This window comes from Aethalodelphis obliquidens, unplaced genomic scaffold (genome assembly GCF_003676395.1).
Source record: "Aethalodelphis obliquidens isolate GAN/ISIS:26980383/991018 unplaced genomic scaffold, ASM367639v1 scaffold102, whole genome shotgun sequence".
NCBI classification, from domain to species: domain Eukaryota; kingdom Metazoa; phylum Chordata; class Mammalia; order Artiodactyla; family Delphinidae; genus Aethalodelphis; species Aethalodelphis obliquidens.
The window spans coordinates 1002683-1146861 of NW_020838046.1; the positions used below are offsets into that span (position 1 = coordinate 1002683).

The following is a 144179-nucleotide window of genomic DNA, read 5'->3' on the forward strand; positions in this document are numbered from 1 at the left end:
AATGGAAAAATGCATAGGGCAAGGTATGGATGTGTATGTGTGTGAATGTGCAGAGCTTCTGTACTCTCTCTGGGCATGCAACCTCCCAGCACCTGCATGTGTTGACCAAGCTGCAAGCTCTCTGAACACCATTATTTAGGAGTTTTTATGGAGGTTCCATTAGTAGGCACAGTTGATAAATTGTTGACCATTGGTGATTGTACTCAATCTCCAGTCCCTCTCCCCTTCCTAAAGGTCAGAAGTGGAGCTGAAAATCCTACTCCTCTAAATCACTTGGTTTGGTTTCTCTAGCACCCTTATCCTGAATTGATCAAGGGGCCCAGCAATAATCACCTGATTAGCATAAACTCAGGTGTTGTTGGAAGGGGACATCATCATAATGATATGAATGATGATATGATATTCATAATGATATGAATAACAAAAGGCTCTCATCACTCAGGAAATGCCAAGGGTTTTAGAAGCTCTGTGCCAGGAACCCAGAATAAAGACCAAATGTATTTTTTTATTATACCACAGTTTCCTCATATCCATTCCCATTCCGTCCCCACCACCAGCATCAGGCAAAAAATTGATCTGCTTTCTGTTACTATAGAAAAGACTGGTCATTTCTAGAGCTTAATATAAATGCAATTATATAGTATATGGTGTTTTGTGTCTGGCTTATTTCACTCATATTGTTTTGAGATCCTCATCTGTGTTGTAAAATGTATCAGTAATTTGTTGCTTTTAATTGCTGAGTAGTAGTCTATTGTACAAGTATGCCACAGTTTGTTTATCCATTAACCAGGTAATAAGACAACTGGGCTGTTCTCAATTTTTGGCTATATGATATACAACTGCTATGGACATGGTGTACCACTCTTTGTATAGACATATATTTTATTTTTCCCTTAAAACCCAACATTTTCACTTTTTCTTGGTTTACTACCTCAATTAATAGTTACATCTATCCCAAGAAAGACTGTGTAGTAATTTTTTTTGAAATCTTGCACATGTAAAAGTATCTTTATTCTACCCTCACGTAGTTTATTTAACTTTATTGAAATATAATTTACATACCATAAAGTTTTCCCACTGTAAGTGAATGATTCGTTGATTTTTAGTAAATTTATAGAATTGTGCAACCATTACCACAATCGAATTTTAGAATAACTCCACCACCGGACTTCCCTAGTGGCGCAGTGGTTAAGAATCTGCCTGCCAATGCAGGGGACACAGGTTGGAGCCCTGGTCCGGGAAGATCCCACATGCCGCGGAGCAACTAAGCCCATGCAACTCAACTACTGAGCCTGTGCTCTAGAGCCCGTGAGCCACAACTACTGAGCCCGTGTGCCACAACTACTGAAGCCCACGCGCCTAGAGCCCGTGCTCCACAACAAGAGAAGCCACTGCAATGAGAAGCCCGTGCACCACAACTAAAAGTAGCCCCCGCTTGCTGCAACTAGAGAAAGCCTGCGTGCAGCAATTAATACCCTATGCAGCCTAATTAATTAATTTTTTTTAAAAAAAGAATAACTCCACCACCAAAAAGTTCCTTTGTGCCTATTTGTAGTCAACTCCCAACCAACCCAAGGCAACCATAGAACTGCTTTCTCCCACTATTGATCTCCCTTTTCTAGATATTTCACATAAATGGAATCATTATCTGACTTCTTTCACTTAGCATAATGTTTTTGCACTTCATGTTGTAGCATGTATCAAGAATTGATTCTTTTTCCATTATTGAATAATATTACATTGCATAGATATACATTTTGTTTATCCATGGCCACACCGTGCAGCTTCCAGGGATTGAACCCCGGGCCAGGGCAGTGAAAGCGCCGAATCCTAACTACCGGACCACCAGGGAACTCCCTGTATACAAGTCTTCATATGGACAAGTTTCCATTTGAGTAGTACATAGGAATAGAATTGCTGACTTGTATGCTAAGTTTATGTTTAACTGTTTGACACTACTAAATTGTTTTCCAAATTGGCTGCTGATTTTACATTTCCCATGTAGGAGGATTTGTTTCTCCACATCATCGCCAATAGCCATTTTAGTAGATATAGAGTAGTATCTCACTGTGGTTTGCTTCGGATTCAGTGAGCCCCCCTCTGGCAGTGAAGCTGTTGGTTTGTGCAGCCTCCCCAATTCTGGGACAGCTAGCTTGCTGACCAAGCTCGGGGAATGTTAGCAGCCTCAGACAAGAATGCCACAGACTCTCACTGTTCTAACCAGAGTTCAGAAGTTTTTCATGGATAAATGCTTCTCAATTTCTCATTTACTTATGGTCAATTTCCAGAGCCCTAAATCTTTAAAAAAATCTTTTTTTCCAGTTTCATAATTGTTTTCTGGGGAGAAAATTTGCTGACTACTTTTGGTTGAAAATTTTTTTCTCTGTATGTTTTCGCTGTTTCCTTTCAGCTGTTTTCTGTTTGCTTGCCTTGGTCTCTATGTTTTACATTGCAAGGGTATTTTTGTTTTGTTTTTGTTTTTTGCCTTGTCTGCACATTGGAATTACCTGGAAAGCTTTTAAAATCCTAGTGCCCAAGCTGTACCCCCAGAACATTACATCAGAATCTCTGGGGGAGGGCCCAGCCAGCTGAGAATCAAAATAATTAAATGAACTATAAACCACTGACAAAGAGAACTGTAAACAAATTTTAAAAAGGAAAAGAAAAGGGCTTCCCTGGTGGCGCAGTGGTTGAGAGTCCGCCTGCCGATGCAGGGGACGCAGGTTCGTGCCCCGGTCCGGGAAGATCCCACATGCCGCAGAGCGGCTGGGCCCGTGAGCCATGGCCGCTGAGCCTGCGCGTCCGGAGCCTGTGCTCCGCAATGGGAGAGGCCACAACAGTGAGAGGCCCGCCTACCGCCAAAAAAAAAAAAAAAAAAAGGAAAAGAAAAATAGAATTAATAAGTCTATACCTGTAAAGAAAAAACTCACACTCCTCCTGTGTTGCTTTTTTTTAAAATAAATTTATTTACTTTTTATTTATTTATTTTTGGCTGCGTTGGGTCTTCATTGCTGCGCATGGGCTTTTCTTTAGTTGCAGCGAGTGGGGGCTACTCGTGGTTGCGGTGCGCAGGCTTCTCATTGCGGTGGCTTCTCTTGTTGCAGAGCACGGGCTCTAGGCACGTGGGCTTCAGTAGTTGTGGCTCGCAGGCTCAGTAGTTGTGGTGCACGGGCTTAGTTGCTCCGCGGCATGTGGGCTCTTCCCGGACCAGGGCTCGAACCTGTGTGCCCTGTATTGATAGGTGGATTCTTAACCACTGCACCACCAGGGAAGTCCCCCTCCTGTGTTTCTTCTTTACTGTCACACTACTACCACATTCACATCACTTCCTACACCAGATGTGTGGCAGTTTTCCCCATTGCAAGCAATTCTGTGACACCAGCTGGGTGTCCTACAACTTAATTCTGACACTAGCTACCTGGAGATAGCTAGTGTCAGATCCCACAGGTTAAGGGCTTAGTTCTGTAAGACTGACCCCACTTCACATGCTAATCGCAAGAATTGGATCCTCAGCTTACCCGCAATTTCTGTCCGACTTGGCTATAAATCAGAGGTTTCCATGACTTCCTCCCCCTTGGCTTCGATTATTTGCTAGAACAGCTCACAGAATTCAGAGAAACACTTACATGTATCAGTTTATTAAAGGATATGATAAAGGATACTGATAAGCAGCGAGATGAAGAGATACACAAGGCGAGGTCCGGGAGGGTCCCAAGCACGAACTTCTGTCCCCGTGGAGCTGGATGTGTTACCCTCCCAGTACATGGCTGTGTTCACCGATCTGGAAACTTTTTGAAACCAGGACTTAGGGGATTTTTATGGAAGCAGGATCAATCATTAACTCCATTTCCAACCCCTCTCCCCTTTGGAGAATGGGGGAGGGGAGGAGGGGCTGAAAGTCCCAAGTGTCCAATCATGGCTCTGTCTTTCTGGTGAACAGCTCCTATCCAGGAGCCCACCATGAGTCACTTCATTAGACCAAAAGACACTGCTATAACTCAGGAAATTCTGAGGGATTTAGAAACTGTCAGGAACAGGAGTCAAAGACCAAATATTAGAACAAAAGATGTGCCTGGGGGCGGAGATATATATATATGTATATATATATATGTATTTTTTTTTCTCTATTATCTCACCATACCAGCAGAGGAGAAAGAAGATCTCTTGCTTACAGTAGAATGCTGAGGGCCGACTGATAAGTATGTGCTAGTGTTGGAAAAGCATAATTTGGCAGTCATAAAGATTGGATCAGGCAAGAGTCACCAGTGGATGCTAACTTTAGTGGGAATTTTGAGGAACAGGACATTTAAATGGTCTTAAAAGTGTCTGCCCACAGTAGGGAAGGTTCCTTTGCAACACTTAAATGCAATACCTATCCCTAGATGGGATCCTGTACTAGAGGGAAAAAATGCTATAAAGGACATTCTTAGTAAACTGACAAAATTGAAATATGGATGGTTGTATTATATCAATGTAAATTCATAAGGTTGATAACTGTACTGTGGTTACGTAAGAAAATACACATTGAAGTATTTAGGGCAAAGGACTATGATGTATGTAAAAGGTTCAGAAATGATCAAGGAAATAGGGTAAAATGCTGAGTGTAGGGGAATCTAGATAAAGGGTATACTGGTGTTCCTTGAACAATTTTTATTAAAAAAATTTTTTTTCCTTGCACAATTTTTAAATTTACAACTTAAAAAAATAAAAAAGCCAGGGGATTTTCCTGGTGGTCTAGTAGTTAGGATTCGGCGCTTTCACTGCTGTGGCCAGGGTTCAATCCCTGGTCGGGGAACTGAACTGAGATCCTGCAAGCCACGCAGCGAGCGTGGCAAAAAAAAAAAAAAAAAGTCAGGCTCTCACAATTCAAGACAATTGTTCAGAGTTGTTCAGATCCTATAGAGCCTATTTTGGAAGTTAGAAGCCCCCAAATAATTCTGTTTTCTGCAGGAAGCCTCAGATTTTCATTTAAATGATAACAGGTACCTGTATAAAAAGGAATATTCAGGACAACTATATATGGGCTAATTAGAATATTAACCCACCACACATTCTTGTTTAAATGTCTATAAACATAAGCCTACCTATTTACAGCTGTTATACAAATATAAAACCACAATAAATTTATAAATTACCTATAAAGCATTTAAATTAACATTTCAATAGGACAACAAAAAATGTTTTTCTGCTGAAAATAAGTGCTATTTGACCTGTGATCTGCTCCCAGTGCCCTGAGGCAGATGTTTCCAAATTCTGCTGCCACACACTCTGTACTGTGTCATGATGCACATTCTAAGTCCACTTTTCACTCTTCAGAAGACTTTGAAATCTTCCATTCTCAGAGGGACTCAGTGCTCTCATGCCTGTCTGCTTACCTTCCCCTCTGGTTAGCCACTACCACTCAAACCCAGGTGCAGACTCTCAGGTTCCAGGGTGCTTCCTGGTGGTTATCTAGAGCAAACAGAACATCATCAACACTTTTTTTCAGTTATTTTTTAAAACAAAATTTAAACATTTTCTATAGAGTATTGAAGATTCCAGAGAACATGCATGTAACTAATTTTAAGGCAAAATGGCTTGGGAGCAGCATGGGTATGAGAGAGGAAGCAATAGCAACACTTAGACCACCACTGTGGTTACCCCTCATGCTGCATCCCACCCCTGCTGAAACCACCAACCCCATGAGGAAGGCTGAAGGAGAAGCTAAAGAAGAAAAAGCCCAAGGGAAGGATGAACCACATAGGAGATGGGCATCCTTTCATGTATCCTAAAAAGGCACCGTGCAGAAAATGGAAGTACCAGGTGAAGCCTGTGCATTTTGTATAACTATGTTCTTCTTGTGTTCCGTACTACTTGAATTACTGTTTTTATCAGGTCTTATACAAATGCAAATATTTGTAGTTTTTAAAAAACTATGTTAGCACAGAGAACCCCTCATTGTTTCAGAGAAGGTTAAATATCACTAACAGATTATCATAGAAGCTGGATTGAAATGGTCATGAGGGTAAACAAGATTTTGCTTCCTTGGTTTTGGAACTATTCCTCTTGGTTGCCAAGAGAAGGGATCCACTGATATTTACAGCCACTATGGCTGTGAAGAAATGAAAATTCTTTTTTAAGTCCTCTCTCCTTTCCTCTGTGCCATCAGAATGAGCTTTACGTCCTTAAACTCAGACCTGTTGGTACTCCTTTCCTCACAGGCTCCAAATCTGGTCTTTTCAGTGACATTTAGATCGAGTGCCTCAAAGGAGCCAGGAACCATTGTTATTGACTGTGCATTTTTAAATTCTACAGTTTTCAGGACTTCCCTGGCAGTCCAGTGGTTGGGACTCCGCGCTTCCACTTCAGGGGTCATGGGCTTGATCACAGTTAGGGGAACTGGGATCCCGCATGCTGCACCGTGCAGCAAAGAAAAAAAACCAAAACAAAACTAGTTTTCATTAAATTTCCTCAAAATCAAGGTCTGTTTGTGAAAGGAGTTAACATGTTAAGTGGGAATTATTCCTCCTCTAAACTTTTCCTTTTCAAATCATCAAAAAAGACTTCCTTGGGTTTTGTAGCTTTTCCTCTTTTGTAGACCATGGAAATAGGGAAATTGAAAGTTGCTGAATACCATTCCTGATGATCACTCAGGACCTTCCTGAAATGTCATGAGTGTTAATGAAAAGTAGCTTTAATAACATAGACACAATTGGGGGGGTGGTGGAAGAGGGAGTGAGGGAGAGAAGGCGAATGTGTGATTGGCTGGGTTAATATATTCCTGGGCTCTGATTCCATGTCCATTAGATAACCTTCTGAGGGCTGATTCAAGCTTATCCTGATGATAAGAGAGAGCTTTGAACAGTGAGCATAAAGGTTTATTTGTGGAAACTGACATTCTAATTCTAAAATTAGGATAGAAATTCAATTACATGGAATTGAAATTATATGAAAATTCCAAGGACCTAGAAAACCAAAGCAGTCTTAAAAAAAACTGTTTGAAGATTTACATTACCAGATAAAGACTTACTGTAAGCTACAATAATTAAGAAAATATGGTATTGGTACAAGAATAAAAAGAATAATAAAGGGCTTCCCTGGTGGCGCAGTGGTTGAGAGTCCGCCTGCCAATGCAGGGGACGAGGGTTCGTGCCCTGGTCCAGGAAGATCCCACATGCCGCGGAGCGGCTGGGCCCGTGAGCCATGGCCGTTGAGCCTGCGCGTCCGGAGCCTGTGCTCCGCGACGGGCGAGGCCACAACAGTGAGAGGCCCGCGTACTGCAAAAAAAAAAAAAAAAAAAAAGAATAATAAAGAGAATAGAGAGCCCAGAAACAGTCATACATACACAGTCACATGACGAACAATAAAGACATAACCGCAAATAGTGAGGAAAGGCTAGTCTTTATAAATGGTGCTGGGTCAACTTGACAACCATATGAAAAGAACACTATCAACAAAAATTAACTCAAAATAGAACACAAAATGTAAAGCTAAAATGGTGAAACTTTTAGTTTGGCAAAGCGTTCTTTAATATGACATGAAAAGCATGACCTTTTGAGGGTCAAAGTAAAAATTGATAAATTGGACTTTATTAAAAACTTTTGCTTTAATAGGCAAGCCATAGACTGGGAAAAAAATATTTGCAAAACATATCTGCAAAGGACTTTTATCTAGCGTTAAAGAACTTACACTCAACAAGACAAACAATCCAGTTTAAAAAAAAAGGTCAAAAGACAAGAACAACTTCAACAACAAGGGTAACAAATAAGCACATGAAAAGACACTCAACATTATTAGCCAACAGAGAAATGAAATCAAAATCACAATTTAGACACACCCACTAGAATAACTAAAATTTTTTTAAATAAACTTATTTTATTTATTTATTGGGTGCATTGGGTCTTTGTTGCTGCACGCGGGCTTTCTCTAGTTGCAGGGAGTGGGGGCTACTCTTCGTTGCGGTGTGCGCAGTCTTCTCGTTGCGGTGACTTCGTTTGTTGCCGAGCACGGGCTCTAGGCGCATGGGCTTCAGTAGTTGTGGTGCACGGGGTTAGTTGCTCCGCGGCATGTGGGATCTTCCCGGACCAGGGCTCGAACCTGTGTCCCCTGCATTGGCAGGCGGATTCTTAACCACTGCACCATCAGGGATGCCCATAGAATAACTAAAATTAAAAGGGTTTAACATACTAAGTGTTGGCAAGTATGTGGAGGAAAAGGAACAGAAACTCTTTCAATGATGGTAGGGATATGGTACAACCATTTTGGAAAAACCTTGGTAACTTCATAAAAAGGTAAATACACCTACCATATAACCCAGCCATTCTACTCCTAGGTATTTATTCAAGAGAAATTAAAGCACGTGGCCACACAACGAGTAGTACACAGATGTTTATAGCAGCTGTATTTGTAATAGCCCCCCAAATGGAACCAACCCAAATTTCCATCAACAGGTGGATGGAAAAACAAATTGTGGTATTTCCATATAATGGAATACTACTCACCAAAAAAGGAATGAATTGTTAATAAATGCAACAACATGAATGAATTTCAACTTAAAATAATTATGCTGCAAGAAGCCAGTGCAGGGACTTCCCTGGTGGTGCAGTGGTTAAGAATCTGCCTGCCAATGTAGGGGACACGGGTTCGAGCCTCGGTCCAAGAAGATCCCACATGCTGCAGAGCAACTAAGCCCGTGAGCCACAACTACTGAGCCTGTGCTCTAGAGGCTACAAACCACAACTACTGAGCCCGCATGCCACAATTACCGAAGCCCACGTGCCTAGAGACCGTGCTCCGCAACGAGAAGCCACTGCAATGAGAAGCCCGCGCACTGCAACGAAGAGTAGCCCCCACTCACCACAACTAGAGAAAAGCCTGCGTGCAGCAACGATGACCCAACGCAGCCAAAAATAAATAAATTTATTAAAAAAAGCCAGTGCAAAAAAAAAAGTACATACTAAATAATTCTATTTATATAAAATTCTAGAAAATTCAAATTAATCTATATAGTGATGGGAGCAGAGGAAACTTGTGAAGGTAATGTGTATCTTCATTATCTTGATTTTGGTTATGATTTCTTACATCAAATTATCCAAACATATCAAAGTGTGCATTATAAATATTGAATATATGTAGTTTATTGTGTCAATTATACCTCAATAAAACTGTTACAGAAAAAGGTTTCCCAGAAGGTGGCACTACTACTTGGCTCTGCCCTATGTTGTGAGCTCCCTGGAGCTGGGTGACCCCTTCTAGGGCCATCAGGATGCTGGATTAACTAGGAGGCCCCTGCAAGAGACCCTTGGGGTCAGGAAAGCCAAGTAAACGTGATGGCAATGGATTGGGTGTGGCTGGCGAGTAGGGCTGACTTCATTTCCTTCCACAGCTCAACACAGCACTTGTCCTTCAAACAAGCCCAACTCCTTTGTACCTTTAGCCCCTGTCTTCATGTAGCTAGAGTCTCTCATCATTCAGGTTTTAGTATGAATATCAAGTGCCTTCATCGAGTGCCAGGTCTAAATTGGTTCCTACACCTCATTTTGTCCTAAAGTCACTTTCTGTATTTCTATATTTTCTTCATGGCATGTATCACAACCAGAAATTCTTATTCATTTAGTTATTTCCTTTCATTAAAAAAAATTATTTATTTTATTTTTACTTCTGGCTGCTTTGGGTCTTCGTTGCCGCGTGTGGGCTTTCTCTATTTGCGGTGAGCGGGGCTACTCTTCGTTGTGGTGCGCAGGCTTCTCATTGTGGTGGCTTCTCGTTGCGGAGCACAGGCTCTAGGCACGCGGGCTCACCAGTTGTGGCTCGCGGGCTCTAGAGCACAGGCTCAGTAGTTGTGGCACACGGGCTTAGTTGCTCTGCGGCATGTGGGATCTTCCCAGACCAGGGCTCCAACCCGTGTCCCCTGCATTGGCAGGTGGATTCTTAACCACTGTGCCACCAGGGAAGCCCCATTTCCTTTCATTTTTATTACCTATTCTCATCCTCCCTCTTTTTTTTTTGCGGTACGCGGGCCTCTCACTGTTGTGGCCTCTCCCGTCGCGGAGCACAGGCTCCGGACGCGCAGGCCCAGCGGCCACGGCTCACGGGCCCAGCCACTCCGTGGCATGTGGGATCTTCCCAGACCGAGGCACAAACCCGTGTCCCCTGCATCGGCAGGCGGACTCTCAACCACTGCGCCACCAGGGAAGCCCTCTTCCTCCCTCTTTTATGCTGTTGACATCCTACAAATCCCTTTACTGGGGGTGCACCCACCCCATAGGTGCCTTAAGTGTTGGCTGACAAACTCACAGTTGCCCCTGACAATGACTGACTGAGGGCTGGGTGAGGGAGAAGGGCACAAAAGATTGGCTCCCTTGCAGTAAGGAGACCTAACTCTGTGGCACAATTTCTACAGTTCCCCGTGAGATCTGGCTAGAGCTCGTCTCCACTTGAGGCCACATTCCTGCTTAGCTTTAGCTCTTTTCCCTGCCCTGTCCTGCTTCCCTTACTCCCTTCTCCCAAAAACACTTCCCCAGTAAATCCCTCAATAATTCTCATCTGAGGCTCTGTTTCTAGGAAACCTGACCCATGACACCCTTGGTTAGCTTCATGAGGGACTATTTTGTTCAATCCCCTAGAACAAATTCCTATCTTAGGCTCTGCTTATGACATTCTCCCCCTTAAGAATGATAGCTTGATGACGGAAGATCTTCCTCACGTTGGAAGAACAGTGTCTGGAACAGAGAAGGCACTCAATAAGTGTGCTGAATGAATACAGGGGAGAGCCCAGGGGTCTGTTTTATAGATTAGCTGATCTGGCCTAGAGGCATTGTGAGTCATAGCCGGTAGACAGCAACTGAGTGGTTCGGAGATGGGGCCAGGCCTGGGACAGCAGTTTGGCACCTCCAACACATCCTCCAGGTGAGGTACAACATGTGAGGATTATTGGGGAAGGATCCTCTGGAAAGATGCAACCTCAAGGGTGGGTCGGGTTCTAGCCTTGGGCTTCCAAGAGACATGTCCCTGAGCCAGATCTAGGGGGTAGTACTGCCCAGCTATGTGTGAGGAGTAAGTGTGTGTTGAATTAATGAAGGCATGACAGAGGTAACCCTGCCCCAGGGTTCCTTCTCTTTTCACTCTCCATTGGGAGAAGAGGAATTCAAAAGAAAGCATATAGTCTTCTTTCTCACACAACAGAATCAGAACGTACAGGAATGGGGGGAGAAGGAGTATGGGACATGTCTGTTATCTGGACTTTAGTTTCCTTGAGCATGTAGTCTGCTTTGGATAAAAGTCACATCCAGTCTGTGCAACCCCTTTTGGCTCAAGCCCTAAGCATAGGTCCTAGCCCATGGCACATGCCCCTACTGGACTGACCACACCAGACTATGATCTACACGCACACATCTGGCTTCCCAGCTGGACCAGGAGCATCTTCAGGGCAGGCATAGGCTGTGCTGGCACCCTCTACCCAGACCAAGGCCTGGCACAAAGCAGATGCCAGTCAGTTCAAGGTTGTAAAATAACTGAATGACGAGGGCAGTAATGCTGTTGGGTATGCTAGACATCCACCAGATACTTTTCAGAATGTAGATCCAGCCCTGGCTTCGCAATGCTTCAGCAGCGCCCTCTAACCCACGGAAGGAAATCTAAACTTTTAAGCCTGCCTGTACAGCACCCTCATATAGTGTCCTGGTCCCCCTTTCCAGCTTCCTCTTCTGCTATTTCCAGCTCAATACCCTACACCAATCCTACCCCAAGCTCTTCCTCACATGTGCAACATTCGAGCCTTGCCTAGCTCTTCCCTCTGCCTAGCGGCTCTCCCTTACCCACCCCCAATCTACCTGTCAAATTCCTGTGCATCTTTTAAGTACCTGCTTGTCTCTGCTATCATTCCTTCCTCCCTTAAGGGCCTATTAACCCCTTCCAGCAGCCACCCAGCACTCAGAGAGCAGGGTTCTGGTCCTTCACCTGCCCATCTATCCCCAAAGCCTGACAGAGTAGTCTTTGGGGAAGGGGGTTTCGGGGAGACTTCTGCTAGTACGAGTGTGCAGGGATGGACTCCTCAGTGGCCAGCAGCTGGCTAACCCTGAGCGCCAGCTGCGGGCCTGAGCCCTGCCCACCAGGCCTCGCGGTTTGAGGGGGCAGCACGTCCAAGCAGGCTGCTCACCCAGACTCTTGCTCTCCAGCAGTGCCCCTGGCTCGCCTTTATCATTCTGGACATCGAGGCTTGCGAGGCAAGGGAGCAGCCTGGGTCGCCCGCGTCCTCGAGGCTCTGCTCTGGGTATCCGTGCGCCTGACGAGGCCCACCCGGCCCTTGCCCTGGAGGCCTTCGGGTACTCGGCCTCGGGCCATGCGAGCCGCCTGTGGGAACAGCTGCGGCAGTTCTGGGCCCACCATTTCTCGCGGCGCTTCTCGCCGCGGCGCCCTCCGCTGCGCCGCATCTCCTCCATGTCCACCTTCTACCTGCTGGACCACCAGACGCGCCAGGCAGAGCTAGGCCTCAGCTACGGCACACCGCGCACGCGCCTCAGCGACGAGGCCTTTGTGTTCCGCGGCGGCCGGTGGACCACGGAGGGCCAGCCGGTGCGGTCGCGGCCGCAGCTGCCCTCGCCGACCACCTCGGGCTGGAAGGCGCAGGTGCAGCGGATCAAGAGCCAGGTGCTGCTGGAGGAGAACAACTACCTGAAGCTACAGCAGGAACTGCTCATGGACATGCTGACGGAGACCACAGCACGCATGCACCTGTTGGAAAAAAAAGATAGACCACGAGGCAAGCACTGCCGCTGCGGCGCGCGCCTGGCAGAGGAAAATGCGCAAGCGCGAAGGCGCGTGCAGCGCGCTCCTGACCGAGCCGCTGACTCCAGAGTCGCGGTGACGCAATAAAACCCGTGCAGCGCATGCGCACCTCGCTCCACACCTTAGGCCCGGTCTCGTTCCTGTGGCCCCTAGAGGGCCCGGCCAGGACTGGGCTCCGGGTGGGCGGGAGTCCGCTGCGCGCCTTCAGGGACCATCACTCCGGGCCTGGTGTGGAGGGGAGACTCAGCCAGCAGTCCGTCTCGGGAGGGTGCGATAGGGCGGTGGAGGAAGATGTTTGCAGCCCGTTGGAAACGCGGAGTGGGAGCCAGGCTTGCAACAGTGCAGCAGGGGGCGGGGATGGCCGGCGATGAGAGGTAGTGGTAGCAATGGCTTTCTTGGCCCGAGGGACGGAGGGCAAAGTCCGGGAGGCGGGGAAACCTGGGCTCAGGGATGGAGGGTGCGGTTGGGCGGGCGGGCGGGCGGGGTCGGTGACCTTACAGTTGGCCTTTCCCTCCCTGAGGCGATCCCGGGAGGGGTTTCAGCCCGAGTCCAGGATAAAAGTGTATTTTACGACCTGGAAACTGTTTCCCGAAAGAATCCCTCGAAACTTTGAGCTCTGCCTCCCCCTTCTGGCTGTGTGGCTTTTGGCGAGTCGCTTTTCGTTGCGGGTTTCCTTTTCCTCTCTCTAGAATTATGGGTCGGGGATACAAACAAACACTGTCCAGAGCTAATCCAGCGCACAGATAGGATTTGCTCGACCCACCTTATTTTACAATTTTGCATGAGTTGCCAACATTTAAGAATTTGGAGATTTCACATTAAAAATCCAGATTTCCCGTGTTCTCCTGAAAACCCAGAAGACTCAGCCATTGCTGGACCTTGGTTTTGCCCAGCAGCAGTTGCCTGAATTGTGGCTGTCAGCTCCTGCTCAGCTTCACTCCTTTCCTCCTATAGGTGTCTGATTTTGGATCTCCTTCTATATCCGTTCTAGATCGATGTTCTCTCCTGGAGCATAGGGAACCATGTGCCCAAGGTATCATATAAAGTGCTTTTGGTGAGGGTGTTGTGAGTGATGTGGCTGCACAACAAAGGTGATGGCACTGGTCCTTGCAATCTGCAACCTTCCCTTGGAATGTAGACAGGCCCTTTCAGCACCCAGTGAAACTTAAGTCCGGTAGGATTACAACACATTTTCTTAGAGTCATGTGAAAACTTTGAGAGAAGTGGGTGTCCTTCTTCGGCCTAACTTGCTTTCAGGAGAAAGACTAGGGATTACTAAACCACTACTGTGTATAAAAATGTGGCCTAATTAAATCAGCAGAACAACACAAAACATGTCATTAGACACTATGCTTAAAAACATTTCTTTTGAGCAGTGCTCTTTTGTATTTTAATAATTTTATATTAACATAGATTAAAATATTTTTAAATAGTTGTAAAATATAATTTCCTTTTAGAATAACTTAGAAAATAAAAAATATACAGAAAAGGAAATGAGAAGGGAATCAAAACAATACCTAGAAAAAAACACAAAATAAGGCACTGATGGAGAAATTATACTAAGTGAAAGAAGCCAGATGCAAAGGACCACATATTGTATGCTTTTGTTTATATAAAATATCCAGAATAGACGAATCCACAGCCGGGGGATGTGGGGAGGAAGGAGTGACTACTTAACAGGAGCAGGGTTTCCTTTTGGATTGATGAAAAATGTTTCGGAGCTATAGTGGTCGTACAACATTGTGAATGTTCTAACAGCCACTGAATTGCACACTTTAAAACAGTTGAGTTTTATGTGAATTTTACCACAATAAAAAAAGATTTTTTTTAAGGAGGAAAGTGCTTTACATTAAAACAGATAAAAACTATGTGGTATGGGGAAATAGCAAAAATCATAAAGGTGATCCAAGAGTACCTAAAGTTTAAGGAATATCGCTTTGGCCAGAGCACTTGCAAACAAATAGTTTATTTTCTAGAACAGAGAAAAGTATCTGCCTTGCCAGATCAGCAGCAGATGGGGAGCCCCATGTTTAGGGAGGGGTATCCAAGTGGATAAAGGACCCAGATCAAATGGGGCAGAATGATATTTTAAGATATCTGACTTTGTTCTTTCTGCTCTGGAACTTCACCCCCTGACTGAGGCAGCAAGCTCATTGCCCCGGGGGTGGGGGTGGGGCTGTATGTGTGTGACAGAGCAGAAAGTAGGAACAAAGAACTCTTTGTGGCTTTCACCTTCTACAGCTCAGAACCCTCTGGGGAACAGAGCTTTGAAAACACATTTTTTGGGCTTGAGGAGGGAGGTCAAAAAGGCTGTAGATTTGTCTACAGCAAGAGGAAAGATGAAGGGAAATGGAAGTAGAGATCCTTCCATCTTGGAAAGAAGTCCTTTCTTGACCCTACATTACTTTCCAGCTACTGCCTCATTTCTCTGCTTCCCTTTATAACTAAGCTCCAAAAAGTTGCTTATATTCACTGTCTTCAATTCCTCCCCTCCCTCTTTGCTCTTAGTTCCCCTCAGCTTTGGATTTCTCACCTCCAAGTCTCCCCAGCCTGCTCTTGTCAAGAATGACATTGCCTCCAGTGTTGTTAAGTCCTTTGGCTAATTCTCCATCCTCATCTTGGCCCATCAGCAGCATTTCATGCAGTTGACGCCTCCTCATCTTCACTTGTCATCTAGGACACTACACTCTTCTGATTTCTCTCCTGCCTCACAGTTGCTCCTTCTCAGTGTCTTGCTGATTTCACTTCCTTCAGGTGTCTACTTAAATGTCACCTTTTCAGTGAAGTTTTCCCTAATGACTTTATTTAAAAGAGCATGCATTCTCCCCACACCCAACCAAACCAGCACAACTTATCCTCCTTTCCTGCTTTGTTTTCTAGCATCTGTCACCATTTGACCTCCTATGTATTTTGTCAGTCTCCCTCCACCCGCTCTGCCCCAACTAGAGTGTAAGTTCCATAGGGCTTTTTTGTGTGTGTGTGTGTGTGGTACGCGGGCTTCTCACTGTTGTGGCCTCTCCCGTTGCAGAGCACAGGCTCCAGACGCGCAGGCTCAGCGGCCATGGCTCATGGGCCCAGCCTCTCCGCGGCATGTGGGATCTTCCCGGACCCGGGCACGAACCCATGTCCCCTGCATCGGCAGGCGGACTCTCAACCACTGCGCCACCAGGGAAGCCCTCCATAGGGTTTTTTTCTGTTTTTTTTTTTCTGTATCTTAGTTAGAAAAGTGCTTAACACTTACTAGGCTCTCTCCAGATATTCCTAGAATGAACAAAGGTCTATAAGAGACAGGCACCTGAATCCCAGGAGCAGATGGTGTTTGGCCTTTGGTATTGTCATAGGTATCTAATCCTCTAGGAGGCAGGGAAGGTGTACCAGATGCTTTTGGAACTTTCGGTTGCATCTGATAAGCCCACCTCTGATTTTAGCCACAACTATGGTGGATGGCTCTGCGTATAATGTCAGTGCCTCATTTCAGGTGTCTACTGTGGGTTTCTCGGCCTTTCTGCTTCAGGGCTTTCTCCTAAGCCTCAGGAGCTCTCTCAACCCACAGACATAGCCTGGGAGTGCAGGAGAGTTAACGCCTTCTGGGGGCAACCTCCAGTAGAGGACAGAAAACAAAACACACTTTGTTGAATTTTCCTTCTACCATTTTCCTCACTCCCCCTCTCTCAGTTCATGGAATCATCTACCAGATAAACTGCACCCAAGTTCTAAGCTCAGACTCTGCTTTTATGGGGATTCAAGCTAAGGCAGTTAGTAAGAAGTAGCACTAGAAGGCAGGCCATAGGGAAAGGAATCTAGAACTAGATCACCCCCCATTCAGAAGGCTCGCTCACCACTGTTGGTGAGAAGGATGGTAGTAACCCCTAGTGTCCTAAAGCATAAGACTCTTACCTTTGGTGGATTGGAATGAGATAGAAATTGAAGGGAAAGTTTGGCTTATGTAGTAGCTTTGGCACTCGAAAGATATGGAGGCAGCTGTAATTACAAGGATTATGGAAGTGGTTAACTTTTCTAAACTGTCTTAGAAGCTTTGAAGAAAGAATGAAAGGCTCTTCTTAGCCCACTCAACTCAGGGCATGATATGAAAGCTGGAAAGTCTCCCAAGGCAACATGTAAAGAACTGCTCACTTCTGCTGCCAGGAAGCAGAGTGTGCTGAAAATAAGGCTCAAGATTTAATCAAGGGCAGTAGAGCTGCAGAGAAGACCGGGCATCCTTAACAATTTTCCTTTACTAAAGTCAAGCGTTTTAAGGGGAAGGAATGGGACCCTAAGGCCTGGCATGGGGATGTTTGGGTGGATATACCTAAGAACCTTGAGCCCCCAGAGCCCCTGAACCCTTCTGGCCAGTAGCAGCTGCTCCTTCCCTTGATAGAGGAGAACAGCTTTATTTTTCCTGGAGACAATGCAGCGATCTCACCTGAGGTAGATGTCATAAAATGATGCTAATCCTTCTGAAGCTCCACCTCTCGTTGCCTCTAGACCAATAACTAGGATCGAGTCTCAGCATAGCCCAAGCAGTGAAGCACAGTCCCTACTCTAGAAGGAAATAGTTTGATCGTCCAAAAGGTTGCAGGACATGTCTAACCGCAGGACCTCTGGGGGAACAGACATTGGAGTGGATCTAGAGGGTGGGGGTGTATATAACACTGGGTAGGAAGTTGATCGCAATGGAACATTTCCCATAACTCAAGACTAGAGTTCTGCCAAGAGCTTGTCCTAATGTTCTACTAGATGACTCTGGAAAATTGGACACGATGGTGGTCTAGGGTCAATGAGGTGGAGACACCAGAATTGCCTTGGCTGAGTTTAAAGAAGGGTCTGAAGGCTACAGGGAAGTGAGAATATTAGAATGGGTTTATTACATGAGACCAGAAGATTCACCATTTGACTCTTTTCTCTGGGAGATGCCCAGAGGATGCCCCTTTGGCTAAAGCAGTAGGGAATATGACAGTGAGGGGGGGCATTGCATCATTGAGAAGGTGTTGATGGTTGTCCCCAGTATGCCAGGGTTGACAGCAGGAGATGCTGCTAGGGAACTGGGCTCCCTAGTGTCATTGGGGATGATGGGATTTGGGAATGGCATTTAACCATTCTGGATGGTGACATTTACAGATCAGAAGCCAGGAGGGCATTCTTATCATACTTTGCAGCAAGAGTGGAATGGCAACTTGGGGGGCCTCGCTTCTCAGAGACCTGTGGTAATGATGATAATAGGCCACAGTGTTCGTAGGGGCAAAATAAATGGGCAGCCAATGGAGGCAGAGAATAAGTGATAGAAAGGGTTGGGGAACAAGGATGAGAGACATGCCAGCAAAGACAGTCTTGCTATTAAAATGCCTTCCTTAGTATTAGGTCAGTATTTAGATACATCCTAGGAAAGGTAGGTGAGGAATGCTCCAAATAGACTGAAGTTAAGTTTCCACCACTGCAGCAGAGTGGCAGGTTTGACATACAAATTGAGTTATTGAAAAGCAGTTAAAAACCATGTTTCTTGAACACCCAAGAACATGGAGCAAGATCTGTACCAGCCACAAATACCAACAAGGAGACAAGGCAGTGTGAGATGCTGATGTATGGCATGCAGAGAAATGAATGTGACAGTGACTAACCAAATTCAGACCTTTTGTGGATGTCTTAGTTCAGGCTGCTGTAACAAAACATCATAGACTGGAGGACTTATAAACAACCGAAATTAGTTCCTCACAGTTTTAGAGGGTGGAAATCTTAGGTCAGGGTGCCAGCATGGTCAAGTGAGGGCCCTCCTGCCAATGGCTAACTTCTTGTGTCCTCACATGGCAGAGAGCAGAGGTGGGAAGCCAGCTCTCTTGTGACTCTTATAAAGGCACTAATCCCATCATGAGGTCTCCACGTCATGATCTCATCTAATCCTAATCATCTTCCAAGGCCCCACCTCCTAATACCATCACATTGCAGGGTAGGGTTTTGACATATGTTATGGACACATTCAGTCCATAACAGGAGGCAAATCCCAGAACTGGAATCAGGCACAGCAGACAGCAGGGAGACCAGGACCTCTACCTGCAGCAACAGTGCTCTGCACTGAACTCACCCCACAAGTCCAGGTGATAAATGGCAGCAGGGACAGTAACATGGGCCAGTAAAAATGGTCAGTGGTTTCACTTTTGCAAGATGAAGAGAGTTATGGGGATGGATGGTGGTGATAATTGTACAACAATATGAACTAAACAGTACACTGAAAAATGATTAAGATAGTAAATTTTATGTCATGTATATTTTACCATAATAAAAAAAAAGAAAAAAATGGTTAGTGGTGACTGTGTAGAGACTGGGGTCTAGAATAGAATATTAGCCAGAGGAGCATAAGAAGCAGCATAGGTCTTAAGAGGAAAAACAGACTGTATCTGAAAAACAGTATGTGTCCACAAAACAACCTGCAGATCCCAGGACAGAAGTGCTTTCGAAAATACATGTAGGATAAAAGGGGAGAGGAACAGGATGTGACTGCTGAGCGGGTGTAGACAATGGTCACGTGTCCAGGAGAGCCAATGCATTGGCCTTGCGTTGGTTAGGTTGGGGCTTTGCCCTCTTGCCTTTTGTAGGGGACCCAGCTGTCTGGTGGTAGCTGATCTGGGGTATCTCCCAGAAAATCACCTGCTTCCCCTGTGTCTGGCCAGGAGGAAAGTGTTCACAGCCTCGCCCCATTTCTCTACTTTTCCTGTCCCCATCTAGCTTAGCTCTGAACAGCTTCCTGTTGTCACTTACCATTGCTCCTGCCTCACCTGCCAGTTCCAACACATGTGTGTCTCCTCCCTCATACTCCTGGGGCCACTCCTACCAGGACCGACCTCCTCACCTGGTCAGTCTGGGAGGCTGTCTGTGCATGGCCTTGCCTGCCTTTGATTCTCAGATGTGTCTAGCACAGGAACCAGATCACTCAGAAGCCTGTGCCCATGGTGTTCCGTGTGCATCTGCACACGTGTGGGATGGGATTACCACAGAAGTCCATGGCGACCAGAGAGGATGGGCAAGGACCAAAGGCCCACAGAGCCTGCTTGGTCACCAAGAACAGTGCTGACAGGGGAGGAAGGGGGCCTTGCATGGGATCCTGGGAGCAGGACTGGCCTAGGGCTGGACCAGCACCAGCTGCCTCTGGAGCACAGTTCAGGAGCTTTGGCTCCTGCCCCCTTGGGAGCCAACACCAGTGGTGTGTCTGCTGCTTTCTGTCCTCTCCTAATATATTGCACCTACAAAAGTTTAATAAAACTGTAGTATCAATATCTTCAGATACTCAGTCTGTTTTCAACTGGTCTATGTCCAACCTAGCTCTAATCAGCCAGGGCTGACATGAAGTAAGGGAAGCAGGGTCATGGGGCCTCTGTGCATTCAACAGGGTCTGGGGATGGGTTTGGACTCTTGAGATCCATGTCCTGGGGTCATACCAGTGGTCCCACAGCTCTCCAGAGAGAAAGCACAAGGCCAGTCAATGGCTTGGGGTGTGGCCTGTGTGTAGCCTAAGAAGTAAAAGGCAGGTGGGAGAGTGGAGCCTAACCCTCGAGCTGTGAGCAGACCTATAAAGAGACTTAAGAGATATATCAGCTAGTTACAATGCATGGACTTTATTTGGCTCCTGATTTTCAAGCAAACAAACTACAAACAAAACGACAAACAGGTCTTTCCTGGTGGTGCCGTGGTTAAGAATCCACCTGCCAATGCAGGGGACACGGGTTCGAGCCCTGGTCCAGGAAGATCCCACATGCCGCGGGACAACTAAGCCCGTGTGCCACAGCTACTGAAGCCCACGCTCCTAAAAGCCTGTGCTCCGAGACAAGAGAAGCCACTGCAATGAGAAGCCTGCGCACCGCAACAAAGAGTAGCCCCCGCTCACCGCAACTTAGAGAAAGCCCGTTGCACAGCAACGAAGACCCAATGCAGCCAAAAATAAATAAAATAAATAAATAAATTAAAAAAAAAGAAATTTCTGATTAGATAGATGTCCTCCAAACACAACATCCATTGTTTTTAAGTATTGTTTATTACCTCATCCATTTTTTGTAAACAATTAACTGCACATATTTAAAGTGTATAATTGGATGAGTTTTGACTTATGTATATACCCATGAAACCAACAACACAATCAAGTAATGAACATATTCATCACCCCCAAAAGTTCCTTGTGTTCCTTAGTAATTCTTCCCTCCTACCCCTGCCCCAGGACAACACTGATCTACTTTTTGTCATTATAGATTAGTTTTAATTTTTTAGAAATTTATGCAAATGGAATTATTCAGTATGTACTAAAAAACAAAAACAAAACCCTAGTTTCTTTTGCTCTGCATTATTACTTTGAGATTCATCTATGTTGTTGTATACGTCATTTCCATTGTATGGAAACACCACAATTTGTTTATCTACTTGCCTTTTGGTAGAAATTTGGGTTGTTCCTAGTTTTGGGCTATTATAAATAAAGCTGCTATGAACATTTGTGTATAAGCCTTTGTGTGGACGTGTGTTTTCATTTCTCTTGGATATGCTAATTCTGTGTTTACATTTTTGACAAAGTCAGGTTATTTTCCAAAGCAGTCATTTTACATTCCCACCAGTAGTGTATGAGTTCCAATTTCTCCACATTCTCATCAATACTTGTTATTTTCTGTGTTTTTTTTTTATACCCACCCTAGTGGAAGAAATCTCAAAAATTACCATCCATACCCCTCTCACGCTATGCTTACTAAGACTGCAGAGAAATCAATTCAACTAACTCTATATTGATTAAATTAAAAAAAAATTGTGCACACATTTACTTGTTTCCAGAGAAAAAACCATGAAGCAAGGTATATACAGATATGTCTAGCTACACCTCTACCCTGATCATTCCTCCCCATCTAGGTAAATGTTTATATTAAATTTTTTTTAATTAAATTTTTTTTTTTTTTTTTTGCGGTATGCGGGCCTCTCACCGCTGTGGCCTCTCCCGTTGCAGAGCACAGGCTCCGGATGCACAGGCTCAGCGGCCGTGGCCCACGGGCCAAGCCGCTCCGCGGCATGTGGATCTTTCCGGACCGGGGCACGAGCCTGTGTCCCCTGCATCGGCAGGCGGACCCTCAACCACTGCACCACCAGGGAAGCCCTATATTAAATTTTTTAATTTAAATTGTTTCTACTGAAAAATATAAAGCACATATATTTGCATTTCAGGGCCAGTTGCATTGACAAGGCCAGTCAATGGCTTGGGGTGCGGCCTGTGTGTAGCCTAAGAGGTTACTGTGTGCAGTAACCTTTCTTGGTTACTGCAGCATACAGTAAAACCTGTAAACCCTTTTGTATGGTCAGGCCACTCAAGATGGCTGTTCTCTTGCTCTCTGTACATTCCCTTCTCAACCAGTCCCTGCTTCACATACATCCTACTCACATGACTATCCAATCCTCTTAATCATAGGGCTTAATTAGTAACCTCCTAGTGCTTGCCCCTTGCCCCATCCACTGGTTTCTCTGGTAACTGATGAGCCAACCTAACGTCAACTCCCCCTTGTAAATGGTATCCTCCTCCCCCCTACCCAGGAGTGAAGATTGCTGCCCTGTCTTGCCTGCCATCTGCCACCCACAGTGGGGTGCCACTCCAGGACTCTGCTTCAGACTTGTAAGATTCCCTATCCAATAAATTGTTGATGTCTCTGGGCTCTTTCTTTAGTCTCACAGCTGGGCAATTACAAGACTTGGAGTCCTGTGGGTTACAGTCCAACACCCTTACTTTCTTCACTGAGTGACATATCCTGCAGGTCGCACCTCAGCAGGACATAGAGATACTCCTTATTCCTTTTTATAGTTGCAATGTATCCCACTGGGTGAGTGTAGCACAATCTATTTCACTATGTATTCAATGTTTGGATTGTTTCTTGTCCCTTTTAAAATTGTGATGAAATACATGTAAAATTTATCATCTTAACCAATTTTAAGTGTACAATTCAGTGGCATGAAGTACATTCACCTTCCTGTGCAACCGTAACCACCATCCATTCCCAGAACTCTTTTCATCTTGCAAAACTGAAATTCTGTACCCATTAGATGACTTTCCATTTCTCCCTCCCCTTCTACTTTCTGTTTCTATGAATTTGACTAAGTACCTCATATATAGTATTTGTCCTTTCGTGACTGGCTGATTTCACGCAGCACGATACCCTCAAGATTCATCTATGTTGTAGCATGCGTAAGAATTTCCTTGCTTTTTAAGGTTGAATAATATTCCATTGTATGGCTGCATGACATTTTGTTTATCCATTCATCTGTCAGTGGATATGTGGGTTGCTTCCACCTTTCGGCTATTGTGAATAATGCTGCTATGAACATGGGTGTGCAAATATCTCTTTGAAACTCTGCTTCTAATTCTTTAGGGTGCACATCCAGTGGAACTGCTGGATCATAGGTAATCCCATGCTAAATTTTTAAAGGAACCACCATACTGTTTTCCTCAGTGGTTGTATGATTTTACATGCCCACCAACACTGTACAAGGGCTCCAATTTCTCCACATCCTCACCAATACTTCCTATTTTCTGTTTTTGCTTTAATAGTCATTATCCTAATGGGTGTGAGGCGATCTCTCATTGTGGTTTTGTATTTCCTGTAATTAGCTAATGTAATTAATATTGCAATGAAGGGTCTAGTGCCATGAAAATCCTTGTGCATAAGCTGGGTGCTCAATCTTGCTCATAATAACAGAAATACAAAATGAAAGTGTACTAAGATGTCATTTCTCACCTGTCAGATCAGAAAAAACCCAAGTTTTTCCAACATATTTCGTTGGCAAGGCTGTGGGGAAGCTGGCACTCACATGAATTGTTGGGGAAAATGCAAAAATGGTACAACCTGCTGGGTATGAATATTTGACATGTAGTAAGATTGCATGTGCCTTTACCCTTTAGCCAGGCAATCCCACTTCCTGGAATCTATTCCAAACTCACACCAACTTCCCCCTAGTATAAAGGGCCCTGAGATGAAGAGCTTGGTAGTTATTGTGAGTGGTTCCCTTAGGGTCTTCTTGCTTCCTTTAGGTCCCTTTCTCAGGTGGGGTTCTGAGCGCATGTGCACCTCTTCAGACTTTCTTACCCTCGCTCACCTTTATTCCAGCCCCCACTGGGAAAACTTCCTGGGCAGGCTTTACACAGGTACAACCGGACAGAAGCTCCCTTTAGACCTGTGCTGGAAGAGGGGGTTAGGAGCCAATGGATAAATTCCTTTTCTCCTTCCCAGCAGGATGGTTTGGAGACATTTCATGATGTGCCCCAGAATGTCCTGGGGGACTGAGTGCAGAGACCAGTTTGGTAATGAGGGGTTATTTTGGTGCTCTCTCCTCTACTGCTCACATTCCTTACCTGCTAAATCAATACCCCGTAGGCTCTGCTTTCAGGGGCACCCAGGCCAAGTCAGATACAGAACATACACTCTATCAAAATGATACAAGCTTATAAATGTGTCAAACAGTATGTTTAGTATTTAAGGAGCAGGGGTCCTTATTCTAACCCAGTGCAATTCCACAATAGTAACCAGGGATAATAGTTTCCAACCACTTTCAATGCACTAACAGGGAAAAGACTTCCCTGGGCTGAATCAAGTCCCCAGGCCCAGCATAGCTTCAGGCTTCGGGTGGGAGTGTGGGGATGGGGCACCCCCTGCTGGTTACATGGAGACTGGAGTGGCTTCTGCCTCCTAGAGGGGCGGCACCTTTCTGGCTCTGGATAGGGCTCTGGATTGGTTTGCACGTTGCTGCTTCTGAAACTTCTTTGAGATTCTGGGCGACTCCTCTTCCTGGGGTCCACCAGATTCCTGAGACTTCTCCCTCACAGCAGTCCTGGAGTGTAGTCACACCTTCTTCACAGGAGCTCGCAACTCCTCAAGTGTTCCTTTTGGCCAGGTGCCCTTGGCTCTCCCACTGCTTGGAGTGGAGGAAGGGGCACAGGCTTTGGATGTGTCCTGGAGTCTAGTTCCACTCCGCCCACTCACTGGATCTCTGACTATGCACATCTCTGAGCCTGTTTCTTGGAGACTTGGGATTGTTGAGAGGCCCCAGTGAGACAGAGATGGTGAAGTACCCAGCAATGAGGTCTGGCCCTAAAATAGTCATTGAACCCAATGGCCTGAACTTTCATAACCTCCCTCTAGTCTTTCCCAACCCTGGCCCCCCAAGTTTGTGACTAGCCCTCAAACATTGGTTCCTCTGCTCAACTGGGAATGCCCAACCCACTCCCTGTCATACCACTCCAAGTGACTTTGCATAGCCCTTGGGCCTGACCGTGGGCTTCACTTTTCTTTTATAGTAGCCCAGGGTCATAGGGAAGTCTTACTTTTCTCAGACTCATGTGACTCAGAAGTAACTCAACACTAAAATAATGATTTATCAAATTCTAGGCCAAAACACTAGAGTCTTATCAGTTGAGAGACTTAGCCCTGAATGGGGAAAACCCAGTGGGGAGGGTACGTAAAGTGAGAAACACAAGGGCTTTAGTGTAATGTGGCTGTTATTGACAAGGCCATGCTCTCTGGGGATGCTGCCCTGTCTCCTGACTGATGGATTGATTGGGACAGGGTATTCACTGAGGTGAATGGTTCAAAGGCTAAATGAAACTTAGCAATGCCACCAAGCACATGCTCTGTTTTTACTGCAAGAGGCATTTCCTCTTCCATGGGTGTTTGTAAACACAGACACCCCACCTAGGGTGGTCATACTAATTGTTCACTGATACTTCTGGTTCTTCTCTTTCCAGGCTCATAAGATTTAATTCCTGGTGTCAACTGGGAAAAAAAAAAAAACCCACCATACAAAAACAGTGAGTTTCAGTTTTATTTAGGGACCCTTACTGAGGACTATAGCCTGGGAGATAGCCTCTCAGACAGCTCTGAGGAACTTCTCAGAAGAGGTAGGGGAGGAACTAGTATGTATATGAAATTTTTGACTGGGAAATATAGTCATGCATACATCTTTTTAAAAAAAACTTATTTGGCTGCACCAGGTCTTAGTTGTGGCATGCGGGGTATTTAGTTGCATCATGTGGGCTCTTAGCTGTGGCATTTGAACTCTTAGTTGCGGCATGCATGTGGGATCTAGTTCCTTGACCAGGGATTGAACCCGGGCCCCCTGCATTGGGAGTGGGGGAGTCTTAACCACTGGACAAACAGGGAAGTTCTCAAGTTAAAAATTTTAGTGCTTTTCTATGTATGGGAAGATGCAAGAATCCGGGATCACTGAAATTCTTCCTTAGATATGCATCTTAACTGTCTAGGAGCCATATATCCAAGACACAGAATTCTTCACCCTATTTTTCTCCATACTGAATTCTCCTCAGTGCACACTGTTGGTGGGCGACTGCAGTGGGTTGTGACTTAACTCTTTTTTTTTATAAGTGGATGTTGGGCAAGACTCTTCGTTCTTTTATGTTTACATTGGCTTCCAGAGGAAAGGTTTGTCCATGTGACTTATTTGGTTAATGAACTGTTGGTAGAAGTATATGTGTCATTTCTGGGCAGAAGCCTCTAAGGGCCAGAGTGGTGGTTCTGGATGGTGGAGGCTCCCTCAGCCTAAGTCCTTGAAAGAGGCAAAATGGAGCAGAACCCCTGATCTAAGATGGACATGTAGTATGACCAATGAGAAATCAACTTTTTTGTGTTGAACCACTGATATTTTGGGTTGTTATTGCAGGGTAACCTAGCACATCTTGACTAATGCATTCTAAATCCTTTCTGAAACAAAACAGTACAAACTAGAAAGCCAGCAGACTATTTCCCTTGAGACTGTGAGCCCTGAGAATACAGAATTCATTCTTGAACAATGGACGGCAGGTCAAAGTATCCTCAAATCCAAGCACATCTTTTTCTGAGCCCCATTCCTACTAAAGAGAAACTGAGCAAACTTGCTCTTTAATGGTGACAGTCTCTCTGGATTTAATTTAGTCTTTGGGGTAATTCCTCAGTCTTTCAATTTTTCTTCTTTTCCCCCTTCTCATTCTGTAGCAGACACTGGGTTGCCTGCATTATCTCTATTCCCTGCTTCTTTGCCTACAGAATTGTGACGGTTTGGGTTCCACCCTTGGAGAAGGTGCCCCTTATCCTGGTTCAGGGATAAATCCTGACTTGTCTAAGCCAATTATGGCAGAGCCATCTTCCTGCCCTTGGTTGGTTGGCGCTGAGAATGTGACCAAGTTCTGACTATGGAGAGAGACAGGGGAGGTATCTGCCTTGGGGCTTGTTTTTTTGTTTTTTGCGGTATGCTGGCCTCTCACTGCCGTGGCCTCTCCCGTTGCGGAGCACAGGCTCCGGACGCGCAGGTTCATTGGCCATGGCTCACAGGCCCAGCCGCTCCGCGGCACGTGGGATCCTCCCGGACCGGGGCACGAACCCGTGTCCCCTGCATTGGCAGGCGGACTCCCAACCACTGTGCCACTAGGGAAGCCCGGGGCTTGTTTTTAAAAAGAGACACAGGTTAAGAAACTGATTTTGTTATCCAAATATTCTCCCAAAGAAAAATCCAGGCTCAGATGATTTCACTGGTCAATTTTATTAAAGTAGAAATAAACACCAATCTCATACAAACACTTGCAGAAAACAGAGTAGTGAGGAACACTGAAGAAACTCTTTTTCTGAGGCCATCATTACCTAGGACAGAAACCTATGAAGTCATTACAAAAAGAAAATTGCAGACCAATAGCCCTCATGAATACAGACTTAAATATCCTTATAAAATATTAGCAAATCAAATACAACATTATATAAAAATATAACACATTATGACCAAGTAGGATTTATCCCAGGGATGCAAGGTTGTTTTAATATTTGAAAATCAGTCAGTGCATGCTTCTCTCACTCTGCATCCTTGCCAGCCCTGGAGATTACAGATCTATAAGCTCTTATTCAAAATCCTCACATATGCTTCAGAATGCAGAATTTTTTGGATTTTAGAAAATTCTATGACACTCCCAGCAGACTCTGAATCAGTATCTCCTAATCAAACTCATTAATTAATGGTTTTGTAGCAGAATATAAGAAATATTCTCACCAAGCAAGATGAGTCAATGCTGCAAAGAGCCTCATATTAGCTCAGGTTAAGTCTTGCTGCTAGATGAACTGGCCTCAAACTTACCATCTTTCTGGTTTCCAGGACTTTATGAATTTTGGATTGGGGATAAGGGATTGTGGACACAAATCGTTCTTTAATTTTAGCCAATCCTGCTGCTGCTTTACTTTGCATTTCTCTGACCACTTGTTAGGTTGAACCCCTATTCATAAGCTTTAGACCATTTACGTATCCTGTTTTCTTATTGGTCTGTTAGAAATTGTAGGTACTTTTGACTTAGGGCTTTTGAATTTTTGTCTTTCACATATTTTATAAATATTTTCTCAGCTTATCATTTGTTTATATATTTTATTTTCTACTAGGAAAACTAAAAATTTGCGTGCAGTCAAATGTATGTTTTTTTGTGTTTTTTTTGGCTTTTTGGTTTCCAGACTTAGGGAGGATTTTCCACCCCAAAGTATTATAAATATGCTTGTTTTTTTCTTCTGCTATCTGGTTTTATATTGAAATATTTAGTATGAAATCTTTAACACATCAGAAAAGTATTTTGGTGTTTTGTGTTATTTCAGAGCAAGGTTTCTAAACCACGGCACTACTGACATTTGGAGTCAGGTAATTCTTTGGTGTGGGGGACTATCCTGTGCATTGTAGGATGCTTAGCAGCATCTCTGGCCTCTACTCACTACATGCAATAGCAGCCCCCAGTTGTGACAACCAATATGTCACCAGACATTGCCAAATGTCTGTTGGGGGTAAAATCCCCCCTAGTTGAGAAAGACTGGGTTGGAGTCCAGCTTGTGTTTCTTTTCCCCATAATCATGGCCAATAATGTCAGCACCAGTCATCAAATTAATCACCTCTTTTTCCATCCAACATATATCTGCAGCTATTTCTGAATTCTTGTCCTTTTCTTGGCCAGTTCCACTCCACTACCATTCTTCTATTCACAGTATTCTGGGATCTACTCAGGCATTTGTTCTTCCAACTGAACTTTAAAATCATTTAAACCAGCTCTAATTGCACAGTATAGCTAGACTCTCTTAACACAGTCTTAAGAAGTAGTGGGCATCCTTGTCTTGATCTGGATTTTAGTGGAAACGACTTTGATATTTCCATTTAGTTTGCTTTATACTTTTGGGTTTTGATAAATAGTATTTTCATATTTAAGTATTTTACTTCTATTCCTTTTTAACTTATGATTTTATTAGGGATAGAGATCTATCCATCAATTCTATCTAGTGAGTGTTTATGGATTTTGGTAATCATATGATTTTTCTTCTTAATTTGCAAGAAAATGAACGATCCTTTTTATTTCCTGGACTAAACCCTGTATTAGTTTCCTGATATTGCTATAAAAAATTACCACAAATTTAGTGGCTTAAATCAACACATTTATTATATTAGGTTCTAAGAAGTGTAGGCTGGTATTGCATTTGCCCTCAATCTTCTCTGCATTTCTAGTCTTGCTTCCACCCTTTCTGCTCAACCTAAACTGCTCTTGCTAAAGGCACCAGAGACCTAAATTCTGGGGCCTCCATCCCTCTATCTTCTGAGTCCTCTCACCATAATTTGATGCTGTTGACCACACTGTTTCACCTGAAACCCTGTCCTTTTTTTTCCTTTGTTACCCTAATGATTCCCAGGTTTGCCCATCTTTCTGGCCACTCCTTTTCAGCCTCCTTTGCTGTTTTCTCCCATTCATTCACTCATTCTTTCATTGTTACAAACTCCCAATCTGTAATGTGTGTGATACCTTGTGTTGGAATCTCTAAGAGCCTCTTCTCAAAGGTCAGCCCCTTTATTCATTCCTAAGGTTTTAAATATCATCTGTATCCTGTGACATCCAGATTTTACATCCGGCTTAGATTACTCTTTTTAGCTTTAAACTCATAAAACGCGAGCTGCTTATATGACATCTCCACTTGGATATCTTGGAGGCATTTCAAATTTAACATGTTTAAAATGGATCTACTGACATGCCCCTTCCTTTCTGCCTGCCTGCAGCTCTCCCCATCTTCACTCACTCCAGTGCACTGACCTTCACATGTCCTTCTGCCTCCTCTCCCTAATCCATCTCTCATCCAACACTTAACTTGTTCATGCCTACTACATGCCAGGCACTCCATCCAGTGTTAGCAATATAACCAACATTCTAGTGTGAGGAACAGGCAATAAAAAGTAATTACATAGGGTTTCCCTGGTGGCGCAGTGGTTTGGGAGTCCGCCTGCCGGTGCAGGGGACGCGGGTTCGTGCCCCGGTCCGGGAGGATCCCGCGTGCCGCGGAGCAGCTGGGCCCGTGAGCCATGGCCGCTGAGCCTGCGCGTCTGGAGCCTGTGCTCCGCAACGGGAGAGGCCACAACAGTGACAGGCCCGCGTACCGCAAAAAAAAAAAAAAAAAAGTAATTAAATAAATAAATAAGATAATCACAGAGTGCAGAAACACTGTGAAGGAAATGAATAGAGGAATTTGATAGAGAAAGACCTGAAGAAGGAGCTAGTGAGGATGAGCATTTGGGGAGAGAGCTCCAGGCAGAGAAGACACCATCTGCAAAGGCCTACAGGTGGAAAAGAGCAGAAAGGAGGTCAGTGTGGCTGGGGAGTAAAAAAGGGGGTGGAAAAGTAATGAGGTGCTGGAGAGGTACACAGCATCACATCATGCAGGACCCTGAAGACCACAGCAAAGAAAGGACTTAACTTGAAGTGCAGTGAGAGCCACTGAGGATTTAAAGCAGGGGAGTTACATGATATGATTTGCAGTTTTGAAAGATGACTCTGGGTAATGGTTATGGGGTTTCTTTATGGGGTGATGAAAATGTTCTAAACTTAGAATGTGATGGTTGGACAACTCTGTGAATATACTAAAAAAAAATTGTATGGTATGTGAATTATATCTCAGAAAAGCTGTTGGCAGGAAAAAAAATCATTCTGACTGTGGTGAGGGTGACCAGACAAATGCCAAGAGTATAGCCAGGGAGATCAACTGCATTCATCAGATGACAGAGGGATGAAGGAACCTGGGGCAGAGTGCTGCCCATGGGTACAAGGCAGGGTGTGGTGAATGTCATATGGGGTGGGGGGAGGAAGGAGGATTCCTTATGAAACTATTCCCAGCACAGAAGCAAGAATAATCTTTGAAGGATATAAATTGGATCGTGCCACTGTGCACCTTGACCCTTCAGTGGTTTCCTTCTGCAGGTAGAAGCAACCCCCCCCTGCCCATTTGGCCTTGGGGCTGCCACTCCTGCCTTGGAGTCTCCCAGCCTCAAAGCCTCCCCTCTGCCAAATCACTCTCTTCTAAGCAGGCCCTATCACCTGTCAAATCCCAGTTTAAGTGCCACCTTCCAGAAACTTTCTCAAAACCACAGTGAGATACTGTTTCACACTTTTTAGGACATCTACTGTCAAAAAACAAAAACAAAGCCAGAAAATAGCAAGTGTTGGTGAGGATGAGGAAAGACCTGGAAGCTGGGTGAATTGCTGGGAGGTATGTAAAATAGTTAAGGTACATATCTAGGAATGGAATTGCTAAATCATATGGTAATTCTATGTTTAACTTTTTAAAGAACTGCCAAAATGTTTTCCATACAGGCTGAAACAATGGAAAGCAGGAAATCAAACATAGTTGCACACCAAAGTTCAAAGCAGCACTATTTACAATAGCTAAAAGGTGGAACCAACCCATTAATGAATTAATGGATAAGCAAAATGTATTATATACATACAACAGAACGTTATTCAGCTTTAAAAGGAAGGAAACTGAGGACATGGATAGACCTTGAAAACATTATGTTACGTTAAATAAACCATACACAAAAGGACAATTATTGTATGATTCCACTTATATCAGGTACTAGAATAGGCAAATTCCTAGAGACAGATAGTAGAATAGAGGTTACCAGGGTCTGCGGGAGCAGGGTTGGGGAGTTAAGTGTTTAAATGGTACAGAGTTTCAGTTGGAGAAGATGAAAAAGTTCTAGAGATGGAGAGTGGAAATATTTGCGCAACACTGTAAATGTACTTAATACCACTGAACTGTACACTTAAAAATGGTTAAAATGGGGCTTCCCTGGTGGCGCAGTGGTTAAGAATCTGCCTGCCAATGCAGGGGACACGGATTCGATCCCTGCTCCGGGAAGATCCCATATGCCGTGGAGTAACTAAGCCCGCGTGCCACAACTACTGAACCCGCATGCCACAACTAACTGAGGCCCACGTGCCTAGAGCCCATGCTCCTCAACAAGAAAAGCCACTGCAATGAGAAGCCGGCGCACCTCAACAAAGAGTAGCCCCCGCTCGACGCAACTAGAGAAAGCTCACGCGCAGCAACGAAGACCCAACAGATCCAAAATTAAATAAATAAAACATTTTAAAAGGTAAGTAATGACACTAGTCATCAATACATTTTGAACACATGGCCGAAGGATTCAACCACAGTGAGTGTCCCAGCTGAAGCTTTGGAAAATCAGGGCCAATACCCTGAAGGTTCAAAACCAATGGTTGTCACATTCTGCCTAAAGGAGATGCGCTGAGAGAACCGAAGAGGTTAGGATCCCCTTTCCAGGTCACCGCAGCAGCTGACCTCACTCAGGAGCGCCAGCGCCAGCCCCTCCCCTCAGCGGCGATGCTGGGCTGGCTGTGGGGACGCCTTTGTTTTTCTATCTCACTTAGGAAAAGTACGTATCAGAATTCACACTGAGCAGTTTAAATGGTTTCGGAGCCCTCACCAGGCGTCGGAGGAGTTCTTATTCAAGACAACCATAATTATGCAGCTGAAAGGGCCGAGCCATGTTGCACCGGGTTGGGATGGGCTTGGGACTCTGTACCCAGGTTCTAACCACTGAGCCACCGTCGCTATGCTTCCAGTCTCCAGCTTCAAAGTGGGGTCCCCTGGTCCTCAGCATGATCTGGAGGCAGCTGATGCCGTGGTGCTAGAAGGATGGGAGGAAACTCACATTCAAATGTTCTCAATCCTTACTACTCAGAAAATTTTAAAGTTTTATAGCTACAAGTAATGTGTTCAGCATTAAAACAATTTAAAATACAGAAGAGAGTGAGTTCCCTGGCAGTACAGGGCTTAAGAACCCACACTTCCACTGCAGGGCACAGGGGCCCAATCCCTGGATGGGGAACTAAGATCCCGCGAGTGGTGTGTGGCCAAAAAAAAAAAAGAAAGAAAGAAAGAAAGAAAAAGAAGAAAGAGAAAATACAAAGAAGAAAAAAAATTTTTTTTATATATGTATAAAATTATACATATATCTTTTCCATATATGTATAATTTTTCTTTATGCATGTGTGTAATTATATTTCCAGGAAGTTGAGCCATACTGTATTATTGCTTCATAATAATGCATAATAATTATTGTTTCATTGTTTTTTTTTACTCAATGAATATTGTAAACATCTTTCCAAAAATATAATTCTAGTCACCATTTAAAAAAACTGCAAAGTATTGCATTATATAGGTCAGTTTTTCTCAACTTTTTTTTCCTATGACTGTCACCCAAAGGAACCTTTTTAGACAATTTTTTCCCTAATTCTTCCCCATGTGAAATGTTAATAGCATAGGTATACTGTATATCTTTTTAGGTACCGTGGCCAAAAACCATTGTAATAGCCTAGATGTATTCACTCTTCTCCCCACAGTCAAGAACCAATTTTGCCCCCTTGGGAGGCTATATTGACCCCAGTGACAATGCATGATAAAGTTGTACTATAATTTATTCAATACACCATTAGACATTTAAGTTGCTTTTAAAATTTACCTATTTCACGCTGTGATGAACATTCTTACAAATTTAAATCTGTGCAAAAGTAGATGTGGAATGTATGGGTCCAAGGTAATGCGTATTTTTAAGATCTTGAATATACATTGCCAGTAGCCCTCTAGTGTACCGATTTACAATGGGCATGGCACTTCCCTGCATTCTTTCCAGCTCTATCATGACTCTTTTTAGTGGTCATTACTTTTTTGTGTCAGAGCCACGTGGCTTGTTGGATCTTTGTTCCCTAGTTGTGGTGTGCAGGCTTAGCTGCCCCGTGGCTTGGGGGATCTTAGTTCCCTGACCAGGGATCAAACCCTCATCCCCTGCATTGGAAGGTGGATTCTTTACCACTGGACCACCAGGGATGTCCCGAGGTCATCAATTTTAAGACACACCATGTTTTATGTACCACTTATAAAAAAATTTCGCCAATTAAACTAGGATGCGCCACTGGTTCTTAAGGCACATCCCTATTTTGAGAGGTTAAACTGAAAAAAATGTGCTTTAGAATTGGTGAAAAAGATAATGAATAAATGTGCTTCATCTCTGTATAGGAAAGGGCTTGCTAAGCTTAAAGACAAACTCAAAGTATCCAGGGCTTTGACTTCACCAAAATGAAAAACCTCTGTATGTCTAAACATTAAAAACAACAACAATTAAAAGGTAATCAAACAGAAAAATATTTGGGGCAATTATGGCCAAGGTAATAGTCTTAATAAAGACCAAAAGAGCACTGGAGAAAGAAGCTGAACTGACAATTTATATGAGGGACTCAGCATTAATTGTATATAATTTATTCTATTTTACTAATAAACATGCAAATTAGAGATACGGTTTTTCTCAGTATTAAATTAGCAAAGATTAGAGGAAAGGAAAATTTCAATGCCAGCAAAACAAAGGGATACGGAACCCTCACCTGCTGCTGAAGAGTGTTGTCAAGTGCGATAACCTTTTACTATAAGTAGCCCTAAAAATATTCAGATTCTTTCATTGAATAATTTTACTCCTAGAAATCTATCCTGAGGAAATGATCTAATATTCTATGATGATTATACATTACATCTACTTATTATGGAAGAAAATCCTAGAAAACTTTAGGAAAAATAAACATCTTAGGGATTTCCCTGGAGGTCTGGTGGTTAGGACTCCACACTTTCACTGCTGAGGGCACGGGTTCGATCCCTGGTCAGGGAACTAAGATCCCGCAAGCCAGGCTGCCAAAAAACAAACAAACAAATCTTAGAAGTGTAGCCGTGTTGTTAAAGGGCGAAAACATGATATACTGTGTATCTTTTTAGGGATTTTTTGGCCACGCAGCTTGCGGGATCTTAGTTCCAGGACCAGGGATTCAACCCAGGCCACGGCAGTGAAAGCGCTAAGTCCTTTCACAAGGGAATTCCCGAAAACATGACTTTATAATGCACTACCAGGGGGGATCAAGGTTTTTCCCTCATCTCATCAGAAACTAGTGTTCTTAGGTCATTTTTTTTTTGCCCTCGCCCTGCAGTTTCCAGAATCCTAGTTCCCTGAACAGGGATGGAACCCAGGCCCTCGGTCCAGTCCCAACCACTGGACCGCCAGGCAACGCCCTTCTTAGGTCATTTAATTAGACCAGAGCTCTTAAATGCTGTAACCTATTAAGAAACCTTGAGAGATATCTTTGTGATGTCCTGGAGAGATAGCACCCAAGAGCAAAAACTGTTTTTGCTTTTGAATCACTCAGAGATAGACCTTCAATCTGGAAGACTTGGGAATCCCACATCTTGGTGACTTCAGCCAAAATGCCCTCTATTTCCTCTAGCTCTTTTTGCAATTGAGGGCAAGGAGCATCATTCACCATGATTGTCCCGTCTGAGTCCCCTTCACACCCAGCAACAGAGTTTTCCTTTTCAAACAGGTCCTATTGCGCCCTGCTGAAGACCTGCCAAAGCCTTCTCGTGTGCTTGGAGTCATCACCCTTGCCAAGGCCTAAATGGCCTTTCAGGATCGGGCCTCACCTACCTGTGGGACCTTATCTTGGATCATCTTCTCCCTGTTCCATTGATGTCCTCTCCAGTTTTCTCAAACCTGTTAAAACCGGATACGACTTCCAGACCATTGTAGGGACGAAAACGTGCTTTACTTGCATCTTCCCATGGTGGCACTCAGAGAGGCCTTCGCCGTGGTACCCCTGTGTTTATTGCATGTGTCCACCAGGCCGAGGTGGGGAGGACAGCCGGCATCAGACAAGGGGAGGACTGGAAGGCTACGGGAATGGTCCCAGTTTCCGCAGTGCTGCCGGAAATCACGAACATCACTAGTCTCGGGCCATATGCGCACATGGGGTGACCCTGGAATCTTGCCGAACTGAAGGCCTCCACCTGGAGAATGGACATAACGGTATCTACTTAACTTTGGGAGAATTAAGGGGGAACCTGCTCGGGAGAGCGAAGTCCGGCGTGCACCGGCGGCTTACCCTACGCTCACGAGGCGCGACGAGACGCGCATCCGGCGCCCCCCTCTCGTGCGAGCGCCCAGCCGGCCGACCCCGGGGCGAGGCAGCTGGGGTCGCAGGGTGGGAGTTCGTTAGGGCAAAAGCGGGGTACGGGACTGGGGTCCGGGCCCCAGGCCCAACGGCGGCAGGTAGGGGGTTAGTGGCGGCACGAAAGACTTGGACATGCTCCCGGCGCCGCGGGGGTGGCTTCGGGTGCAGGAAGTATGCAGTCCCGCAGCCCCCAGTTTGTCACGGGATGGCTCTAGGGAGAAAAGGAGTATAGGCGGCGCGAGGGAGGGGAGCACTTGTACTTTCAGGTCTGCTAGGACTGCGGATAATAGGCTAGGGACACCTCCTCACAACCCAGAGCCTGGTACTGTTCCCGTAAGGAACTAACTGCCGCCACACCCCTCCCCCTTCTGGCGGGTAAGTCGAGCGAACGGTTTGAAGGAAGACGCATGCGCGTGAAACTCAAACCGCTAAGGCTCGAATAATCGCGGTAAGGCGCAGGCGCAAAAAAGCCCGGCGGGTTTAAGGAGGTGGGCGGGACTACCCAAATACGCATGCGTGTAATAATTTACTGGCGGGAGGTGGGCCGGCTTATAGTATTACGCATGCGCCCGAGCTCTGTGTGACGCAAGGGGGCGGTGCGGGAACCTAGCTGCGCGTGCGCAGAGCTTGTTCAAAGGGCCTTTATTTAGGTTGCGCAGGCGCCCGCTAGCCATTTCGTCTCAGCCGCGCTGAAGTTGTGTGTGCAGGTAAGTGTTTGGTGTTCCGTATTTACCACCTAGCGGCCCCCGACGATGCCAGTTTTGCGAGGATTTCTTGTCCCAAGGTCTCTGTAGAGGCTGCGGGGGCTTTAGCAAGGTGCGGGCTACCGTTAGACACCAGGAATGGTTCGCCGAGTCGTGGCAGGGCCGCTGAGGCCTGCAGGCCGCGCCGACTCTATTGTGTGAGATGTCGGAGGAGGCGGAGCGGAAGCGGCCGCCGCCATTTCCTTGCCTCCACGCTGGCGCTAGGCCGGGTGCCCCTCGGCTTGGGGCACTGGTACCTGGTGCGCAGAGCGGCCTCGGGGAACCGGCCGCTGGCCAACTGGGCGTTCGGTGTTGCAGTCGCCTGGGTCGGAACGTCCGCACGGGCTCGACCTTTATGGAGGCGCCGCGGGCCGGCAGGGCGTTTCGAGATCAGAGGACTGTTTAATTTTAACATTTTTCAGGTCTGACCCTCATCCTCATCTTGCAGGCTGTTTCGACGCCAGGACCCCCTAAGAGACGATGATGTTGGGCACCGAAGGCGGCGAGGGATTCGTGGTGAAGGTCCGGGGCTTGCCTTGGTCTTGCTCGGCCGACGAAGTGCAGCGGTTTTTTTCTGGTGAGTCTGAAGCGGAGGCGGGAGTTCAGCCCGGGCTGCAGGGCGGGCGGGGAGGCGGCGGCGGCGGGGTGGGGGGTGGGGTGGGGGCAGAGCCTAGGGCGCCCCCTGGTGGGGCGCGGGCGGCAGCGGTTCCCGCTGTCCTGCTCGCGCCCGGCCGGCCGCTGTTACGCAATGGAAATTGCGAAAGCCCCACCCGCCCGGCCCTCTTGGGGGAATGCGGCCTCTCTGGCGGATTTTTTTTTTCTTCATTAAGTATTAGTCATTCTGTGGATGTCTTTTAGAAAGGATAAATGGGGATAGATGGGGTTTCCCTTTCAACCTTGAGAACTTTGCCCAGCAGCTGAACAAATATAACACCTTTCCAGTTTTGGCGTTTATTTGAAAAGGGGCATTCTGCTTTGGAAAGATAAAATGTCGTTTCTTAATTTCAGACAATTTTCCTAATCAAGATTTTGTAACTGAAGAGCTCTTTCTCATAGTTCTTGATCTGGCTCACTTTACAGTTGAGGACACTGAAGCCCAGGAAAGTTTTCTTGCCTATGTAGTTTTTTCCCCAGTATGTAGGTTTCCTGAATAACGTCTGCCAAATGTCCTTGTTCTCATTATTAGCGTAAGATGAGATTGAAAGATATATTTGGGAGAAATTTACAGGTTTTGGAAGGATACTGTAGTATTGACTTACTATCTGAATTTAGTGTGTAACGGAAAACGACCTGTAAAACAAGAACCAAGTACACTGGAAGCCACCTTGCAGTGGGCAAGACTGGGTTTGGCTTCAGCTGTGCAACTTGGAGCATTTTAGCTTGGTAACATTGATCCCCTTTCAGGTGAGTATTGGCCCTGCAATTCGGATACGAGCAAGAAATTGTAATGTTGCTGCTAGTAAGGTAAAACTGTCAAATACCCTAAATCAAAACTCCAAACCACGTTTATTCAGAAAATGCCATAAAATCACAAGGTCCAGACGTAAAAGTTTACTGAGGAGTTATAAAAAGGATGTTTAATGGACACTTGAATAGTGAGGACTTGGAGATAACTTTATTAAGACAGTGCTTTGAGTATTGGATTTTCTTGATGGATTGGGAATATATTTAGGGAATAAGAAAGTTTGGTCATAAGAGGAAAACTGCTTAATTACTGAAAGAGACACCCTAGGAGTTAGTAGTACCTTGCTCATTTTAGGCTTTGCAAATGCTCTGCTTTGTAGTGGGGGTGTGTATAGGCATTTCATCACCCAGAGGTGGTTTTTAGTTTTAAATTCTGTATTAACAGTTGTTTTCTTTCCAGACTGCAAAATTCAAAATGGGGCTCAAGGTATTCGTTTCATCTACACCAGAGAAGGCAGACCGAGTGGCGAGGCTTTTGTTGAACTTGAATCAGAAGATGAAGTCAAATTGGCCCTGAAAAAAGACAGAGAAACTATGGGACACAGATATGTTGAAGGTTTGATTTACATTGCCCTAGTAACAGTAAATATTAAACAAATAGAAATCTATCTTACCCCTTCTGAATTTTAGGTATTTGACCGCATGGAAATGGTCATCTAAGAGTTTATGGCAGCTCTACCTAGATTATCTAAAGACCCAGGAAGTCTGAACTTGGTTTTCTAACTTTCCAAAGTTGACTAATTCTAAGCACCTCTTTCAGTATTCAAGTCAAACAACGTTGAAATGGATTGGGTGTTGAAGCATACTGGTCCAAATAGTCCTGACACGGCCAATGATGGCTTTGTACGGCTTAGAGGACTCCCCTTTGGATGTAGCAAGGAAGAAATTGTTCAGTTCTTCTCAGGTATGTAGTCCTGTTTGTTGCTGAGCAGTGAGTTCTGGCTAGCCTCTGGCAACATGTGATTGAATAGACCTTAAGTTGAGTAGCTTAGATATTTAAACAGGTTGTGAGTATATGCAGATGAATTAATGTTTTCTTTTTCCTGGAGACCTTCAAATAATTTAAGCCCATCTTAAAGGTGGATTAATTAAGTACTTCCAAAATGCTAACTGCCTATATTTAGTATTGTAGTTCAGAGTAGATCTTTGAGGATTGTCCTCAACAACTTAACTACTTTCCTCACATTGCTGTACAGCTAAGTACTTCAAGTTAAAGGTAAGATCCCTTAACATTAGATTAGTATGTTAGGTTGTTGTAATTTATGGCAAGTGTCTATATTGTAAGAGACACTAGGTCATGGGACCAGAAATTCTCTAATGATCTCATTCTGTTTATTAAAAAAAACTTAAGGAAACAATTGGTTTAGCCAGGGAATTAAACTTACTGAAAGTCAATCTAATATAAGTGTAGGTTGAATGTAGTCTTTGTATCTGAAGTACAGAAAGTTTTGAAATTGTTTTGGGCCTAAAGTATTTGAATGTTTAGCAGAATGTTAGAGCATATATTTTAAATACTGTTGCTTAATATTCATGTTGTGATAAACTGGAATTAAGAACAAGAAATCCTTTCATGGTTTAGTGTAGTATGTGTTAAAATCTTGACTTAACTAGATACATATCAAGTCCTAATATTTTGCCAGAATTTTTGCAATCAAGTCTGTTTTTATTGTTTTTGTCTAAATTGGTGAGAATTGAATGCTATCTGTCAACATCGTTAAATATGAACATAATTTCATATCTTCTAGGAAAGTGCTTTAAGTCCTTTTTGTAAGCTTGGGAATGTTTCCACGGAAAGGATTTTTCATAGACGGAATTTCCAGAAGTGAATCTTACTACTATTAGAGCATAAGAGTGCATGATTGTGCTGTGTTAGATCAGTTGTTTGTTGAAAGCTTAGATTGTATGTTTGTCAATTATATGACTAAACAATGTTTCAATTTGTATATTAAATGTTTAAATATGTAATTTCTTGAAACTGAAGTTCCACTAACTTTAAAACATTGCAATATGAAATGAGGTGAAAGGTGTATCTTGAATTTAGTAAAACTGTTGTCTTTAATGCTTGAAAATTTGTTAAGTTCTTGTATAATTTTCAACATTAAGTTGCATAGATAAATAAGTATTCTTAATTGTTGAATTCTTAATGCATCCTGTGTTCAGCAGGTTTTTTCTTACATACCGTGTCATGGGGTGTGTTAAGAATTAATAGTTTGTTATAATGGAACTTCATATTACTGCAATGAATTTTTAAAGAGTACTTGTTGAAAGCATACCGTTCACCTAAAGTTAAAATTCTGGTGTATTTAAAGCTATAAGAAGAATCATTTCTGGGCTTGTGATGTTAATATTGCCCCCCTACTGGGGTTATTTGTCCTTGGGTTGAAGGGTTGGAAATCGTGCCAAATGGGATAACATTGCCGGTGGACTTCCAGGGGAGGAGTACGGGGGAGGCCTTCGTGCAGTTTGCTTCACAGGAAATAGCTGAAAAGGCTCTAAAGAAACACAAGGAAAGAATAGGGCACAGGTGGGGATGGATGGTTGGTTGGATTTGTCACTTTTCTTATGGTAAACAATTAAATCCATATTCTCTCTGCTTAGAATCAAGGAAGAAAATCTGATTCCTAGTCCCAATTACTTGATGTTTTGCCACAATTTTCAAACTTCTCCTATGTCAAAGTTCCATAGTGCTTTCAGATTAAATTATAGGTTTTGAAATTGTCCCCAGTTAATTTGGTCTACTTTACAATTTTGTAGGATTCCTAATTAACCCCAGTTACTGGAGTTGAGAGACTATGGTTTTAAAAATGTTAATGCAAACCTGGCTTTAGCTGTAATAACTCCACCTAGTAAATTAATATTACCATAAGAAAATGTGATACTTTCTGATCTTGTTTTTAAAGTTGAAATGCAACAAACTTTCTTGCTGTATAAATGTTTTCTGCATATGTATTAATAAGCATAGCTTTCAAGAAATTGTCACAAAAGGTTTTATTCTCTTTGCTTGTGACTATTTTTCATTGAAGCATGCGCTTACCTATGCTGATTCCTACTAAAAGCATAGGCTGGGGTATTTATTGGCAGAAGGAAATGTGTAGTGTGGGCTAGACTGTTGGTGGAGGCTGGCTTTTTAGCTCACTTGCTATACATAATGCCAATGGATTTAAGACATGAAATGTTGAAAGTTGAGTGGAATTCTTTCCCTCCTAAGACATTTATTTACAGTACTCCTCTCTACCCCTAAGGTTGGGCTCTCTGCCTCAGAGGAGTGAATTTTTTTTCTATAAAGTTTACATTAAATCTTAAAATTGAGTGAATTTCTGGTCATTGCCTGTACAAATATAAGAAATCTGGCTTTAAATATTAGTCAGTTTCATGGCTATGACTACATTGTTTTCTGTGTAACTGAATACCTGTATGAAATGAACTAATGTTTTCTCTCCCTTCCCCACTCCCTTTCCTCTTGAACAATGCTTTAGGTATATCGAAATCTTTAAGAGCAGTCGAGCTGAAGTTAGAACTCACTATGATCCACCACGAAAACTTATGGCCATGCAGCGGCCAGGTCCCTATGACAGACCTGGGGCTGGCAGAGGGTATAACAGCATTGGAAGAGGAGCTGGCTTTGAAAGGATGAGGCGTGGTGCGTACGGTGGAGGTATGTGTGTTGCGCAGGTGTCACGAGGTCTGTTCTTTATGTGACTTATTTAGTGATTGTACTTCTTGCCTTTCAGGTTATGGAGGCTATGATGATTATAATGGCTATAATGATGGCTATGGATTTGGGTCAGATAGATTTGGAAGAGGTAAGGTAAGAATTGAATTTCTCATCTAGGGATACTTAACTCTTGTTCATTTAGACCTCAATTATTGTTTTTCAGGAATGTCAGATCACAGATACGGGGATGGTGGCTCTACTTTCCAGAGCACAACAGGACACTGTGTACACATGCGGGGATTACCTTACAGAGCTACTGAGAATGACATTTATAATGTAAGTGTAGGATAAATTCATAAGTTGTATATCTCAGTGTAACAGTAAAAACATGGTTCTTATTCTACTTAAGTGAAGCAGCATGTTAAAGTTTTGTTTCCTGTAACAATATTTGACTTGATTCTCTGAAATACCTTATATTTAGTTTTTTTCACCACTCAACCCTGTGAGAGTACATATTGAAATTGGTCCCGATGGCAGAGTAACTGGTGAAGCAGATGTCGAGTTTGCAACTCATGAAGATGCTGTGGCAGCTATGTCAAAAGACAAAGCAAATATGCGTAAGTGTGATTTAAGGATCTTCAGGTCTCTTATAGGTAGTTGTGTGACTGATTACGATAAAGGAATAGTAAGGATGAGAAAAATTTGTAATCCAATAATAGGGTTCTACGGGATGTTTAAAAAGTGTGTGGGTTTTTGAAGTTAGTATGATTAAAAAATTAGTGATAAGAACACTGACTAAGGTATATGCTTAACTGACAAAGCAATTTAGGTGAATGTTTAATACTGCTTTTTGAAACTTGCATAAAGTAAATCACCTGAGAGAAGCAGCTAGAATTTTTTTTTTACTAAAAGTATTTATAGTTCACAGATCTACTTAAAAGAACTAAAAGTGCTTATCTTTTTCTTTCACCAACAAACATTTTCAACTTTTTTTTTCTCATTTCAGAACACAGATATGTAGAACTCTTCTTGAATTCTACAGCAGGAGCAAGCGGTGGTGCTTACGGTAGCCAAATGCTAGGAGGCATGGGTTTGTGTAAATATCACTTTAGTGTCTTTTTTTAAGCTAACCTTGTATGCCTTTTCTCTCATTTCAGAACACAGATATGTAGAACTCTTCTTGAATTCTACAGCAGGAGCAAGCGGTGGTGCTTATGGTAGCCAAATGATGGGAGGCATGGGCTTGTGTAAATATCGTTAGTTTTTTTAAAAACCAAAACGTTTATATCTGTATAAGTCAATTATATAAGTTAATATATATAAGGAGTTAAGCATAATTTAGGCAAAGAAAAGTTTAGATTTGAATAGTATGTGTGCCTTAAATTGTTACATAAAACTGTTAGATAATAAATTAGTTTGAAGTACTTTTGGGGGAGGGGACTACAGAAAGAAACTAATTGAATTGTCTATAAGTATGAAGTATAAATCTAAAAGTAATATTTAGCAAAAAGCATAGGATCAAAATAAATTTTGGGGCATAATCAGGTGTTTAGTGATACCTGTGTATTGACCTACCCTTAATATATATCGAATTATGGGGGAAAATCCCACTAAATCCAGTTAAACATTTTCATAAGGTCTTGTCAAAATGGCTCGACTTACGGAAACGTGGATTCAGTCCTGCTGATGTGTATGCTGTTGGCCTTGTGGTTTATAAGTGTTTGACTAGCTCAAATGATGGATAGAAAGGTAGTCTGGTCATAGACAGTAGGCAGGAGGAGGGCACAGAGGGTTATATATAGTGATGTAAGATCAAGACTGGAAAATAATAGATTAGAATTACAAGCCCGGTACCACCAGGTACCACATTACATAAGGAACAAGGTTCTAAAGTTCTCTTAACTTAACAGCAAACCAGTCCAGTTATGGCGGCCCAGCCAGCCAGCAGCTGAGTGGTGGTTATGGAGGCGGCTATGGTGGCCAGAGCAGCATGAGTGGATATGGTAAGTGTGTTTTTTAATATACTTGAGTAAGTTTCAGGCAGGTTTCTTTAGTTGGGAATATTCAGGCTCCTTTTTGGTGAAGTTGGGTTATTAAATGTATGCTCTTGATCCTAATATAACTGTTCAAATAGCTTTAACTTTCAGAATCAATCATTGGGAGGGGGAAGTATTCTATGAATTCAAAATAGTCATTATTGCAACTTTGAATAATGTCGAGCCAGAAAACATCTGCCTCCGTTTGTTAAAACATTAAATAAAATTGTTCACTTTTTCTGTCTTTTTGTTAGCAATAAATCCATTTTAGATGGAGGGAGAATTTTAAATAATAGAATGGTGGTTGGGTTTAGGACCGTATTTACTAGTCAGTTAACCTAGGATTGGTTTTATTAATTATTTTTTCAATTGGTCTAAAGAATGGTGATTTTGGTATTATAGTCTTACCCTACAAAATCCTTTTGCAGACCAAGTTTTACAGGAAAACTCCAGTGATTTTCAATCAAACATTGCATAGGTAAATATTTTCTCGAAAAGTATAATTTAAATTCCCAATAGCAAATACTGATATGTTGTAGTAACACTTTCTATAGCAGTCAATGGCTCTGATTTAACTCCATGGAGGCTGCCATTTTGGGCACAGTGAGTTGCCTTTAGTCCAACTTCGTCGTCTCACTTCCTGCCCGCCATGAATAGGAAAAGCAAGAGATTGCCCCTGTGCTCCCTATTCATATATGCCATTCGATGGACACATTGTGAATGTTTATGGTAAATTTTTTTTTTAAAATGCTTTGTTTAGCTTTAAAAACAACATGAAGTAATTTTGCAATTTTTGAAAAACACTAGTTTTCCTTTAAACTTAATTTTCCACGTTGATCCTGAAGCATCCAATTAAATGGTAGCACAAGAGTCTGGCAAGTTGGTACTGCAGAGAAAAGGGGTTAATTGAGATTTGTTTGGAGTCGGGAGTCCCTTTTCCCAAACATGCTTCTCGCCACTTGGACAGCAGCCATTTGTACTCGTATACTTTTTAAACTTTTTCTTGGAATGCTGTATTTTAGTTGACTGATAATCTGATACTCATCCTGACTTGTCAAAATTGATCTCTTTGCAGGCAGCCAAGGAACAGTGAACAGCAGCTACTACAGTAGTGGAAGCCGAGCATCTATGGGAGTGAACGGAATGGGAGGGATGTCTAGCATGTCCAGTATGAGTGGTGGATGGGGAATGTAATTGATCCTGATCACTGACTCTTGGTCAACATTTTTTACAAAACTTAAGTTTTAACAGTTTTGCAATACAAACTTGTGGTTTATGCTTACTCTTAAGTGGAAATCAGGATTGTTTTAAAGACTTAAGGTTCAGTATTTTTGAACACAAACATTCATTTAGGATGTAACTAGGTTGAGTAATCTGTTACTGTTAAATAATTTTCAGCTTTTCTCAAGTTAGTTATATTGTAGGATGTACTTAAGCAGTAGGTGTATTTAGGTTAAAGCAGTTGAATTATGTTAAATGTTGCTTACACCACATTACATTGAACACTGTTTGGATGCATTGTTGAAAGACATGCTTTTTTGTGAAACTCAATATAGGAGCTGTGTCTACAATTAAAAGTGAAACATTTGGCATGTTTGTTAATTCTAGTTTCATTTAATAACCTCTATGGCACGTAAGTTTAAGCTTTTTTTTTAAGTTAATGGGGAAAATTTGAGACGCAATACCAATACTTTAGGATTTTGGTCTTGGTGTTTGTTTGAAATTCTGAGGCCTTGATTTAAATCTTTTCATTGTATTGTGATTTTCCTTTTAGGTGTATTGCGCTAAGTGAAACTTGTTGAATAAATCTTCCTTTTAAAAACTGCACTTTGTCTTGTCTGTGCTTCAGTGTCATGTGGACTGTTTCTTGGTGATCTATTCCTGCCTGGGGCGTAGGTGAACAGTGGCCCACGTCTCTGGCTGTGGCAGACAGGCTCGGCAGTTGTGGCCGTTTTGTAGATGTCTTCAGACCTCTCTTCCCTCCAGTGCAACTGAAGGTAAACGTAGCTCTGGGGCCCTGTGGAAGGGCTTGTATGTCTGGCCTGGCTGCACAGGATCTGATCTGAATTTTTGCCTTTGACTTGCTAAGCACTTGCACAAAGCCAAGGGGGAGGCAGAAGTCTCCTCACTGCATGCTATGCATGTCCATGGAAGCCTTTTGAGCATGGCTGAGGAAGTGCCAGAGGCAAGGGGTGGCTGACTAGAGCTACCCCTTCCTAGTCTGATGGCATCTTTTGAATTTTGTTTATATGGGGTATCTTCTAGAAGGAGCTAGCTCATAGAGAACTTTCACATTGAGGTTTCAACCTTTATTTTTACCTCATTCCTCAAGATCAAAACTACTTAAGAGCGACATTATTCCATTTATTTACAAAGCTTCTGAAGTAGAATACCAAGTTTTACTTCAGGAAAACAAATGATTCGTTTAAATCAGTAATTGAAACCATTATCGTATATAAAAACTCAATGACATTTGCTTAGGATAGTAGTAAGCAGTTCTTATAAGTGTAGTTCTAGGATTCCCTTCAGATACTTAACACTAGTTTGGGAATTGCCACTCATTCATCCCTCTAATAGAAAAATTTCGCTGTATTGAGGTTAGAATTAAGAATCGGAGCTGTGAATATAGGCTTGTGCTGTTTGAAGCCACATGTGTACATTTTTACTTGCTGTGACTGCTGAAGGTTTCCTCTTGGGTGAGGTGAGTATGGTGAGTGTACTCTGAAAAATTGTGTGGAATGATTATTTACAGACTGTAGATGGCAGCATTGCGTGAAGGTATGCGTGAAGGGCCCTGCAGTCTGCCTGCCCTGCCACATGCTCTCTGAAGGCTGGGTGCATACCTTCAGTTGGGTTGGGGATACAGGAGTGTTGTACTTGGTAATTTTCTGGGGAGGGACTGTTGAGCATTGGTGTTCAGCTGCTGCCCCTGAGATCTTTACTGAGTTACTCCATGTCTGGGGAATTGGACACAAGGAGGGTTCCTTCCCCTGGTCCTCTAGTTTTTCACAAGGAACATCTTTGTTGAAAAACATGCCTTATTGGAGGAAGAAAAGGGACTAGAATTAGAAACTTGAACTCTAGAAACACTGTGGTTCTTTGGAACCTTGTGAAAATCTGTAGTTTGGAATGAATGCAGCTTTGGAGCTGGGCACAGTTTTGGAGGCTGGCCATACAGATGCGTGTTTTTCTGTAAGATGTTAGGAAAAACTCAGTGAACTTTTTGGCCAACCCAAATATATAAGGGAACGACTTTTGGGCTTTGGTGACAGGTACTTTCTCTGTGCTTGTTGGACTTATCAGCCCAACTTGTCCTTGGCTCAACTGGGCAGAGCAGCCTGCACCCCAGAACACAGCAGGCTCAGGTCTTCACCTCGAAGGCAGTCGCGCTCACTAAGGGCCTCGTCCTGAAATGGGGGTTGCTTTGGGCATCCTGTGAAGCTGACACAGCTCCTTCATTTTCTGCACCAGAATGAAAAATAAATGATTTTATTGCAGGGCTAATGATGGGTATTCATGAGTGTGAAACAGCAAATTTCTTGACTCGGTGAAAAATAAATGATTTTACTGCAGGGCTAATAATGATGGATATTAATTCACAAGAGTGTGAAACAGCAAATTTCTTGACTATGAAAAATAAATGATTTTATTGCAGGGCTAATGATGGATATTCACAAGGGTATGAAATAGCAGATTTCTTGATTCTGAAGCAGGGAAAGCATGCTGGGGCAGCGGGGAGGGAAAGGAATTGATTCACTAGTGGGTCTGCTGCAAAATAGGTTAATTCTTTGGAAACTGAAAAATGACAATAGCAAAATCATGAAGGTTACATCTGAACCAAAGCCAGTGGTGTCAAGGGAGAATTTCAATCCAGAGGAGCTGAATCCATACAATTTGGAAAGGAGAGGCGCGCAATTTCTGGTTCCCGCATGTTGTGTTCCAGAGTGACAGCAGCCCAGGCGAGGATCTTGTTCTCTTGGGAAACTAACCTCCCAAGTCCCTGGCCACCTCGAGACCCAAAGAGTTTGGCACTGCTCTGAGGCTGCCCACGCCCATGAAGACAGGCTGGCAACTGGTCCAGAAAGCAGGCCCTGCTGATGCCCCCACCTTAGGAGCTGGTGGAGGAGGAGCAGCGCTGAAGGAGCAGCGTGTGGCAGCTGTCGCACACACGTACTGGCTTGGGGTAGGAGGGCAGGGCCAGCTCATTACTGGAGCACGTGTTGCAGAAGATGTGGCCACAGTTTCGGCAGTGGTGCTAGAGGATGGAAAAGAACTCACGCTCAGAACACGCTGAGCTGCCTGGGTCTGCACACCTGCTCTAGTTTATCGACCTTTAAAAGTTTAATGCTTTAAAATCCCTCCCTCATGTATCAGTGAGGCATGTACCAATTTGGAATGGGTTCTTGTAGACCTTGTTTCTACATTTATGTTCCTGTAAAATCCATGGAGTTTTGGAGGGGTGAGTTAAGGTTCTTTTTTTTGTGTTTTATTGGACTTGACAGCTCTTAACTCACTGAGTTGGTAGTCCGTGCTACTTAAAGAGCCTGGGTTCATTCTCTGCAATCACTACATTCTATGGTGGTGACCCAAGGTTTCTTTAGCCAGCCCCTCATGAGAAGGGCATCTTGCTTTTGTAAACAGGGCTGCTCTTTGAACCTTGGGCACATGGCAGACGCCAAGACAAGGACCTGTGTGTCCCTCTATACATCACTTCTGCCAACTGCCCCCTACTCCCCCAGTCAGGCTAGACAATGGACCTTGAACTGGGCCATTCAGTGTGGGGAGCCTTAGTAAAGGCTCTATTTTGTGTGAGATCTATATCCTGCCCCTGTCCTGCCCAACTGGTCAATAAAGGCCCTGTCAACCCTGGACCAAAGGCTGGGCCCAAGACCTTCTCTTCCGGAACCTGAAGACAGGCTACACAGGCATTCACTGGGGGCAAGTGCCCTGCCCAGATTGCCAGTTACCTTTTGGTGCCACCTGGATGCCTGTCCTGAGACTTAAATTGCCCATGGGTTCCCCATGGATTCTGTTTTTGCCTAACTTAGATTTTGGTCCTATTGCTTCCAAAGAATTTTCAGTTGATATACACACTTAGACCATTTCTGCAAACAAGCAGCCCCAACTCCCAAATCATTGAGAGGACTGTGATGGAGACAAGGCCTGTAACTTACCGGCTGGGGTCCCTGAAAGGGGGCAGGCTGGAAGGTCGTCTGCATAGGCCAGCAGACCAGTGAGCATGAACACAATGCAGTGAGCCTAGCCCCACAGGCCTTTTCCAGAACCAGAGGAAGGAGAGCCCAGGCAGGGCACGAACTCAGCCCCTGAGCGAGCGAGTGCAGGGCTACCCCACATACCTTTCTCCGGGAAATGGAAAACTCCTTTTCACACTGCTTACAGTGCGTGGCTTCATCGTCTTTCAGCCAAGTATGGCCCTGAGGAGGAAAGAACACCACAGAATCCCACTTTACAGCTTGGTTCCTGATGAACCTTTAGCTGTGTTCATCCTTCAACCCAGCATCTGCTGTCCCTTACTAATAGCACCTGGTCTGCTTTTGCGGGACTGCCTCTTCTCCACTAGAAGTGGCCTCACGGGACTGTCCCCACCCTGACCACAGCTGGAGCTCATGTGCTGCAGCCTGCCCGCCCTCTGGCTTCCTGGTCTCCACAGGTTGCCCCCAGTCCTCAAGCCAGATTCTCCAGCCTTCCGTTAACCTGAGACTCACCCACCCCCTTTCAATAAGTGCCCTGTGGCTGAGGTAACCAGAATCAGGATCTGGTTAACTCCAACCCTGGCTGAGACATTATCCAAAGTGCCTCCTGAACTGGCAGGAGGAAGAAGGGCCAACCCTGTCAGCCAGACTAGAAAATCTGTGACAACAGTCCCCACCGTGAGACAGAAGGCAACATGCTGTGGAGACAGGAAGCCCTTCTCCATACACACTGACCCCCAGTCCTCAGGGCATCGTGGGAGGCAGATGTCTCCATTCTGCCCAGGAGCCAACTGAGGCTTAGAGAGATGCTTTTGGAGGTCTTTCTAAGGGAAAACTAGGATATGTGATTTATTCAGCCTCAGGGACTGAGGTGGTCAGGGGTCAAGGGCCCTGTGTACTTTCACGGCTCCTTGGCTTTTGTTGGCCATCACTTTCCTGATGACACAGATCTTATGATTGGGAGCTGCAGCACCACACCCAGGGCTTTCAACCTTGGGTTCACTAGTTCCACGCAGCTCTAGAGTCCCATTTTATGATTTTTATCCTCCCTCTGGCACTGTCAGCTGACGTTATGTGCACATTTCTGTGCAGTGCAGGGGATACAAAGATAAACAGCTCACAGCAATGACATCCAAGGAGCTTTCGGTATACAAGGGAGGATACAGTAAACTGATGTGAACCGCAAGTCCAGGCTGCTGTTAGTTGCTGTGACAATTTGCTTCTGACCTGAGGTGCCCTGGTAGTCAGAGACATTAGGATCTCTGCTCTAGCATACGCTGGAGGGTGCCTTGTGAAGAGGGTGTTTGTACACTGCTGCCACCCACAGCAGAGCTGAAGCTGAAGGCTAGGAGCTCCTGCACCCTCCTCTCCACTCTCTCAGCCCCAGCTTGGTACTGCATGGGGTCACCTGGACCACATGTTCCTGCTCTCCTTAAGCTGTGTGTGCCACTCTGCCCTCCCCAAAATGGTCCAGAAACTTGGCCCAGCTCAGGGCTTAAGTGGTTCCCAGAAATGGCACAGGGCCCTTTAGTGGGCCTCTGGCCCCTCACTTGGAGGGAAAGGTCTTACTCTCACTATTAAAAAAAAAATACCTGGATCTCTTTCTGCCACTTTTCATTTCCTTCATTAGGGTACCTATGATCTAGGCCTAATGTCAAACTACAGCTGACAGCAGAGGACCAGAACCAGAGGACCTCGGTTCCAGCTTGGGCCCTGCCACTTGCAGCATCGTCATCTCAGCCAAGTTACATGGCTCTGAGCAGCATTTTCTTATCCGTAAATAAGTGACAAGAACCACCAATCAACCACACATTCTCACCTGATTTTTGTGAGAAAACCTAAGAGCATGCTAGGATATTAGCACAAGCTGACTAATAGCTACGAGTAGTGATTCTTATGTTAATAACATTAATAATCCAGTACCTTCAGTGCCTTATTTACTTCTTTGATGTCTTCCATCTTCAGCTTTGACCTTAAAAAAAAAAGAAAGAGAGAGATTCATAGCCTCACTAGAGGGGCTTTCAAACTCGAAGTAAACCCACAAAAACTTTTTGGCTTTGTGAAGTCAACAAGACTTGTAAGAGAGGAGTGTGATAACACGAGTTCTTGTAAAATTATTTCTTTCCACCTTTTTATAATCCCAGAGTCATCTCACTATTGGCTCATGTCTGGTGCAGTCTGAGGCTGAGCCTGTGGACTGAATCTGGCCTAAGAACAAACTGTTGAATTGGCAAGGATTTAAAAAGACTTTGAAATAGCTGCAAGCATTTAAAAATTGAGAATTATCTCATAAAAGCCCATGTTTCTGGCTTCTCTGGGCAACTATTCCTGAGTGTGACATGTGCTTTAACTTGGGGTGGGGGAGGGGGGCGCTCCCGTATCAGGCGTGGGCTCCCCCATGGCAGGAACCTGAATCTGTAGGCCTCTCACCAGCCCCTTTCCTGCTGCCTGCCTGCTCTGTCTGGAAAGGCCAGGCTCAGGGGGCATGATTGTTTGTTCTTGTTCCATTCTTTTTAAAAATATTTATTTATTTGGTTGCACCGGATCTTAGTTGCGGCATGTGGGCTCCTTAGTTGCAGCTCGCGGGGTCCTTAGTTGTGGCATGCGAACTCTTATTTGCAGCATGCATACTGGATCTAGTTCCCTGACCAGGTATCGAACCCAGGCTCCCGGCATTGGGAATCCTAACAACTGCGCCATCAGGGAAGTCCCCTTGTTCCATTCTCGTTAGTGCAAGAATAATTCCTTAGTTCTCCACATAAAAGACAGGACTGAACATTGTCTAAACTGGAAGAATTAAACCAGATAAAATGAAACATATGTATTTGTCAAAGCCTTTTTTTAAAAGCTGAGATTAGCCTAAACTGTCACTGGATTAGCCTAATCTAAGTGCCGGAGAGGCAGGCCTCTGAGACACAGGCTAGACTTCTAGGGAAGGATTAGGAAACCAAACATCAAGGCCTTTAAAAGAAAAACCCCTGTGGCCTTCAGGAGTGCTTGGAGGTGCTCCTTCTGTCCCCTGACTGGCTGCAGAAATAGGCCAGTGGGCTGACAGGGCCAGAGGCTGTCTGGGATGGACAAGGTCAAGATGGCAGCCTCAACATATAAGAACTTTCCTGGGAAATACAATTTGAAAAGAATCCAGATGTTCCCAAGATAAACTGGGCAGCTGTGCCTGTAGTTGGTGGAGGCATCTGAGAACAGGCTTCTCTGTCATCTGGTGTTGGCTTGCAAAAAGAAGGGAGGAGGGGAGAAAGCACTAGCCTTGCCGTGGTATGTATCCCTGACATGGCAACACCTACACAACCCGGCTGTGAAGGACATTCTGAAGCTGGGTCAGGCAGCAGTGCTGGGAGGCTGCCAAGTGCAGAGGTGCATTTTCAAGACCAGAGCCTGTCCGCTTTTCTGAGGCCTGTGGCCTACTAGGAGTGTGTCTCTGACTCTGTTTGCTGTCTGTCCAACATGAAGAGGACAGGCAGGAGAAAAAGTGGGGCTAGCCACCTGAGAAGCGGGGAGGGCACCCCGAGGACACCTCCCTCTCTGTCTAAACACCACTGCAAATCCAAGAAGCCAGCACCACGCCAGCCTCCACATCTGGTTCTCATTAGTCTCAGGGACGCCCTCAGACCTGGCCTGTGCTCTGAGTGTGGGGTTGACACCTGGCCTTGCCCACTCTCCAGGAGCTCTCCCCATGGTGGGGGCAGCAGCACAGGGCACTCGGCCTGAGAGGCGGCAGGCAGCCCTCAGGTCACAAGGGACCAGCAGCCCTGGGCTGATCTGAAAGATATGGTGAGTGGGAGAGGATGGCGAATGGGCAGCATCTTCACGTCAAACTATTGAAAAGACCACATTCCCACCAGAGTCATAACATTCTCCTTTCTTGTTTTTCTTCATACTTTTGTGGGCCAGCCCAGAGCACTGCTTGAAACCTTCCAACTTTCCAGACAGAAAAATCCTAAGGTTGTGCACATGTGTGGACTACTTTAGTGTGTTTCAGGTTTATCCTCACGTTATTTCCTATCTCTGGTCCTTTTCTGGTCACAGTGTCTTCTGCACTGGGCCTGAGCCTGGGCTGTGCTGCTCACTGTGCCTGCATCAGGACTCAGGTGGGAGCAGTGAGTCAACCTGGGGTCTCTGTGTGAGTGATGGGGAAAGAGGAACTTTCGTTTCTCTGACGGACAGCTCTGCTGGGTGCCACACTGCCCCCGTGGGGGCCAGACCCACCTGTGAGGTAAGTGACAGACAGAGCTGGGAGGTAGAGACTGATTCCTGATGACTTTTTTGCTTAAGCAAGCCAGTGTGAGTTGGATATCTGTCACTGGCAACCAAAAGTCCTGACTCAAAGAGAAAAAGCTACACACTGGGTTTAAAAATGCAATCATCACACAAACGGGCAAGTTCCACAATCTGCAGTGTGACCTATCAGACTGTCCAGAGCAACCTGGCAGGACTGGCACACCAGGGAGGACAGCTGTCAAGTCGAAGGGGAGACAGAACCAGCAGGGTCTGCACTCCTTCAGCATCACCCATTGGAGACAGACAGACTCTGCTAGATGTGAGTATCCAGTCTCAAGAGAGGTTCAGTGGTCACCATACTTGCACTGTGGCAGGCTTACATTCTCAAGCCATAGTCCTCCCTCTGGAGCTAAACACACAACCCTCTCATCACCCATCTTGTTCCCTTGGGACACAGATACTAAGTTTGTGAACATGAGGGTTCCAGTCACTAGCAAAGGATATTCTTGATGAATTAATTAACCCAAACCAGTGCTGTGTCCCTGGCGCCTGACTTCCTGGGTTTAGTGTGTGTGGGGGCATCACCATTGAATAGCTGGCAGGCCTCCCCGACTGGCCTTCCCTCCTCTGACAAGAGGACACAGGTTTGGGGCTTGAGTGATGCAGTGGGTAGGCTGGTGTGACTCTCCAGGGGGAGGGAGGCCTAGTGGCCCTAATGGAGGCGGCAGACAAGGGGAGTGGGGTTCTTACTGGCTGAGGTGCAGACCCATTTCCTGGAGGGCTTGTTCCTGCTCGTCACAAACCTTCTGTAACTCTGTCTTCTCATCCTGGAGCTCCCGCAGCTCCTAAAGTGAACAAACCAGGTGCTTGACACAGACTTGAAAGTCTTTTTTTTTTTTTAAGGTTTAGTAATCATAGTGACAAGCAGGTTGGAATGTTTTTCTTTTCTTTTTTCTGTTGTGTTTTTTCTTTTTTGGCCACTCTGCGAGGCATGCAAGATCTTTATTCCCTGACCAGGGATCGAACCTGTGTCCCCTGCAGTGGAAGCGCCAAGTCTTAATCACTGGACCGCTAGGGAAGTCCCTGGAATGTTTTTCAAGAGCAAGAAACAGTTTTGTTGTATTAACCTTCTTCAAGACAGGGTTATTTCATAGGTTCCCTCATGTTTCACCAGAATGGGCAACTGGAAGGGTGAGCACTTCAGGAGTGGCTCTGCAGTGCAAACAGTGATGTGGGGCGAGAAATGTTCAAAACAGACCCTCACAGTGCAAAAAAGGCTTTGCCTATCTGAGTTTCTATGAAAAGACAGATTTGTATCAGGGCAAGCTAGTTTAGGAATAAACTGTTTTTCAGAAAGGGCTGGTCAAAATTTCCGGAGAATGAATGAGCAAGCTGATGAAGGCCAAGATCTGGGCTCTCTTTCATGGCCCCGAGAGTGGCAAGCCCTTCTGGAGGCCCGAGCCATGGAGTGAAGCTCGCTGGGGATGATGCTGATGACTTTGTAATCTGGGGCCAGCACACCTTGAGGACAAAGGCTGGCAAGGGCAGAGACAAAGACCCAGAAAAGTAACTTGGGTTTTCAGGGCTGACCCCGGGGCAGCAGCGGGGCTTAGGCCTGAGTGGTGGCAGTTCCCCCTTAGCCGCTCCTGGGCCCTGTGCTCCAGAGCCTATTAACACAGGCTCACAAGGGCATGCTGAGGCTTCCCAGCGATGTTAGACACATTGTTTTGTTTCTTTTGCAGGGGTGTGTGTAATTCAAATCTTAGATCAAAGTATTTTGAAGTAAAGGGGGCATGTTCCATCATGTGGCAGAACTTTCTAGAAGTCCTCTCCTCCACCTCTGAGCCGGAGTGGCTCTTGAGGAAGCAATCCCCACACTGGGCCTAGCAGGCTCTCTCATGAGGGGCTCTAGGTACTTTCCAATGGAAATCAAAGGGCCTTTCTCTCAAATTGCAGCAGTACCCATTACCGTGCTCAACGAGACAAAATCTAGGTCTGGGAACTGCCCCCGCTGCAGGGATCCTCCTCCAGGGAAGGTGTGGTGCAGGAGGGCTGCCTGAGGCTCTGCTCAAGCCCTCCTTCCTCTGCTATCACACCTCAGCCACACAGCCCTTCTCTCTGCTCCTTTGCTGCGACAGCCCCTCACACTTCCTGGTGGCTCTGCATGGCTGGCCCTTGTTCAGCATTCAATTGTCTGCTTAACTGTCACTCTCTTCCCAGGCCACCCGCCATGCCAGTGTGGGGACATTTTACTGTTTTACTCTCTTCACTGTTCTCATTACCGAGTCTCTCTGGTTTGCTCACTGGATTATGATGCGTCTTTGCCTTTTCCTCCTAGAGCAGATGTGGGAACAGTGTCCCAGGCCTGTCCCAGGCCTGGAGCCGGCTGGCGCACAGCGGGGACTGGCCCTGCAGCTGCGGATTCACGAGTCATGCACGTGGCTCACTTGCCCACTGGGAGGCTCTTGAGCAGGAGTTTTTGCAGATGCTAGAAGCTCTTTTTCTCCCCAAGACAGTCTGCCTTACCTTTTTTAATCCTTCTACTTGCTGTAGCTCTGCTCGGAGTAGAGAGGAAGTGTCTTTCTCATGCTGTAATTCTCGCTGAAGAGCCTGTCTTTGCTCTTTTTCTGATTTCAACTCTTTCTCTAGACTTGAGCTGTTTTCGCAAAATGAACCTGAGTTAGTCTCAATGAGAGATTTTCATGGAGGTCCACAATCCACAACCCAGGTCACCACTCAAGAAACGGGGGATTCACAGGAATCTGAACTGCCACGTGAGCATCTAGACCTTTCAACAAGCATGGAAATAAGGTTCCCTTTCCCGCAGGGCCATCTGCACCTCCATAGGAAAGACCAGGAACATGTCATGGAAAGCAGGCACAGGCACACACTTGACAGTTATGCGAATGGAGAGGGAGGAAAAGAGCTCTAACACTTGGGGTCACACACACAGAACCCTCTACTGAGATGGACACCTGAGGAAAAGAGACGTTTATTCTGCAACATTTATCTTGCTTTTTCCAACCCAGAGCCAGCTGACAATGGAGGATATTGGGGGGTTGGGGGCAAATAGAAAGCTACAGAGGGGTAGGAAGTGAACCGCAACTAAATCCTGATGCCCTTCTCACCAGCTGAGTAGCCCTGGGGACTATACTGAACCCCCTGCAATCGTTTTTCTCATTCGTGAAACAGGGAATAGACGTCTCTTTTCTCATCTGAATCCTAGCTTTGCAGGGGCCACCTCTGAAGTGGACACTGGGACGCTGCCCCAATTGGGAGATGGCCTTCCCAGTCCTTCCCGCACCGCTCAGCCACCTGCTGCCGCCAGGGCTCCTACCACTGCTCGAGCAGCTGGGAGAGCTGTTGCTGCAGAGCGCTGCTCCTCCCGCCGAGCTCCTGCTGCAGCTTGTGGCTCCGCTCCTCGGCCCCCTGCCTCGCCCTCTCTGAGTGCTGTAACCTAGACCAAATGAACCAAATCTTTGTAAGGAAAGGATCATTCCTCACATTTACCATATAATTTTTGCATATTCTTGCTGGCTTTCTTTTACATTTAAAAATTAATATATGGTAAAATTGACTCCCTTTTGTGAATAGTTCCTGGAGTTTTAGCACAGGCATAAGTTCATGTAACCATTACTACAATCCATTCTACCAGGTGATACAGAATAGTTCCATCACCCCACAAAACACCTTGGCACTGCCCCTCTGAGTCACACCTTCTCTCCACCCCTAATGTCATATACATGAAATTATACTTCATATAACCTTTTGAGACTGGCTTCTTTTAGCATGTCTTTGCGATCAATCCAAGTTTTCGTGTGTATCAGTGGTCATTGCTTTTTATGGCTGAGTAGAATTTCATTGCATAGATGTACCAGTTTATCCATTCATTTGATGAAAGATATCTGAGCTGCTTTTAGTTTTTGGCAATTATGAACAGAGCTGCTATAAGCATTTGTGTACAGGTTTTTGGGTGAACATGAGTTTTCATTTCTTTTGGGCAAACAGCCAGGAGTGGGATTATTGGGTCATATGGTAAGAGTATGTTTGGCTTTTTAAGAAACTGTTTTCCAAAGTGGTTGTACCATTCTGCATTCCCACTGGTAATGTATGACTGTTCCAGTTGCTTTGTAGCCTCTCCAGCACCTGGTACTGTCATTATAAAAATATGTAGCTGTTCTAATAGGTATGCAGTGGCATCTCATTGATTTTAACATGCACTTCCCTAATGGCGCTGAACATCTTTTTTTATTTTTTAACTCAAGTATTGTTGATTTACAATATTGTATTAGTTTCAGGTGTACAGTAATTTGGTTATACAATACATATATATATATATATATATATATATACAGCTATATTCTTTTTTGTCCAATTCTTTTCCATCATAGGTTATTATAAGATATTGAATATAGTTCCCTGTGCTACACAGTAAATCTCTGTTGTTTATCTAGTTTATATATGGTGGTGTATATCTGTTAATCCCATACTCCCAATTTATCCCTCCTCCCCTTCCCCTTTGGTAACCATAAGTTTGTTTTCTAAGTCTGTGAGTCTCTTTCTGTGCTGTAAATAAGTTCATTTGTATCATTTTTAGATTCCACATGTAAGTGATATCATGTATTTGTCTTTCTCTGCCTGACTCACTTACACTTGGTATGATAATCTCTAGGTTCATCCATGTTGCTGCAAGTGGCATTATTTCATTCTTTTTTATTGCTGAGTAATATTCCATTGTGTGTGTGTGTGTGTGTGTGTGTGTGTATCTCACATCTTCTTTATCCATTCATTTACTGATGGACATTTAGGTTGCTTCCATGTCTCGGCTACTGTAAATAGTAGTATTGCTATCAACATTGAGGTGCACATATCTTTTGAAATTAGAGCTTTCATCTTTTCTGGATATATGCCCAGAAGTGGGACTGCTGGATCATATGGCAACTCTATTTTTAGTTTTTTAAGGAACCATCATATTGTTTTCCATAGTGGCTGCACCAATTTATATTCCCACCAACAGTGTACAAGGGTTCCCTTTTCCTCACACCCGCTCCTGCATTTATTTGTAGACTTTTGATGATGGCCATTCTGACAGGTGTGAGGTAATACTTCATTGTAGTTTCAGTTTGCATTTCTCTAATAATTAGCCATGTTGAGCATCTTTACATGTGCCTATTGTCCTACTGTATGTCTTCTTTGGAGACATGCTTACTTAGGTGTTCTGCCCATTTTTTGTATTGTATTGTATTGTATTGTATTGTATTTATTTATTTACGGCTGTGTTGAGTATTTGTAGCTGCGCACGGGCTTTCTCTAGTTGCGGTGAGTGGGGGCTAATCTTTGTTGTGGTGTGCGGGCTTCTCATCATGGTGGCTTCTCTTGTTGTGAAGCATGGGCTCTAAGTGCGTGGGCTTCAGTAGTTGTGATACATGGGCTCAGTAGTTGTGGCTCCCAGGCTCTAGAGCGCAGGCTCAGCAGTTGTGGTGCACGGGCTTAGTTGCTCTGCAGCATGTGGGATCTTCCCGGACCAGGGATCGAACCCCTGTCCCTTGTATTGGCAGGCAGATTCTTAACCACTATGCTACCAGGGAAGTCCCTTCTGCCCATTTTCTGATTGTGTTGTTTCTCTGTTATTGAGTCATTTGAGGTGTTTGTATGTTTTGGAAATTAAGCCCTTGTCAGTTGCATCATTTTGCAAATACTTTCTCCCAGTCCGTAGGTTGTCTTTTCATTTTGTTTATGGTTTCCTTTGCTGTGCAAAAGTTTGTAAGTTTGATTAGGTCCCATTTGTTTATTTTTGCTTTTATTTCTTTTGCCTTGGGAGACTGACCTAAGAAACCATTGCTACAATTTATGTCAGAGAATGTTTTGCCTATGTTCTCTTCTAAGAGTTTTATGGTGTCACGTCTTATATTTAAGTCTTTAAGCCATTTTGAGTTATTTCTGTGTATGATGTGAGGTAGTGTTCTAACTTCAATGATTTACATGAGGCTGTCCAGCTTTCCCAACACCACTTGCTGAAGAGACTGTGTTTTCTCCATTGTATATCCTTCCCTCCTCTGTCAAAGATAAATTGATGTAGGTGTGTGGATTTATTTCTGGGCTCTCTATTCCAATGATCCATATGTCTGTTTTTGTGCTAATACCATGCTGTTTTGACTACTATAGCTTTGTAGTATCATTTGAAGTCTGGAAGGGTTATGCCTCCAGCTTTGTTCTTTTTCCTCAGGATTGCTTTGGCAATTCAGGGTCTTTTGTGGTTCCACATAAATTTTAGGATTATATGTTGTAGTTTTGTGAAAAATGTCATGGGTAATTTGATAGTGATCACATTAAATCTGTAGATTGCTTTGGGTAGTACGGTCATTTTAACTATATTAATTCTTCCAATCCTAGAGCATGGGATATCTTTACATTTCTTTGAATCATCTTCAATTTTCAATTTCTTTTATCAATGTTTTGTAGTTCTCTGCGTATAAGTCTCTCATCTCCTTGGTTAGGTTTATTCCTAGGTTTTTTTTTTTTTTTGATGCAATTTTCGACAGCATTTTTTTTTTTTTTTTTTTTTACTTTCTCTTTCTGACATTTCACTGTTAGGGTAAAGAAATACAACAGATTTCTGTATATTAATCTTGTATCCTGCTACCTTGACAATCTTTTCATGTGCTTATTTGCCATCCATATGTCCTGTTTGGTGAAGGGTCTGTTTAAGTCTTTTGTCCATTTAAAATTTTTATTTATTTATTTATTTAAGGCTGCACTGAATTTTAGTGTGGCACGCGGGATCTTTTAGCTGCAGAATGCGGGCTCATAGTTGTGGCATGCAGGCTTCTCAGTTGCAGCATGCATGTGGGATCTAGTTGCCCAATCGATCCCTGGATCCCCAGTTCAATCCCTGGATTGAAACCAGGCCCCCTGCATTGGGAGCGTGGAGTCTCACCCACTGAACCACCAGGGAAGTCCTCTGTCCATTTTAGATTGGATTGTTCGTGGAGTTCTGAGAGTTCTTTATGTATTTTGGATATAAGTTCTTTGTCAGATATGTGATTTTCAAATTTTCTCCAAATCTATAACTTGTCTTTTTATTCTCTTAAGTGTGTCTTCCACAGAACAAAGTTTTAAATTTTGATAAAGTCCAATTTATCAAGTTTTCTCTTATGGATCATGTTTTTATGTCATGTCTAAGAGCCCTCTGTCTAACCCAAGGCCACAAAGATTTTCTCCTATTTTTTCTTCTAAAAGTTTACAGTTTTAAGTTTTACATGTAGATTTATGATCCATTTTGAGTTAACTTTTGTTTAAAGGTGTGAGGTCTAAATTGAGGTTCATTTTTTGGTGTATGGATATCCAATTGTTCCAATATTATTCACTGAAAAGATTATCCTTTCTCCATTGAACTACCTTTGCACCTTTGTAAAAAAATCAGCCACCTGTATTTGTGCGAGTCTATTTTTTTTTTTTTTTTTTTTGCGGTACGAGGCCTCTCACTGTTGTGGCCTCTCCTGTTGCAGAGCACAGGCTTCAGACGTGCAGGCTCAGCGGCCATGGCCCACGGGCCCAGCCGCTCTGTGGCATGTGGGATCCTCCCGGACTGGGGCAAGAACCCGTGTCCCCTGCATTGGCAGGCAGACTCTCAACCGCTGCGCCACCAGGGAAGCCCTGTGCGAGTCTATTTTTTGATCCTATTCTGATCCCCTACTGACCTGACATTTACTTATTTTAAAAATTTTTATTTTTTGGTGCGGCATGCGGGATCTTACTTCCTCAACCAGGGATTGAACCCGTGCCCACTGCAGTGGAAGCACAGAGTCTTAACCACTGGACCACCAGCGAAGTCTCTGACCTGATATTTGTTTATTTATTTAAATTTATTTATTTTAAAAAATTTATTTATGTGTTTATTCTTTTGGCTGCGTTTGGTCTTCATTGCTGTGCGCAGGCTTTCTCTAGTTGTGGCGAGCAGGAGCTACTCTCTGTTGCAGTGAGCGGGCTTCTCATTGTTGTGGCTACTCATGTTGTGGAGCACAGGCTCTAGGCACGCAGGATCAGTAGTTGTGGCTCGCGGGCTCTAGAGCGCAGGCTCAGTAGTTGTGGCACATGGGCTTAGTTGCTCCACAGCATGTGGGATCTTCCTGGGCCAGGGCTCGAACCTGTGTCCCCTGCATTGGCAGGTGGATTCTTAACCACTGCGCCACCAGGGAAGTCCTAACCTGATATTTAAATCTGAGCTCACTGGATAGTTCTAACCCCCTGAGAGGACAATGTGATGTAGCCCTAAGGTTGATTAAATGAATACGTGCTTAGGCAAAGCTGGGGAATCCAGTCCCCTTGCTGGGGACCTGAAGGACAGTCATCCTAACTTGTCCGTACTTTTGAAATACTCTGAGTAAGTCCCCAGGCCCAAATAATGCCCAGCACCTTCTAGGGAATATCTGCCGGGGGAAGTGTTTACCTTTCTTCCATTTGTTTCATGCTGGACATAACTTGATTGGTTTTTTCTTCAAAAGATGTGATGGCTTCATTCTTCTGTTGTAAACTGCTCTCCGCATTCTATAAAAGCAAGGAAAGAGGGTTATTTTCTGCTTCTCCCTCACCCCCCTGCCTGCTCTGGATTACAAGTGGGTTCAACTATTCTTGTACTTTTTTTATAACACTTTCAAGAGCGTTTCATTAATTGCTGCTCTTCCCCAGAGCCCTGGAAGACAAACTAGGCCAAGGCTCCCATGTCATCAACATAAAGAAAGGCAGAGGGGGAATTTCCTGGAGTTCCAGTGGTTAGAACTTGGTGTTTTCACTGCTGTGGTGCAGGTTCAATCCCTGGTTGGGGAATTAAGATTCTGCAAGCCAGCCGGCCAAAAAAAGAAAAAAAGAAAAAAAAAAAAGGCAGAGAGGGAGATACTGAAGCCCTCTGTTTGAATAGTCCATGACCCTTTTTGAAAAGGAATTTCAGAGTCGGATCTGACTCAATGTTACTGAGTCTTCTCATGTGTCAGGCACATCCATGAGTTCACCTGACTCTTGCAGAGTTCTCATGGTGGGCATTGTTAGCCCCCACTTCTCTGAGCAAGAGAGGGAGGCTCAGAAATAGAAAGCACCTGGGAAAAGGTCTGAGCACAAATATGGTGCAGCTGGGTTCTTACTCACAACCATGTGACTTTCTGAGTCCAGGCTTTTAACCATGGCAGATGCTGAGTGACTAGGAGGCAGCAAAAGAGCAACATGTTTCTGTGTGCCTACTAGAGACACTCTTAAAATACAAGGATACAGAAAGGCTGAAGACAGAAAGAAGTCCTGATAAATTCTTAAGAATATATAGACTGTAGTGTCTGGCTTTAAAGTAATAAAACTAGACATAAGGAACAAAAGAATAGCTAAACACCTCATATCTGGAAATGGAATAGCATATTACTAAAAACTATTGAGGTAAAAAAAAAAAAGAAAAAGAAACCAGAAGAGAGATTATGAAATACTTAGAGCTGAAAGACAATGAAAACACTCTGCAATATTTTACTATATTGAAGATGCACCCTAATTTTATATACCACTATGAAGGAAAAAACGGCTACTTGAAACATGTCATGCCATTGACCATAAGATGCATCTTGATTTCAGAGATCACAAATGTGAAAAACATGCTTTTTAGGTGAAATACTTCCATCAAAATTTGAGGGCCATAGCTAAAGCAGTACTTGTGGGTAATTTTTAACTTTAAATAAAATGTTTAATGAAATTAAAAAAGATAAAACAGATGAGCTAAGCATGCATTTCAGAAGTTGAAAATGAGCCACAGAGCAAACCCAAAGAAATAGAAAAGAAAATAATAAAAGTGAGGGTAGAAATCAATGAAAAAGAAATAATAACAATACACAATAAAGAATATTAGGAAAAAAGCTGGTTCTCTGAAAAGATTATGAGGACAGACACACCTCTGGCAAGACCGGATAAGGAAGAAAGACAAAAAATGCAAAAAGAAAATGCTGAATAAAAGAGATTTAGAAATTCTGCAAAAGAATGTTATAAACAAAAATATTTGAAAACCTAAACAAAATAAGATACATTTTGAAAAAAAAATATACCAAAACTGGTCTGAGAAGAAATGGAAAATATGAATAAGCCAGTAAACATTCAATAAATAGAAAATGGTAGTCATAGTCTCTCTGCCCAAAAAGCCCAGCCCAGATGAATCCTACAACATGGGTGCGTTCTCAAAACTTTTGGAGAATAGACACTTTCTATCTTATAAGTGTTATTTCAGAGAAAGAGAACAGGAAATCTTATTTTATAGTACCAGTCCAACCATGATCCTGAAGCCAAATAAGGCTAGTAAAAGGAAAGAAAGAGGTCTGTCTCGTACATAAACACACAGATTATATATAACATATTGGCTAACTGAGTCAAGAGTATATTTAAATATATCACAATCAAGCAGGAATCCAGGAACATAAATGTATAAATTGCCACATAAATAAGGGAGAAAAAGAACAGGACTATGACAACAGATAAAATGCAAAAAAGCCCAAAACATTTAATAAGGTTCAATATTTATCTATGAGGAAAACTCTGAGCAAACAAGAAATAGAAAAGAACTTCCTTAACTAAGTAAAGTTTATATATCAACCATCTAGTAAGCATTATTCTTGATGGAGAAATTTTTACATGCATTACTTTTAAGATCAGGACCACAAATCTGCTTACTATTCCAACTACTGTTTAATGTAGTCATGGAGGTCCTGGCCAATGCTAAAAGAAACAAAAAAGAATGAGGTGTACAAAACCTGAGAGTGAAGAAATTAAACTGTCTTTATTTGCCTATGATATGATCAGTTACATCTAAAACCAACAGGATTAATAGACAAACTATTAGAACTAGGTGGTGAGCAAGGCTGTCAAACACAAGATCAACCTATAAAGCACAAAAGCACTTCTCTACATCAGCAAGACCTCACTAGGGGATGCAGCCAAAATAAGGCACACCAGCACACTAGCAACAAGAACTAGACAGAATTGAGAAGTTCACCTAGAGAAAATGCAACTCTTACAGAAGAAAAAGGACAAAAAGAGAGTAAACTATAAATTCAATGCAATTCCCATGTAAGAAATTCAGCTGGATTTTTTAAAAAGGAAATTTATACCTTATTCTAAAATTTTTATCAAGAATCAGACTATACTACAAAGCTACAGTAACCAAAACAGCATGATACTGGCACAGAAACAGCACATAGATCAATGGAACAGGATAGAAAGCCCAGAAATAAACCCAAGCACTTATGGTCAATTAATCTACAGCAAAGGAGGCAAGAATATACAATGGAGAAAAGACAGTCTCTTCAGTAAGTGGTGCTGGGAAAAGTGTACAGCTACATGTAAAAGAATGAAATTAGAACATTTTCTAACACCATATACAAAAATAAACTTGAAATGGATTAAAGACCTAAATGTAATACTGGATACTATAAGACTCCTAGAGGAAAACACAGGCAGAGCACTCTTTGACATAAATCAGAGAAATATTTTTTTGGATCTGTCTCCTAGAGTAATGGAAACAAAAGCAAAAATAAACAAATGGGACCTAATTAAACTTATAAGCTTTTGCACAGCAAAGGAAACCATAAACAAAATGAAAAGACAACCTATGGAATGGGAGAAAACATCTGCAAACGATGTGACTGACAAGGGATTAATTTTGAAAATATACAAACAGCTTATACAGCTCAGTATCAAAAAAAACAAACAACCAATCAAAAAATGGGCAGAAGACCTACATCAAGATTTCTCCAAAGAAAACATACAGATGGCCAATAGGCACATGAAAAGATGCTCAACTTGCCTAATTATTAGAGAAATGCAAATAAAAACTACAATGAAGTATCACCTCACACCAGTCAGAATGGTAATCATCAAAAAGTCTGCAAATAATAAATCCTACACTGTTGGTGGGAATGTAAATTGGTGCAGCCACTGTGGAAGACAGTATGGAGGTTCCTTAAAAAACTAAAAATGGAATTACCATATGATCCAGCAGTTCCACTCCTGGGCATATATCCAGAAAAGATGAAAGCTCTAATTCAAAAAGATACGTGCACCTCAATGTTCACAGCAATACTATTTACAGTAACCGAGACATGGAAGCAACCTAAATGTCCATCAACAGATGAATGGATAGGGGCTTCCCTGGTGGCACAGTGGTTAAGAATCCGCCTGCCAATGCAGGGGACATGGGTTTGAGCCCTGGTCCGGGAAGATCCCACATGCTGCGGAGCAACTAAGCCCATTCGCCGCAACTACTGAGCCTGCGCTCTAGAGCTCGCGTGCCACAACTACTGAGCCCGCGTGCCACAACTGTTGAAGCCCACGTGCCTACAGCCCATGCTCCGCAACAAGAGAAGCCACTGCAATGGGAAGCCCATGCACTGCAACGAAGAGTAGCCCCCACTCGCCGCAACCAGAGAAAGCCCATGCACGGCAACAAAGACCCAACGTGGCCAAAAATAAAAATAAAAAGTAAATAAATTTATATAAAAAAATAGATGAAGGATAAAGAAGATATGGTATTATATACATTGGAATATTATTCAGCCATAAGAAAGAAGGAAATAATGCAATTTGCAGCAATATGGATGGACCTAGAGATTATCATATTAAAGTGAAGTCACACAGACAAAGACAAATATCATGTATCACACATAGAATCTGAAAAAATGATACAAATGAACTTATTTACAACACAGAAACAGACTCACAGACTTAGAAAAGAAACTTATGGTTACCAAAGGGGAAAGGGGTGAGGAGGGATAAATTAGAAATTTGGGATTAACAGATACACACCACTATATATAAAACAGATAAATAAGGACCTACTGTATAGCATAGGGAACTATATTCAGTATTTTGTAATACCCTAAAATAGAAAAGAATCTGAAAAAGAATCACTTTGCTTTACACCTGAAACTAACACAATACTGTAAATTAATTATAGTTCAATTTAAAAAAAAGAAAAAAAGGATAAACATTTACAAATAGATAAGTCAATCAAAAAAAGAAGAGGGAAAAAAGGGGGAAAGGTAGGCAGGCTTGACCTACGTTATGGGTCGAGTGTGTCCATCCCAAATCCATTATGTTGAAGTCCTAACCCCAGTACCACTCAGGATCTTATTTGGAAAACGGGTCACTCACTGCAGACATAATTAGTTAAGATGAGGTCACACTGGAGTAGGGTGGGCTCCTAATCCAATATGACTGGTGTCCTTTTACAAAGGGGAAATGTGGGCACAGGCATGCACACACAGGGAGAAAGCTGTGTGAAGATGAGGGCAGAGATGGAGGTGATAACTTCTCCAAGTGAAGGAAACCCAAATATTGCCAGCAACCACCAGAATCTAGGAGACGGATGGGACTGACTTCCTCACAGCCCTCAGAGGAAACCATTCCTGCCAACACCTTACTCTGAAACTTCTGGCCTCCAGTACTGTGAGACGGCAAATTTTTGTAAAGCCACTCAGTTTGTGGTACTTTTAAGCAGCTTACTATATGGAGAAAAAGAAAACTGGATCCCTAGGTAAGGCCATATACAAAGGTTAACTCTAGATACATTAAAAACCTAAATGTGAAAGGTTTAGACAACTAGTGTGGAATATCTTTGACACCTAGACATGAGAAAGAGTTCTAAAACAAAACCCCCAAACTTCAAACCATATGTGAAAAATCAACACATTAGACTACATCAAAAATAGGGACTTGGGCTTCCCTGGTGGCGCAGTGGTTGGGGGTCCGCCTGCCGATGCAGGGGGCGCGGGTTCGTGCCCCGGTCCGGGAGGATCCCGCGTGCCGCGGAGCGGCTGGGCCCGTGGGCCATGGCCGCTGGGCCTGCGCGTCCAGAGCCTGTGCTCCGCGATGGGAGAGGCCACAGCAGTGAGAGGCCTGCGTACCGCAAAAAAAAAAAAAAAAAAAAAAATAGGGACTTAAGGACAGTAGATGACACTAGGAGAAGATATTTACAATCTGTAAACCAGTAAAGGACTAAAATTTAGACCATACATGGAATTACTACTAATCAACAAGGAAAACATAGGAAACCCAAAAGAAAAAGGGACAAAAAATATGAATAGGCAAGCCACAAAGCAGCATAAATGGCAACCAACATGAAGGGATGCTCAAGCTCACTAGACTGAGAAATGAATATTAAGTCAACTGTACCCTCGCAATACAGGCACCACAGGACACAGCTGGAGGGAGCGTGTGTTGGCGCAGCCCTTCTAGAAAGCAGTGTGGCTGGGCTTATGCAAACCAAGGACACAAAGGAGGAAAGGAAGTGTCTGGCTGGGAGGACACTACAATTATGTCTGCCGGAGAGATTTCAGAGGGAGATGGGTACACTAGCTGCCAAGGTGTCGCTCGTGCTAGCGCAGTGGAGGAAAACCGTTTGTCCGTCACCGGGGGAATGGGCAAGAAAATACAGTGGGTACAAACGCTGGGAAGCTAAACTGCACTAAGAAGCCAACAGCAGATATACATGAGGATGAATGTAGCACTGAGGGAGAAAAAGTAAGGAATAGAATGTGATCCACAGCACGATACCACTTGTGTAAATTAAAATTCATGTCCTCAAAATGATACATGTTTTAGAATGACAAATATAAATAAAAAGATAAACACTTAAGAATGCTGGCCTAGAGGAAAGAGGATGGGAGTCGGGGTGGGGGATAAAAGGAAATAAGAAAACAGGAAGGATGTCTTATTATAGTGCCCCAAACAGAGGGATATGACTGATTCAACCTTCTGCATCTGAAGCCCAGAGGGAGAAAAGGGTATGAAGCCAGAATTCCAGCAGCACCAGAGACGGACTTGGGGGTGGTGCTTCCCCAGGGAACCCAGCAGCCAGGGGTTTGGTGCAGTCAAAGCAGATGTTGTGACCCTTGTTAGTTATGGCAAACATTTAGTCAAACTGTCGCTTGCCCAAACTTGGAAGATGGAATCCACGCAACTGTGCCAGGGCTCCAGAATGCTAGGATGTGCAGTGGGGCTTGCCATGTGAACAGGTGCTATAAGCAAGGGGTTTGCAGGGAGAGATGGACAGGGATACGGAGGCCAAAGGTTAGAAAAGTCAACTGCTTCTGGACTCAGAAGGAAGAGAGAGGACTGAAGAGTGAGCTATATGGCCCTGTGACATCCTGCAGCGAAGATCAGAGTAGGCTGCTTTCCTCATGCCTCAAGCTGTTGTTCCAGATGACTGGTCACTGACATGAGAAAGACTGACAGAGCAAAGAAACGGAGCAGGTGTGGGAACTGTGTTTACTCATGACAGACTACGGTCACTGACACACGGATCAAGTGGATGCAAGCAGACCAGAGGCTGGGACAGAGGGAACCGGATTGTCCAGGAAACCACCAGTCTGGTCTGAAAAATATCTGACTGTTGGATCCCTTATACAACTTCCAGGCCAGTAGACTGACACTGGCAAGAAGCTGGCCGTCAAAGCTGTGTAGCCCACTCCACGGGAGCCCACTTCCCATCAGCCATTGAAGATGGTGGTCTCAGGGGCCACGGAGGTCAGCAGACATGCTCTCTAGAAGGCAGAAGCGGTAGCCAGACATGCTAAGAAATGGAGTCCTCAGTACCCCAGGCAGCCTTCACGGTTCCTGCCCAGAGGACACAATGACCACCGAGGGCCAGGGACTGCCACGTGTGTCCCTTGTTTCCTCTTTCCCAATAGGCATTTCATCATGGTTATCCTGTTTCTGCTCTACCAGTTCATCCTGGGCAGGACAGGCTAACGTGACTGACAGATAGTCTTCTAGTTGGAACACAGGCCCTATGGGCTTGAGGGAGAGTGCTGCCCATCACCCAGGGTTGTGGACTCTGAGGAAGCAGGGCTTGCCAGTAGCTCAGTGGGGTCGACTGTTGTAGTGACAACCACATCTACCCACACCTACTTTCCCCTTCACCTGGCCTGCAGCCCAGAAACAACAGCCCCAGGCTCCCCTTGCAGCCAAGCCTGGCCATGCTGACTAGCCCTTTCCTATGTGATCGGAAGAAATGGTGGGTGCAACTGCTGTCTCACTGTTTGAGAACAAATCCCTGGCTCTGGACTTTTGCTCTTCTCCCCACTTCTGCTGGCAAGAATGGTGACAACTCAAGTGGCCTTGAGAGCTGGAGCTGCCATTAGTCTGAATCCCTGAATGACCGTGGGGAGCAAAACTGCTGGTCTGCAATGCTTTAAGTTATTATAGTAGTTTAGTTTCCCCTAACATGTATTAACAGTATGTCTATATGCTGACCAAAACCAGAAGAAAACATGAAAAAATTAAAATAGATAATTTGTTGGGAGGGTAAAACTATTTTCTTCCTTTTCTCTTTTTGCTTCAATTTTCACTGTTGCAATTACAAAAATATTAATTACGTAATAATTTTTAAAAAGATGGACAAAATAGCACAGTTTATTTGTACCGTCTGCTCTCACATTATCTTTGACATAGATGTTACTACTAGTAAGACTGAAACCACTCTATGGAAAAGGAAGCGGGACTGTTTCGGCAATAAAATAGGAAAGAGAACTTCAAAAAAGGAAAAGCTTTGAGGACACAGAATGGTACCCTTCTGGGTAGCTTCTGGGCACGAAAGTGTTGCAGTGTTTAGATGCTGTCTTTCAAACTCTGGCGTGACCGGTTCTTTCTGGGCTAGCTCCCCTTGACCACTCTGAAATGACGAGGGAGGTGATCTTGGAGACTCATCAAGATTAACTTATTGGCAAAGCTTGAAAAGGCAATACTAACTAATATCCTTAGTCCACTTCTCCATTTCTTGGGGCAAACAATTAGTACCTGAAGTAGACAGAAACAGACAGCAGGGGGACAGTGAACATATGACAGGCAAAGTTCAGATTTAGATTCAAGAGACACAGTTCAGTTTTCAGCTCTATTTATTAGCTGTGCCACCAGGGACATGTGACTTAGCCATTTGGTTTTACCTTGTCACTTACATTTCCCCCCATTTTATAAACTTTTGTCAGGGACTGCCGGGAGACTCAAATAAAATAAATGCAATAACATGTAAGATGGCCTAGGACCAGGTCTGCAAATACTAGGCCCTCACAGATGTGTCTATTCTCTCCTTCTGCGGAAAGAATGACTGGAAAGGCAGCACGTGACAAGCTCTACCACTGTAGACAAGCAGCAGGAAACAGGGTTGTGATGCGGACATAAAGCCAAGTCCCACCTGAACTTTGTGAAACATCTGTAAGTTAATTGCTTTGACTTCCTCCAGCTGCTGGCGCAGGGCAACTAGAGTGTCCTGCTTCTCGTGAGTGTCCTTTTCTAGTAACTTCATTGCGATTTCCATTTCGGTTTTCATTCCAATTTGTAGCTCCAGTTCTTTTTCTAGTTCCTTAAAAGGATATTAATAAGGAAAATATTATTAAAGCACATCACAGAAATGAACTTAACTGATGTTGTATCTTGGGCAGTGCTGAAAATACAAACGGAAGGTCAGAATAGGTTAGGGAGATGCAGACAAGTCTGTCTGGAGCGTAACTAGATTAAGTTTTCTCCCTTTCCTCATTTTACAATGAACACTGGCTCTGCATCAAGTCAACAGAAAGCAGGTAGGTGGCAATGAGGAATACTCCACGAGTATTTTTTTTCACATGTTAAAAACTTTATTTGTATAAAAACTCACTTGTTTTTAAAAGCAGGTTGAAGCATGTGTGTGCAAAGTGCTGACAGAAGTAACATAGAGGGAATAAACTGAGGAATCTTTCTGGTAACTCAGGCTCGCAAACTCACCAAACGGGCTTTCTTCTCCTCCTTCAGCTGCTTCCACACATCATTGTACATTTCATCCAGACCTTGCCGAGTCTGCTTGTAAGTCTCCAGCTCAACTTTTGTATCCTGTTTTGTTATCTGTGATCAAACAAGAGCACCAGAGGGATGGTTTGCTTACAGAAGCAAGCTAACTACAAAGTATTTAAAAATATAACATATATATATTTTTAAACAGTAGCATAATTTCTATTTTTTTAAGCATAATAGGGAAAGGCTAAAATTTTAAAGGTATTTTGAAATATCTTTGAACATGAAGGATGAGAGCAAGCCAATAGATTTTTGAAAAGGTAGGTGCAGAAAACAATTTAATTTTCTTTAAAATAGAATAGTCGTTCTGAGTGGGAAAGGTCCCCATTCAGTATTTATCTAGCACGTTTTTAGCACTGGGTGAATTTTGAGATGAATCAGATATGGTCTCTACTCTCAAGTCATCAGGTGAGACAGCTGCAAGCCAGCAATTCTACACAACAGTAAGCGGATTCTATAATGGAGGGAGGTGCAAAGAGCTATGGAAACACGGGAGAAGAAGGGTCCAGGCCTACTGATGGGTGCCAGAGGCAGCACCACAGGGGACCAGGCTCATGAGAGAAGCTGAAGAGGGAATAGGAACTTTCACTCGCAAAGGCCCAGAGGCAAGGGAGCAGTGCACTTGGGAAACCCCAAGTGGTCCGGGTGGCCTGAGAGTGACACGGAAGGGCACTGCGGCAGGATTTTCTGGTGTCAAACAAGGCATCTTTGCACGTTCTGGGCTTGAGATGTCTGATGGACATGTCTGAGTGGGGAACATGCCGCCCAGCTGCAAGGCCTACTTCTCACCTCTACGCTTTTTTCGCTTTTCTCACGAATTAATTCATTTTGTTCTCTTAATTGTTGCTGTTCTTCTTGAAGTGAACAAATTCGGTCTGTTGCAGCTGAAAGCTGATTAAGAAAGATTTTTAGATTTCTTAACATCAAAATGAATCTTACTGTTCAAATTAAAAGCTAACATTTGGCATCTTCACAATTGACAATGTATTTTCACATATGTGATATTTTATTTTTTATCCTTGTTTTGAATAGGTAATACATTCACATGGTTCAAAATTCCAAAGATATAAAAATATAAACAGTAAAATCTCTCTTACCCCTGCCCCTAGCCATCTCTGTCCTCCCTAGATATTCTTGTTTTACAAAAATGATAGCATACTACTTCACGTGGGCAAAGATTTATGGACACAAATTAGAAACAGCTTAAATGTCCAATACTAGAAATGGTTTAACAAATCACAGTAAAAGCATAAAACAGAAATATGTAGTTATTAAAATACTTACAAAAGCTTTTAATGACTTGAGAACATACTTATGATATAATAAAAATAAAAAAGCAGGTTATACAGTAAGTTCTCACGTCTAGTTTAAAGAAAAAAACTTAACTGTTAAAAATCATTAAGAAAAACAAAAACAAACAAACAAAAAAAGCTTAAGGAAAGATGGGGACTCTATATACAGCTGTCACTTAGCCAAGGGATTACGGGCTTTTTTCCCACTGATTCTTCATTCTTTTTAGTTTTTCTAGCCAATGAGCAAAAGGATATCTTACCACTAGAGAGAGAATTAAAGAAGCTGGGAGAGGAATCACAACCAAACCATTAAAGATGTGCCCGAGGAAAACATCTTCCTTGCCCTGAACAAGTTAACGTAGTTTAGGCTAAAGTGTACAGGAGCAGGTGCCTTCATGTACCTGCTGAGGAGAGGCTAGCAGGAGAGGTGAGTAAATACCCCAACCAACCTCTCCTTTCCCAGCCTCTGAGACAGCCTGGTGAGAGAAGGTGAGGCTGGAGAAGCAGAAAGAAGCCAGACATTTGCCCTCAATACTTGGCTGTGCTCTTAGCGTCATTCACTAACGGGGGGCCCTGAAGCACTGAACTCCTCACCTCCTCTTGGTCAACAGCATCTAGGTCCACTCAGACTCAGAACCCAGGACTGGGGTTTCTAAACATAACTGCTGTGCCCACGTAAGAAACTTTAAGGCTTGAAAGGAGGTGCTAGTTGCTGCAAGGGAAAAAGCAGGCAAAAACCATAAGCTAATTCCCATCCTACTCTCTGAAGACATAGAGAGCACACCCTGAAGTGAGAGATACACTTTTCTCTGAAGTACATTTTCTATTACATCTGTTTGCCTTTGAAGGAAAAATAAGCCAGTTGTTCAGTTTCAAAAGCTAAATTAGACTTTCACTCAAAGCATGTCACCTCCCCTCAGAATGGGAGAAAATATTTACAGATGAAGCAACTGACCAGGGATTAATCTCCAAAATATACAAACAGCTCATGCAGCTCAATATCAAAAAAACAACCCAATCGAAAAATGGGCAGAAGATCTAAATAGACATTTCTCCAAAGAAGACATGCAGATGGCCAAAAAGCACATGAAAAGATGGTCAACATCACTAATTATTAGAGAAATGCAAATAAAAACTACAATGAGGTATCACCTTACACTGGTCAGAATGGCCATCATGAAAAAATCTACAAACAGGGCTTCCCTGGTGGCGCAGTGGTTGAGAGTCCGCCTGCCGATGCAGGGGACATGGGTTCATGCCCCGGTCCGGGGAGATCCCACATGCTGCGGAGCAGCTGGGCCCGTGAGCCATGGCCGCTGAGCCTGCGCGTCCAGAGCCTGTGCTCCACAGCGGGAGAGGCCACAACAGAGAGGCCCGTGTAATGCAAAAAAAAAAAAAAAAAAAAAAAATCTACAAACAATAATTGCTGGAGAGGGTGTGGAGAAAAGGCAATCCTCCTATACTGCTTGTGGGAATGTAAACTGGTACAGCCACTATGGAGAACAGTATGGAGGTTCCTTAAAAAACTAAAAATAGAGCTACCATATGATCCAGCAATCCCACTCCTGGGCATATATCCGGAGAAAACCATAATTCTAAAAGATATATGTACCCCAATGTTCATTGCAGCATTACTTACAGTAGCCAGGACATGGAAGCAACCTAAATGTCCATCAACAGAGGAATGCATAAAGAAGATGTAGTACATATACACAGTGGAATATTACTCAGCCATAAAAAAGAACGAAATAATGCCATCTGCAGAAACATGGATTGACCTAGAGATTGTCAGACTGAGTGAAGTAAGTCAGACAGAGAAAGACAAATATCATACAATATTGCTTATACGTGGAATCTAAAAAAGGGTATAAATGAACTTATCTACAAAACAGAAATAGAGTTACAGGTGTAGAAAACAAACTTACGGTTACCAGGGGGTAAAGGGCGGGGAGGGATAAATTGGAAGATTGGGATTGACATATACAAACTACTATATATAAAACAGATAACTAGTAAGGACCTTCTGTATAGCACAGGGAACTCTACTCATTACTATGTAATGCCCTATATGGGAAAAGAATCTAAAAAAGAGTGGATATATGTATATGTATAGCTGATTCACTTTGTTGTACACCTGAAACTAACACAACATTGTAAATCAACTATACTCCAATAAAAATTATAAATAAAAAAAAAAGCATGCCACCTCATCTGGGAGAACAAAGAGTGAATCTGCTTTTCTAAAATCAACTAAGGGGACTTCCCTGGTGGTGCAGTGGTTAAGAATCCGCCTGTCAATGCAGGGGACACGGGTTCGAGCCCTGGTCCAGGAAGATCCCACATACCGCGGAGCAACTAATCCCGTGTGCCACAACTACTGAGCCTGCACTCTAGAGCCCGCGAGCCACACCTACTGAGCCCGCGCACCACAACTATTGAAGCCTGCACGCCTAGAGCCTGTGCTCCACAACAAGAGAAGCCACCGCAATGAGAAGCCCCTGCATCACAACGAAGACTAGCCCCTGCTTGCTGCAACTAGAGAAAGCCCGTGTGCAGCAATGAAGACCCAACGCAGCCAAAAATAAATAAATAAAATAAAAAAATTTTAAAAATAAATAAAATAAAATCAACTAAGGTCTCCTTGAGTGCCTCCACATGCTAAGTGTTGGACAAGGCACATTTATGTGGTATTAACCTAACTTAATCTTTACAATACTATTGTAAGTGTGTTGAATTATCACCCAATTTAGAGATGAGCAAAGTGAGGCCCAAAGGCCCACTCCACCCCCCAGGTGAATTCGAGTCCTTCAGCTCTAAGTGTGATGAAGTCTCTCCCATGAGGCCCATTTTTGAGTTTCTTTCTCCTGTTACAAATCTGAGCTCCTCTCCTGAAAGCTGTTCGGGCCTGCCCCCTCAAGAGGGCGCAGGAAGTTTAAAGTGAGCTTTAAACTGGGTCCTCCGTTACAAAGGTGCGCTCTGCGACTCTCCTTTCGGCTGTAACCTGCCTCCACACCATGGGGGGGGGGTCACTCTCCGGCCCCCCTCACAGCCCTCTTCCTTCCCAGTGAGACTTGGTGGGGAGGGTCGAGCAGCCAGGGACCGCTACCTGTGGAAAGCCTCAGAAAGGCTGAGCAACCCCCCTCCTGCTAACAGGAGACAAGATGTGTCCACCAAGGAGACTGCCGGGCAGCTGGCAGCAAGCTTTCTTCCTCAGCCTCAGCCCTCCTTCTTCCTGTCCTTTCATTCTTTCTCTTCCTAGTGAGAAAGCAGAGAAAGACCACACTGTGGGGAGACTGGTTCCAAGCTCCTGAGAGGCCGAGACACGGAAGGGGGGACGAGGGTACTTTTACCCCATAAAAGAGCCTGTGCCTTCTGGGCAGCCGGGAGACACACTACATCATAGGAAAGGTGGGAAAAGAGGAAGAGGATAGCACGTTCACAAAAGGAGTGGGGCTTTTCCAACTAGGACTTGTCTTCTACTGGACCACTGTGAGGTGATAAAACCTAAGTCACTTAGAACTGGCTCATGATCCGTTGCACTGGCTCATGGGAGCCCCGGCCAGGGCAGAACACGGACATTCTGAGGATGTGAAATTCTGAGAATGTCTGTCCTGTGTGCAGCTCAACCCAAGGTTAGCAATTCCCATTCCTACCAGTGAGAAGCTCTGGTCAGATATACCAACCATACCATTTCTCTTCTTGGGTCATTCTGCTTTAAGAATTTCAATAAGTTACAAACCTCTTCTTGAAGCTTTGAATTAGTCTTTTCCAGCCCTTCTATCTTGGTTTGAAGATCCCCAACTGTGCAGCTGTAAAAAAGAAAATATTAAGTAAATGTGAACTTATAAAAGCTGACTGTTTTCCCAATCTGTAAACAATGAGAATAGAGATTCCTAGATTTCCTATATGAAATGGAGAGTCAAAGGGTCTCCAATTAACTCATAGATGAGAATTCTAAATATATATGTAAGCAGTGTGTGTTTGTGTGTGTATATATATATATATTTTTTTTACTGAAAAGTTTTCAATGTTTTCTCCAAATATGCTATCCATTTCTTGTTTAGCCAACTGGAAAGAAAACAGCATTTCCCCCAACACAATATATGGGAACCAAAACGCACCGGCAGTCATATATCTAAAGTAATATTCATAACAAGATATTGGTACTTTTGGGTAGTAGAATCAAAGGTGATTTTTAAATCTTTTTTATACTTTGTCCCATTTTTCACATATTCTTTAAGTAATATGCACTACTTTCATACTGAAAAATATGTAAAAAGCTAATGTAGACTTGACAAACAACAATAATAATAACCACAACAATAACAGTAGTAGTTTTCTTTTTGGACGATGTGTCAGGCCCTGTTTGTTCTAAGCACTTTAAATGCGTCAACTCCCCACAATTCTGTGAGGCAAATCTTATTGTTAATCTGTTTTACAGATGAGGAAACCATAACTTTATATTGAAAAACTCACTTAACTTCATACCCCTATGAACCCAGGTGGTCTGGCTCCAGAGCCTGCACTTTTAGGCAACAGACCCTACTACCAAAAACTGGGGCTTTTTGCCGGTGAGGGGGGGGTACCAAGAAACAAACCTGACAAGGCTAATGAACCAAGGTTCAAGAATTGGGTGGGAGAAAAATAAAAATACAAATTGACACAAAATGAAAAAGTCAACAAAACAAAACATATGGAAGGAATTACAAGTTTTAAGAGTATGCCATTTTCAATTCTGTACCAACTACATAACTTAGAAAATATCAACAAAATTTCTATTTTTCCTTAGAAAACATAAATTACCAAAAAAGATATATCCTCACAAGGAGAAAAGCTAGATGAATTAACAGCTAAGGAAAAACTGAGAAGCTGGCAAAGTATTGCCTCCATACAGGCTTTGAGCTTCAAATTTTCAAGGAGCAAATAATGCTCACGAAATAGAAGGTGTTCCCAGGCACAGAAACAAGGCAAAGCTTCCTGATTCATTTTGTGAAGCTGCATAACCCTGATACCATGCCAGAGGGGAAACTATGGAACAACTATGTTAAGTTACATGTTAAGAGAATGACTAAATTATTAAAGCTATGATCAAGTAGAGTTTATCCCTATGAAGAAATCCATTAATAAACTATATTACATCAATAGATTAAGGGATAAAAGTCATGATTAACTTAATGGATGCTAAAAGGCATTTGATAAAATTCAACATCTATTCCTTATAAAAGGTCTCAATAAACTAAGCATGGATTAAGAATCTCACTCTCAAAATAATAGCCAGCATCACACCTAAGGAAGGCTCAGAGCAGCATACCCTAGGTATGTTCTGAAGAACACACTAGCTCCTTTGCCTGCTTCATTGGCTTTGGGGGCCAGAGAGGCTGCTCCCGCAGAGAACTGCTAATGTGCACAGTGTACTCTCTAAAGAGGGTTCAGAGAGAGAATTATTTTTCCCAAACACGTTAGGCTGAGAATCTCCATCCATTCTCCATCAAAACCTGCAACAACTAGTGTTTCATGAAACACAGGAGCAGCTTTCCAATTAAAATGAAAATTCAAGATAAAGATACCTGCTATCACTATTGAATTGTTCTCAAAGGTCTAGCCCAGTGGTTTTCAACCCCTTTTTCCTGCCCAGAACGTTGGAGGGATGTGTGTTGATTCCCAGTAGCAATAATGCTTCCCATGCAGTGATTTCCAACTAAGTTGCGGTGGGCTAAGGGGTGGAGAGGTTTAATTTATTACTCTCTAATTTGCATAACTAGACAGAACAAAAGATCAAAGGATTCCCCAAAGCTCTTTATCAAGAAATCATACTTCTACAGTCTGTACACATGAGCACTGAACGACCACCTTTTTTCTTGGTTTGGAAAAAAGTTAGTTATAAATATATGGCAACTCAAAAAGGTTCCATGAGGCAAATATCGGGCACTGAGAATGAACTGCAACACTGGAAAAAGGAGGGAGTCCTACCTTAAGTGCCGGTTAAGTTCTTCCACATAATTTTTTTGATCAAGGACATCAGTAATTCTTTCATGCCTTTTAAAAAGAACATAAAAAGAGAGAAATTCTTTTTACTCAGGGTTAATACTTTTAATTGTCCCCCAACCTTCCAGTCACCTTGTAGGAGTACCAATGTCATCAGGAAACCAAGAGATGGTCAGAGCTTAGTAATGTCTGCACGGTCCTAAGTGAACCAGCAAGGCGGGCTAGGAAGACATGGGACACACTGGAAACAGGCTGCCTGGAGAGGAGCCTCCCTGCAGACGCTCCTCCCACCTCTCCCCTAGCATTTGAGAAAGCCACTGGCAGGCAAGGTAGAAACACCAAAAGCCACATGTAAATGGCTCTCCAGTTAGGAGATGAAGCAGCCCTTGTTATACTGAAGGAAAAGAAGCTGCCTCAGAAAAGAAGACCACAAGACTCTTCAAAACACAAAGCTGATTAGTCTGGGTTAAAAAAAAAGATTCTGGGAACTCTTTAGCAGTCCAGTGGTTAGGACTCCGCACTTTCACTGCCAAGGGGGTAGGTTCAATCCCTGGTCAGAGAACTAAGATTCTACAAGCTGTGCAGCATGGCCAAAAAAAAAAAAAGCAAAAAGCAAAAACACAACACAACAAAACTTCATACATCTTTATAAAAAAAGCAAAAAAGACTTTATCATTTTAAAGTTAGGCTCCTCCCACCAATTTCTTTACATACATATGTACATAAATGGGATCATGTGACCCAGGTTCATGCCACAGGTGCTGGATTTGCTGGTCAGTGCAGTCATTTTTTTTCTTTTACCTTTCTGCCCTTTACATAGCTCTCCCAGGTAACACATACTGATAGCTTGTTGAGTATCCTATGTGTATATAATCATAATATCTATCTATATTTTTACATATAGTATATGCAATTAAAATATATATTAGAGAATTTGGGGGTTTTAAAAAAATGGGATATATATACTTCTCAGTATTATACTTTTCTCACTCAATAATACCTGTGGAAATCCCTCTAAATCTACTATACAGTAGGTCAAATTTGTTTTTCTTTCATGTCTGTATAATACATAGTGTGGAATACTTCAGATGTTCTACAATTCATTCAATTGCAGATGTCCCTAGGTATCCACGGGGGACTAGTTCCAGAACCTCTGTGGCTACCCAAATCTGCAGATGCTCAAGTCCCTTATACAAATGGCATAGCACAGCTGACCCTCTATATCTGTGGGTTCCACATCTGCAGGTTGAAAGGCTGACTGTATTCCCTTAATAGTGGGTAATCAGTTTATTTCCAGTTCTTTTTGACATTAAGAATGTATTTTAAATTTCAAGTGAGTGAATCCTTGTACTGTGGGTGCATGAAGCATTAATGGGATTCCCGCTGGTCCCTTCCTTGGTAAGGTGCACTGCCAAGGCACTGAGAAGGAAGAGTTCTCATTACAAAGACATGTGAAAGACAGATGTACGTGGTAAAATATTCAAACACAGCGCAAGGGTTTACAGTGAAACTCCCTCCCATGCCTGTCTCCTGACCTCTTTCCCACAGGTGGCCTTGTTTTCAGGTCGATGTGCCTCTCTAGAATGATCCATGTATATGGAAGTACAACATATAAATATGGGTGTATGTCTTTTTTGTTATAACATAAATGGTAGCATGTTATATACATTGTTTGCTTTTTTTTCTTTTCTTTTTTTTTTTTTTCCAGGATAACTTCTTTTAATGCTCTTGTTAACAAGGATGAGGTAGAGCTACAATGTGGCATGAAAAGACAACCAAGACACAGTAGGATCAAAGAATAAGTCTAGTGGCAACTTAAATATATAATAGTACCTTTCTATTTACATCCAAACAATAAAGCAAATTACACTACCAAAAAATATATACCTGCAAGGCAGTAAAGAAAGGCTTGGAAGGAGTCATGCATGAGTAGCTTCCTCTGAAGAAGCAGGGGGAGTGGGACTGAGATGGAGACAAGGGGATAGTGTTAATGGGGAAATTTGCCTTGTACTCTCTATTCTTCCACAGAGCCTAATTCCTTAAACAATGGGAATAGGAATGTATTACCACTGTAATTAAAAATAGCTAAATAACAAATTCAAACAACACAAAAACAAAAGTAGCATTCTTTGCCAACAGTTACATGAAAAGATGCAGCATCACTAATCATCAGGGGAATGCAAATCAAAAACCACAGTATGCTATCACGCCATACCCGTTAGAATGGCTATCACCGAAAAGACAAGAAGTAATAAGTGTAGGCCAGGATGCAGAGAAAAGGGAACACTTGTGCACTGTTGGTGGGAATGTAAATTGGTGCAGCCACTATGGAAAACAGTATGGCAATTCTTCAAAAAATTAAAAAATAGAATTAATAAATGACCCAGCAATTCCACTTCTGGGTATTTATCCAAAGAAAATGAAAACTAACTTGAAAATGTATATGCACCCCCATGTTCACTGCAGCATTATTTATAACAGCCGAGATATGGAAACAACCTAACTGTCCATCAATGGATGTGGTATATTCATATAATAAAATACTATTCATCCATAAAAAAAAAGGAAATCCTACCAATGACAACATGAGTGGACTTTGAGGGCATTATGCTAAGCGAAGTAAGTAAAACAGTGAAAGACAAATATCTTATGATCTTACTTATATGTGGAATCTAAAATAAACACAAAACCAAACTCACAGATACAGGGACTGGTGGTTGCCAGAGGTGGCGGGGTGGGGGAGTGGGTGAATGGGGCCATAAGGCACAAACTTCCAGTTATAAAATAAGTAAGTCCTGGGGATGTAATGTACAGCATGGTGACTGTAGTTAATAATACTGTATTGCATATTTGAAAGTTGCTAAGAGAGTGGATCCTAAAAATGCTTATCACAAGAAAAATTTTTTGTAACTACGTATGGTGATGGATGTTAACTAGACTTATTGTGGTGATCATTTTGCAATATATACAAATATCAGATCATTATGTTGTACACTTGAAACTAATATGATGTTATATGTCAATTATACCTCAATTTTAAAAAAGGAGCATTCTTTGCCAGAATTTCATTAAAAACGTGAAGAACACATACAATACAGAACTTACTCTTTGCCACCATCAAGATCCTGCACATCCTTAATGTAGAGAGAAAAATCGATCACTCCAACCTGATCGAAATAAAATGTACCAGTTTAAGTGAAAAATAACTTTTCGCACTTTCCACAAACCTTACAGTCTTTAAAATTCAGGGTATTTACCTTCCTATCTCAGGATAAAACAATAGGATTGTTAGGATAACCTGACAATCAGTAGGTTAACCAGCTTAAAGCAGCAATCAATCAAACAAACAAACCAAAAGAAAAATAACCCCATCACCTTCTAAACTTACTAAAAATCAGAATTTAAGGGAATATTCTGAAGTTTTATTTATTTATTTATTTATTCAACAATCAAATTGTTGACAAAGATCAACAAAGTTCTTTGGGTACAAAGTAATAAAAAAAAAAAAGAGACCTGTATCTCTAAAGTGGTGACCTTAACTGATAACTCTGACTCCTTCTTCCCCCAAACTGAGGTGAAAAGGTCCAGTATTTCAGGGAAAATTCTCTGCTGCTGTGGGGAACTAGGGGCTCCAAGACCCCTCAAAATCTCAAAGTCAGGGGCTTTGTCCAGAAATAAAGCACTTCAGAGAGAGTGAATGAGAGCCCTAGTCTGCCACCATCCACTCTAGTGTAAGTGCAGCCATTCCTTCGAAATACAGGAAAATTGGGTCCATCAATAGAGAAATATTTAAATCAGTCATGTTATAGCCATATTGCAGAACCCTATGCAACCATAACAAAGAATGCAGAGAATGAATATGTAATGAAATGAAGAAAGCTCCAGGATAAAATTTTAACTCAAAGAATACTATGTACAGCATTAACTCCTTATAGTAACCTCCCTTATGTTAAAACCAAAGCTATACATGATGTTTTCTGCAACTCCTCTGTTGCGCCCCCCACCAATCTATATTCCTGACCCTTGAACCTGGGTGGCCAGTAAGGCCTGTCTTTATGAGCAGAAAGCAGCAGAAAGGATGCTGTGACTTCTGCAGCTAGGTTAACAAAGGCAGTACAAGCTTCCTCCTGGCTCTTTCCCTTGGGCATATACCTTTGAAGTTCTGAGCTTCCATGGGAGAAGTCTGGCTAACCTTGAGGCACCACACTGGAGATCAAGTGGAGAGACCACGTGTAGACAGAGATGCCCAAGAAGCCCCTGCTGCTCCAGCCTCAGCTCCCTGAGCCTTCTCAACCCAGAGGACAGAGAATGAGAGTGCATATGCCTTCAGCCACTCCAGCCCCAGCCACCAACTGCCTGTGATCACAGGCATGCTTAAGAGTCACCGTGCTGAGCTCAGCCATCCCTCAAATATGAGGGACTGTAATCATTTAGGTGACTGTTAATTTGTTACACTGCAACAGAAAACCAGAAAAGATTTAATTAAAAACAAAACCTATGTATACATAAATGCATAGGAAAAGTAGAAACAGTCCCTCAAATTTTTACCATTATCTGTGGGGACAAGACTGGGACTGAAGGGGGAGAGGAGAAGGGGAGCTTGAATTTCACTTTTCACTTTACATTCTTCTGTAATTGCTTAACTTCTTTTCAACAAGCATGCATTTCTTTTGTAATACAAAAATAATTTAAAAAGAAATATATATTTGACTGGAAAAAAAAGCAACAATAGAAGGAATGAGAAAGAATACCCAAAGTAGAAATTAATGGACTAAGAAACAAAGCTCTCCTCTCAAAGCAGAAGTGATGTGTAAAAGCAAGACCTGGTTCTTCGAGCTCAACACAGTAGACAAATCTCTACCAAGTATTACAATTTAGAAAAGTGAGATTTTAAAAAGCTGTAAGAAAATACTCTCATGCAACTAATAGATCTGAATGAAACAAATGATTTCTGGAAAAATATAAATGACTAAAACTTTTTCTAAGACTTAGGAAACCAATAAATTGACCAAAGCTATGCAAAAAATTAAAGTGGTCAAAGCATGAGGACCATAAAGCTTTTGCATAAAGCTGAAACTGTCATACTAGCCAGTTTTAACAAACCTTTAAAGAAAAATATTTCCTGCTCTAATAAACTGTTGTAGAAAGCAAGAAAGAAAAGAATATCATCCAGTTTATTTTATGAGGTTATACAATTCTGACACTGAAAAGTGACAAAGACAGTATAGAAAAGGAAAATTCAGACCAGTGTCACTTTTAAGGAGAAATACAAAATTTCCAAGTAAACCACAGACACATTAAATCTAGGAGTATACTAAAAGAATAACACACGATGCCAAGTAAGGTTTACTTTATGATATCACAATAGGAAACCTAAGAATTAATTCAATTATTATTATGGGTTAAAAATGGATATGATATCTCAATAGATGCCAAAAAAGTTATTTGATAGCATTCAATGTTCATTTTTAAATAAAAATATAAAGTAAGCTAGAATAGAACAGTACTTTCTAAACATGAGAAAGAGGATCTCTCAGGGTGCAATAGCAAATACTCATACTTTATGGTGACATACAAGAGGTATTAAAGATAAGAATAGGCCAGGGGGCTCAATCACATCTATTACTTAATAAAAATCCCAATTACATTTTTATTTTGGAATCTGACAAAATGATGTTCAAGGTCATCTGGCAGAATGGACAGCCTCAACTATATCTGAAAAAGAAGTACAACAAAGTAGGCAGGAGGTGAACTGCCAGAGCTTTGGTAATTAAAAGACTATGTTACTGGCATAGAAATAAAAAGATCCAGAGACTAAACAGAGAGTCCAGAAATAAGCCTCAGAGCATAATGGATATTTCAACACATGATAAAGGTGGAATTTCAAATTAGTAAGGAAATAATATTTGATACATGATATTGAGAAAACTTTACTACTACTGTAATAATAGTTTACTACTGTACTTATATAAGAAATCTAGACTTCTACTTCACACTATGTCAAAACGAATAACAGGCAGATCATTTAAATGTAAAAAATATACATGTGATTTAAAAAATTAGGTTAATTTTTAGACGTGGAAGGACCTTCTAAGCACAATACCTTAGAAGGTATAAAGGAAAAGTCCATTAAATATGACCGCCAAAAAAAAAAAAAGTCTACAGGGAAAACAAGCCCCAAGACAGCAGAAAAAAAATTTATAACAAATATTCTGACAAATGGTAAATATCCTTAATCAATAATAAAGGAGTGGAAAAAGGTGGAAAACTCAAAAAAATGGGCAAAGGATAGGAACAGGTGAACCACCAATGGCAAATAAAACATGAAAAAAATAGTTTATCTTCCTAGTTCTCAAAAATATAAATTTGAGATGAAGAGTTGTTTTTCTTTCAGATTAAAAAAGACCAAGAATGCTCACATGTAATCACAACACTCATGCAGAATGTGTACACTCTGACACAGCAATCTCAAAACTTAACCTAAGAAAATAAACAGACAAGAGTAAAAAGAAGTATGAGGATGTTTATAACATTATTGTTGTAACATGGAAACAACTTACATTAATAAGTATTGGTTAAATAAATTATGGTACATTCATAAAATGGATTACTATCAGTTGTTTAAAATGGTTTATATCTCTTGACATCAAGAGCTATGTGGAACATATTATTAAATAAAAAAATTGCAAAATGGTGTGCTTGGAATAATCATATTTTGGTTTAATGAAAAAAGAGAACTCCAAACATCTGTCTCTGAAATATAAATACACACATACACCTTTCTTCATGTGCTTCAAGGATGTATCCTGAAATGTAACACTGAATTAGCTCTTTCTGTGCAATGGGATTATATGTGATATTTTGTTTCTTTTCAAAAAAACTTCTTTGTATTTTTTGAAAAATATTTAACAGGCAAAAACAAGAAAACTACTAGAAAAAAAAAAAAGAGAGGAAAGGTTACAATAAAAAAAGCTGACCTGGTCACGGAGGGATTGGGGAAGCTTTAGATTCATGTCCAAACATGTAGTGGGAAGAAGCCTGGGCCACTACCCATTTACAGATGCCCTGAAGAGGTGGAGATGAGGGTGGGGCAGGGTGTCCTGACTTACTGCCCCTGCCACCACAGGTTTAGGCCTCAGCCCTGGTCAAGAGGGCTGTCCCACCCCATGGGGCACTCTGCATCTTACTGCCTACTTTCATTTGTGCTCCATTTTACCATCTGACTTCCCAAATCTCTCCCGAGTCTATTTTCCCATTCCTCGTGCAACCTGGGGCTTCCAGACTTGTCTGCTCAATGTTTTTGCTTTCCCTATTCTTGGCTGCTTCTAACTCATGAACTGGATGGTTGCTAGCTTGATCTTTCTCAATCCCAGGCCTGATCATTTCAGTGTACTGCTTAAATACCTCCAAAGGTTTTTAAGTTCCAAAGTTCCAGGGACAAAAACTAAAGCCTCTAACATGGCACTGATGGCCTAACAACTGGGCCAGCCTCCACCTTCACTTCACTCATCGAGCATCCTGTGTTCTAGCCATGGAGAACTGTTTCCCGTTCCCAAACACGCCATGCTCGCTGTGTGTGCCTCTGTGCCTTTGCCCAAGCTATTTTTCACCCTTCCCCAAGACCTTTGCCAGCTGCTCCCCACTCTGGTCCAGCACAGCACCTTGCACAGCCCTGTGCCAGATGCCCCCTGCCATCTGCCCCTTCCTTAGGTTCAGCAGATCCTATGTAAAATCCCTGGCCCAGACAAGGCATTCGATCTGGAGTCAAAATTCCCATTTTACCTGAGAATCCAAGTCTTCTCCTTTTAAACAGAGGTTGGCATCAAGCACATTGAGTCCCACCAGCAGACCAACAATCACCATCCCTTCTTCCTCCATCATTAATGCCTCAGGCTCATAGAACTCACTGAAAGAGATTGATACAACAAGAACACCTTCACCACCCTTCCCTTGGACCTACTCTGCCTTTTCACCTCTTAGCTCATGGCCTGGGTGCCAACTTCATCAGGAGCCAGAGGCTCCCTTGTGTGAATTCCCTTCTTCCTTCTATTTCCTCTCTCACTTTAAGTGCTGCTATCTCTTCTCTGGCCTCTCCTCTCTTCCTGTGGCTTAAAATGGACTCCTCCTACCTCTGGTCTAGGATTAACTCCTCTGTTTGGACCCTGGAGCCCAGTCCTCCTCATCTCTTGGCTCCTGTGTTCCTGAACATCACTCTGCCCCTCCTGTCCACTCTGGCTCCTTCTTTTGTGTTGCTATGAACTACTTCTACACTTACATTCATGTCAACATAAAGTGGGATCCCACAGCCTCCCCCACCACCCATCCAAGGATAAAACTCTTCCCTCTTCCCTGTGTCCCATGGAACAACACTGGCTGCTTTTACTTCCTTACCTCCAAGTCACCTCAGCCATTACAGTGAGGCTCCATCCATTACTGCTCTGGTCACCAGCTATTAGCTAATTTACCATTGTGTGTATGAGTACATGAGAACTTATTATCCTAAGAATTAATTGTTTAGAACAAAATCTGTACTTCAGAGTTACTCAGTATAACAGTACTCAAAGAAGAGTACAAAGTACATGAACTATTTGAAACCAGTATTTATCATGAAAAGATATGTTCAATAATAAGCCATGACTTGAAAACAATGGAAAATTTTGGGCGACTGTAAAAGACATTTTTATTTCAGTTAGATAAGAGAATTATCTCTGGAGAGATTTGTTCCTTGTAAATGATCATATCCTGGAGAAAATTCCTCTTATAATGGTTACTTTTGTTTATAGAGTTATAAATATAAAAAATGAACCCAGTCATAAATTTCAGAGATAGACAGTTCGTCTTTACTGATGCCAAGAGATATAAAAGTTTACAAACTGAATGTGGAATCCTAAAACAGGTAATCTAGATATGTTCCCTTACAAAAAGCAGGGTTTTATACTTTAAAATTGCCCACTGAATCTAGTTCAAGTCATTTTTCCCCTATTATCATCCAATCAAATACCATTTTGTTGAAACTTAATGGAGTACGCTGTCAGGGTGCCTAATCTTAGGTATTTTTGAAGAACTATCTTCAAAATGACTTTTCAAAATGAAAATATACATCTTCATTCATAAAGACTTTCAGACATCAGTGTTCAAAAAATAAAATACTGCTATTTTAAAACTAAGCCACAGAATAGTTACATTTAATAATAATTTGAATAAAAACTGTACAATATACATTCTTGTTTTAATTCCGAATGATATACAGAACTGTGTTCTAATTACGAAGCAAAAGCTAAGCAAAGATAGGTGATGAAATACCTTAAGAGATGTTTATTGTCTATAAGCACTTTCAGATAATCTGCCAGTTTCTTCTGCATGAGTGCAAGATAAAGCCAAGCTCTGCCCCTTCCCACAGCTGTCCTGGAATTCAAACAGAGAATCAAACTATTATGACATAACAATAATAACAACAAAAAACAAAGGGAAAAAAACCAACTTAGCCAAGGAAAAACACATGTTCACGCATACATATGCTGGTGAATGCAGAGAATGCTGTAATAGAGCTGCCCTGGGGGCTGGAGGAGCGCACTGTCTGGGAAGGCTGAGGAAATGGCTCACTGCATTCTTTTGGGTACTGTTTGAAGTCTGTATCATGGGCATGTATTCTGCACCACCCCCCCAAAAAAAAATAGGGAAAAAAATTTAAGCCACAAACATCTGATTTCTGGAACAATTAGATAAAACTTTGCATGTATTCATAAAATTTCACAGGGAGTCAGGAAATACCAGGTTAGATTGTATAATGGATAAATTTTCTTTCAAAAGACGAATATAGAACGTAGTTGTTAAAGGGCTGAAGTCTCACAAGATTTCTAGGGCATTAGCTCAAAGGTACAATTTTATTTCTGATGTGGTAAAATACACATAACATAAAGTTTACCACCTTACCCATTTTTAACTGTACTGTTCAGTACTGTTAGGTACATTCATGTTGTGCAACCAATCTCAAAGGTGTGATTTTGAAAAGATCTGTTTTAAACATTAAAAGAAAAGAAAAGGCCTCCCAATTGTAGACCTAACATTATTTAAGGAAAAAAAGATCCTGTTCTAAGCAGAGTAACTGCATTTGTAACACCCAAGAGAGTATTGGAGGTACTGCTGTAATCAATATCAGCCTCAAAGGGTCAGAGGGCACCCAACTTAATCAATACAAAAGACTGTATTCCCCCCTTCTCCCTTCAATAAATGATGTAAAGCCAGAGTAAAAAAGAAAGGAAATAAAGTAGGAAAAAAAAAAGACATCTGATGTTGGCATGATAGGAAAAATGGACACTGACATGTGCTGCTTGGTGGGAGTGCAAACTGGTACAATTCTTCTAGCAGGCAATTTAATGACAGTAGGTTACCAAAATTCTACATCTAGTAATATAAGGAAATAATTTAGGAGGTACACAAAGATGTATGTTTGGGGGTGGTCACCACTGCACTGTTTGGATAATGAGAATTTGAAGACAACCACAAAGAGCAAAGTGGGAGGAGCTATACAAAAATGATGTGGATGACTATTATGGCAAAAGGTTTAATATCTAACATTAAATGGGAAAAGAAGCCACAAAACAGTACGTACAGTTTAATACTTGTTTTTTTTCCCAGTTCCCCACCTCTGTACAATATACTGCTCTTAGTTTAGGTTTTCCAAAACATTTTTATGCATATGAAAATAAATATAAATTCTATTTTTCTCTCCTGTTTACAAAAAAATTAGTATGCTATATATGCCGTTCTGCAACTTGCTTATTTCACTGAATATCTGTCATTTTGAAATTCTTTCCAGACACAGGGAATTTTTCGTTCATTTTTTCATAGCTTTAGAGTGTTTCAGTATTGGACTGCCCTATAATTTATTTAGCTGGTTTTTATCTCGGCTGTTTCTAATCTTCTGCTGTTACAAATAATGCTGCAACAGGTATTTCTGTACATGTGTCATTTTCATGTGTTAGATTTACGAGATAAAACTCCTAGAAGTGGAATTGCTGGGTCAAAGGGTAGATGTATTGGTGGTTTTTGTGGATAGTGCCAAACTGTCTTCCATGAGAAGCAGTGCAATAATGAAGCCACTGGGTGAGGTGGAGGGGAATAAAAATAGACTCTTATTTATTTGTCTGTCCGACTATGCACTGAAAGGATCTAAAAGGATACTGACCACGATATTAATTGTAGTTTTTTTCTGAGTAGTAAGCTAACAGAAGCGCCTTTTTTGTTTCTTAATTAAAAGTTATGTAGGGCTTCCCTGGTGGCGCAGTGGTTGAGAGTCCACCTGCCGATGCAGGGGACGCGGGTTCGTGCCCCGGTCCGGGAGGATCCTGCATGCCGCGGAGTGGCTAGGTCCGTGGGCCATGGCTGCTGAGCCTGCGCGTCCGGAGCCTGTGCTCCACAACGGGAGAGGCCACGGCAGTGAGAGGCCCGCGTACGGCAAAAAAAAAAAAAAAAAAAAAAAGTTATGTAATAAGAAAAAAGGTTGATTTTTGGGTTATTTTATTTTTTTTAGAATTTATTTATTTTTGGCTGTGTTGGGTCCTTGTTGCTGCGCGCGGGCTTTCTCGAGTTGTGGTGAAGGGAGGTTACTCTTCGTTGCGGTGCGCGTGCTTCTCATTGCGGTGGCTTCTCTTGTTGCAGAGCCTGGGCTCTAGGCGTGTGCGCTTCAGTAGTTGTGGCGCATGGGCTCTAGAGCACAGGCTCAGTAGTTGTGGCACACAGGCTTCGTTGCGCCGCGGCATGTGGGATCTTCCCAGACCAGGGATCGAACCCATGTTTCCTGCATTGGCAGGCGGAGTCTTAACCACTGTGCCACCAGGGAAGTCCCAAAAAAGGTTGTTTTTAATTTTCAAAAAAGAGACAAGCTTTGTCTGTTATCTGGGTTTAAGTGCCAATCTTAAGTGTAACTTATTCATTGTGTAACAGTTTGTTTAATAATAAACCATGACATGAAAACAATGAAATATTTTGGGTGATAGGCCATACTGTAAAAGATATTTTTATCTCAATTAGACAAGGACATTAAACTCTAGAGAGATGTCTCTCAGGATGCAAAGTTCGTCACGCAAGTTTCAAACCACCTTAGAGCAAATAGTCTCTACCCTCATAAAAAATTCTGGTCATAACTTCCAAAATACTGCAGAAATTTTAGAATTTTTGTTACTATTTAATGAAATAGTAAAAACACTGCAGCTCTTTATAGAGCAAAGCAGTAGCCTTTTCTCACATGGCTCCCAACAAGGCTACTCCTCCAGAGGCGTCAAGAGGAGGGAGCTACTATGTATTTCCTTTTTGGCAGACAGAGGGAGGATTTTGGTACTTAAGCTAGTTACCTGTTTAGCATCCACAGGGAACAGAAGCAGTGAGTTTAGCTGACAATAAGCTCTTTGTTAGCACAACAAGACTTCAAAAATGCCTCCTGTGCCTAAGTGGAAATAGCCTGAGTGCAGGAGGAGGCAGACCCCTGCTCCATCCAACCAGACCACCCAGAGACACAGTCTAGTGCTGTACTCTTGAGGGAGTGAGCTTGCTGGAAGGGAATGGACAATAGGACCACATAAAGAACAAGCGAAGGGACTTCCCTGGTGGCGCAGTGGTTAAGAATGCAGGGGACATGGGTTCGATCCCTGGTCCGGGAAGATCCCACATGCCAGGGAGCAACGAAGCCTGTGTGCCACAACTGCTCAGCCTGCGCTCTAGAACCCGCGAGCCACAATTACTGAAGCCTGCGTGCCTAGAGCCTGTGCTCTGCAACGAGAAGCCACTGCAGTGAGAAGCCCGCACACTGCAATGAAGACCCAATACCACCAAAAAAAAAACTGAAGAAACAAGGCAGAAGACGTAGGAGGCTCATGAGGGGGTCACCAAATAAATATATGAAAGGTTGTCGCTAAAGGTTTTCACCTTAGGTGGTATAGGCCCAGAGGGATGAACCAGGGACAGAGACAGAAGGCTTAAGTCCTATGAATGCACAGGGCTCAGCAAAGATGGAGTTTAGTGGGATTTAGAGGGTTTAGTGGGATTTAGAGGGCTTCAGAGACCAGCAGACCTGTGTTTTCTTCCTGGTTCCACCACTCCCTTGCCGAGGGACCTTCAGCAAGTTACTTAACTACTCTGAGTCTCAGTTTCTGCACTTGTAGATGGGGACACCAACAGCTTAGTTCCTAGGGATTTGTGGAGGATAAAACGAGATAATGAAATGTCCTTAGCACAATGCCTGGCACATGGCAGGCCCTTAGTTAATTGTGGTGGCTACTATTATTATCTAAAAATGGTATAAGCTGGCTCTGCAGGAGAAGGTCAAACAGAGGCTGGACAGTTGAGTCCCCTGTGAAAGACTCTGCCGGGAGAACTTTTGCATTGGCCTAAGGATCTCCAGGGCCCCTTCTCAATGCAGATTCCATGATACACCTTTTCATGTTCCATTCAGTTTTTTATTTTGAGCCTATACATAGGGATCCCAAGGGCAAACCCAGATAAGGCAAAAAGGCAAAATTCATTAGTGCCAGCCTTTCCACAAATGTTTCTTATCCTGGAATCTAAAATCTGTTCCAAACTGTATTATTCAGAAAACTGCCCAGGTGCATCTGTCTTTTTTTTTTTTTTAAACATCTTTATTGGAGTATAATTGCTTTTTAATGGTGTGTTAGTTTCTGCTTTATAACAAAGTGAATCAGCTATACATATACATATATCCCCATATCTCCTCCCTCTTGCGTCTCCCTCCCACTCTCCCTATCCCACCCCTCTAGGTGGTCACAAAGCACTCAGGTGCATCTGAAGCAGCAATTCCAGGAGTGTAACAACTCTTTTTCCTCCTGTAACTGCTCTTTGGGTGACAACACCTTTTCACTATTTGACCTTGTACGACACGCAATCACTGTCCCCATTTTAAAGAAAAGGAAACTGTGGCTCAAGAGGGGCAAATTTTCTCAAGCTTATGTGGAGAATGAGCAGCAGAGCTGGGACTAAAGTCTAAGTAGAGTGTAGTTTTTGCTACAATTTGTTCTAAATTAGAAAACGCTTTATCAGCAAGGAATAGAGAAATTGATAAATACAAGGAAGTTTTCTTAAAACATCAAATTGATGTTACTACTTCTCACTCACTTTAATTCTGGCAGATTTCTGACACTAGTGGCTATATCTGATGCTTCTGGACAAAGTTTCTCCACCAGCTCCAAAGGACCAAAGAAAGATTTATTTTGGCCAATAAAACTCTTCTTAACTAAAAGGGAAAACAGAAGTGTTATTCATAAGAACAGGTTGCAAAATGTCTTCAGGGTCCCACAGTCTCTCTCCCAAAAGCCAAATGAATGCTGTGGAGCTGCACTGCTTACTCCTTCTGATTCAGTCTTGGGGACTGGGAAAGGCCAGGTACCAAATGAGCTCTCCCTTCCTCTAATGAAAGGGTTTCTCTGATATACCCACTAGGCTCTTTCTTTCAAGTATTTATTGACCATGAAATAAAACAAGTGGTCAAATGATCACCTGTGAAATCCTTGTCCTTTCTCCCTCCTATGCCAAAGTCAATTCTTGATTTCAAATCATCACCACCATCCCTCATCTGAACTGCTGCAATAATCTCCTAATGGGTTTCCCTGCTCCTAACACCGTCACCTCCCCACCTTTCTAATCTGTCCTCCACATAGCTGGAAGTTCTTTTACAAATGTAAGTTAGATCTTGTTTTTCCCTTGCTGAAAATCCTCTAAATACTCTTAGAATAAAATCCAGCTCCTCACCTGACCTATAAAGGCCTACCGTGATCCAGCCCATCCCAACTGCCCTGACCTCACCTACTCCTTCTCAGCATGCCTCAGTTACCCGGTGTCTTCCTGAAACCAAGGTTGGTCCCCCTCAGGACTTCGCTCCTGTTTTGTTCTGTCTTTCTAGGAAGGCTCTTGCCCCAAACATTTGCAAGGTTGACTCCTTCTCTTTTAGGTCTCAGCTCACATTTTACCTCCCCAGAAAGACCTTCGCCTCTCACCCTAGTTGAAAGGTTTTTCCCTTTATTCTCTATCATTTAACCTATTTTGCGTCCCTGAATTTGTAGCATTTTGTAATTATGTTTGCTTCTGAGTTTGTTGTCTGTCTCCTCTTCTAGAACTGTGCTGTCCAAGGTAGTCACTAGCCACAAGTGCTACTGAAATGTAGCCAGTGCAACTGAGATGTGCTGTAAGTATAAAACACACGGTGGATCTTTAAGCCTCAGTGTAGAAAAGAATGCAAAATATCTCATTAGTAAGGTTTATACTGATTATATGTGTCAAAATGATAATATTTTGGCTACATTGGGATAAATTACTAAAAGTAATTTCATCTGTTTCTTCTCCGTTTTTTTAAACGTGTCTACTAGAACATTAGAAATTACACATGTGGCTTGCATGGCATTTCTATTGGACAGCACTGCTCTAGAATGTCGCGTCTTGTGGGCAGGGACCTTGTTTGTCTTGTGCACTGTTTGTCTTGTGTGCACAAGAACAACACCAGCACCCAGAACAACGTTTGGCACTGATGATGCTGGGAAGCAGCTAGCCCGAACTTTTCAAGCCCCCGACCCCGCCCTCAGGCTCACCTTTCAGCCCATGTTTGAGGCAGTGCTCCATCACTACAAAGAACTGCTGCAAGGGGGCATGGTCTGCATCCAGGCTGCGGCCCAGGCTCAGGGCGGACTGGAGCAAGACCTTGATGCTGAGTTTCATCATGTGCATCAGGTTGACACGCTCCTCCATCATCTGGCACTTGGAAGCTGGAGGACAGAAGCGGGGACAGCTTCGTTAGTGGACTGAGTGTAGCCCGGGGTGAGGAGGCTGGACGCAGAACAATGGAGGCGGTCTGCTCGGAGCGCGGACGTGCGGGTAAACCGGAGATCGCAGCCAGCCGGACCCTGACCCCGGGAGGTCACAGCCGCATGTGGGCGGCGGGGCCCTTGGGTCAGACTCTAGAGGCCTCTCCCAGGTAGCTCAGCGCGTTGCTACGGCGACGACCCTACCAAGAGTGTCCGCGAATGGTTCCTCCCACGCCCCCATTCCATTTTTGACTAATGGAAGGGCGCAAACTCCAGGAAGCCCTGCCCCAAGCTAGAAGGCTTGCTGGGAAAGTGCTCCACCCCCTCTCGTTCCTATTGGAGGAGTCCAGCTCGAGGCCACGCCCATGGAGCTAACGGGCGCCATTTTGACTTTTCAGCCAGGACGGAGGTAGCGGCTTCCGGGATTGGTTGGGTTGGTCCGCACACCGGCCACGGGGCTTTCTGAGCCGGTTGTTTTGCCTGATAGTGCTAGCCGGAGCCTTCGGGGAAGCATCAGTTCCTCAGTAATGGACTCAAATTTTCGTTGTTACCCATCTTTCGTCCACAATTAGTGGACAATTACGAGTTTTACACTTCTATTGTAAATAAAACCGTTAGAATAAAATGAACTCAGCTGCTTTTCAACTCCATTAACCTTGTCACTTTGAGAGTAAAAGTTTGTAGTCAATATCAGATATCCATGACAAATTCTTACCAAGTGTCATCTCAAGCCCAGGAAACTGTCATTCAAGAATTAATAATATAGACCCCAAACTATAACCTACTCCCGGCAGGAAAAATATCCCGGGCCAGCGCGCCCCTCTCTCCGCCCCTGCGCCATCGTTCGGTCATTTAAATGGATTGGGGATCTTATTGTTTTAGTTTGCAGTTGTTCATTACAGATGTTAAGCAGCTTTTCATGTTTGTCTCCTAGTATTCCTTCTATGAATTGCCTGTTAAATCTTTTAACTTTTTTTGTTTGCCTTTGTTTTATTGGTCCGTATATTCTGGATATTAATCCTTTGTCTACCTGCTTTATTTCATGGGCAGTAAATAATATGGACATATAAATAGTTAAAAGAGCATATATATGTGTAGCTAAACCGAAAAGAATGATATTATGACTGTGAATTTATAATACAGGTATTAAGACTAGAGACAACCTGGGACTGAAAATTCTAAATTCTCATCAAAACCCAAGAGGACAGCTGCTGGGAAAGAAAAATCGGCCTAAACCTTTCATTATGGTGTGGAAAAAGAAAAGTGGACTTTAAGTAAAGCATTTGGGTGGGAGTGGTATAATTATTTTTAAATTTTGAGAGAATCCTATGTATTACATTTATAAATTTGAAAAGTTTAATGAAATGGATGATAGGCAAAGGGAATAGAAACTGTAAAACCCCAACAAGAAGAGGGAGAAATCCTGAATAGACCAATAACCACAGAAGCAATTTGTAAAGATTTATTCAAAGAAGATACCAATCCCCGGTCTAAAACGAAGTCTAGTGTTGTTCGAATGGGAATACGTATGCAGGAAGTCCTGCAGAGGGCTAGGCAGGCCCAGATATTTTAAGGAAGTCGATTTCTAGATCCTCAAGTTTCACAGGCACTCTTTCTTCTTCCACTCTACAGAAGAACCACAATTCATTCCTTGTCCAATATCTTGTCCTCTTTTTAAAAAAAATAAACTTATTTATTCATTTATTTAATTTTTGGCTGCATTGGGTCTTCACTGCTGCAGGCGGGTTTTCTCTAGTTGCTGAGAGTGGGGGCTACTCTGTTGCGGTGCGCAGGCTTCTCATTGCAGTGGCTTCTCTTGTTGCGGAGCATGGGCTCTAGGCACGCGGTCTTCAGTAGTTGTGGCACACGGGCTTCGGTAGTTGTGGCTCATGGGCTCTAGAGCGCAGGCTCAGTAGTTGTGGCACGTGGGCTTAGTTGCTCCACGGCATGTGGGATCTTCCCAGACCAGGGCGCAAACCCGTGTCCCCTGCATTGGCAGGCAGATTCTTAACCACTGCGCCACCAGGGAAGCCCCCATATCTTCCTCCTGATGCACTGACCTGGGGTGCAGAAAGTCTCACACACCAAATGGAGGTGAAACCTCCTTTGATGATTAATCAAGTCACCCAAAACATGAAGAGCCTCCAGTCTCTCATTGCTTTGTTGAACTTAGTTGAACTCGGTCTTGGGAGAGAGGTTTGGTCTCCAGCCCTCTGCTGGGTATCCTGAATTTGGAGAGTTAAAAAAAAATTTCCCCCACAAATATGAATATATATAATTGTTTTCAGTCAGTCTCAACACTCATCCCTTGGATATGCCATTAACTTGATGGACATGTTCAATAAATTAAATGAGCCAAACTGAAGCTCCAAGTTTTTGATGAAAATGGATTTCAAGTACATGTAAACTAACTTTTAAATAATTAAGTAATTAATTAATTTTGGCCATATGGGACTTAGTTCCATGACTAGGGATCAAACCTGTGTCCCCTGCAGTGGAAGTGTGCAGTCCCAACCACTGGACAACCAGGGAATTCCCTAAACACTTTTTGTCAAAAAATATTGTATTGACAAGGTGTAATGAAATAAGCAATGTTTAGATATCCCCAACCATTTTGAGTGTTCTGAGTTAAACAGAGTGAAAGAATTATAAGGCATAATTATCATCTGATAAGTTTTGATAAAGCCTTTTTTTGGGAACTTCCCAGAGGTAGAGAAATTTCTTTAATGTGACTAGGTTGTATCCTTTTGCAAGTAAGGTGATTTTCATTTGAACAAAATGAATATTTGAACAAAAATGAACAAAATTTTGACATTAGATCAATGTGATTTGGGGCATATAACTTAGAAGGAGTTCAAAAATTGAACAACATTACTATAACAAAACTGTCCATTTCATACCTGAGTCACTTTGCTGTACAGCAGAAATTAACATGACATTGTAAATCAACTATACTTCAATAAAACTTAAAAAAAAATTTGGTAGAATTTACCAATGGGAAAAAAAACCCTGTCCATTTCTATTTCTTATTTATATGAGCCAGATTTCTCAAGGATCACATCTATAAAAAATCAAAAAATAGGAATAAAATTGATTCTGAGTCCTATCACATTTTATCAGTAAATATATATATTCATCTACAAGTACATGCTAATGAAAAAACCAACACCAGCTCATGAAGAGAAGTAATTCCAAGAAAAATTTATGCATAATTACTTATAAAATTATATTTATATTCCTTTAATTAACTTAGCATTACTAATAATTCTAATGGTAATTTGTTCCAGAAGAAAAAAATTTTTTTTAATTTATTTATTTTATTTATTTATTTTTGGCTGCATTGGGTCTTTGTTACTAAGCACAGGCTTTCTCTAGTTGTGGCGAGAGAGGGCTACTCTTCGTTGCGGTGTGTGAGCTTCTCATTGTGGTGGCTTCTCTTGTTGCAGAGCATGGGGTCTAGGCCCGCGGGCTTCAGTAGTTGTGGCTCGCGGGCTCTAGAGGGCAGGCTCAGTAGTTGTGGTACATGGGCTTAGTTGCTCGTGGCACGTGGGATCTTCCTGGACCAGGGCTCGAGCCCGTGTCCCCTGCATTGGCAGGCAGAGTCTTAACCACTGCACCACTAGGGAAGCCCAAGAAAAAATATTTTATACACTCAGCTTTAGTCACAAGAAAAGTTTATTACATTTTAATTAATTTACATATTTTTTTCTGAGATGTATGATAGGATGACCAATAAAAAAATTTAAAACATACGTAAGTGGATTGGAAATTCAAGTCCAAGGAATAAAAGGGAAAAATGTAAAAATTTCAAATATTAATTAACTTGTTATTTATTTTTAAGACGGATGGTGGTGTTATCAAATCATTAAGGTATTTATATACCACTTGATACACTTAAAAGAATGATATCATGGTTTTATTTTAAAAAGTCAATTTTACAATAAACCAGAAAATGTATTCTAAACTTTAAAATTATGATGAAGAATTTTATATATCAACTTTAAAAGCTGAAGATTTTTTTGGGGGGGGGGTCATGTGAACAAAAAATGTGAAGACTAGTGCTTAAGGCAGTGGCTTCTACCATCGTTCCTGGGAACACAACAGTGTTCTGCAGCCATCTCATCCATCCCCTGGTTGGGTTAGTCACCTATTCCCATTTGAGCTCAATTTAGGGTCATGGAAAATTGGAGCTGGAAGGATCTTTAAGCTGTTTCATCTCTCAGTTTTATTAGCTTTGTGACCTTGGCTAAGCTGTTCACATCTCTAAGCTTTGTTAATAATAGTTCAACACAACACACAGAATGTCACAAAATTCCACACTTATTGAATTGCCAAGTAAATGGTCTGATCAGGGATCTCAACCTTGACTGTTGTAGAGGGGCTGGGCCTGTAACATAAAAGAGTGACCCAGTGAGGGGACAAGCTGGAGAGAACGTGCAGCCACCCTCTTGCTGGAGGAATGCTGATTGATCATATGTGCCAGATGGGAGTTTTCAGGAGAAGCTGGTGATCTGGATTTTTATGGAAAACCTGGTAATTGGCTAAAAAAATTTTAAATGCTTATAAAAGCATTTAAGTATAAACTATGCAGGAGAGAAAAAAATGCAACTACCAGCCACAAACATCTCAAAGGGCTGCTCTATACCTTTGGTGTAGAGAATAAGTATTCACTTCAGGGAGTGGATTCTACAGATGTTTTTTTGTTTTTTGATCGGGTTCTGAATTATAGAGAATTAACTAGATTCTTTATAAATTTGAGTTTTAGTTTTGATTAGCCCTTTGGTATCTTGAAAGATCTTATAATACAGTATGGTGCTACCCTGTACTGACAAAACCATTTTACACTTTCCTAATTTTCCGGAATTTTCACTTATCTCAATGGCTAACTTAAGGAGTTCAGCAATGTGAAATGAAAAAGTCATTGTACTTTATTTTGGAAGGAGCAATATCACTTGTGAAGAAGTGCTCTGACACATGGAAAAAAAATTTGCCACGGAAGACAACAGAGAAAGGCATAATACATATCACCTACCTAATGCCAAATATATATCTAAACACTTTAAAAATTAAAGAATGACTTCTTCAGTGAGTTTTGTTATTCATCCTTTAGGACAGGGGTCCCTATCCACCGGGCCACGGACCAGTACTGGTCTGTGGCCTGTCAGGAAGTGGGCCACACAGCAGGAGGTGAGTGGCGGGTGAGCGAGCGAAGTTTCACCTGTATTTACAGCTGCTCCCCATCACTTGCATTACCACCTGAGTCCTGCCTTCTGTCAGATCAGCGGCGGCACTGGATTGTCATAGGAGCACAAGCCCTACTGTGAACTGTGTATGCGAGGGATTTAGGTTGCATGCTCCTTATGAGAATCTAATGCCTGATGATCTGAGGCAGTGATGCTAGCGCTGGGGAGTGGCTGCAAATACAGATTATCATTAGCAGAGAGGTTTGACTGCACAGAGAACATAAACAATTGCTTGCAGACTCATATCAAAACCCTATCAGTGACTGGCAAGTAAAGACAAGCTCAGGGCTCCCACTGATTCTGCATTATCGTGAGTTGTATAATTATTTCATTGTATATTACAATGTAATAATAATAGAAATAAAGTGCCCAATAAATGTAACATGCTTGAATCATCTCGAAACCATTCCCCCCACCAAGTCTGTGGAAAAATTGTCTTCCATGAAACTGGTCCCTGGTGCCAAAAAGCTTGGGGACCACTGCTTTAGGAGGAGGCATTACTTTAAAAAGCACGATGTAGAACCCTGTGAGTGTATACTGTGGTTTCTGTGAAAACTGTGTGTATAGAGATGAAAGCACATGTTACATGCACAGACACTCTGAAACACAGTAGGACTGGGGACAGTTTCTGGGAAGGAGGACTTATTCTACACTGAGTGTCCTTTAGTACAGTTTGATTTTTGTTTTTGTTTTACCATGTGTATTACCTTTAGAAAAAATACCAAAAAACCAAACAAGATAACTACAGAGAATGCAATCATTGTGGCAAGTTGTGCTACCAGACCCCACGTGGGATAACATTTTAAAACAAGTATTCAAAGCGTTCCACATTCCATGACATTCCACAGCTTTTTCCTTAAACCTGTATCACCAAAAAAATTTTATCTGGCAAGAGTGCTGCTAACATTCAGTCTCCGCTCCTTCACCACTCCCTCTGAATAATCTCTGTTCTCACTGCTTTTGTAAGCAGATAAGCAGATCAATGGAAAAGAGATGAAATGAGCCAGCCCTGACTGGAGCGGTGGCCGCCATCTTCTCCTGACCTGCTTTTCTGAGGCCTCTGCAGAGCATGCTACCCAGGGTTCAGTTCCTTTCCCCCATCCCCACTCCTGTCCTACCTGATGGCTTCAAATCTGGGTTACTCTCGGAGTAACAGCTCATCCCAGCTATTCCCCACACTTCTGCCCTCAGTAAGCCATGTTCACAATTTTCACCAGATTTGAGTGGCAGTTATTTACTTAATATTTTCCTTAAATTGACTAATTAAAAATCCATATGTATATATTACAGCATTTTACTTATAAAATTATTTAAAGGCATCAAGGCATTGAGGTGATGTGACTAAGAGCACAGGCTTGAGAGGCAGCCTGGCTTGGTTCAAGTCCTGGCTCTGCCATTTTTAAGTAAACTTTGTCAAATTACTTCTCTTTAATGCAGTTTCCCTCTTTATAAATAGGGGATAACAACGGTACCTACCATGTGGGGCAGGCTATGTGGGCGGAGGCATGAAGTCAACCTCTCCCTCCCATGGCCCTAAGTGACAGCAATTTCCTGCAGGGATGCAGTCCCTATCTGGTTGGGTGGGTGAGAGGCTGCTGCCCAGTGCCTGCCTAACTGCTGTGGCGCTGCCAGCCCGGGGCAGGCCAGTGCATACCTGGCCCTGCCCTGAGAGTCAGACAGCATAACCCCAACCCTCCCTGCGGCAGCACTGGTCATGCAGCGTGGTCAGGGAGGGGTGGGGAGAAGCCCTAGGGCAGTTCAAGTGGAACAGAGCGGCCAAGAACCTGTCCCAGGAAGACAGTGGAAGATGGGACCACACAAAAGCCGGCTCCAAGGCCCCCACACATGCTCCTTTGTCCCATCAGACTTCACTTAATACAAATTCAAAGATAAAATTAGTAAGAATTTCTATCATGGGGCACTTCTGAGTACCTGGCCGTGCACAATCACACTGATTAAAGCCTGCATTGATTGCATATCATGAAGCCAGTTCAGCAATCACCTAGGATTATTGTGAAGATTAAATGAACTAATGTATGTACAGACCTAAGACTAATATCTGGAACCTAGGAAGCACAATATAAATGCTGGGTATTATTTATAGCATTACCATAAATAGAAAACAAGTATTTTTCAAATATGCATTTGTTCAACAAATATTTATTATTCTGTGCTAGGCACAGTTCTAGGCACTGGCACATTTTATTTATCACCGAACAGCTAACATGTATTATTTGCTTACTAAGAAGGCTCCAGAAGACCCCATGCCTTGACTCTCAGGACTGACCACCAATGGTGGGCATACAGTCAAACACCCATTGATGCGTGTAAAGGTAGCGAGCTAGTGGCAACTAGATTCCTGAGTTAAACAGGCTCCTTCGTTACCTTCTAGTCTACTTTCTATCGCCAAAGAAATATTGTTTTCTATCTCGTCAGATTTTAAACTTTCCTCAGTAATCTTCCTTAACCAATGAAACTGTCACAATCCACTATCCTTGTGCCAGTGCTGACTTCTACATCAAATGTACATTGGACAGGATGGAATCAAGAAACCTCAAAGGCAGGGACTTCCCTGGTGGTCCAGTGGTAAAGAATCTGCCTTCCAATGCAGGGGACGCTGGTTGGATCCCTGGCTGGGGAACTAAGATCCCATATGCTACGGGGCAACTAAGCCCGCACGCGTCAATGAGAGAGCCCCCATGCTGCAAACCACAAAGCCCTGGCACCCTGGAGCCTGCGCGCCACAACTAGAGAGAATCATGTGCGCCTCAGTGAAGATCTCAAGTGCTGCAACTAAGACCTGACGCAGCCAAAAAAATAAAGTAAAATAAATATTAAAAAAGAGTACTTGTTAAAAAAAAAAGGAACCTCAAAGGCACACTATAATATAATGCTTCTTAGAGAGCACTCCACAGTCTTTAGTGAACTCTGCCCCACAGCACTTTGTGTGATGAAAATGTTCTCACTGCACAATCCAATACAGTAGCCACTAGCCACGTGTAGACTACTGAGCACTTCAAATGTGGCTGTTGTGACTGAGGAACTGAATTTTTAACATTTAAACATCACATGTGGGTAGTGGCTACTGTATTGGTTGGCACAGCTCTAAATATCTGGCTTTACAGGGCTAAGTCACACTCTAAATATCATAATCATTTAATGTTTCCGTTCTCACTCATTTGCTAAAACTCTGTTATAGATGACAAAGGCTTAAAAGGACTATAAGAGATCATTGGGTGAACCACAAAATTCCTATTTAACAGGCTGGGAAATGTGATGACTTTTCTGCATGACACAGCTAGTTGGTTGTAGAGCTCACCTGGAACCCTCGCCCCCTTAATTCCGCCTTGGTGCTTTGACTCCCCGGTGAGTCGGGATGCGCCGTCAACAACTGGAGGTGTGAGCCAGGATGGCATTTTGAGATTTAAAGCAGAGAACAGTACGGTTTCATTTCTTAAGTAAGTCCTTTAAAAATTAATAAGGACTACCTAAGCTTAAACTCGTACATTTTAAAGTATAAAGTTCACCAGTGAGAATAAGAATGCTGCCTGGGGAACACAACTAGAAGTGAAGTCGCCCCGATCTCAGTCCACCCACGTCCACGTATTTATCTCGGCATGGATACACGGTATAAAGAAAACAGACGAGTAGTTAGGCGAGTTAACAGGATGTTTTTTTAACAACCTAACAGGCTGAGTCTATTAAGCGCCCTTGCCAGCCTGGCTCCCACAGTAAAACGACCACCCATCCCACAGAAAGCTCGTAGGTCGCGCCCAGCCGAAGCCTACCTGCGCGCGCCGCGCCGTCCGCGCCGCCCGCGCCGCCGTCCGCGCCGCCCAGCCCAGCGGCCGCGCGCAGCGCGCTGCCGCAGCTCGCCGACAGGTTGCCAGTGGCCCTCCGCGCCAGGGTCAGGATGGGCGCCGACCAGCCTTCTGCCGCCGCACGCGGCTTCGCTACCCTCCGCAGTTCGCCTGGGCCCGGCAGCTGGCTCCGGTCCACGATCTCAAACTCTTCTCCCGGCTCCGGCTCCGGCTCCGGCTCCTGCCCCGCCCGGGACCGGTCTTCCCCGTCGGCCATCTTGGTCTTGTCACGTGGCCCCGGCAGGCAGCGGACTCGGCGCGGGCGGGCGCTTTGCCCTTGCTGCTAGTTTTTCGTGTTCGCTACGGGCTTTCCTCTTTATCGCCCTCCTTTCTTTTCTGTCATTTTAAAAAAGCTCGGGAAAGTGCAAATCATAAGGAGCACCTACGTTCTCATCACCTGGGAGGACTTGTTTTCGTGGAAGTTATTCTTGGGCTTTCTCCTTTTGTTGTGGTGCATCCAGCCTGGCTTGGGCACAGCCCACGTGGCCGTAGTTTTTTTTGTGTGACACTATTTCCTCTTTTTCATTTTCATTTCATACTTTACTTCTCCTTAGTGATTTTTCTGCAGCAGTTTTCAGAACAAGCCCTAAAAGAGCGGGTAACGAAGCTGTGGGACAGGTGAGGCAGGAAAGAAGGACTTTTTTTTTTTAATAACTAAAATCTACAACTTGGCAGGAAAGAGCACACTATGGTGGACTGGGAATCAGAAGATCCGGACTCTGCTATTAATTAGTTAAATGGTGGTAATAATAAAAATAATAAAACCAATTAAGTAAGGAGCACATGGCAGACGAGAATAATTGTGATGACTATCCGTTACTCAACTATGTGGCTTGGGCCAGACGCTCGCAGCAACTAGAGAAAGCCTGTGCGCAGCAGTGAGGACCCAACACAAACAAAAATTTAAAAAAATAAATTAAAAAAAATTTTAAGTTGCAGATATTTAGAAATCAAAAAATTTTTACATTAAAATTTGGATATTGGCCTTCTCTTGAGACATAAGAAGTCTTTTGCAACTCCGTATATTCTCTGATGGCAACAAACTGGTGGATTGGATGTTGGCTGCCCTTTTTTAAAAATTTTTTTAATTAAAAAAATTTTTTTATCAGTGTAGTTGATTTACAATGTTGTGTTAGTTTCAAGTGTACAACAAAGTGATTTAGTTATACATATGTGTATTCTTTTTCAGATTCTTTTACAATTTAGGTTATTACAGAGTATTGAGTAGACTTCTAAGTAGGTAGGTCCTTATTGATTATCTATATATAGCATTGTGTATATATGTTAATCCCAACCTCCTAATTTATTCCCCCCCCTTACCCTTTGGTAACCATACGTTTTTTTTTGTTTGTTTTTTTAAATTTATTTTGGCTGCGTTGTGTCTTTCTTGCTGCATGTGGGCTTTCTGTAGTTGCAGCGAGTGGAGGATACTCTTCATTGTGGTGTGTGGGCTTCGCATTGCGGTGGCTTCTCTTGTTGCGGAGCACCTCTCGGCACGCGGGGCTTCAGTAATCACAGCACGCCCACTCAGTAGTTGTGGCTCATGGGCTTAGTTGCTCCGTGGCATATGGGATCCTCCTGGCCCAGGGGTCGAATCCATGTCCCCTGCATTGGCAGGCAGAGTCTTAACCATTGCGCAACCAGGGAAGTCCCCATAAGTTTGTTTTCTGACTCTGTGAGTCTGTTTCTATTTTGTAAATAAGTTCATTTGTATCACTTTTTTAGATTTCACATGTAAGTGATATCATATGATATTTGTCTTTGTTTTACTTCAATTAGTATGATAATCTCTATGTCCATCCATGTTGCTGCAAATGGCATTATTTTATTTTTATGGCTGAGTAATATTCCATTGTATATATGTACCACATCTTCTTTATCCATTCATCTGTTGATGGACATTTAGGTTGCTTCTATGTCTTGGCTGTTGTAAATAGTGCTGCAATGAACATTGGGGTACATGTATCTTTTTGAAGTATGGTTTTCTCCAGGTATATGCCCAGGAGTGGGATTGCTGGATAATATGGTATTGGGTTGGCCAAAAAGTGCCTTTGGTTTTTAAGTAAAAATAAAAGACACTTTTTTCATTTTCACCAAGAACTTTATTGAACAACATAGTCACCCGTTTGTTCCACTACCCTCTGCCATTTTTCAGGCAACTTCATAATTCCATCTTCCCAAAACTTTTATCTTTTTGAGCAAAGAACTGTTCCAGGTACCGTTTACAGTCTTCCAGGGAATTGAAATTTTTTCCATTAAGAGAATTTTGTAAAGACCGAAATAAATGTAAATCCGAAGGTGCAATGTCTGGTGAATACAGCGGATGGATCAGAACTTCCCAGCCAAGATGTGACAGTTTTTGCCTGGTCATCAAAGAAACATGTGGTCTTCCATTATCCTGATGGAAGATTATGAGTTTTCTGTTGACTAATCCTGGATGCTTTTCGTCGAGTGCTGCTTTCAGTTGGTCTAATTGGGAGCAGTACTTGTTGGAATTAATCGTTTGGTTTTCCAGAAGGAGCTTATAATAGAGGACTCCCTTCCAATCCCACCATATACAAAACATCACCTTCTTTGGATGAAGACCGGCCTTTGGTGTGGTTGGTGGTCGTTTATTTCACTTGCCCCACGATCTCTTCCAATCCACATTATTGTACAGTATCCACTTTTCATCGCCCTTCACAATTTGTTTTAAAAAACAGAACTTTTCCATTATGTTTAAGTAGAGAATCGCATGCGGAAATATGGTCAAGAAGGTTTTTTTCGCTTAACTTCTGTGGAACCCAAACATCAAAGCGATTAACATAACCAAGCTGGTGCAAATGATTTTCAATGCTTGATTTGGATATTTTGAGTAGGTAGGCTGTCTCCCGCGTGGTATAATGTTGATCTCAGTTAATGTCTCGATTTGATCGCTATCAACTTCAACTGGTCTACCTGACCGTGGAGCATCATCCAGTGAGAAATCTCCATCATGAAACTTCGCAAACCACTTTTCGATTGTTTCGAATGAAGTTAAAGACAACTAAGTGCTACTAGAGCCATCTTACAGAAAAAACTGAAAGAACATTTTGGCCAACCCAATAGCTCTATTTTTAGTTTTTTTAAGGAACCTCCATACTGTTCTCCGTAGTGGCTGTACCAATTTACATTCCCACCAACAGTGTAGAAGGGGGTTCCCTTTTCTCCACACTCTCTCCAGCATTTATTGTTTGTAAATGCCTGCCCTTTTAGAAGCCAGGTCCTTCTGGCATCTTGGTCTAGCTCCTTTAACTAGTTTTTATGATCTGTCTGGTCCCTAGAGGCCAGTTATTTTCTGTGGGGAGAGTGGGGTGGGGGGTGACTGAGGAATTTGTGGGCTTGCTGTTTGAATTTTCACAATGTTTGAGGGGATGCTACTAGTCTTTACTGGAATAGGGTAGATGGGGTATTAGGTAGTCTGGAAGAACTGTCTGGATCCTTCATTACTTTCCAGTGTCGCTGGACAATCATGTAGGTGAAAAGCTTGTTTATAATGATCAGAGGCTGGAACCTAATTCCATTTTGCATAAAAACATAAACTTTTTGGGGAGAGTAGTTTTAATATTCTGTCGGGCTAGGTTATGCTGCAGTAACAAATAACCCCCAAATCTTCGTGGTTTAACATAACAGAAATCTTTTTCTTATCAAGATATTGAATATAGTTTGCTGTGCTATACAGTAAATCATTGTTATTTATCTGTTTTATATATGTAATGTGTATCTGTTAATCCCATACTCCTAATTTATCCCTCCTCCTGCTTCTCCTGTGGTAACCATAAGTTTGTTTTCTATGTCTGCGAGTCTGTATTTGTTTGTACATAAGTATATTTGTACTATTTTTTAGATTCCACATATAAGTGGTATCATATAATATTTGTTTTTCTCTGTCTGACTTACTTCACTTAGTATTATAATCTCTAGGTCCATCCATGTTGCTGCAAATGGTAATATTTCACTCATTTTTATGACTGAGTAATATTCTATTTTATATATATATATATATATATATATATATATATATATATATATATATCTATATCTATATCTATATCTATATCTATCTCACATCTTCTTTACCCATTCATCTGTTGATGGACACTTAGGTTGCTTCCATGACTTGGCTATTGTAAACAGTCCTGCTATGAATATGGGATACACGTATCTTTTCAAATTAGAGTTTTTGTCTGTTCTGGATATATGCCCAGAAGAGCATTTTAACAAATGCCTTCTGTATGGTTGGACCTAGTCCTTTTCTCCTCTCTTCTCAGACTTGTTTCTCGTGTCTTGGATTTCATTGGTCTGCTGCCTCCTGCTGAGTGTGATTCCTTCCTCTGCCCATTGCCATCACTCTCACTTAAAAAAAAATCTTTTGGAGGATTCTCAGACTCCATCTCTCAAATCAGGCCCTGCCCGTCTATGCCCAGTACCACTGCCTGAGTGGATTCTTGCCTGGTTTGTAGTCACTCTCCAGGACACCTCCTTGTGCCTTGCAGCTTTACTTCCTCCATCTGTTCTAGACACCTCAGCCAAGGACTTCCAAGACCCAGGGCTTATCCTTTCACCTTCCTGCTTTCAAATCTCCCTTTGCTTCCCTGTGGCAGGAGGCTTTGTCTTGTCTATGTGCTGCAGTTGCAGATTGCTCATTTTCTCCTTGGTGTGGACTAGAGATTGAGTTTTGCAGCATCCCAGGAGGTTTGTGTGACTTGATTGAGACCAAAGTGGTAGCCAAAGAGATGGATCCTTGTGGCTTCATTGGGATTGTGAGTTGGCCTATCAGTAGGGAGCACTTTACTAATTTTGTCTCATATGTATATATTTTGTACACTTTGACTTGCATTTCATAATCTAGGAGAGTTTCACTATCTGGACATAATTGGTACCCTGGAGCCAAGAATGTCCAATTAAGGTCAAATCTTTTTTCTGAACAATGCAATATGAAGCACACACCATTGGCTATGGTCTTCTGCTGTAAGTGTTTACCTACAAACAAAACAAGCTTTTAGAACAGCACTGTCTGATAGAACCCTTGGATGTAAATGTTTTAGATCTGTGCTGTTCTGTATGGTGGCCAGGAGCCACAGGTGGCCACTAAGCACTTGCAATGAAGCTCGTGTGACTGGGTTTTAGGAAACCTAGGGGAGAAAGGAAGAAGGGAGACAGCACCTGTAGTAAACAGTGAGACACTCCTAGAAGGGGAAGCATCCCCTGGACCAGGTGGAACAGGCAACCCTCATAAGACTGGAACTACCTGCTGGAAAGACTTCTTTTTGTCAGTTGGGAACATTTGAATATGGATTGCATATTAGATATTATGGAATTATTGTTAATTTTGTTCAATGTGATAATGGGTTGTGGGTATGCCCGAAAACGCCTTTATTTTTTAGAACTGATTTAGAGTATCAAGTGGTAACACCTCATGATGTCTGTAATTAACTTTAAAATACTTCAGCACAAGAAAATATTTGGTGCAAACATGGCAAGATCCTGACAGTTTTGAAATCTAGGTAATGAGTGTAGGAGAGTTATTATGTATTCTCTCTACTTTTCTGAATGTCTGACTTTTCATAATAAAAAGTAAAAAGATATATAAAAAAGTGAATCCATATGAAATAGAAGCCAATGTTTCATACAGACTGCAAAATCCTAGGGAGTTTCCTGGTGGTCCAGTGGTTAGGAATCAGCGCTTTCACTGCCGTGGAGCCAGGTTCAATCCCTGGTCGGGGAACTAAGATCCCGCAAGCTGCACAGTGTGGCCACAAAACAAAAGGACTGAAAAATCCTTACAAAAGGCTTGACTGAGATTTTATTTTGAATAATGAAAACAAAAATAAGTTACCTTTATCATATATTTATCAAAATTTAGAATGTATTTGCAACCATGTGCTATTTTTATAATGAGTAAAGAATGAATAAGTGCTAATTTTTTTTGCACAATTTTTCTGAAGAAAATCACATTATATAGCTTTATTCATTTCACATCTGACTCACAGTGGAGTCAGAAAGAGGGTCCAAAAATATTTAGGCCTCATATTTTTTCTCAAGACCTCTTTAATCCTGCGATAGATAAACCATACCTTATTTTGGCTACCTTTTCATTTTATTTGTATCTCTTTTCATGTAGCTAGTACTCAAGCTAGTTGGCCCAAAGTGGAAAAGTAATTATCCCATTCACCATGCTGTCATCCTTCTAGATATTTTTGTGGGATGTCTCATACGAAAAAACAAGCTATTTTGCAATATTATTACTCTATGTTTGAGCCCATCTAAGCTCACTCTTCCCTTTTAATATGTTCTAAATTTACTATTTTTTTCAACCATTCTGTTTTGAAGCTCCTGCTGGATCAGCAGCATTGGTTTTCTTTTCTGCCGATATTATGTGTCAGTGGCTTTGTGTGGGATTGGGTGGGACTTGAGCATCACTTTTGTTTACTCTGTGAAATCTTGCATCGTGTGCAGATTTACAGCTTCACTGTACAATTGATTTGCATTGTAGACATCTGACACTCAGCTAGAGACTGGCTAGCCATTGGCCCAGTACATGAGGTGTGATGCTTTGGGGTTCAGCAGGAAATGAGCTTTGAGTAGGGATGGATTTTATAAGTGGTAATATATTTTATAAATGATAATATTAATATACTCATTAGTGAATATTTTAACATTATCAAGACTTCTGCTTCTCTGAATGGCCTTGTAACTGCAGGGACTTGGGTAAAATATCCTCAGGTGATGAGTTTAGAACTGTAGAACCTGTTGTGGTGGTTGGTTGTAACTGAATGGGATGTAGGTGCTGTTGCTGAGATGGTATCAAAGTATGGCAGTTGAAGGGGTAGCCAACTGAAAGGAAAACTCAGTATTCCTACTCTCAGTACTTCTGACACTAACTGCCCAGAGTTAGTGCAGATCCCACAGGGTAAGGACTCAGTCCTACAGGACTGTTCCCTCAATTCAGATGCCAATCTAGGCCTCCAGTGAACTGAGTCCCCCTAAGACTGATATCATCATTAATGTACAAACTCAGGTTGTCTCTCCAGGGCAAGATGAGCTAACAGACCCCCAAGCCATGGACCACCTGGCTAGAGAATTTCAAACTGGAGACATCCTGACCCCTGAAATTATGATTAAGAAATGTCACAAGACGATGATTAATCCCAGCTTCTTTGTTCTTCCCCTTCAAAAACACCCCAACTCAAAGATCAGGTTGGAGTGGATCTGAGGCTTGTCTCCCACTCCCTTGCTTGATGCCCTGCAAATAAACCCTAACTTTGCTGCAAACACCTGCTGTCGGAGTTTGGCTTTCTGTGCTGTGGGCATAAGAGCCCTTGCTTAGTGACACAGGTACTTCTGACTGACCAGCTATAAATAGGCAGTTCCCACAACCCCCTCCTCAGGTTTCATAACTTGCTAGAATGACGGAACTGAGGAAAATGCCTAACTTAACTATTACTGTTTATGGTAAAGATATAACTCAGAAACAGCCAAATGGAAGAGATGCATAGGGCAAGGTATGTGGGAAGGGGCATGGAGCTTCCATGCCATCTCTGGGTGCATTACCCTGTCAGCACCTTGATGTGAACCCTGTTGTTTAGGGTTTTAATGTAGGTTCAATTACATGATTGATTATTGACCATAGGTGATTGAACTCAATCTCTAGCTCCTTCCCCCTCCCAGGAGGTGGGGGTGGGGTGGGCATGAAAGTTCCAACTCTCTAATCACAGGGTTGGTTCTTCTGGCAACCAGCCCTTATCCTCTAAGGGTCACCTCATTAGCATAAATTCAGGTATGTTTGAAAGGGGCTTATTAGGAATAACAAAAGATGCTCCCATCTCTCTTTCATTCAGGAAATTACAAGAGTTTTAAGAGCTCTGTGCTGGGAACCAGGAGTAGAGATCAAATATAACTTTCTTATTATGTATCACAGTTATTTATGAAAATAATCGTATTAATTAAAAATAGATAGCTCACTTATAAAAAAGTTAACCAGAGTATTTGCATAATGAATTTGCATAATGTGTCCCTAAGGGAGAGAGCCCTCCTTATGTCAATGAGTGACCTGTCCTTTCCCTGCTTGGCACCTTGCAGTCACTATGGAACAGTGGAGAGAATCTTGAGTGCAGCCCAGCTCATGCTTGCGGAGGAAATACCAAGGGCCAGAAAGGTGGGCTTTAAAGCCCCTGCCAGAGACTTCAAAAACAATGGACTTTCTGTTTTGTTAACATTTTTCCATAACATCATATAAATTTACCTAGTACTCTCCCCTGCCCCACATTTTATTATGAAAAAATTTAAACATAGAGTACGTATAACACCATGTCTATGTATTTATCCCTGTGTCCATCCATTAATCCAGCTTATTTTTTGATGTACTTCAAAGGAGATTCCAGATCCTAATACTTAAAAAACCTTTTTATCTAGAAATAATTTCAATCTTAAGAAAAGTTGCAAAGAATAAAGATAGCACAGAGTACAACTGTATACCCTTTACCCAGATTCACCTGTGCTTAACATTTCACTCTATATGCGTTATCATTTGCATGTGCTGTCTCTCTATCTGTATTTATATATGTACATTTTTACCCTGAACGTTTTTGAGGGTATATTACATACATTATGACCTGTTACACTTAAATCCTTCAGGATATATTTCTTAAGAACTGGGATATTCTCTTACATAACCATGGTAAAGTTACCATATTTAACACTGAACATTTATATCAATTCCTAACTTAAAAAAATGATTGTACAGGGACTTCTCTGGTGGTCCAGTGGTTAAGAGTCCATCTTCCAATGCAGGGAGCGCGGGTTCGATCCCTGGTTGGGGAACTAAGATCCCCCATGCTGCATGGCAACTAAGCACTTGCACTGCAATGAAGAGTCCGCGTGCAGCAACAAAAAAGGATCCCACATGCCGGCAATGTGATGTAGCCAAGTTAATTAATTAATTAAAAAAATGGATCACACAACATTGTATGGATGTTATTGAATGAAAGTTTGTGTGCCCGATGCACAGTGAGGCCAAACAAACTGAAATGTTGGAGTTTGGAGCAGAGAAAGGTTTATTGCAGGGCTGAGCAAGGAGAATGGGTTACTCCTAAACTCCTCAAAGTGTTTCAGCAAAGTATTTTTTAAAAATTAATTAATTTTATTTTATTTATTTATTTTTGGCTGCGCTGGGTCTTTGTTGCTGAGCGCAGGCTTCTCCTAGTTGCGGTGAGTGGGGGCTACTCTTCCTTGCGGTGCACGGGCTTCTCATTGCAGTGGCTTCTCTTGTTGCAGAGCATGGGCCATAGGCGCGCGGGCTTCAGTAGTTGTGGCTCCCAGGCTCTAGAGTGCAGCCTTAGTAGTTGTGGCACATGGTCTTAGTTGCTCCGCGGCATGTGGGATCTTCCCTGACCGACCAGGGCTCGAGCCAGTGCCCCCTGCATTGGCAGGCGGATTCTTAGCCACTGTGCCACCAGGGAAGTCCTCAGCAAAGCATTTTTAAAGGCAAGGTGTGGGAGGGGCATCCCAGGGTATGTGATCAGATAGTGTACAATCCTCTGATTGGTTGATGTAACAAGGTGGTTAATGTTATCAGTCCTTAGGCTCCTGAAGTTCTGGGGGCTGCTATGTGCTCATGATCATCAAGTCATTAATTGCTTCCATTCCCTGGTGACTTTAACATCTGAAAAACTAAGGAAATATTCATCACGTGCATCAGATACTATTATCTGGGTACTTCAGAGAGGAGCTAAAGCAGAGGATATGGGGGAGGGGTCTGTTCCCATAAGTTCCAGCTCAGTTACATGGAGGTATCTTCATTTATTTTATCAATTCCCTATTGTTGGATAGTTTCCTAATTTTCAATATTTAAATACCGCTCTATCTTTGTGTACTTATCTCCTAGATAATTTTCTGGGAATGGAATTTTGGGTCAAAATATTAACATTTAAAAAAATCTTGATTTGCAGTAGATTGTCAAATGAAGATTGTACACTTCTACCAAGAAGTTATGAAAATGTTCACTTTCCTCCATCTTTCCAACACTAGATATTTATCAGCCTTTAGAAAAGTGGGCCAATTTGATAAATGAGAAAGATGTCTCATTTTAAGTTGCATTTCTTTGATTATTAAGTATAGATGCACTGTTAATTGCATGCCCAATATCAATTCCCTCTTCTTTTTTGCTAGTTGAATGCTGATTTTGTTAGTAGGCTAAGCCCTACATGGGATACTCATGTTTATTACCTCCCTGGTAGCCAGGGGTGCCATGCGGCATAGTTCTGACCAATGAGCTGTAACTGATGTATTGGGGCTTTTGGGAAGTCTTTTGCTTTTCCTGATAAGTGGGAAAACCTATGACATTTATCATGTTTGTCTATGTATTCATCAGCTGATTATCCACTTCCTTGCTCTTTCTTTCCTGCCTTGAATGTAGACATGATGCCTGGAGCTATGGCAGATATTTTGGCATCATAATGTGACAAGCATGAGGGAATAGTCAAGTAAATAATTCTATTTGTTTAAGCCACAGTAAATCTCTTACTTGCAGCTGCAAGTATTTCTAAGTGATGTATACCTAGTGAACCTGAACTTCATTTTGTGTGCTAGTTGCACAGTTTGTTTACTGCTGTATGATAATCCTTGGTTTGCCTGTCTGGCTCCTCTCTATAGTGGGAGCTCCTTGAGAAAAAGGACCACCTGACAATAACACTCACTTCTGTATGGCAGAGCAGACACAGATTGAGTGCTTATTAAGCGTGTCTTGAAGGAATGAATGATATCATTTAATTCCATATGCAAATTATTTTTATTTATTTTTGCGGTACGCAGGCCTCTCACTGTTGTGGCCTCTCCTGTTGCGGAGCACTGGCTCTGGACGCGCAGGCTCAGCGGCCATGGCTCATGGGCCCAGCTGCTCCGCGGCATGTGGGATCTTCCCAGACCGGGGCACGAACCCGTGTGCCCTGCATCGGCAGGCAGACTCTCAACCACTGCACCACCAGGGAAACCCTATTTTTATTTTTAAAAATTATTATTTTTTATTTATTTGGCTGCATCGGGTCTTAGTTGCAGCATTCAGGATCTTCATTGTGGCATGTGGGATCTTTCGTTGTGGTGTTCAGGCTCTCTAGTTGTGACACATGGGTTCTAGAGCACGCGGGCTTAGTAGTTGCAGTGCACAGGCTTAGTTTCCCTGCAGCATGTGGGATCTTAGTTCCCCGACCAGGGATTGAACCCCTGTCCCCTACATTGGAAGGCAGATTCTTAACCACTGGACCACCAGGGAAGTCCCCCATATGCAAATTATTTTAGAAATGGAGAGTCCAGGATGGATATTTACTTGTTAGGGTAGATGGCTCCTCCTGGTCATTTCCTGAACCAGTATTCTCAAACTCTTTGGTCTTTTTACTCCTTTATCAGTATGAGAGATTCCCATTCTCTAAGGCTGTGCCTCCTAATCTTTTTCATATCATGACTCACTTAGAACATGATAATGTTTGTTGTACAACACAGCATTGTAAATGGATGGAGGGCTTTTTGCTGCAGAAGTAGCACTTGGGGAGTCTGGCTTCTCCAGACTTCGCTGGGTCACTCCTGGGCCAAAAGCATCAGCATCTCTGAACAGCTAATTGCCCAATAGCTTCACCAGTCTGGAAGCTCTGCTCTGCTCTAAGGAGAGGTGAAGGCTGTTCTACTTCCCAGTGAGAAATATCATGAATACTTTAAAATTTATGCCAAAAGAAAGACATACACGACTATGTAACAAATATCAATGTTTGGCTCCATCTAGAGGTCTAAAATGGATTTGCGTTTCTAACAATCCAGGATTTGACAGTTTGCATCCATCCATCCATTCTTACCCACCCGCTTATCTTTATCCATCCTCCAATTCATCCATATCCATCCTCCCATCCATCCATCCATTCATCCTCCCATCCAACCTTCAATCCATTCATAGCCATTTTTCCATCCATGTAGCCATCACAGTCTACAAGGCCCTATGTGATCTGACACCTGAGAATCTTTCTGATCCCATTTTGTATCATTATATGTGGATTTGTTAAGTTATACATGATTTTTTTGTTGCTTAAACACATCAAGCTTATTCTTTGCATATGCTTTTCTCCCTCTGCTTGGAATGATTTTTCTCCCAGGCTTAGCCTTACTGACTTTTGATCATCATCCTTCGTATCCAAGCTCAATTCAACTTTTCAGAGAGACCTTCCCTAATCACCCTAAAATATATACCTCTTCCAGCCTTCAGTCCTTCTTTGTCACTTCACACAGTTTTACTTCCTTCATAATATTAATACTTATGACGTTTTCAGACATTTTCCTGTTTTTTTGGTATTTTTTTTTTGGTATTGTTTCCTCCCCTCACTGGAACGTAGCTCCGAGGGAAGCTTATTTCTCTTGTTTACTGTTGTATCCCCAGTGCTCAGAACAAACTACCCCCATATGTTAGTGATTTTAAACAACAAAAAGTTATTGTTATTTCATGCTTATATCACACAGCCACCTCGATTGGCAGAGTTGTCCTCTGTTCTTCTCACTTAGAGTTCTCCCAGTTGGCTGAGAGCCCCTAACTCTGGAACTTCCTTTATTACCTCCGCAGGAGGAAGGGAACAGAGAGAAAAGTGACCAAGTGACCTGCTCCTACAGGCTTCCTCACAGAAGTGAGCCATGCTCTCCTGCTCATATTTCATCTGTGAGAGTGGATGCATGGCCATGCCTAAATTCAGGGGTGTGGGAAATGCAATCGCATCATGCGCCTAGAAGAACCAGAACTGGAGGTGACCAAGACCGATGATTTCCACCTTAGTGAGACAGGCAAACAAGAAGTGCCATGAGGGGCTCTGCTAGAAGGGGTAGCAGAGCACAATACCTCCTGATCCACAGAGGAGCCAGTGGTCACCCTCTTGGGCAGTGGTGGGGAAGTGCCAAAAAGGATGCACAGGGAGCTAATATGGCCTGAGTTTTGAAAGACGAGCAGTTGCTCACCTCCGTCAGAGCTGGGGGTAGGCAGAGGAAGCAGTCAGAGTAAAGCACAGAGGCCTGTAATAGCTCTAAGACCTGCAACTTGTGAAGAATGGGATGTGGGCTTTGACTGATGGAATGGGTAACGGTGGGTCTGGAAAAATGCCTGCGTGCAGACCTTGGAGGATGCTGATGTTATCCTGTGAGTAACAGGGACAGTGATGCTTGTAAAGCAGGGGAGTGACTTGTTCAGAATTGTGCTCTAGAAATTAAAGTATGATGTCACGCAGCGTGATTTGAGGGCATATGAGATCAAAGACAGGTAGGCTAGTTGGAAGACCATTCATGGTCATCCAGGTGAGAGATGAGGAGATCTGAAATGAGACAGAAACAGTGGGGATTACAAAAAGCGGTCTAACGTCAGAGATGTTTGAGAAGGAGGGTCTAGAGGACTTGAATATTGGTGAGACATGGGGGTGAGGGGGAGGGAGAATTGAAGGATATGCTCAGCTTTCTGACCCAGGTGAGTAGATGTGTGGTGGAGTGGGGGAGAAGAAATGTTCATTGTGGATATCCAGGTGGAACAGTCCAGAATGAGGTAGGACGTGTGGACCCAGAGCTCAGGAGAGCCTGGCCGAGAGTGTCTCCTGCCATGTGAATAGTAGTGAAGGAATGCTGGTGTTAAATGTTAACTCCAGCTACTTGTGAAGGAGTGGGGCTGTGGGAGATGTGATGAACCCACGTGAGGCCTTTCCATCAAGGTCTCTACCTGCGGGATCACAGGACCGGGTTCTCGTTCCTGATCTCCAGTCTCTCTGGGAACCTTGCATGGACCACTACATCCATCTAGCCCTAGATTTGCTCTTCTGTGCCAGAATGATACCTGCAATGTGAGTTTATGGGAAGCTCACATGGTGATTTTTTTCTTAAAAAAATTACACATGGTTACATGTCTATATGTTCACTGTAAAAAATCAAAACACGAAAAAGCAAAAGTTCCACTTTTTGTCTCGCCCATCCTTCCCTTCTCCAGCAATAACCACTCTTAAAAGCTTTCTGGGTGTCCATATAGACTGTTTCCTTTGCATTTACTTATATATGTATAGACTGAGATACACAAATAGTTTTGTTTTTGGTGTTTCCTCCCAACATTTTATTATGAAAAATTTCAAATGTACAGAAAAGTTGAAAGAATTATAGTATCAACACCCTCAAACCCCCTAGATTCTAGAATTTACATTTTGCTATATTGCTTTATCACATGTTGATCCATTTATCCTTATTTCCCCGTATTCATCCATCAATTCATCTCTTTTTAAAAAGTATATTTTAAAGTAAGTTTTTGATATCAGGACACTTAATTCGTAAACACTTTAGCATACAGTGAATTGCACCAATCTAGAGTTTCCATTCTGTAAGTTTTGACAAATGAATATACTCATGTAACCTAAACCTGTATCAAGAACATTATCATCACCTTCATGCCACTTTCTGGTCAATCTCTGTCCCCACACTCCAGGAGCAGGCAACCATTCTCTCCTCCTCCTTCTTATTAGTATAGATCAGTTTTTGTTTTTTGGCTGTGTTGGGTCTTCGTTGCTCTGCGCAGGCTTTCTCTAGTTGCAGTGAATGGGGGCTACTCTTAGTTGCAGTTTGCAAACTTCTCATTGCAGTGGCGATCTTCTTGAACCAGGGATCGAACCTGTGTCCCCTGCATTGGCAGGCAGATTCTTAACCACTGCACCCCCAGGGAGGTCCTATAGATCTGTTTTTCCCATTCTAGAATGTTATGTCATTTACATTTCCATTTGAATCATACAGCATGTATTCTTTTATGTGTGGCTTCTTTCACTCAGCATGATATTTTTGAGATTCATCCATATGAATGAATTAGTAATTACTTTAAAAAACAGCTTTATTGAGGTATAATTGACATACAATAAACTATATATGTTTAAATTGTACAATATAAATTTTGACATAATGCAAATACCTTTGATACTATCACCATGATCAAGATAATGAACATCACCTCCCCCCCCCATATTTTCCCCATGCCTCATTATAATCCCTTTCTCCAGTCATTCCTGCATAATCCTCCCAGCCCTGGCTTTTTGTCACTCTAGGTAGTTTGCATTTTCTAGAGTTTTATATAAATGGAATCATGCATTATGTACACTTTTATATCTGGCTTTTTTCACTCGGCATAATTATTCTGAGATTTATCTTTGTTGTTGTGTGCATCAACAGTGCCTTCCTTATTATTGCTGAGCAGTTTTCCATTGTATGAATACACCAAAATTTACCTATTCACCCTGTTGATGGACACTTGGATTATTTCCAGTTTTTGCAAATAAACCTGCTATGAGAAATTCCAGTCATTTGGATAATTGTTTCCCTTTACATTGTGTGTCTTTTTTATGGCTGCTTTAAAATTTTTTGTCTTTTATTTTTAGCAGTTTGATTATTATATTTCTGAGCATGGATTTCTTTGGGTTTATCCAGCTTGGGTGTTCACTGAGGTTCCTGAATCTGTAGATTTAGGTCTTTCACCAAATTTGGGAAATTTTCAATCATTATTTATTCAAATATTTTTTCAGCAGTTCATCCTTTTGCCTCTCCTGTAATTCCAATGACATGGATTTTAGACCATTAGGTATTGTCTTATTGTCTCACAGGTCCCTGAGGCTCTGTTCATTTATATCAATCTTTTTTACTTTCTGCTCTTCAGATTGGGTAACATCTATTGGTCTGTTGTTAAGTTCACTGATTCTTTCCACTTTCTTCTACAGTCTGCTCTTGAGCTCATCCAGTAAATTTTCATTTCAGTGATTATAGTTTTTCGTTATAAAAATTTTACTTGGCTTCTTTTCTTTAAGCTTCTGTTTATCTGCTGAGATAGTCTGCCTTCTATTTGTTTCAAGAGTGCTTGCCCTTACATCTTGGAACCTGGTTATAATAACTGTTTTAAGATCTGATAATTCCAACACCTGGGTCATCATGAATTGGTGTGTTAATTGCCCTTTTTTTGGGAAAATTGATCACAATTTGCTGGTTCTTTGAATATTAAACAATTTTGGATTGTATCCTGGGTATTTTGAGTATAATATCTTATGAGACTCTGAGTATTATTTAAATCTTGTGGAGATTTTTTTTTTTCTTAGCAGGCAGTTCACTTGGTTAGGTTTAGACTACAAGTTCCAACCTGCCCTCTGTGGGTTCTGATATCTGTTCAGTTTTCATAGCTGACTTGAGCCCTGGTCACTGACCTAACTTGTAATTCAGTTCTCAAAGCCTTTGGTATCCTGTTTGGGGTCAGATCCACGCATGTGCACCTTGGGGGGTGAGCCTAGGAGTTCATATACCACTTTAGGGGACCCTTATTCACAATCTCCTCTACACTCTCTCACTCCTCGGAGCCCCCTTCCTTGTCCTCTGGCTAGAATACCAGGACTGCAGTCTCCCTTCTCTGCACACTTTCTGTGAAGAAGTCTGCCTTCATGGTTAAGTGGTGGAAGGAGAGAGAGGAATAAAAAAGCACAGGGCTGCAGCTTCAAGACTGAAATCACTTGGGGCCAGGGCCATGATAGAAAACCAACCAACAAACCTGGACGTACTCTCCATTCTCTCTCTCCATTAGGGATTCCCTTCCTGCTCCTCAGACAAGAAAGGGAGGGCTTCTCTTGGAGCAATTTCTGTTGGTGCCCAGTATCCAGTTCCAGGATTTGTGCTGCCTTTGAATCCAGACCAGGAGCTATGGAGGCCAGGAACCCCAGGCAATCATTTGTACCCCAGATCATTTGTACTTGAATTCTGGATTCTTCAATCTGTCCATCACCACTTATTTTTCAGACCCTCAGAGAGCCGCCCCACAGATTGTATCCAGAGTTTTTAGCTTCATTCAGTGGGAGAGACAGAGAGGGCTGTGCTGACTCTATCTTACTTGGAATCAGAATCTCTTAATTGTTTTAATGAAGATTTAAGAAACATTTGAAGTTGCATCATAATTTTTCCTGGTGGGAAGCTTTGTTTGAATAAACTGCCATTACTAGTAGCAAAATATTTCAGAGTAAGTTTAAGTTCTGCATTAAATTCAACTGAAATTATAATGGAATTGAATTAAATTTATAGATTAATATGAAGGAGACGTTGGTGTGTTTCTTCACTTCTTCAGATGATCTTTTATGTCTTTTAAAAGAGTGTTTAAATTTCCTTCATAGTGGTCTTGTACATACTTGTACCACTTGGTTAATTTATAAATAATTTTTATAACCACATATATCTTTGCCATTGTGTGTGATATCTTATTTACATTAATTTTGTGTTGGTTTAAGCTAGTGTGAACAAATGTAATTAATTTGTATATTTTTATAAGAAATATATGATCTGTATTTAGATTTCAAAATTTATAATTGAAAAAGTAGATCCACATACCTGAGTTATTTCAAATGTCTGTAAAACCTTTCTAATAGGTACATCCATAGGTTACATGCTTATTATTCCACTTACAGGACATTCTGGAAAAGGCAAAACTATGAGAACAGAGAACAGATTAGTGGTTGCCGGAGGTGAGGAGTGGAGGAAGGGTTTAACTAAAAAGGAGATGTATGAGGGACAGTTTTGGGGCAAGAGAACTGTTTTGTGTCAGAATTGTGGTGTTGGTTATACTGCTCTGTGCATGTATCAAAACTCACAGAACTGTACACCAAAAGCAGTAAATTTTAATTAACTTCATGTAAATTAAAAAAAATAAAAAAGACTCCACAACTGAATAAGTTTAATAAATGTTGAACTTAACAACATTAAAAAAAGTTTTCTGATAATGGAATTGAGTATCAGTTGTTTAGTTTGAACTTAAAATTAGTTAAAGTGAAATAAAACTAAAAGATTCAGTTCCCCAGTCATACTAGCCACATTTCAAGGGCCCATAACCACAAGTGGCTAGTGGCTACCGTATTAGAAATGCAGTTCTAGAACAACGAGTATAAAGAGAAAAACCAGTTCTGTCTTGCAAATTTGGAAGGACTCACTTATAAAATAGGTGTGTTTTTTTTGGTCTAGTCTTGAGTTGGAGGAGGTCTTTGATGACCATTTTAATTAAAAAATAATTACCAATTTATTCAAATTATCTTTCCTCTTGTGCAGTTTTGGTATCTTAAATTTTGTCTCTGGATTTATCCATTTTGTTTAGGTTTAAAAATTATTAGCATTTTATAAGTTATAAATATCTGTTCCTTTACTAATCTTTCCTATTATCTTTTAATCTACAATTATCTCTATTGTATTCCCCCTCTCATTTCTTTGGATTTGGTCTATTGTTCTTTTTCCAACTTTTTGAGTTGAATGCTCATCTCATTTATTTTTAACATTACTTGTTTCACAATAAATGTATCTAGAGATATATATTTTCCTTCAAGCACTGTGTTAGTTGAGTCCCACAAATTTTAACATCTCCATGGTTCAGTTTTTGTTTTTTGTTTTTTTTTTTTTGCGGTACATGGGCCTCTCGCTGTTGTGGCCTCTCCCGTTGCAGAGCACAGGCTCCGGACGCGCAAGGTCAGCGGCCATGGCTCACGGGCCCAGCCATTCCGCAGCATGTGGGATCTTCCCGGACCGGGTCACGAACCCATGTCCCCTGCATCGGCAGGCAGACTCTCAACCACTGTGCCACCAGGGAAGCTCCATATGGTTCAGTTTTAAATATTTCTTAGTTTGCTTTCTGCTAAGAGTTATTTAGTAATACATTATTTACTTTCTTTCTTTGTTTTTCCTTTTCTTTTTTCCCTCCCAGCTCCCTTCCTCCTCCTTCCCTCTCTCCCTTCCTTCTCTCTCTTTCTTTCTTTCCATTTCCATTAGGGTTGGAGAACACAGTTGGTATGATATTGAATTTTTGGAATTATTAAAGTGTCCTTTACGGTGCAATCATATGTTTGCTTCTTATAAATGTTCTGAATGTGCTTGAAAATTATAAGATTCTGTTTATTGTGGCTATAGACACATACACACATATACATTTAAAAAGCATTGTGCAGGTCTTTCATATCTCTGCTTATTTTTTTTATCTGCTGGGTTTATTGGTTTCCGAGAGAGGTGTGTTAAAATTATTGATTCTATTACTTCCTACCATTCTCTCAGTTTCTGAGAATGTATGTTAGCATTATTGACTTATTATTTCTCTTAAAAATTCTTCCAGTTGTGGCTTTCCATAACTCAAGATTCTAAGTTTTGGGCCAAATATGCCTGTGTGGATATATTTTTTTCTATTAGGGTAAATGTATATGTAATTTTGCTAGATATTGTCAATTTCTGCTCCACAGGGTTATAAAATGTGGGCTTCCTACCCAAAGTATATGAGAGTGACAGTTTCCCCAAAACCTTGCCAATAGGGTGTATGGTTAAGTTTTTAGATTTTTGTTACCGTGATGGATGAGAAATTATATCTCAATGTAGTTTTAACTTGCACTCCTCTTATTATAAGCTAAGTTGAGTCTTTTTCATAGATTTGAATGGCATTTCCATTTCTTTTTCTGTGATCTGTCTCTTCATTTCTTTTGTCCATTTCTCTATTGGGTTGTTGATTTTTTTTCTTTTCAACATTTAGAAGATCCTCATATATTAACCATAATAATTCCTTGTATTATAAGTTTCAATTTTTTTTCCTCATTTATCTTTTCACTTTGTGGTGGTTTTTGCCATGCAATTCATACTTTAATGTAATCAGATATATACGTCTTGTCCTTATTGGTTTTGGATTTTGAGTCATATTTAGGAAATCAGAATTTTGTTTCAGATGAGAATCATTGTGTGAGAAAACCTCTGAGGACCTTTGCCTGAAATGATTTCTTTTTTTATTACTCTCTCATATTGGAGTAAAATTTGCCTGGATATTTGGCTAGGTTCAAGTTTCTTTTACTTTGAAAAATTTGACTTGCTCATTTTGTGTCATTCAGTGTTCTACTGAAAAGTCTGATGTCAATCAGGTTCTTATTCAATAGTAGGTGAACTGTTCTTTTGTTTAGAAGTTTGCAACTATTCTCAATGTCTTTGATCTGCTTAAATGTCATTATACTGTATCTAGCATGGTGTTTTTTCCTTATATCTCCTCTGTGTCACCCTGTGACTTTTTCAATTCAAGAACTTCCATCTTGCTTTGATTCTGGGAAATTTATATCCATTTTTGTTTTCAGGAATTTCTTCTGATTCCTTCTTATCTTTCTTTTGTGGGTCTGTTATCATCTAAATATTGACATTTCCACCTCTATCCTCTAAATCTCTTTCTGTCCCTTTTAATATTTTCTAACCCATTACCCTTTCCAGCTTTCTTCTGGGAGAACTCCTTCATCTGATATTCCAAATGACCAATTCTCTTTTCAGTACTACCTCTTGTATTATTTACACCATCTATTGTGATCTTGATTTCTACTATTACATTTTTGATGCCTAATTTTCCACTTATTTTTTATAGTACTTTTTGTTCTCATTTCCTGTTGCTAACATAGTCCCCTGAAGTTTCCTTAAGCTTATTTAAAGTCTCTGTTTGTCCTCTCTAACACTTTTGCTTCAGATGATGTATGTTATCCGTCTCTCTCTCTCTCTCTAGTACCTGTTGGTGCCTTTTGAGCTGATTGTACTCCTTGCATGTCTAGCTATTTTGAGGGTATCGGACATTTAAGCTGGCCATGAGATTGAAGAAGGGCTGTCTGAAGGTGAGGTTCTAGACTGGTGATTAAGGAGTGAAAGGGGATGGGCCCCACGATGGACTCTGAGATACCACAGAACCACCACTGATCACTCCTTGTTTGCTGCCACCACCAGGCATCTCTTCAGCTCTGAAATTTACCTTCGAATCCCCATGTTTAAAGGCAGCACCAAGAAGAGGCAGTTTCTATAGGTTGTAATCCTCTAGCCATGGGAACTGGAGTGAAAAAGTGGAGGAGTGATGCCCTGTGAGCCTACACCTCTCTTCATCAACTTTTTTTCCTAGCAATATGTTTCTTATTGTGATAAAATATACACAATATTTTATAATGTGATAACAGTTATCATTTTAACCATTTGTAAGCATAGAAGTCAGTGGCCTTAAATAATTAAATACATTCACAATGTTGTATATCCAGCACCAGTATCTATACCACAAATTTTTTCATCATCGCCAGCATAAACTCTGTACCCATTAAACACTAGCTTCCCTTTCCCCCTTCCGACAGCTGCTGATAACCTCTATTCCACTTGGTACCTGATATAAGTGGAATCAGGTAATACTTGTCCTTCTGTGTCTGGTGTATTTCACTAAGCATGTTTTCAAGATCCATCCATGTCAAAATTTAAATAAATTGATTGTGGCAATCATTTTGCAATATATACGTATTTCAAGCCATTATGTTATACACCTTAAACTAATACAATGTTATATATCAATAATGTTTCAATACTGCTGGAAAATTTTCATTCCTTTTTATGCTGGAATAGTATTTCTCCATCAGCTTTTATCTCAGCAGAGTTTTACACTGCCCTGACACCACCTCACGATCTGCAGCACCCATGGTCCAGGCAGTTACCACAGGTTTCTAGGGAGGACGTGGCGTCCCAAGGAAATGGGTGGGTTGGGGGCTGGGGGGTGGAGTAAAAAACTCTCTTCAATCTGCCTTCTCACTGCAGCTTCTGGCTTTACTTAAGTTTTTGTCTTTTCAGCGCTTTCTCAGAGATTTTTTTGGGGAAGGGGGATGGTTAGTTCCTGGTATTCATGCTTCCTTCTCCATTCTTGGGAGCAAGTCTGCAGCTTTGGTTTGCAAGTTGGCAGGAAGCAGGGCCATTGTGGCCTCTGGATTTTTTCTTTATCTTTAAAATTCCAATTTTATTTTATTTTTTTAATTTCAGTTTTATTGAGATATAATTGACATACTGCATTGTATAAGTTTAAGGTATACAGTGTGATAACTTGACTTAACATATATTGCAAAATAATGTTTACTTAACATCCATCATCTCATATAGATAGAAGAAAAAAAGAGAAAAAAAATTTTTTTCTTGTGATGGAAACTTTAGGATCTACTCTCTTATCCGCTTTCAAATAGACTATACAGCAGTGTAAACTATAGTCATCATGTTGTATATTTCATCCCCAGTGGATTTTGAATTATGGTTTGAAAGGCCTTTCTTCCATCTAGTGGACACTTTTAATCTGGAAACTCGTATCCTGCTTTTCTGGGAATGGTTTCAGATTATATCTTTGATAATCCTGCCTGCTTAGTTTCCTTGGATTTCTGTTTCTGGAACTTATATTATTCTTTTATTTTATGTCTTTGGGGTTTTCTTAAAATCCATCTCCCTGCCCCACCATCTCAAGATTCTAAACACTCCTATATTTGGCTTTAGTACTATTATAGTTTTATTCTTTGTATCTATATATTGATCTGTCTGGAATTTATTTTTGTGTCTGATATGATACAAGATATAAACTTCTTCCCCAAATGTTAGCCATTTATTCAAACACATTTATTCAAAAGTCCATCTTTCTTCCACTTAACTTGAAATGCAAAATATTGATATTTTGTATGTTGAGATTATAGCTCTCTATTTTATTCTTTTATTAATTCTTCACTTACCAATTGATTCTCCTGAACTTTCTAGGCAGGCAATCACATCTTTTGCAAAATATTGTCAGTTTTTTTTTCTTTTCCAACATTTATATCTTTGTCTTTTGCTGATTGAATACTTCAGGCTATGGCATTTGTTTCTTGCTATAGGTTTGTGGGGAGACATTTTTTAATTTTATGAAGTTAAACAATCTTCTTTCTATTCTTCAACTTTAAAATAAAATCAGGAATGGGATCAACCAGTATAAAATGCCTTATAGACACAGGTATCCCCCGCTTTATGCCACTTCACTTTTGCAAAGACTTGCATTACAAAGACCTGTTTTTGCTTTGAACTGAAAGAAATCTGAAGAGGATTTTTGCTTTTACAAAACAGTCAAGAAGCAAAAATAGCATTCAGCATTTGTTTTGCAGCCAGACGAGCTGGTATAGAGGCAGCCACTTCCCTGAACATTAGAGCGGCCCCACCAAGCTCCCTCCCTGGGAAAGATACTCAGCACCTCAGCATGGAGCTGCTGAAGCTGTGAACCATGTCTGTGAGCATCTGTGCTTTATCTCGATTTATTCTGTGCATGCTTTAGCAAGATGTATCCTAAGGTAATCGCTTCCTAGCTTTATTGCCCCCTTTTTTTGTTTTACGAAAGGTTTCATAGGAACGCTCTACTTTTGGAGAGTAGGAGAAACCTGTGTTTATCGAGATAGTAATGAAATTTCTCTCACTGATCTGTTAATGTGGTAAGAAGAGATTTTTTACTCTTGAACTATTCTTGTATTTCTTTTTTAAAAAAATTTATTTATTTTTGGCTGCTTTGGATCTTTGTTGCTGTGCATGGGCTTTCTCTACTTGAGGCGAGTGGGGACCACTCTTCATTGCGGTGCGCGGGCTTCTCATTGTGGTGGCTTCTCTTGTTGCGGAGCACGGGCTCTAGGCGTGCAAGCTTCAGTGGTTGTGGCATGCGGGCTCAGTAGTTGTGGCACACGGGCTTAGTTGATCCACGGCATGTGGGATCTTCCCGGACCATGGCTTGAACCCACGTCCCCTGCATTGGCAGGTGGATTCTTAACCACTGCATCACTGGGGAAGCCCCATCCTTATATTCTTGAAATAAGTTCCACTTGGTTATTACTATTATTCTTTTAATAGAATGCTGGATTCTATTTACTAATATTTTATTTAGAAATTTTGCATTTAGTTTGTAAGGAGATTTTTTTTCCTCTTTTCCCTTTCTTCCTTCCTTCCCTCCTTCCTTCTTCTCTTTCTTTTCTTCCCTCTGTCCATCTTTCTTCCTTTTAAAAAACATCCTTGTTTGTCTAGTTTTGGTGTCATGATTTTGGCAGCCTCCAAGAATATTGTGGTCAGGGAAGGCAAATTTATACCCCAAATATGTGTCTGTCTCTGTTAGGACAAATCGCTGTCCCCTCCATGATAGAAGTGCCCAGTGTAATCACCTGGAGTGGGCTGAGTGGTCTCCCTGGGAAGTGGTGCCATCATTGCATCTGCCTTTGGCAGGGTAGGCACTCAGCAGTGGCTGTGGCCAGAGCAGTCTCTATGAAGGAAAGTCTACACAAGAGCTTCCATGGCCACTTTGTACCTAGACCTAATGGACAAGCACTGGGCGGCTGGGGAAGAGGCTGAATGACATCCATAGAAGGGGTGTGAGAACATTCTCTTCAGGGGATGGGTGCCATCTTCTAGGTAGTCTGCTTCATTCCAAGTTCCTGACCAGCTGGCCAATCTGTTAGCCACTTCCCATGAACCGCTGTAGACCCATATCGTAGGCCATCTTTCCTTCCATACAACATGGACCACCAGATGCCTTGTCTGAAATTCTGCCTTTGGGAAGGTCTCCCCTCCCTACTGTCTTTCAGGGTTTTCCCTGAGTGGCTGTCCACTTCAGGCTGGTGCTGGCATATTGTGCTTTTTTCCTCTTCATTTTCTGGTCACAGGGAGTCCCCACGAGATCATGGAATAGCTGCAGGCATGGCAGCAAAGCAGTAGGGGCAGGTCCTGTGGGATGTGACCCATAGGTAGTTTATTTGGGCCTTCTGGAGCCACTCAGACTGTCTAGCATGTACCACTTCCATGTTATAATGGAATGCTTCTGGGAACACCCAATTTTATGATTTGGTGGGTCAGATAGCACCCAGTTCCTAATGGGCAGTTTGGTAAAATTATTTCATAAAGAGGTTATATTTTTAATTAGATTTATCATTCACTGGTATTTCTTGTATTGTTTGTCTTCTCCTATCTTGAGATCATTGTTCTGATTTAATTTTCATGTTCATGAGACTATTCTTGAGTTATTTCCTCAGAAAGGGCATATTTATGGTGGACTTTACGAGAAATATGTTGGAAGTGTGTGATTGTCTTTGGCAAGTATCCTGTTCTTTCTTCCTGGAAACTCCTAAGATTTTCTTTTGACAGTCATAGTTCAAAAATTTTACAGGAAATGTCTATACTTATGACTTTAAAAGTTAACTCTGCTTGGTACTTAGCTTGGCATTTTCAATCAAAAAATTCAAGCCTTTTTTTCAGATAAGGGAAGTTTTCATGTATATTTTTTAACATCTTTATTGGAGTATAATTGCTTTACAATGGTGTGTTAGTTTCTGCTTTATAACAAAGTGAATCAGTTATACATATACATATGTTCCCATATCTCTTCCCTCTTGCGTCTCCCTCCCTCCCACCTTCCCTATCCCACCCCTCTAGGTGGTCACAAAGCACTGAGCTGATCTCCCTGTGCTATGCGGCTGCTTCCCACTAGCTATCTGTTTTACATTTGGTAGTGTATATATGTCCATGCCACTCTCTCACTTTGTCACAGCTTACCCTTCCCCCTCCCCATATCCTCAAGTCCATTCTCTAGTAGGCCTGTGTCTTTATTCCCATCTTACCCCTAGGTTCTTCATGACATTTTTTTCCCCTTAGATTCCATATATATGTGTTAGCATACGGTATTTGTCTTTCTCTTTCTGACTTACTTCACTCTGTATAACAGACTCTAAGTCCATCCACCTCACTACAAATAATTCAATTTCGTTTCTTTTTATGGCTGAGTAATATTCCATTGTATATATGTGCCACATCTTCTTTATCCATTCTTCTGTTGATGGACATTTAGGTTGCTTCCATGTCCTGGCTATTGTAAATAGAGCTGCAATGAACATTATGGTACAGGACTCTTTTTGAATGATGGTTTTCTCAGGGTATATGCCCAGTAGTGGGACTACTGAGTCATATGGTAGTTCTATTTGTAGTTTTTTAAGGAACCTCCATACTGTTCTCCATAGTGGCTGTACCAATTCACATTCCCACCAGCAGTGCAAGAGTGTTCCCTTTTCTCCACACCCTCTCCAGCATTTATTGTTTGTAGATTTTTTGATGATGGCCATTCTGACAGGTGTGAGATGATATCTCATTGTAGTTTTGATTTGCATTTCTCTAATGATTAATGATGTTGAGCATTCTTTCATGTGTTTGTTGGCAATCTGTATATCTTCTTTGGAGAAATGTCTATTTAGGTCTTCTGCCCATTTTTAGATTGGGTTTTTTGTTTTTTTGTTATTGAGCTACATGAGCTGCTTGTAAATTTTGGAGATTAATCCTTTGTCAGTTGCTTCATTTGCAAATATTTTCTCTCATTCTGAGGCTTGTCTTTTGGTCTTGTTTACAGTTTCCTTTGCTGTGCAAAAGCTTTTAAGTTTCATTAGGTCCCATTTGTTTATTTTTGTTTTTATTTCCATTTCTCTATGAGGTGGGTCAAAAAGGATTTTGCTGTGATTTATGTCATAGAGTGTTCTGCCTATGTTTTCCTCTAAGAGTTTGATAGTTTCTGGCCTTACATTTAGGTCTTTAATCCATTTTGAGCTTATTTTTGTGTATGGTGTTAGGGAGTGTTCTAATTTCATACTTTTACATGTACGTGTCCAGTTTTCCCAGCACCACTTATTGAAGAGGCTGTCTTTTCTCCACTGTACATTCCTGCCTCCTTTATCAAAGATAAGGTGACCATATGTGCATGGGTTGGGCATTTATGTATTTACTTAACAAACATTTTTGAGCACCTCCTTTTTGCCCAAATTCAGACACTTGGGTTATATCATGAACAATACAGAGAACCCTGCCTTCATGGAACTTACATTTTAGTGGGAAGAGACAGATGATTAGTAAAGAAGTAGATTCCATAATATATTCAATATTTGAAGATGATGAGTACTAAGGAAGAAGGAGACAAGTAGGGTAGGGTAAGGAGGGTTGGGAGTGGTGATATAGGGATGATCTGCAATTTAAAATGGGGTGCTCAGGGTAGGCCTCTTGAGAAGGTGAGAGTTAATAAAACAAGGTGAGGGAGTGAGCCTTGCAGGACCTGGGGAAAGAACATTCTACGAGGCAGCTAGTGCAAAGGCCCTAAGAAGGGAGTGTACCTTGTGTGTTGGATGAAGGGCAAGGATGCTCGTTTGACTGATACAGAGTGGGTATGGGGGTTCTGATGGGTAACAGAACCTGTAGGGTCTTGTAGGCCACAGTAAAGACTTTGCATTTACTCTGGCTAAAATGAGAAGCCATTGTAGTGTTTTGAGACAGAAGAATAACTTGATCTGACTTATTATAAAAGGAAGAGGAGATTAGGGGTGGGATGGAGTGGGAGGTTGGGGTTAGCAGATATAAGCTATTATATATAGAATGGATAAACAATAAGGTCCTACTGTATAGCACAGAGAACTATATTCAATATCCTATGATAAACCATAATGGAAAAGAATATAAAAAAAGAAGGCATATATGTGTATAACTGAGTCACTTTGCTGTACAGCAGAAATTAATACAACATTGTAAATCAACTACACTTCAGTAAAAAAAACTTTGTAGTATAGTTTCATAAAAAATCAGAGGATCTCTCTGGCTAACATATTAGGCATAGACTGTACAGGTATAGATTGTATAGGAATAGATTGTAAAGGTAGAAGCAGGAGACCTAATAGGAGGTGCTTCTTTAACGATAGGTGATAGTGGCTGGGATCAGGGTGGTAGCTGTGGAGGTTGGTAGCAGTGGACTAATGGTTAGTAGAGTTGCCGCAAGCTGAAATGAGGAATGCTATGAGAGTAAATCAATAATTAAAAAGAAAATAAATTTATTTATTTTATTTTTGGCTGCGTTGGGTCTTTGTTGCTGTGCGCGGGCTTTCTCTAGTTGCCGTGTGTGGGGGTTACTCTTCGCTGCGGTGCGCGTGCTTCTCATTGCGGTGACTTCTCTTGTTGTGGAGCACGGGCTCTAGGCACGCAGGCTTCAGTAGTTGTGGCATGTGGGCTCAGTAGTTGTGGCTCGTGGGCTTAGTTGTTCAAAGGCATGTGGGATCGTCCCGGACCAGGGCTCGAACCTATGTTCCTTGCGTTGGCAGGTGGATTCTTAACCGCTGCACCACCAGGGAAGCCCAAGAATTTGGTTTTGAATATGTTAAGTTTGAGAAGTCTAACATCCCAAGTGGAGATGTTGAGTAGGTAGTTGGATATTTGAGTCTAGAATCCAGGAGACAAATTTGGCTGAATCTACAAATTTGGGAGTTATTGGCAGAGATAGTATTTAAAGCTATAAAACTGGATGAGGTAACTTTATTGGTCAAGATAGGCTAGGCTTCTGCCTTGGTAACAAATAGCTCCCAAATCCCAGTGGCTGACACACAGATGTTTATTGCTCAATGATATGAAGCTTGATGCAGGTCTGTGCTCATTTCCAGGACATCTGTCTTATAGAGTGACTCAGTGATCAGGCTGCTTTGGTTTTTTGGTTCCACACATCAACGTGAGGATTTCTCTGTATAGCTGCAGCAGGAGAAAAAACAGCTGGAGAGTTGTATGCCAGGCTTTGCTGGGAAGTGACCCATCTCTTCTGCTCAGTCTGTTGGCCAGAACCAGTCCCATATGGTCTTCTAGTTGCTGGAAAGGTGTGGGAGGAGATGTGGATGTCCCCAGGGAAGGCAAGTAGATAGAAGGAAAAGAAGGTCATGGAGAGGAAGAGGAGCCAGCAGAGGAGATGGAGAAGAAATGTTCAGGGGGTGGAAGGAGTTCCAGGAGATGGTATCCTGGAACCCAAGGATGAAAATGTTACAAGGAGGAGGGGGTGACCAAGATGGGACAGTAAGATGAGGACAGGCCATTGGATCTAGGTGGAAATGATCTGTAACCTTGAGGAGAGAAATTTATTACTGCCGTGTGCAAAAGCCTGGTTGAAGTGAGTTAAAGAGAGATGGTGGGTGGGGAGGGAGGAGTTTGAGACAAGTATAGACAAGAAATGGGACAGATGTTGGCCGTGGAAGTAAGTTCAAAACTGGGGTGTTTTGGGGACTTCCCTGGTGGTCCAGTGGTTAAGACTCCTTGCTTCCACTGCAGTGGGTGTGGGTTCGATCCCTGGTCGGGGAACTAAGATACCTCATGCTGTGCTGTGTGGCCAAAACCCCCCCCCCCAAAACAAAACAAAACAAACAAAAAAGACTAGGGTGTTTTTGCTGGTTCTTTTCAGCTGGGAGAGGTAACAGCATTTTTATATACTGTTGAAGAAGATCTAGTAGAATGAAAGAATGAGAACTGATGATGTAGCAGAGCGAGAGCAATGTTGTTGGAACAGGGCACTTGAATAGGTAAGGAGGGACTGGCTGTGGGTGGCAGCCTGGACAGTCCATCTCAGGGAGTGGGTGGAAGGTAGAAAAGGTGGACAGATTCTTGTGGAAGGGGGCTGGCAAAGGCAGAATTTTGGGGGTTGAGGAAGAGAGGGGAAAGTGTGAAACAGCCTCTGGAGACTGGGGATTGGACAGACCAGGGAAATGCAATGTGACCTGGGCAGGACAAATTGCCTCTTGAGGTTCACGGTCTGGAATTGGAGTGAAGCCCGTCAGGTCCATGTGGCTTGTGATTTTCCCAGTCATCTTCTGCTGGAGAGTTGGATTTAACATGGTTAAGGTTTCATCAAGAAAGTTCAAGGAAGTGAGGAGGGGCAGGAGTTTGGGGTGTGTGCAAGGGAGTGATAATCATGATAATGTTAGCTCTTCTTTTCGACCTTTGGATCATGAATTATGTTGCCAGCAGCATCCATTTTATTTTTCATTACCTCTACTGGATTTTATAATTTGAATGTATGTAGATATGTTATGTATGTATGTATATAGAATAAAAACTGTATTAAAAATAAAGTATACAAATGTATAAAGTTAAAATTGTAATAAAAATCTAAAAAATAATTGTAATGAGAACTCTTAAGGAGAGGCAAGAAGATATCACAAAGAAACAATAAGAAAAAACAAAGATTTTGGAATATATCTATTCCAAATCTATATCTAATTTCTGTCTCTATCTCTATCTACCTATATAGACATAACTGTCTCCTTAAGCGTTCTCATTACAGTGTTTCTTGTGTTTCTCTCAAAGCTATTTTTTGTTTCCTCTCTGAAGTCTGCCTCTCCTGGAGCCACCTGCTCTGATGGTGGGCCTCTGTCCCCTTCCCTCAAGCCACTGGGTCCTTTGTATCAGTGCTCTCACTGTGGTCCTGGACCAGGACATTAGCATCACTTGGGAGCTTGTTGGGAATGCAGATGCTCAGGCTCCGCTGGAGACCCCCTGAATCAAATCTCTGGGGGTGGGGCCCAGGAATGTGCATATTTACTAGCTCCCCAGGGATTCTGTTGAGAACTGCTGCTTATATCCCTGTGGCCTTTACTCTCCTACTCATGTGAGGGATGTGGGCCCCTCCAGACCTGCACTGGTGAGGATCGGGGGCTCTTGGCCAGCTGCACTAGGGAGCTGGCATGAGGCATGGAAGCAAGTCCTTCCTTCTCTAGGGGTGTGGGGACAAGAGAATGGTGAGTGAGCTGGCCAACAAAGGTCTGGCTCCGCATTTCTCCACTTCTCCATGTGTATGTTTTGGGTTGAGTTGGCACCCAGCCAGCCCTGTGCATGTTAATTACTGTTCTTACCTCACTGTTCTCACTGTGATCCTTGAGGGCTTTCTCAGGCCTCTTCCTGGCCCAACAAAGGTAGGACACTGAGGTCTCAGACCCAGATATAACACAAAATCAGCTGAGTTTCGAAATGGATTTAAAGAGCTTACGGGCTTCCCTGGTGGCGCAGTGGTTAAGAATCCGCCTGCCAATGTAGGGGACATGGGTTCGAGCCCTGGTCCGGGAAGATCCCACATGCTGCAGAGCAACTAAGCCCACGCGCCACAGCTCCTGAGCCTACTCTCTAGAGCTCACGAGCCACAACTACTGAGCCGCCTGCCACAACTACTGAAGCCCAGGCGCCTAGAGCTCATGCTCCACAACAAGAGAATCTACCACAATGAGAAGCCCCCACACCGCAAAGAAGAGTAGCCCCCACTCGCTGCAACTAGAGAAAGCCTGTGCGCAGCAACGAAGAGCCAATGCAGCCAAAATAAATAGATAAACTAAAATAAGTTTAAAAAAAAAAGAACTTACAACCGAGGAAAGACTAATTTGAAAATCAAGGTTTTTTTTTGATTTGCTTAAGCTAATCCTGAAGGACTCTTGTCTAAACATTTTTATGTGTGAAGAACTGAGTGGGGAAGATGGCAGGTTGATGTAGGAGCTGAGAGATAAGTCCACTGCCTGGGAGCCTGGCGGGACTGTGTGTGGGCTGTGAGTGTGTGCAAGAAGTGCCATGAGCCTGAAAAGCCTGCTGGCTGCAGGGTCCCAGCACTCCAGCACCCCAAGGGCTGGGGACAGGGAGAGGAGCTGAACAGCCTGGGTCTCTTGAGAGAGAACCTCAGGGACGTTCTCAGTGGTGACAAAACACGAAGAGTGCTTCCCCAGCAGGTGGCCGTGGCTGGGGGTGAGCTTCAGTGGATGCAGTGGGCACAGATGCCAGTCCATCTTGTGCTGCCTTGGAGGATGCTGGTGGAGCTGGGACCAGGCATCCATCTCCTTGAAGCCGGGGCTCCACCTGAGGAAAGGGGGACAGGGTGGGATGAATCTGCCTGAAATGTCCGAGTGACCTTAGATGGGACTGAGTTTTCCTTCAGGGGACTAGATGAGGCGTACAGAAACTGGAATCAGAAATTCAGATTGTGTTATGAAAAATAGAGAGTTAGGTTTTGAACATGTAACTTTGAGATTGAGAATTTGTACTTGTTATTTATTTATTTATTTATTTTTGCGGTACGTGGACCTCTCACTGTTGTGCTCCCGTTGCGCAGAGGCTCCAGACGCGCAGGCTCAGCGGCCATGGCTCACGGGCCTAGCCGCTCCGCGGCACGTGGGATCTTCTCAGACCGGGGCACGAACCTGTGTCCCCTGCATCGGCAGGCGGACTCTCAACCACTGCACCACCAGGGAAGCCCTGTACTTGTTATTTTATACTTGAATGTGAAAATATCGTGCATACAGTTGGTGACCAGTAGGTGCTAGTTAATGTCTTTTCACTTATGCACAGAGCCTACATATGTGCCCACACATCAATGGAAAGGATAATGGAGCAGAGAAAATGTCCAGGTGATGCTGTCATACTATTTTTTAAAAATAAATTTATTTATTTTATTATTTTGGCTGCGTTGGGTCTTTTGTTGCTGTGCACAGGCTTTCTCTAGTTGCAGTGAGCTGGGGCCACTCTTTGTTGTGGTGTGCGGGCTTCCCATTGCGATGGCTTCTCTTGTTGCAGAGCATGGGCCCTAGGCATGTGGGCTTCAGTAGTTGTGGCACGTGGGCTCAGTAGTTGTGGCTCATGGGCTCTGGAGCACAGGCTCAGTAGTTGTGGCGCACGGGCTTAGTTGTTCCACGACATGTGGGATCTTCCTGGACAAGGGCTCGAACCCCTGTCCCCTGCATTGGCAGGCAGATTCTTAACCACTGCGCCACCAGGAAGCCCCTGTCATACTATTTTCATTCAGAAATTTGTTTGCCTTTTAGCACATTTTGGATCATACCATGTAGATGATTTTTATAACTTAGAGGTAATCATTAGTACAGATGATTAAATTCCTAGTTGATCAGAAGACCTAGGTCTGAATCCTGGGCTCACCACTCACTAGGTGTGGAACCTTGAGCAAGTACTTTATCTCCAAGAGACTTCCTTGTCAATGGAGATAATGCCTGATTCACGAAGCTGGTGGACAGCAATGAATGTCTCTTGAGGGCTTATACCTACCTACCTGGAGCTGTGCTAGGCAATTTAATAGGAGTTTTTAAAACAGTAGAGCAACTAACATAGGGCTAGGCACATATGCAGAAGACAGTGAAAGAGTAATTCTGTTCTCCCATGTACACACACAACACACACACCACATACACACAACACGTGCACCCCAGCAGTACACACTGCAGGCACACATACCACAAACATGCATACTATAGACACGGTGCATGTACATACACAGACAACAAATACATGCATGCACACACAGACACCTAGACATACAATACATGCACACACACCACACAGGTGAAACACATGCACACATGCCACAACCTCACATATACCACGTACCACCCACCCACACACTTGTATCACATGCACACACAATACACATCACACATATGACCTATGTGAACATACACACGCACATACTCCACCACACACAGGTACATACACTCCATACATTCCATGCATACACACAAGTGTGGTAGCCAGGAACTGCAATAATTAGAGATACCACCAAGTGGCATCATGACACTTTTAATCAGGCATTTTTACTTGTCTGTTTTTATATAGTTGTGATTATACTCTCTGTTAGTTCTCAAATGTTGCCAAAACTGTTTTCCTAAAAACACTAAGATGTCATTTGCCTTTTTTCACTGTTTCTCCCAGGAGTATACAGTGGAATTTTCCAGAGACTCCATTTTGTGTGACATTGCAACAGATTGAAGGCTGAGGCAGATCTGAGAATCCAGCTGTCTTCTACTAAGCCAGACATTAAAGAGGTTTGTAAATGTAAAATAATGCCACCCTTCTCACTACATTTTTAGAAGACATAGTTATTTTTCATAAAAGTGTTATTTATATTAACATGTACCGGGTTTATTATTGATATTTTAAAATAAATAAATAAATATTTCAAAATCTCCTCAGTTTCACTAATACAGTTAAAATCGATAGATATAACTCACATAAACAAAAGTTACTTAGGGGGTCTGCAATATATTTTTTTAAGAGTATAAATGTATCCTGAGGCAAAAACATTTGACAGTCTCTCTTCTATATGTAATCACACGTCCATAGATACATTTCAAGGTTTTTCTTTTATTATAAATTTATAAAGTACCAACACATTACAGAGAAAGGGAAAATCACTTTTAAAAAATACATATTTCATTTTTTATTACCAATCAAAAATAAATTCCATATATTGTCTAGCAAATATTATCATTGTTTTGTGATGAAAGACACAAGGGTTGTAACAACAAAACTCCCTGAGAATCAAACTCATAACAATGACAAAATAAATCACAAAAATATACAAATTAAGATCATATGCAAAATTAATATAAGTTATTTGCTGTGATGGCTGTGACTTGCCTACCCATTTGGAGGCCACTTGGGAAGGTCTCCTGTTCATGGGAAGACACACAGGGGTGGACTGGTTCTAGGGTATGGCCAAGAGATGAGAGAGAATTGCTATTGATGTTTTGCCATGTTTTGACCCAGTGTTTCTGCACATATTTCTGCACAGCTGAGGTGTTCTGGATATAAGCTCAGAGTCCCAGGTTGCATCAGCCAAGTCCTGTCTTGTTGATGTTGACATGTGCATGTGGCGGCTCGGAGCCTTCACCTGCTCAAGCTGCAGCCCAGGATCATAGGCGGGCCATGCCCCTCAGTATTTTAATGGCCTTCAGTGGGTCTTACTTGAATAACCCTAGTTGCCTCTAGGTTGTCACCTGTGCATTCGGGCTAAGGTGTGTCCCCAGGTGATTTTACCTGCAGGCAGCAGCCCTCGGGCCCCCTGCCTTTGTCCCTCTTGGCCTTTGTGGGGTGTGGAGGGTGTCTCCCATCCTGTGAGGGGGCCATGGTCTTGTGGTGCCCTGTTCCTGCTCCTCTGACCTCTGCTCACTCTGCCCTCCCGGGTCAGGGCCCCTGCCATGACCTGCTGCTCCACTGATGCTATTTTCAGGCTCTTTGTCGGCCCCATGGTGTCCACTTCTTTAGCACCTGTGGCAGGGCCAGCTCCCAGGACCTTCCCATGCATCTCTCTCCTATGACAGAGCTGAGAAAAGCCTGCCTGGCCCACGTTCACCTCTCAGAGGGTATAGATTGCTGGAACTGCAGAGTTACATAAGACTCTTGGCAAGCCAAGGTGGGAAGGAGGTTCCTTGAACAGAGCAGCCAGTGAAGGGGGACTCCACCCTGCCTCCCCAGGGCCCATGGGACTCCAGGCAGGGCTGCCCAGGAGGGTTCAGGGCCAACCTCCTGCTATTGATACTTCTGCTCACCAGCACATGCCCTGTTGTTCCCTCTGCTCACCTGCCTTCTTCAGCCTCCTTCCCTACCATGCAGCAGACATGTTTCAATGTGATTGTGAGCCCAGTTGAAGTTCTTTCCTATGATTCGTCTGGGCCCTCAGAAAAATCTAGAGATGTGCCCAGACCCTGAACCCCACGAAAAGTGTTCCAGACTCTTCATGAGAGCACCGAGCTTTGTCTGCCCAGAGCCCGCTGAGTGTTGGGGGCTGTGCAGCTCCACAGATGAGCCTATCTGTCCCTCAGCTTCAGCCGGATACCATATCCAACTCCACACGTATACATTTTAAAATTGAGGTATAGTTCAGTCAAATGCACAGATCTTAAGTGTATAGATAGATGATTTTTGACAAATATTTATATATCTGTGTAGCCAACTCCCCAGTCAAGGTATAGAACATTGTCATCACTCTAGAAAAATTCCCATCAGCCCCTTTCCAGTGTATGCATCTCCCCCCTGCCCCCATCCTGCTCCCCAAACAACCACTATTCTGATTTCTATTCCAAAAGATTAACTTTTTTTTTCTCCTGGTTTGAACTTCATATTAATGTATCATAAAGTATGAACTCTTTTGGATCTGGCTCCTTTAGCTCAAAACACTGTTTTTAAGGTTCTTCCTTGTTTTTGCTTGTATCAGTAAACCATTCCTTTTTAAAATTGTCAAGTAGTATTCCACCGTATGAATATACCACAATTTGTTTATCCATTTTCTTGTTGATAAGCATTTGAGTTGTTTTCAATTTTTTCTATTATGAATAAAGTTGCAATCAACATTCTTGTACAGGATTTGTGTGGACACATGTTTTCATTTCTCTTGGGTCAATACCTAGGGGTGGAATTGCTGGGTCATAAGGTAAGAGAATGTTTAACAGTATAAGAAGCTGTCAAACTTTTCCACAATACTTGTATCAATTTATACATCTTTTTAATGTGAACATCTTAGTGTGTGTGTAGTAATATCTTATAGTTTTAATTTGCACATATGTTCAATTTTACATATATATATATATTTTACTTATTAGTGTATTTAAACTCTGCCTTATTCTAAGAAGGATTTAAGGCAGTTAATTTGCTTTCTATATTTTTTCTATAATATACTGCCTTATATCATAATGTATTTTCAAAGTATTGAAAAAATGATTGTGTACTTTTTAGAACAGTTTGTACCTCTTAATCCCCTGTAATGCTCCTCTCCGCTTCCCTCTTCCCAATGGTAACCGCTAGTTTGTTCTCTATATCTGTGAGTCTACTTCTTTTTTGTTATATTCACTAGTTTATTGTATTTTTTAGATTCCACATATAAGTGATACCATACAGTATTTGTCTTTCTCTGTCTGACTTATTTCACCTAGCATAAGAACGTCCAAGTCCATCCATTTTGCTGCAAATGGTAAAATTTCATTCCTTTTTAACGGCTGAGTAGTATTCCATTGTATATATACACCACATCTTCTTGATCCATTCATCTGTTGATGGACACTTAGGTTGCTTCCATATCTTTGCAATTGTACATAATGCTGCCATGAACATTGTGGTGCATGTATCTTCGTGAATTAGTGTTTTTTTCATATATATACCCAGGAGTAGAATTGCTGGGTCATATGGTATTTCTATTTTTAGTTTCTTGAGAAACCTCCATACTGTTTTTCACAGTGGCTGCACCACTTTACACTCCCGCCAACAGTGTACAGAGTTCCCTTTTCTCCACATCCTTGTCGACATTTGTTATCTTTGGTCTTTTTGTTGATAGCCATTCTGACAGGTGTGAGGTGATATATCATTGTGGTTTTGATTTACATTTCCCTGATGATTAGCAATGTTGAGCATCTTTTCATGTGCCTGTTGGCCATCTGCATTTCCTCTTTGGAAAAATGTCTATTCAGTCCTTCTGATTTTAAAATCAGGTTTTTTTTGATGTTGAGTTTTATGAGCTGTTGTATTAGGTGTTAATGTGTTGGATATTAACCCCATATCGGTCATATCATTTGCAAATATTTTTTCCCATTCATTAGGTTATCTTTTCATTTTGTTGATGGTTTCCTTTGCTGTGCAAAAGCTTTTAAGTTTAATTGGGTCCCATTTGTTTATTTTTGCTTTTATTTCCTTTGCTTTAGGAGACAGATCCAAAAAAATATTCCTACAATTTATGTCAAAAAGTGTTCTGCCTATGTTTTCTTCTAGGAATTTTATAGTATTTGGCCTTATATTTAGGTCTTTAATCCATTATGAGTTCATTTTTTATATGGTGTTAGAGAATGTTCTAATTTTATTCGTTTACATGTGGCTGTCCAGTTTTTCCAGCACCACTTCTTTTTTTTTTTTTAAGATTTATTTAATATTTTATTTTTTTTTTGTCTGCGTTGGGTCTTTATTGCTGCGCGCAGCCTTCCTCTAGTTGTGGTGAGCAGGGGCTACTCTTCTTTGCAGTGTGCGGGCTTCTCATTGTGGTGGCTTCTCCTGCTGCGGAGCACGGGCTCTAGGGGTGTGGGCTTCAGTAGTTGTGGCATGCGGGCTCAGTAGTTGAGTCTCGCAGGCTCTAGAGCGCAGACTCAGTAGTTGTGGCACGTGGGCTTAGTTGCTCCACAGCATGTGGGATCTTCACAGACCAGGGCTCAAACCCATGTCCCCTGCATTGGCAGGTGGATTGTTAACCACTGTGCCACCAGGGAAGTCCCTATTTTTTTTTTTTTTGATAAATTTATTTATTTATTTTTGGCTGCGTTGGGTCTTTGTTGCTGCGTGCGGGCTTTTTCCAGTTCTGGCATGCGGGGGCTACTCTTTGTTGCGGTGTGTGAGCTTCTCATTGCGGTGGCTTCTCTTGTTGTGGAGCACAGGCTCTAGGTGCGTGGGTTTCAGTAGTTGTGGCTCATGGTCTCTAGAGCACAGGCTCAGTAGTTGTGGCACACGGGCTTAGTTGCTCAACAGCATGCGGGATCTTCCCGGACCAGGGCTTGAACCCATGTCCCCTGCTTTGGCAGGCAGATTCTTAACCATGGCGCCACCAGGGAAGTCCCGAGCACCATTTATTGAAGAGACTATCTTTTCTCCATTGTATATTTTTGCCTTCTTTGTTGTAGAGTAATTGACCATAAGTGTGTGGATTTATTTGTGGGGTCTCTATTCTGTTCCATTGATCTATGGGCCTGTTTTTGTGCCAGTACCATTTTGTTTTGATTACTGTAGTGTTGTAGTATAGTCTGAAGTCAGGGAGTGTGATTCCTCCAGCTCTGTTCTTCTTTCTCAAGATGTTTTGGCTGTTCAGGGTTTATTGTGCTTCCATACAAATTTTAAAATTATTTGTTCTAGTTTTGTGAAAAATGCCATTGGTATTTTGATAAGAATTGCATTGAATTTGTAGATTGCCTTGTGTAGTATGGTCATTTTAACAATATTAATTCTTCTAATCCAAGAACATGGTTTATCTTTCCATCTGTTTGTGTCAATTTATTTAATCAGTGTCTTATACTTTTCCAAATACAGGTCCTTTACCTCCTTAGGTAGGTCTATTCTTAGGTATTCCCAGGGATGCAAGGATTTTTTAATATCCACAAATCAATTAATGTGATACACCACATTAACAAATTGAAGAATAAAAACCATATGATCATCACAATAGATGCAGAAAAAGCTTTTGATTTTGACAAAATTCAAAGTCCATTTATGATAAAAACTCTCCAGAAAGTGAGCATAGAGGAAACATACCTCAACATAATAAAGGCCACAGGTAACAAACCCACAGCTAACATCATACTCAGTGGTGAAAAGCTGAAAGCATTTCCTCTAAGATCAGGAATAGGACAACGATGCCTATTCTCACCACTTTTATTCAACATAGATTTGGAAGTCCTAGCCACAGCAATGAGAGAAGGAAAAGAAATAAAAGGAATCTAAGTGGGAAAGGAAGAAGCAAAACTGTCACTCTTTGCAGATGACATGATACTGTACATAGAAAATCCTAAAGGTGCCACCAGAAAACTACTAGAGCTCATCAATAAATTTGGTAATGTTGCAGGTTAAAAAATTAATATACAGAAATTTGTTGCGTTTCTATACACTAACAACGAACTATCAGAAAGAGAAATTAAGGAAACAATTCCATTTACCATTGCATCGAAAAGAAGAAAATTATTGTGCATTTTTAAATGGTTGCATAATAATCCAGAATGTGAGTGAATAGTATACTTTCTTTTGGCTGTTTTAGGCAGTATGCATGGAGGTTAGAACAATGGGCCCTGGAAACAGCAGTCTGGGTTTGAAGAGAAAGTGACTCAATCTCTCTGAGTCTCAATTGAGAGCATGTTGTGAGCATAGAATAAGAAAATGCATGTGAAAACCTTAGTGGAGTAATGTGCAGTAAATTCTTCTTTCTGTTATAAACCACATTACCCTTGTGCACAAAGCTTTTTTCCTTATTTAAGATTACTCCTTTAGGATCAATATTCAAAAGTGAAATTACTGGGTCAGTAGATGTGAGCATTTTTAAGAATCTTGATATCTATGCCCAAATTGCTCTCTAAAAGGAACCCATTTATCCTCCCACCAGCAGCATATGAGAGTGTCATCGTCACCACAACGTTCCTAGAAGTGATGACTTTTTACCATAGTGGAATGTTCTATCTACAGTGGGAGAAGTCATGTTAATAGGCAGTGACTCAGGAATTACTCCCTACATCTGCTGCAGTGACACCTGACACCTGTTCAGTGTCAGTTAGCTATTGCCACAGTTATGCTGCTTAACAAAACATCCCCACATGTCAATAACATACAGTAATAAGTATTTCCTACTAATTAGTTTGCAAATTGGCTTGTGTGCCCCCGTTTCATTCTTCCTGGGACTCTCACCATCCTCCTGGGACTAACAGGGACATACTCATCGCAGGCACCTGAGAGAGGGCACACCTGACCACTCAAACACATTTCAATTTTTTGCTTGTGTCGTAGCTGCTAATATCTCATTGGCTGAGCCCAAAGTCAAGGGGTGGGAAAGTGGATCTCACTCACTAGGAGACTGTGGCAAGGGTGTGGATGCAGGGAGGATGAAGAACTGGGGCCAGTAGTTAATTTACCACTCCCTGCTTCCTGTTGTTGTAAGTTAAAAGAAACTTCTTCATTGGATTTAAAAGGACAAAGGAGAGATTTCTTTTAAGCTTAATATGTTGATATATTAGTAATATATATATAATATATATTAGTTATTTTAGAAGTTTTTCATACTTCAGCAATTCAACACTCTCTTTAAGAGAACCTGTCAGGATACAACTTTTCCTGTGCAGTTCCTGATCATATATGATCTCTCTTCTATCCCAGGCAGCTCTCCACCTAGCATGATCTGATTTACTGAAAAGGATATGTGATAATTTAAATGCATATCTTAGAGGTACTCCCCACCTTACTTCTGGCCTTGAGTGAGTTCAAAGACAAAATTTATAAACACGTTCATTAGCTTAAAAGAGCAAACCTGGTTTACTAGTCCAATTATTTAGTAAATCAGAGCAATTTATTGAAAATCAAAAATTGAGTTATTTTTATAGAGTATGAGAGTTATAATTGGATGCTTTGTAAAAGATTTGTCCTTGCAGTCGGCCAGTATCATATGAACTTTGAGAATGATTTCACTTCTTTCCCTCCTAGCTGCTCCCATTAACCCTGCAACCAGTTCCCTACCACAGTG

At 42.3% G+C, this 144179-nt stretch overlaps 3 protein-coding genes and 2 long non-coding RNA genes across 26 annotated transcripts; 3 read left to right on the plus strand and 2 right to left on the minus strand.

Moving 5' to 3' along the window:
* The first annotated feature begins 7854 nt into the window (after positions 1–7854).
* LOC113614693 (uncharacterized) lies at positions 7855–9825 on the plus strand. Its single transcript, XR_003430703.1, has 3 exons — positions 7855–8019; positions 8556–8558; positions 9805–9825. It is a non-coding gene; the product is annotated as an uncharacterized LOC113614693 (long non-coding RNA).
* A 1012-nt stretch (positions 9826–10837) lies between these two features.
* CBY3 (chibby family member 3) lies at positions 10838–12844 on the plus strand. Its single transcript, XM_027096429.1, is given in 3 exon segments — positions 10838–10887; positions 12159–12720; positions 12722–12844. Coding segments are annotated over 3 exon segments (735 nt in total).
* A 19261-nt stretch (positions 12845–32105) lies between these two features.
* On the minus strand, positions 32106–36585 carry LOC113614692 (uncharacterized). The gene is made up of 3 exons (XR_003430702.1): positions 36032–36585; positions 35578–35936; positions 32106–32742 (listed from the first exon to the last, which is right to left on the minus strand). It is a non-coding gene; the product is annotated as an uncharacterized LOC113614692 (long non-coding RNA).
* A 186-nt stretch (positions 36586–36771) lies between these two features.
* On the plus strand, positions 36772–45825 carry HNRNPH1 (heterogeneous nuclear ribonucleoprotein H1). Of its 20 annotated transcripts, none has more exons than XM_027096407.1 (14): positions 36776–36807; positions 37292–37420; positions 38708–38863; positions 39068–39211; positions 40693–40831; positions 41784–41962; positions 42039–42110; positions 42165–42298; positions 42444–42579; positions 42969–43028; positions 43120–43209; positions 43873–43965; positions 44427–44476; positions 45074–45825. In XM_027096407.1, the coding sequence occupies exons 2-13, from the start codon at positions 37324–37326 to the stop codon at positions 44474–44476; spliced, it is 1350 nt and encodes a 449-aa protein (XP_026952208.1). In that variant the 5' UTR covers positions 36776–36807; positions 37292–37323; the 3' UTR covers positions 45074–45825. The 20 variants fall into 20 exon arrangements, with proteins under 20 accessions (XP_026952220.1, XP_026952208.1, XP_026952200.1 ...); XM_027096412.1 differs by having other exon boundaries at positions 36779–36807; positions 37266–37420; positions 43120–43179; positions 45074–45118; XM_027096399.1 differs by lacking the exon at positions 44427–44476 and having other exon boundaries at positions 36777–36807.
* Positions 45826–47617: 1792 nt separating this feature from the next.
* RUFY1 (RUN and FYVE domain containing 1) lies at positions 47618–103694 on the minus strand. Of its 3 annotated transcripts, XM_027096395.1 has the most exons (18): positions 103403–103694; positions 94159–94332; positions 92693–92810; positions 87869–87970; positions 86348–86471; positions 81671–81732; positions 78551–78616; positions 76320–76389; positions 72078–72179; positions 71223–71339; positions 70657–70824; positions 61897–61994; positions 56785–56904; positions 55974–56103; positions 54198–54292; positions 51135–51183; positions 49356–49433; positions 47618–48253 (listed from the first exon to the last, which is right to left on the minus strand). In XM_027096395.1, exons 1-18 carry the CDS (start codon positions 103689–103691, stop codon positions 48107–48109), a joined length of 2109 nt encoding a protein of 702 aa, XP_026952196.1. In that variant the 5' UTR covers positions 103692–103694; the 3' UTR covers positions 47618–48106. The 3 variants fall into 3 exon arrangements, with proteins under 3 accessions (XP_026952196.1, XP_026952197.1, XP_026952198.1); XM_027096396.1 differs by lacking the exons at positions 72078–72179; positions 103403–103694 and having other exon boundaries at positions 94159–94589; XM_027096397.1 differs by lacking the exons at positions 47618–48253; positions 49356–49433; positions 51135–51183; positions 54198–54292; positions 103403–103694 and having other exon boundaries at positions 55993–56103; positions 56763–56904; positions 94159–94588.
* Between the last annotated feature and the right edge of the window lie 40485 nt (positions 103695–144179).

Bases quoted from the DNA above. Each gene is read 5' to 3' on its own strand.
- HNRNPH1 (XM_027096399.1), top strand. From the start codon at position 37,324: ATGATGTTGGGCACCGAAGGCGGCGAGGGATTCGTGGTGAAGGTCCGG. The intron at 41,963-42,038 runs GTATGTGTGTTG...CTTGCCTTTCAG, and splicing joins GCGTGGTGCGTACGGTGGAG to GTTATGGAGGCTATGATGAT. The intron at 43,210-43,872 runs GTAAATATCGTT...TTAACTTAACAG, and splicing joins GATGGGAGGCATGGGCTTGT to CAAACCAGTCCAGTTATGGC.
- RUFY1 (XM_027096395.1), bottom strand. From the start codon at position 103,691: ATGGCCGACGGGGAAGACCGGTCCCGGGCGGGGCAGGAGCCGGAGCCG. The intron at 71,340-72,077 runs GTGAGAAGTAGG...GTTTGATCACAG, and splicing joins AAAGCGAAAAAAGCGTAGAG to ATAACAAAACAGGATACAAA. The intron at 51,184-54,197 runs GTAAGAACCCCA...TTTTTTTTTAAG, and splicing joins ATGGGTCTGCACCTCAGCCA to GTCAAAGCTGAAGATGGAAG.